This window comes from Phocoena phocoena, chromosome 5 (genome assembly GCF_963924675.1).
Source record: "Phocoena phocoena chromosome 5, mPhoPho1.1, whole genome shotgun sequence".
Lineage (NCBI taxonomy): Eukaryota > Metazoa > Chordata > Mammalia > Artiodactyla > Phocoenidae > Phocoena > Phocoena phocoena.
In genome coordinates this window covers 95955042-96099220 of record NC_089223.1, presented here as the reverse complement: position 1 = coordinate 96099220, position 144179 = coordinate 95955042, and the positions used below count along the sequence as shown (strand labels likewise).

At 43.1% G+C, this 144179-nt stretch overlaps 2 protein-coding genes and 1 non-coding gene across 3 annotated transcripts; all 3 read right to left on the bottom strand.

The window, feature by feature from the left end:
- Nucleotides 1-17036: 17036 nt before the first annotated feature.
- FGFBP1 (fibroblast growth factor binding protein 1) lies at nt 17037-19827 on the bottom strand. The gene is made up of 2 exons (XM_065878197.1): nt 19761-19827; nt 17037-18127 (listed from the first exon to the last, which is right to left on the bottom strand). Exon 2 carries the CDS (start codon nt 18105-18107, stop codon nt 17394-17396), a length of 714 nt encoding a protein of 237 aa, XP_065734269.1. The 5' UTR covers nt 18108-18127; nt 19761-19827; the 3' UTR covers nt 17037-17393.
- Nucleotides 19828-31448: 11621 nt separating this feature from the next.
- Nucleotides 31449-127817, bottom strand: PROM1 (prominin 1). Its single transcript, XM_065877255.1, has 25 exons — nt 127595-127817; nt 94031-94086; nt 92374-92400; nt 90139-90344; nt 82599-82719; nt 79075-79138; nt 78091-78180; nt 71895-72112; nt 69444-69518; nt 67141-67204; nt 64174-64333; nt 61668-61820; nt 55693-55816; nt 54011-54114; nt 51669-51753; nt 49983-50129; nt 49260-49331; nt 48153-48245; nt 46173-46226; nt 45482-45562; nt 45310-45378; nt 42539-42631; nt 39297-39415; nt 38355-38379; nt 31449-31676 (listed from the first exon to the last, which is right to left on the bottom strand). Exons 1-25 carry the CDS (start codon nt 127815-127817, stop codon nt 31449-31451), a joined length of 2751 nt encoding a protein of 916 aa, XP_065733327.1.
- LOC136124020 (U6 spliceosomal RNA) lies at nt 63907-64013 on the bottom strand. Its single transcript, XR_010655966.1, has one exon. It is a non-coding gene; the product is annotated as a U6 spliceosomal RNA (small nuclear RNA).
- Nucleotides 127818-144179: the final 16362 nt, after the last annotated feature.

The window sequence follows — 144179 nt, the reverse complement described above, 5'->3', positions numbered from 1 at the left end:
GACAATCTCTCACCGCAAGGCACACCAGCCCCGCCTGTGGACAGTGTGGAGGTTGACAAACCTTGCTGTTTATTGAGCAGTTGCCATGTGCCAAGTCGGTGCGAAATCCTGAGAGCCGAGGTGGTCCCAGGCAGGCTTAGGCTCTGCCCAGCGGGAGCTCCAGCAACTGAGTCCTGCTTCCTCTCAGTGGTTCCACTGGGCACCCAGTTCTACGAGCAGCCATGGTGGAGGCCACTCTATCCACAGGAAGGTCCCCAGGGCATCCAGAACCCCCAGACCTAAAGGTGCTGCCTTCTTGTGTAGGCGAAGCTGGAGGAGGGAAGGGATAGAATCAGAGGACCCCAGTGCTGCCAAGACCGCCAATTAATACTCTGGCCCTTTTATTGTTACAGCTGAGAGAGCGCCGTCCACAGCGCCTCCTGGGCCACTCTCCATGGCCAGGTAACTCCTAAAGTTCTTAGTTCCATTATCATCTCTTTGGGGAACCCTTCCCTGACCTTCGGACCGCTGCTCCCCTCTCCTCCAGCTATACCTGCTGCTCTATGCCAATTGCACCACATACCCCCCACCAGCCCTGCAGCATCACTTGCACCCCAATGACATTTATATCGGCGTTTCCAGCTTCTTGAAAGTGCTGTAGTGGTCAAGTGCATGTCCCTGGAGCCAGAATGCTTAACCTTGACTTCCACCTTCACTACTTGACCTTGGGCAAGTTTCTTAACTTCCTCGGCCTCAACTTCGTCATGGGAATAGGGTCGTTCTTCCTTGTGGGGAGGGTGTGTGGATTAAATGAGATAATATGCATGTGCAGAGCAGTACCCGGCCTGCAGTATGTGCTCCATAAACACTGGCTATTATGATTGCTCATCTGGTCGCTTCAAGTGGCCCCATGTGGGAGGCCCTCACTAGCGCTTTTTTTTTTTTTTTTTTTTTTTGCGGTACGCGGGCCTCTCACTGTTGTGGCCTCTCCCGTTGCGGAGCACAGGCTCCAGACGCGCAGGCTCAGTGGCCACGGCTCACGGGCCCAGCCGCTCCGCGGCATGTGGGATCTTCCTGGACCGGGGCACGAACCCGTGTCCCCTGCATCGGCAGGCGGACTCTCAACCACTGCGCCACCAGGGAAGCCCACTAGCGCTTATTGAATGAATGAAGCTGAGTCTCCGAAATGTTAAGCGATGTGCCCGGGATCACAGCTAGTAAGTAGCAGGGCCAGCATCCAAATCCACATCTCTGCGGCCAGAGCCCTTGCTCTTTCCTTCATGCCACCCCGCCTGCAACTGCACAGCTACTCTGCACCCCCCAGCCCACCTCCCTCCACTTACCTGGAGGAGATGCTGCGTTGGGCAGGAGCTCTGAGCCTGCAGGCAGAAGAGCACACCTCCTAGAAAACGGAGCCCTTTGTCCCTGCCTCTCAGAGGAGGCAGCCTGCTCAACCCTGGGCCTTTCTGAGTCAAGGCCAGTATCTCTCTGCTCAGTCTATGCAGCCTTCGCTCTCTCCTGACCCTTTTCCGCTAGTAAGGCCTCTTTCATGTTCTTGGCAATCAGATTATCTGGGGGTTCACATTGCCACCCATGTCTTCCTTCAATTATAATCTTTTCAAAACGTCTTTGTAAAATCAAATAATAAGGTTAGTGGGATGGAAATCATGAAGAGAGGGTCTTTGTAATTAAATGCACATAAGCTGGGAGAGATACAGACATTGTCATTTTTGTCACGAGCCTAGAGATCACACCCTTTGGAAAGCAGATGTTCAATAATAGTAGTCAAAGCAAAACAAGAAAAACTAACTTTTATTTTTTTGCTATTTTATTTATTTATATTACTTTTTATTGGAGTATGGTTGCTTTACAATGTTGTGTGAGCCTCCACTGCATGACAAAATGAATCAGCCATACACATACAGATATCCCCTCCCTTTTGGACTTCTCGCCCATTTAGGTTACCACAGCGCATTAGGTAGAGCTCCCTGTGCTCTACAGTTATGTTCCCATCAGTTGTCTATTTTATACATAGTATCAATAATGTATATGTGTCAATCCCAGTCTCCCAATTCCTCCCACCCCACCCCTTTCCCTCTTGGTATCCATACATTTGTTCTCTACACCTGTGTCTCTATTTCTGCTTTGCAAATAAGATCATCTCTACCATGTTTCTAGATTCCACATATATGCGTTAGTATACGATATTTGCTCAACTAATGTTTTTTTTTTCTTTTTGCGGTACGCGGTCCTCTCACTGTTGTGGCCTCTACCGTTGTGGAGCACAGGCTCCAGACACACAGGCTCAGCAGCCATGACTCACGGGCCCAGCCGCTCCACAGCATGTGGGATCTTCCCGGCCCGGGGCATGAACCCGTGTCCCCTCCATCGGCAGGCGGACTCTCAACCACTGTGCCACCAGGGAAGCCCAACTAATGTATTTTTGATCAATGACTATGTTCCAAGCAGAGAGCACAGTACTTTATATTCCTAGATTCACTTAATTTATAAGGAAGAGTTTTTTGATTGCCGTTTTCCAGATAAGGAAATTAAGACTTATTAAGCGTAAGTAATTTAACCTCAATCACATTGCTGGAACAGCAATTGGGGCTGAGCGCTGTCTGACGCTAAAATAACTCTCGTGTTAAATCTGTTTTTAAAAAGAGAGATTTTTATTGAGATCCAGTCTTTGTACAAAAGGTGTAAAGAAACAGCAGTGACCAAAGCAAAGTCAGCTCTTAGGGAGCTTATATTCTAAGGGGAGACAGACAATAAGCCAATAGCAAGTGAAACAGGTAAGTCGAGTTTGTGTCAGGTGGTGACAAGTGTTTGGGGAAAATAAAGCAGGATTGGGGACTAGGGGGATATTTGAGTAGGGATCTGAAAGAAGTAAGGGAGCTCTCCAGGTAAAGGGAAGAGCAAGTGCAAAGGTCCTGGGGCAGGAGAGTGCAGGGTGAGCTCCAAAGACAGCAAGGCCAGTGTGGCTGGAGCAGAGTAATCCAGGGGTTATGTCATAGGAGTTCAGGTCAGAATGGAATGAGGAGACTGGGTCACCCAGGGCTCTGCAAGACATCACGAGTATTTTTGGCATTTACTCTGAGTGAGATAGTGAGTCATTGAAGAGCTTTTAGCAGAGAAGCAAGGTGGTCCTACTTGTACATTAGGGGGAGTTTCTGGCTCCTGTACTGGAATAGACTGCAGGAGGCAAGACCAGAAGCAGGGAGATGGGTCAGAACACAATTGCAATAATCCGCCAGTAGGAGAGACTGGCGGTAATTAAGTGGCAAAAAGCCATGTTCCGGATTGTATCCTGAAAGTGGAGATGGGAGAACTTGTAGATGAACGGGATGTACAGCATGAGAAGAGTCAGATACGACTCTTGGAGGGTTCTGCCCTGAGCAGTTGGAAGGATGGCGTTACCGTGAACTGAGTTGGGAAAAAACATGGGAGGAAAAGGCATCTAGGGGGAAGGTCAGCGGCGCATTTGAACGTGGATGTTTGATGTTTAAGATACCTTTTGGGTATCCAAGCAGCGATGCTGAGAGGGCAGCTGGAGGTTAGGGGACAGCTATGGCTGGAGATATAAATGCAGGAGTCATGAGTGGGTAGATGACATATAAAACAGTGACACTGGGAGAGATGACCCGGAACCAGGTGCTGGGCTGAGCTCCAGAGCCCCCTAGCTGTAGAACTGAGGGAGACGAGGAGGAGGAACCACGGCAAGTGAGTTAGAAGGCTGTTAAAAAAGGCACAAAGTTTGCCCTAAAGAACGAACTTTGTCTTCACCTTTTTTCCCACTCCATGGAAAGTCCTTCTGTTCAGGCCACGAGTGTGGGATGTTTAACGGCCATTAGGTAGAGTGTGGTCTTTGGAAGGAAATTAGGAGCAGCCAGGGTCCATTTGACTGTCAGGCCCTTGGCATGGCATATTTTGAGACTTGTGCAATCTTTTTAGAAAATTGTCTTCTTGTCTCTTCCCTCAGCTAATGGCCTCATTCATTCACTGATATAAAATCTTAATGATCCATTTGTGTAAGGCTCATGCTTTAGACTTTAATTAAATTACTTCTAATTCTTATTGGATGGATTTTCTTAGACCCATTTTATAGATGGAGAACCTGAGGCTGAGATAGAAAATATAACTTGTCTCAGGTCACACAACTAGAAACTCAAACCCATTTTTTTTTTTTACCCTGAAGCCCATAATCTTTGCTCTTGCCATAATTTCTCTCCTTTTTTATTTATTCAGCCAGTATTTTTTGAGAATCTCTTATGTGCTTGGTTGTACCCTAAGGGCTGGGGCTATAGTGATAGACAAGACAGAAATCATCTTTGCTATGTTATTATCCACATATCCAAATACCTGAAGAAAATCCTCCCTGGATAACCCACCTCAAACTCACCAGGCCCCCAAAGAGCCTTCCCCTAGAATCTTCTCCCCACTCCCCCATCCTTATCCATCACTTAGCAGGGCTCCTAATAAGTGTTTTCTTGCATATTCATGAAATGTTTTTGAGTGAGAGGTTTCAAAGTGAGCATTCAACGTGAAGTGCTATGAAAACCAACCCCACAAGTGATGCCTGGCCTTGTATTTGCATGGGAGCTGTCAGCACCAAACACTTTTGCCTCCTTTGCTTGTCCTGCCAAAAACAATTTAGAAGGGAGGCTGGGGAAAGAGGTGGCTGGGTAGGATGCCAGGTGAGATGCACTGGATTCCAGAGGTTCAAGCCGACATCGGTTTTGTTGTGAGTTACCACAACACAGAGCCAGAGCCAATGGAAGGAAGAGGCCCTGTTTCTTTTTTCTGTTGAGATGTAGTTTTATAAGGAATACAAGACATTCCCATCACTGAGCAGCGTTAGGGGCTGCAGAATTTCCACCACTCAGCACCTCTTACCCACCTGAGAGCTTCCTGTGTTTGGTTACCAAGGGAATAATTCCTATAGGGACACCACACACACACACACACACACACACACACACACACACACACACACACACACCCCGCACACATTCTGGCTCCTTCACTTCATATGCAGAAAGCCCTCAGAGAGAAAATACAGATTGCCAAGTTGGATAAAAGCTTGTGTAAAGTCTGTGTTGCCTTTTAAAATTTTTTATTGTGTTTTAAAAACATCCCCCAGGATGTGACTATGATGAAAGACTGTGCACGAATGGAAGCTTGAGCTTCTGGAACTTTCTCTTTGTAAGTACATAGAAGGGCTGTACACATGGAAGGGGCAGATGCATCCTGCTCATACTGCTTTATGGCTTGGCCCACATCTAAGGACCACAAATGTCCGTCTTCTCTCACCCAGTGAAGAAATCCTGAGCTGCAGAGGCAGAAAGGGCTTGGGGGCCTCCAGACCTGCCTTCTCCCTAGGCTCAGCCTCTCCCAGGCTTTGTGACCCTGGTAAGTGGTTCAGCTTCTCTGAGCCTCAGTTTCCTCATCCAGAAAATGAGGATGAAACACCTACGGGTTAGTTGGTTTGGAGTAAAAAAGAGAACAGAGCAGGGAGACCTTCAAGATGGCAGAGGAGTAAGACATGGAGATCACCTTCCTCTCCACAAATACATCAGAAATACATCTACACGTGGAACAACTCCTACAGAACACCTACTGAATGCTGGCAGAAGACCTCAGACTTCCCAAAAGCTGTCTGGCTGACAGGGTCTTAGTGCTCCAGCCAGGTGTCAGGCCTGTGCCTCTGAGGTGGGAGAGCTGAGTTCAGGACATTGGTCCACCAGAGACCTCCCAGCTCAATGTAAAATCAAACGGTGAAAGCTTTCCCAGCGATCTCCATCTCAACGCAAAAACCCAGCTCCACTTAACACCAGCAAGCTACAGTGCTGGACACCCTATGCCAAACAACTAGCAAGAGAGAAACACAACCCCACCCATTAGCAGAGAGGCTACCTAAAATCATAATAAGGTCACAGACACCACAAAACACACTACCGGACATAGTCCCACTCACCAGAAAGACAAGATCCAGCCTCATCCACCAGAACACAGGCACCAGTCCCCTCCACCAGGAACCCTACACAACCCACTGAACCAACCTTAGCCACTGGGGGCAGACACCAAAAACGACGGGAACTATGAACCTGCAGCTTGCAGAAAGGAGATCCCAAACACAGTAAGTTAAGCAAAATGAGAAGACAGAGAAAAACACAGCAGATGAAGGAGCAAGGTAAAACCCACCAGATCAAACAAATGAATAGGAAATAGGCAGCCTACCTGAAAAAGAATTCAGAGTAATGATAGTAAAGATGATCCAAAATCTTGGAAATAGAATAGCAAAAATACAAGACACATTTAAAAAGGATCTTAGAGAAAGAAAAAGCAAACAAACAATGATGAACAATAAAATAAATGAAATTTAAAATTCTCTAGAAGGAATCAATAGCAGAATAACTGAGGCAGAAGAACGGATAAGTGACCTGGAAGATAAAATAGTGGAAGTAACTACTGCAGAGCAGAATAAAGAAAAAAGAATGAAAAGAATTGAGGACAGTCTCAGAGACCTCTGCGACAACCTTAAATGCACCAACATTTGAATTATAGGGGTCCAAGAAAAAGAAGAGAAAAAGAAAGGGACTGAGAAAATATTTGAAGATATTATAGTTGAAAACTTCCCTAATATGAGAAAGGAAATAGTCAATCAAGTCCAGGATGTGCAGAGAGTCCCATACAGGACAAATCCAAGGAAAACATGCCAAGACACATATTAATGAAACTACAAAAAATTAAATACAAAGAAAAAATATTAAAAGCAGAACGGGAAAAACAACACATAACATACAAGGGAATCCCCATAAGGTTAACAGCTGAAACTTCAGCAGAAACTCTGCAAGCCAGAAGGGAGTGGTAAGGCATATTCAAAGTGATGAAAGGGAAAAACCTACAATCAAGATTACTTTACCCAGCAAGGATCTCATTCAGATTCGAAGGAGAAATTAAAACCTTTACAGATACGCAAAAGCTAAGAGAATTCAGCACCACCAAACCAGCTTTACAACAAAGGCTAAAGGAACTTCTCTAGGCAGGAAACACAAGAGAAGGAAAAGACCTACAATAATAGACCCCAAACAATTAAGAAAATGGTAATAAGAACATACATAACAATAATAACCTTAACTGTAAAGGAATTAAATGCTCCCACCAAAAGACATAGACTGGCTGAATGGATGCAAAAACAAGACCCTTATATATGCTATCTACAAGAGACCCACTTCAGACCTAGGGACACATACAGAATGAAAGTGAGCGGATGGAAAAAGATATTCCATACAAATGGAAATCAAAAGAAAGCTGGAGTAGCAATCTCACATCAGAAAAAACAGACTTTAAAATAAAGACAATTACAAGAGACAAAGAAGGACACGACATAATGATCAAGGGATCAATCCAAGAAGAAGATATAACAACTGTAAATATTTATGCACCCAACATAGGAGTACCTCAATACATAAGGCAAATGTTAACAGCCATAAAAGGGGAAATTGACAGAAACACAGTCATAGGAGGGGACTTTAGCACCCTGCTTTCACCAATGGACAGACCATCCAAAATGAAAATAAATAAGGAAACACAAGCTTTAAATGATACATTAAACAAGATGGACTTAATTGATATTTGTAGGACATTCCATCCAAAACAAACAGAATACACTTTCTTCTCAAGTGCTCATGGAACATTCTCCGGATAGATTGTATCTTGGGTCATCAATCAAGCCTTGGTAAATTTAAGAAAATTGAAATCGTATCAAGTACCTTGTCCAACCACAATGCTATGACACTAGATATGAATTACAGAAAAAGTCTGTAAAAAATACAAACACATAGAGGCTAAACAATACAATGCTTAATAACCAAGAGATCACTGAAGAAATCAAAGAGGAAATAAAAAAATACCTAGAAACAAATGACAATGAAAACATAACAACCCAAAACCTATGGGATGCAGCAAGAGCAGTTCTAAGAGGGAAGTTTATAGCAATACAATCCTACCGCAAGAAACAGGAAACATCTCAAATAAAAAACCTAACCTTATACCGAAAGCAATTAGAGAAAGAAGAACAAAAAACCCCAAAGTTAGCTCAAGGAAAGAAATCAGAAAGATCAGAGCAGAAATAAATGAAAAAGAAATCAAGGAAATGATAGCAAAGATCAATAAAACTAAAAGCTGGTTCTTTGAGAAGATAAACAAAATTGATAAACCATTAGTCAGACTCATCAAGAAAAAAGGAGAAGACTCAACTCAATAGAATTAGAAATGAAAAAGGAAAAGTAACAACTGACACTGCAAAATACAGAGGATCATGAGAGATTACTACAAGCAACTATATGTCAATAAAATGGAAAACCTAGAAGAAATGGACAAATTCTTAGAAAAGCACAACCTTCTGAGACTGAACCAGGAAGAAATAGAAAATATAACCAGATCAATCATAAGCACTGAAATTGAAACTGTGATTAAAAACCTTCCAACAAACAAAAGCCCAGGACCAGATGGCTTCACAGGTGAATTCTATCAAACGTTTAGAGAAGAGCTAACACCTATCCTTCTCGAACTCTTCCAAAATATAGCAGAGGGAGGAACACTCCCAAATTCCTTCTATGAGGCCACCATCACCTTGATACCAAAACCAGACAAGGATGTCACAAAGAAAGAAAACTACAGGCCAATATCACTGATGAACATAGATGCAAAAATCCTCAACAAAATACTAGCAAACAGAATCCAACAGCACATTAAAAGGATCATACACCATGATCAAGTGGGGTTTATTCCAGGAATGCAAGGATTCTTCAATATACGCAAATCTATCAATGTGATAAACCATATTAACAAATTGAAGGAGAAAAACCATATGATCATCTCAATAGATGCAGAGAAAGCTTTCGACAAAATTCAACACCCATTTATGATAAAAACCCTCCAGAAAGTAGGCATAGAGGGAACTTTCCTCAACATAATAAAGGCCATATATGACAAGCCCACAGCAAACATCATCCTCAATGGTGAAAAACTGAAAGCATTTCCACTAAGATCAGGAACAAGACAAGGTTGCCCACTCTCACCACTCTTATTCAACATAGTTTTGGAAGTTTTAGCCACAGCAATCAGAGAAGAAAAGGAAATAAAAGGAATCCAAATCGGACAAGAAGAAGTAAAGCTGTCACTGTTTGCAGATGACATGATACTATACATAGAGAATCCTAAAGATGCTACCAGAAAACTACTAGAGCTAATCAATGAATTTGATAAAGTAGCAGGATACAAAATTAATGCACAGAAATCTCTGGCATTCCTATATACTAATGATGAAAAATCTGAAAGTGAAATCAAGAAAACACTCCCATTTACCATTGCAACAAAAAGAATAAAATATCTAGGAATAAACCTACCTAAGGATACGAAAGACCTGTATGCAGAAAATTATAAGACACTGATGAAAGAAATTAAAGATGATACAAATAGATGGAGAGATATACCATGTTCTTGGATGGGAAGAATCAACATTGTGAAAATGACTCTACTACCCAAAGCAATCTACAGATTCAATGCAATCCCTATCAAACTACCACTGGCATTTTTCACAGAACTAGAACAAAAAATTTCGCAATTTGTATGGAAACACAAAAGACCCCGAATAGCCAAAGCAATCTTGAGAACGAAAAAAGGAGCTGGAGGAATCAGGCTCCCTGACTTCAGACTATATTACAAAGCAACAGTAATCAAGACAGTGTGGTACTGGCACAAAAACAGAAAGATAGATCAGTGGAACAGGATAGAAAGCCCAGAGATAAACCCACGCACATATGGACACCTTATCTTTGATAAAGGAGGCAGGAATGTACATTGGAGAAAGGACAGCCTCTTCAATAAATGGTGCTGGGAAAACTGGACAGGTACATGTAAAAGTATGAGATTAGATCACTCCCTAACACCATACACAAAAATAAGCTCAAAATGGATTAAAGACCTAAATGTAAGGCCAGAAACTATCAAACTCTTAGAAGAAAACATAGGAAGAACACTCTATGACATAAATCACAGCAAGATCCTTTCTGACCAACCTCTTAGAGCAATGGAAATAAAAACAAAAATAAACAAATGGGACCTAATGAAACTTCAAAGCTTTTGCACAGCAAAGGAAACCATAACCAAGACCAAAAGACAACCCTCAGAATGGGAGAAAACATTTGCAAATGAAGCAACTGACAAAGGATTAATCTCCAAAATTTACAAGCAGCTCATGCAGCTCAATAACAAAAAAACAAACAACCCCATCCAAAAATGGGCAGAAGACCTAAATAGACATTTCTCCAAAGAAGATATACAGAATGCCAACAAACACATGAAAGAATGCTCAACATCATTAATCATTAGAGAAATGCAAATCAAAACTACAATGAGATATCATCTCACACCAGTCAGAATGGCCATCATCAAAAAATCTAGAAACAATAAATGCTGGAGAGGGTGTGGAGAAAAGGGGACACTCTTGCACTGCTGGTGGGAATGTGAAATGGTTCGCCCACTATGGAGAACAGTATGGAGGTTCCTTAAAAAGCTACAAATAGAATTACCATATGACCCAGCAATCCCACTACTGGGCATATACCCTGAGAAAACCAAAATTCAAAAAGAGTCATGTACCAAAATGTTCATTGCAGCTCTATTTACAATAGCCCGGAGATGGAAACAACCTAAGCGCCCATCATCGGATGAATGGATAAAGAAGATGTGGCACATATACACAATGGAATATTACTCAGCCTTAAAAAGAAATGAAATTGAGCTATTTGTAATGAGATGGATAGACCTAGAGTCTGTCATACAGAGTGAAGTAAGTCAGAAAGAAAAAGACAAATACCGTATGCTAACACATATATATGGAATTTAAGGGGAAAAAATGTCATGAAGAACCTAGGGGTAAGACAGGAATAAAGACGCAGACCTACTGGAGAACGGACTTGAGGATATGGGGAGGAGGAAGGGTGAGTTTTGACAGGGCGAGAGAGAGTCATGGACATATACACACTAACAAACGTAGTAAGGTAGATAGCTGGGGGTAAGCAGCCGCAAGGCACAGGGATATTAGCTCGGTGCTTTGTGACAGCCTGGAAGGGTGGGATGGGGAGAGTAGGAGGGAGGGAGACGCAAGAGGGAAGACATATGGGAACATATGTATATGTATAGCTGATTCACTTTGTTATAAAGCAGAAACTAACACACCATTGTAAAGCAATTATACCCCAATAAAGATGTTTAAAAAAAAAAAAAAATCTTCCAACAAACAAAAGCCCAGGACCAGATGGCTTCACGGGTGAATTCTATCAAACATTTAGAGAAGAGCTAACTCCTATCCTTCTCAAACTCTTCCAAAATATAGCAGAGGGAGGAACACTCCCAAACTCATTCTACGAGGCCACCATCACCCTGATACCAAAACCAGACAAAGATGTCACAAAGAAAGAAAACTATAGGCCAATATCACTCCTGAACAGAGATGCAAAAATCCTCAACAAAATACTAGCAAACAGGAAGCAACAGCACATTAAAAGGATCATACACCATGATCAAATGCGTTTGTTCCCAGAATGCAAGGATTCTTCAATATACGCATATCAATCAATGTGATAAACCGTATTAACAAACTGAAGGAAAAAACATATGATCATCTCAATAGATGCAGAGAAAGCTTTCAACAAAATTCAACACATATTTATGATTAAAAACCCTGCAGAATGTTGGCATAGAGGGAACTTACCTCAACATAATAAAGGCCATATATGTCAAACCCACAGCCAACACCGTTCTCAAGGGTGAAAAACTGAAAACCATTTCCTCTAAGATCAGGAACAAGACAAGGTTGTCCACTCTCACCACTATCATTCAACAAAGTCTTGGAAATTTTAGCCACAGCAATCAGAGAAGAAAAAGAAATAAAAGGAATCCAAATCGGAAAAGAAAAGTAAAGCTCTCACTGTATGCAGATGACATGATATTGTACATAGAGTATCCTAAAGATGCTACCAGAAAACTACTAGAGCTAATCAATGAATTTGGTAAAGTAGAAGGATACAAAATTAATGCACAGAAATCTCTTGCATGCCTATACACTAATGATGAAAAATCTCAAAAAGAAATTAAGGAAACACTCCCATTCACCATTGCAAGAAAAAGAATAAAATATCTAGGAATAAACCTACCTAAGGAGACAAAAGACCTGTATGCAGAAAACTATAAGACACTGATGAAAGAAATTAAAGATGATACAAACAGATGGAGAGATATACCATGTTCTTGCATTGGAAGAATCAATATTGTGAAAATGACTATACTATCCAAAGCAATCTACAGATTCAATGCAATCCCTATCAAACTACCAATGGCATTTTTCACAAAACTAGAACAAAAAAGTTCACAATTTGTATGGAAACACAAAAGATCCCAAATAGCCAAAGCAATTTTGAGAAAGAGAAGCGGAGCTGGAGGAATCAGGCTCCCGGACTACAGACTATACTACAAAGCTACAGTAATCAAGACAGCATGGTACTGGCACAAAAACAGAAATATATATCAATGGAACAATATAGAAAATGCAGAGATAAACTCACACACATATGGTCACCTTATTTTTGATAAAGGAGGCAAGGATATACAATGGAGAAAAGACAGCCTCTTTAATAAGTGGTGCTGGGAAAGCTAGACAGCTACATATAAAAGAATGAAATTAGACCACTCCCTAACACCATACACAAAAATAGACTCAAAATGGATTAAAGACCTAAATGTAAGGCCAGACACTATAAAACTTTTAGAGGAAAACATAGGCAGAACACTCTAGGACATAAATCGCAGCAAGATCCTTTTTGACCCACCTTCTAGAGAAATGGAAATAAAAACAAAAGTAAACAAATGCGACCTAATGAGACTTAAAAGCTTTTGAACATCCAAGGAAACCATAAACAAGATGAAAAGACAACCCTCAGGGTGGGAGAAAATATTTGCAAATGAAGCAACTGACAAGGGATTAATCTCCAAAATTTATACGCAACACATGCAGCTCAATATCAAAAAAGCAAACAACCCAATCCAAAAATGGGCAGAAGACCTAAATAGACATTTCTCCAAAGAAGATATACTGATTTCCAACAAACACATGAAATGTTGCTCATCATCACTAATAATTAGAGAAACGCAAATCAAAACTACAATGAGATATCACCTCACACCTGTCAGAATAGTCATCATCAAAAAATCTACAAACAATAAATGCTGGAGAGGGTGTGGAGAAAGGGGAACCCTGTTTCACTGTTGGTGGGAATGTAAATTGATACAGCCACCATGGAGAACAGTATGGAGGTTCCTTAAAAACTTTAAAATAGAACTACCATATGACCTAGCAATCCCACTACTGGGCATATACCCTGAGAAAACTATAATTCAAGAAGAGTCATGTACCACAATGTTCATTGCAGCACTATTTACAATAGCCAGGACATGGAAGCAACCTAAGTGTCCATCAACAGATGAATGGGTAAAGAAGATGTGGCACATATATACAATGGAATATTACTCGGCCACAAAAAGAAACAAAATTGTGTTGTTTGTAGTGAGGTGGATGGACCTAGAGACTGTCATACAGAGTGAAGTAAGTCAGAAAAAGAAAAATAAATATCGTATGCTAACACATATATATGGAATCTAAAAAAAAAAAAAAAGGGGTTCTGAAGAACCTAGGGGCAGGACAGGAATGAAGACGCAGGTGTAGAGAATGGACTTGAGGACACGGGAAGTGGGAAGAGTAAGCTGGGACAAAGTGAGAGAGTGGCATGGACATATATACACTACCAAATGTAAAACAGGCAGTGGGAAGCAGACATATAGCACAGGGAGATCAGCTTTGTGCTTTGTGACCACCTAGAGGGGTGGGATACGGAGGGTGGGAGGGAAATGCAAGAGGGAGAAGAATTGATGATATGTGTATATGTATAGCTGATTCACTTTGTTATGAAGCAGAAACTAACACACCATTGTAAAGCAATTATACTCCAATAAAGATGTTTAAAAAACCCACAAACTATCCTTATATTTAAAGCTGTTTAAATGGTTTTCTCGTACTTGAAACCAAAAGCATCCTAACTAATGTATTGGATCTTATAAATTTCTCCAATTTTAATGTGCACCCAAATCACCTGGGGATCTTATTAAAATGCAGATTTCAACTTAATAGATCTGGAATGGGGCCTGAGAATCTTTATATCTGACAAGGCACCGAGAGATGTCAATACTTCTGGTCTGGCACCACACCTTGAGTAGCAAGGTTCTAGACTGATCTTCTTATTTCCTTATATACTCTCTCTTTTCTTCTTATATCTTTGATTTAAATTTTTTTCTGGGGTATTTCCTTGTTACAATGTGTTTTTATTGTATTTTTCAATTATCATTAATAAATCAAGATATCTCTAAAATAAAAGAGAGAGAGAACGGGGCAAAGCCGCAGTCACATACAACTGATAAATAATGGTTGCTACCCTTTGCTTATTGTGTTAGAAAAAAGAAAACTTCCACTTTGAAGAATTTACATAAGGAAGTTCTGAGCTACATCCACAAGCCATTCTTGTGCCATGGACTTTAGACGGTCAGATGTGTAGAATACCCATTGTGTAAGCCATGAGGCACTGGGCGCTTTAGATTTATTGACCAATGAATGTCTTACAACAGCTCTAAAGCTGATTTCATTATCCCCATTAAGAAAAGTTTAACGGTAAGGTGATTCATTAACCTGGGTAATTGCAAAGTCTGAAGATAGAGCAGCTTCTGGATTGCTTTGGTTTAAGCAATCCAATAATACCATCAATAGACTTTTATTATTATTATTCTGCTCCCCGTTGTTGCCCTTCCTTCCCTCCTTTTTTCTTTCTTTCTTCTTCCTTTTTCCAGTAGTGTTATCGTCATCCAAATGATTCTCATTGTTGAGATGAACTTATTGGATCCCAGAGGGTTAAATAATTGGCTCAGAAACCTTAGTTGGGAGATGTCAGAGGCAAACCTCTAGCCCAGGTCCAGCTGACTCCACCACGTTGGACAGACCTCCTCCCAGCTCTGCCAGTGGCCAAAGGCCAGGAGTGAACCAGAAGAACCATCAACTTCAGGGCCTGGAATGAAATATAAGATGGCTTTCGGTCTGGTCTAATCGGTTCTCCAATGTTTATGTCACCCAGACCAGACCAGAGTTATTATTTAATGACCCCTGGAACTGTTTAACCGTCTTTTCCTATCTCAGGAGATGTGTGAGTAGAGCTGAGATGTGTGAGTGAGGGGGCAGTGGCCACAGGGTTGACAATCTGTGTAGACCTTCAAGGGAAATATCCTTCCCGTGGTGTGGCTAGAGGGAGCTTAGGGAGGATCTGGGGTGTTGGTTCAGTTCTCTTGAGAGTGGGAGTCAGGTTCACAGGTCAGGTCCTGGGTCCTGCCCTGCAATGACACTGCCATCTTTAATGTTTCTGAACACGCCAAGCAGAATCCAGTCATTGGAATATAAGCACCAGTAAGATAGAAATTTTTTTGTTTGCTGTTATTGTCATCCCCTAGAACCATACCTGGTACATAGTAGGAGCTCATAGCTCATTAATTAATTTCAGAACATTTGCACTGACTGTTTAGAACATTCTTACTCCACATAGTCACCTGGCTTGATTCCTCACTGAATTTGGGTCTGACCTCAAAAGTCACCTCCACCGAGAGGCCTCCCTTGACCATCTCATCTAAGGCTGGTGACCATCCATCGCTTTCACCCCTTTCTCCTCCTTGACTTTTCCTCTCTGTCACTTGTATGTTTGTGAGTTTTTGGTCTCTTTCCCCACTGGTAGCTCCATGGAGGCAGAGCATTCATCCCTGGTGCACTACTTTCTCTCCAGCCCCTAGGACAGGGGCTGGCAGAGTTGATGTACAATGAATTATGTGCTGGGTGAATGAGTGAGTGAATGAATGCACTCATACTCCATGGAAAGTTCTTAGCACAGTGCCTGGTGCACAGCAAGTGAGAAAGAACTATTAGTGTTGATGATGTTGAGGACGATATCCAAACGTACTCTGAGGCTGTCACACTCTGGGTGGTCATTGACAATGCTCCATGTAGGTCCTGGTAGGCTGGTGAGTGTAGGAGGCCCCTCTTCCATTCCATCTGCCATTCCTCCCTGACATCAACTCTATAAAGACTCCAGAGAACAGTACTTTTACCAACTTCTCTTCCTCACTTCTTGTTCTTTGTGGAATTGTGACACGACACTGGGGCTACATCATTCTCTCTCCCCAGGTCTTGAATTCAAACCCCTTGAGATCTTTCAGGGGTAAATGACTAACAGCAATGTCACCCCTGCATCCCACCAACTTCTGCCCATGTGGCCTTTCCCATCTTTTAGGATTTTTCTCATCTCTTTGCTTTCATACCTGTGTCATCTGCCTAATGTGCCTCCATTCTGCCCATTTCCTACCTAAAGATACTCTCTCCAAATTCCAACCCCAGTATCACCTCTTCTGTGAAGCTCAACCTGAGATCTTCCAGAAGTTTCTGCCTCTTCTCTCTGGTTTTCCACCCTGCCTTTCCCCCTTGTGTTGGAGTCTTCATCTCAGGGCACTGTACTTACCTAGACCCATCTCCCCCAGGCTTGAAATGAGCTCCCCGAGGTCAGGAGTCCCACATATGGCAAGTGGTCATGGGCAGCCCGTACTTGAATCAGTGGAGGGTGTTCCTCTAGCCTGGGTTCAAATCCTGCCTCCCCTCTTACCATCTGTGAGCCCCTGACAGGTGTCTTCATCACATTATGTTCCAGTTGTCCCACTTGAAACCAGTTCAGTATGTATCAAATACCACAGACCGAAGCATGAAAGTATGAAGATAGGGATTCAGGAATGGGCCACCTTATGGGGATGATTTGGGATGAGAGGTGAACAGGATTTTTTTCTACTGGTATATGAGGACCAGTTTATGAGTTCATTGGAACCAACATAGAGAAACCAAACAATGGTTGAACATATTCCTGAAAAACGCACAGAGCTTTATTACATTTGGTAATTGGGCAGAAAGAGCATTGCACTGAAATCATCACTCTGACTCATTCAGCTCAAAGACTGGTCCTTACTGCTCATAGAAACATAGCTTTGTGGGCCATGGAAACATAGAGAGGTCCACAGCCTCTTAAAATCACATGTAAGGAAATGAATATAAAACAAATTCCAAAATACAGAAACAAAAATTATAAAATCTGTTTAAATAATCCATTGCACTCCTATAGCACAAATGTTCATCTTACAGGGAACTGGGAGATCTTTACAGCATATGGGAGGGCTTTGACGTGACACCTCCTAATGGATTCTGTTCTCTTTTGACCTCATTAGCATGAACTGCCCTGTACCATGGACATGAAGAATTTGCAGAAAGAGCTCCAGGACTCCCCACAGTACTCCAGGGCCGTCTTCCTCTGGTTTACCAAGTCTGGGTCTTCCACACACTCAGGATCTTTGGTGTTCATGGTCTGGGTCTTCGCTGGGCTGATGGGGGTGGTCACTTTGACCTTGCTCTGCTCCTTGGGAGAGGGCTCCGTTAACTCCTGGCTGGGTTTCTTGATCCTAATCAGAGTGGAGTTAACCAGCTTGAGGTTGGATTCTGGAAACTTCTTTCTGCACACCCTGGTCTTTAGGATGCTCTTGGCATCACCACAGATGACCTTCTGCGAACGCAGATTCCGGCCAATTTGTTTCCAGTAGGCATTCTTTTTGTCTGATTCTAGGCATGAGGTTGGATTGCCGGTGAAGAAACAGGAAAACTCGTTGTCCTGTCGGGTACATGCGACCTTCAGGGCAATGCCCTCCTCCTGCTTGGTCACCACCCATTTGCAGTAGGCATGGTCTTGGGTGATGAACTTGCCTTTGGTCAGGCGCTTGGGTGGCTGGTTGCTTGGTTCAGTCTGGGGTCCGCCTAGAGTATGCAGTTTATCTGTGCTGACTTTGCTGCCCTGTCTATTCCTCCCTTCCTTTTTGGCCTCCACCAAGAGCATCGGAGCAGCCAGAAGGAGGAAGGAGAGCAGGGCGAGGCTGTGGATCCTCATGGCTTCAGCTTGGTGGGAACCTGTCTGACAAAAGGCAGGTGAGTCAGTGCTGGGCAGCAGTCCAGCAGTACTAGGCTGCGAGATGACCCTCCCTCCAGCCTGACACATGGCTGCCTGCTTTGGAGTGGGATCAAGGAACCTTCTATTTCCTGGACTTAGTAGACAAGCAGCCTGTGTATTGGCATGTCTGCTTGACTTGAGTCTTGAATGTCAGAAACTTCCTACTCTTCATTCATTCTTTCCCACCCTCTGAACCTCATTAACTCTCACTCCCTCATCCACTCAGTTACTCCTCACTCCTTCATTCACCAGTCAGTAAGCATTCATGGGGCACCTACTACTGGCCGTGCACTAGACTAGATGTTGAATTTATCAAGGTGAATAAGAAAGTCTCACATCTTAAAAACTTAGAGGCAACTCTTTGGGGAATCTAAAGAGCATTGATCAGGAGTCTGTCCCAACTGTGTCCCCAGCTTGATCTTGGGCAAGTCACTCTCCCGCTCTGGGTCTCAGATCCTTTATCTGGAAATCAAGATGCTGGATGAGATAATTGTCAACTCTCTTCCAGCTGCAGTGGACTGAATTTCTATCTCACTGTCCTACACGGACTCAGATGACCACACAATGAGAAAGGACATGGTAAGTGACATGAAAGGTGATGCTTGACACAAGATTAAACACGCATGAGGCTTGGACATTCTGAGATGGGTGGGTTTGTGAGGAGGGTTATCTGGGATTCAGTAAGAGCCTAAGGAAAGACATGAAGGAGGAGTAGGTCATCCGAATTGACTGGGCAAAGTGAACCAGGGAAATAGAGGTGAATTTCTATCAGAGCATTTAGACTGTTGAGGCACTGTGCTTGGCATAGAGAAAGTCCTCAATCAATGCTTTTAAAAATAAATCATTTAATAAATAGGATGAGCTTAACTGCTACACTAAACCACATAGATTTTATCCGGTGGGTAACAAAAATCACATTTCAAAGAAGAGAATTAGCATTTCTATATGACACCAGCTACGTGCCAGAGCACTTGACCTGTATTTCATTCTCACCTTGTTAATTAGCACAAGAGCCCTTCCTGGTAGGTAAAAATCCATCACCACCAGGTAACAGATGTGACAGTTAAGGTCCAGACTGGTAAATAAATTGCCCAAGGTCCCACCATGGGCAAGTGACAAAGCTGGGACAGGCAGCCAGAACTTCTCTCTCTGGTCCTTTATGCCACCCTCCCTCTTTGCATACCTCTTGCCTTTACCTTACTCTGCCTTTCAGAAAATACTGGCAAGAAATAAAGCAATTATGAACAACTCATTTGGTTTGGCTTAGTTTATGATGATAACTCATGTTATCAGTGCTCCATTTGAAAACAATACAGAACTCTGTTTAAAAAGAGGCAGGTCTAGGTCTGATCTCATTCTACCCTGGGCATATGGCCTCTCTTTAGGACTGATAAAGGGGAGACAGTCACAAACCGTGAGCTTCTGAAATGAAGTTGGGATGGGAGCTGGGGATAAAGACCCACTCATTCCTCACGGCATTGGGACTCAGTCCCCACGTGTCCGTGAGGGGATCCAGACCCCAGGAACTTGAGGTCCTCATGGGAGCTGGAAGGGGGACAGGTAATGAAACTCTTAAGAAAGCCAGGCTCTTACCTTGTTCTGAGTTTGCAGGTCCAGTACGATCCAGATGTGAGAGGGAGCTTGAAGGCTTACTGCTGTCTCATCCGCAGTAAGGCAGTGAAAGTCCTTTATATAAGAGCCCAGGCAGCAGGGTTTTTACAGCTCATATACTTGTGTAGCTTTATTCACACTCCTCCCAGCCACACCCCTTCAGAGAGAGCCAGTTCCTGCAGGGAAAGTGGTTGGTGTAATCCTGTGGGAGGCAGGTTACGTGCATGGCATTAGACCTGGTTCTTCCAAGCCCTTTCCCTTTCCCCTGGCAGCCAGTTGAGGACAGCTCAGCCTTGCAAAGACCCTCCATGAAGGGATGAGAATCCCAACAGAAAAATCTGTGGGGGAGGTTATAAACAATAGGTCCGTTTTACTGAAAGCTTTCCCTTAATTCTTATCACAGCCCCTCCGTGATATGGTAACATGGTAATTCATCCCATTTTACAGATGGAATATTGGAGCTTGGAGGTATTCAGGGCTGGTCCAAGTTCACAGGACTAGGGGGATGCGGAGCCTAGAGTTTAAAGCCTGGACTCCTGGGCCCCACTGTCTGATCTCTTCTTACCCAGCACTCTGTAGACATTCGGTGAATGAGGGACTGAGCTGGGGAAGCCATCTCAGTGTCTGAAATCCTGTTTTCTCTGAAGCACCTGAAGTTACTGTGTGGGCAGAGGAATCCGCAGGCCTTGAGAGGCTGGTAAAGAGGAAATTCCTGATCTGGGTTTTTGTTCAAAGTATTCACCTTTTGGTCACGGGTGGGGACCTCACTCTGGTGAGCCTTCTCTAGGCAGAGTCTAGTAGCAGGATAACCTCGTGGAACCCTGGATACAGCATTTATTTAGCTGTGATCCTGACTTCTCTGACCCTCCATGTGTTCATCTATTGATAGCTGACAATAACAGTACCTCATTTAGGGTTTCATACTAAATTATGTAGGAGACTGAGCTATTAACATCAAGTGAAGCAGAACAGATTTGGTTCATTAGATGGCCTTCAGTTGTATTCTTTAAAAACAGATATATTTTGTTTCCATGTTGAGCATGTGAAAAGAACTCACTTCCACAAAGATGTGGACCTCACTATATTTTGTTACTTTACTTTTCATGATGTTTGGGCATAAGAAACTCTTCATTTTCTTCTTGACTCAGCTGTAAGGAAAACAGTAGCACAAGAGCTATAATAATAATAAAGGGCAAGTGACCTTTGCCTTTGGGACAGGAACAATAAGGAGTGGTGGGGACTGAGGCAAACTGTGTAGTTCCTGATACCTAAATGTCAACACTCAGTGCCAGGTGACTGAAAACATGTTGGCATGGAGGTCAGTATCTTCAGAACTAATGAAATTTTTTCACATACACATTTTGTTTTGCTTTGTTTTGTTGGTACACGGACCTCTCACTGCTGTGGCCTCTCCTGTTGCGGAGCACAGCTCAGTGGCCATGGCTCACGGACCCAGCCACTCCGTGGCGTGTGGGATCTTCCCAGACTGGGGCATGAACCCACGTCCCCTGCATTGGCAGGCGGACTCTCAACAACTGCACCACCAGGGAAGTCCCATACACATTTTTTTTTTAATGGACATTTCATGAATTTTTAAGAGATTCCCAACATGCAGCTGTGTGTACATGGAACTGGCTTCTAATTGAAATTTTCTAAAACAAAAGATACAAAAAGTTGTAACGGTGGTTGGATTCCATCCAAGTTCTACCTGTTCAAGAATCCAAGGTCACAGAGTTGTGGATGTTGACTGGTTCATTCAGTGGTTCAATGGGTTTCTTCATGAATTCCATCAAAGTAGGCTATTTCCCCAAACTCCATGCCTCATGTAAAATTGGCGCACCCGGAGATCCATTCCCACTGTTCTGACAAACACGTTATTGAACCATGACCTGCACAAACAGGCACTCACATTGTGGTATTTTGAGGGATTATTTGGACCCAAGCAAGACAAAGCTGCTTTGTTCCACAAGGAGATATAGATCAAGGTGGTCTCCTGTAAAACAAGAAAATCATCTTGATCCTCAAGTGGCAGCCAGATTCTTTCTGGATAAAGAATGTAGGTCAGGACACAAAGCAAATTTAGAAGGAAACATGTGGACTCCAGGATCTTTTCTGAGAAGTGACTCTAAGCTTTGGCAGGGAACATGGAACTTCCCCCACTGGCTTCCCATGGACCTTTGGCCTTCCTGTGATCCCTTCCCAACTTCTCCCTTGACCTTTCTTTTCCAAACAGGGGACACAATATTAGACCAGGCTGTGGAGCCCTCTCCCTGTTAGCTCAGCCTGTTATTTCAAACTCATTTCTAGACACACACACACACACACACACACACACACACACACACACACACAGAGACAGAGTCCAATCTGGCCACACTAAACCCCTCACCCACAGTGCCCTAAATACTTGGTGAGCTTGTCCCCTTCCTGCTTTTTCTCCTGCTGTTCCCTTTACTTGGAATGCCCTTCCAGTCCTACTTTGCCAGGAACACATTGGCTCATCCTTCAAGATCCAGATCAAATATCATCTATCTGTTGGTGTCATTTGTCCCCTGATCCTTCCCCATGTCCCTCTTTTTATGGATGTTCATGGAGAGAAATAGACTGTCATTCCTCCAGTGAGTGCTTACAGCGTGCCAGCATTGTGCTAAGGATGTATCCACACATTAACGCACAGCTCGATATACTGAGAAAATGATAACACTTGCACTACAGTGCACTGGGGAACCAAAGCAGGTTTGGAGCCCCAGCAAGGCTGCCCACTACAGGTTCTCCCCACCTCCCCATACTACCAGGACTGAGGGGTTCCCTGACTCCTGGAGAACTGACTCTGGATCCTTGTGGTACAGATGACATAGAATTAGAGAAAGACGAAATGGAGGCCACTTCTAATATTTTTATTAAAAACAAAGTAATGTACCCACACTTTGATAAATTGTAAACTTCTCTCTCTTTAATATATATATTTAAAAATATTAGAACAGTATTACCTTTAAAAAATGTTTGCAAAGACAGTTCCTTTGCCCTACATCTCACCCGGGTTCCCCTATCATTGACTTTTTGCATTATAATGTTACATTTATAAGACTATTGAACCAATATTGCTACGTTTTTACTAAAGTCCATATTTTGTTCAGCCCTCCTTACTTTTTACCTAATGTTCTTTTTAAAAATGATCAATAGGCTTTATTTTTAAGAGTAGTTTTGGTTCCCAGAAAAATTGAGTGGAAAGTACAGAAAATTCCCATATCAACCCCGTCTTTCACAAGCACACCTGCCCAGGCTGTCAATATTTTCCACTAGAGTGGTACAGTCGTTACAGGTGATGAACCTTCTTTGATACATCATAACTACTGCAAGTCCATAGTTTTCATAGTAGCTCACTCTTGGTGTCGTACAATCCATGGATTTTGATGAAGATATAATGACATGTTTTCACAATTATAGTATCATACATAGTATTTTCACTGCCCTAAAAATCCTCTGTGATCCACCTATTCATCCCTCCCTCCCAACAACTGCTGGATATATCCCATCTTTTTACTGTCTCCATAGTTCTGCCTTTCACAAAGGTCATGGAGTTGGAATCGCGCAGAATTTATTCTTTTCAGATTGGCTTCTTTCACTCAGTAATATGATCCTAGGGTTCCTGTGTGTCTTTTTCTGGCTTGATAGCTCATTTCTTTTTAGCAGTGAATAATATTCCATTGTCTGTTTGTTACACAGTTTATTTATCCATTCACTTCTTGGAGTACATCTCAGTTGCTCCAACATTTTGGCAACTATAAAAAAAGCTGCTATAAACATCTGTGTGCAGGTTTTGGTGTGAACATGTTTTCAACTCCTAATGGTCTTTTTTTTTGTCCAGGAACCCATCCAAGATTCCACGTGACATTTAATAGACGTGACTCTTTAGGCCTCTCTTGGTTGTGACCGTTTCTCAGATGTTCCTTGTTTTTGATGACCTCGTCAGTTTTCAGGAGTACTGCTCAGGGGCTTTGAGGATGTGCCCCGTTCGGAATTTGTCTGGTGTGCTTCTCGTGATTAGATTGGGGTTATGTCATTCTTCTTTTCATCAAAGATTTAAATGATGGATAGCAGGTTTTCTTTGGGGGTTCCATAGAAAGTCTGAACACAAGTGGTTGAACACACGTCTTAGGCAGTCTGGTCTCTGATAATTTTAAAGTTCAAAAGCTGATTTTAGGGCTTCCCTGGTGGCGCAGTGGTTGAGAGTCCGCCTTCCGATGCAGGGGACACGGGTTCGTGCCCCGGTCTGGGAAGATCCCACATGCCGCGGAGCGGCTGGGCCCGTGAGCCATGGCCGCTGAACCTGCGCGACCTTGACCTAGAGGGCTGGCCCCTGTGGATGCAGTCATCAGAGATATACCAGTGGGTGCGATTTTGTACTGTGGTGAGTCTTAACTGTACGTTTTATCAGGTCAAATTTGCTCACAAATCAGTCCCTCCTTCAAAAATAACCTCACATACAGACAAAATGCTTCGTCACCGTGTCAAAGCAATATTAATTTTTTGGTTAAATTTTGTGCATTAAAAACTTATTCATTGTCAGAAAATGAGGAAATTGGCCAAGTAAACCTCAGCTAAAATATGACTAGCCTGACAGGAAGCATTCATCATAGACCTACAGAAGAGTATTTACACTACAAATTTAAACCGCTCACTGTTCATGGGATTTAAGTATTCCTGCGCAGCAAATCAAATGATATATATACTACTGAAGTTTTAACTTAGAACAATAAGTCAGCGAAGAGTCGATAGTGCAGCATTCTGTATGGCTGCAAAAGGAAAATATATTCATTTTTATCTATCTTAAAGGAGTGCCCTGCGTCACACCTCATAACATGGAAACTATTTTTTTCAAAGCCATGTGCAATGCTTGGTTTTGATTCTGAATCCATCTAAAAGGCAACCCATGGTTTTTGAGTTCAGTTAAACCAAATGAAATTGCTGTTTGGGGTAGGTTAAAATGGTAGAATATCAACAGTCTTGAATAGATCGAACTCATAATAATTAAAGGTTTTAGAAGGATTTTTTCTCGAGTAGTACGGCTGTTTCAAAGCCTTATATATACTTTTTAAAAACTTTTAATTTTCTATTGGAGTATAGATGATTGTTGTGTTAGTTTCAGATGTACAGCAAAGTGATTCATGCATGTACACACTGCTATATTTAAAATGGATAACCAACTAGGACCTACTATATAGCCCAGGGAACTCTGTTCGACATTCTGTAACAACTTAATTGGGAAAAGAATTTGAAAAAGAATAGATATATGTATATGTATAGTTGAATCACTGTTGTACATCTGGAACTAAGACAACATTGTTAATCAGCTGTACTCCAATATAAAATAAAAAGTTTTCAAAAGTTATACATATATATGTACCTATTCTTTTTCAAATTCTTTTCCCATTTAGGTTGTTACAGAATATTGGGCAGAATTCCCTGTGCTGTACAGTAGGTCCTTGTTGGTTGTGCGTTTTAAATATAGTAGTGTGTAAAAAAATTTTTTTAGTGTTTTATAATAAACTCTCCATACAAGTTAAGTTCATTGATTATTTCTAAGTTTTTCATATCTTTCTTTTTCTTTAAAGGAAATCACTCTAAAACATCTAATTCGTTCTTTAAAAAAGTCTGCTTCTTTTGGATAAAATTTCCAAAGCACACAAATTGCTGGGCACCTCTACACATATGCACACACACATACACATACACCCACACACTCTCGTGCAGATACATCACATATGGGTACACATATATACGCATGCCTGCCACCTCTGCATCTTGAGGCAGAAGGCCTCAGAGAGTCTTCCTTTGGAATTACCAGTCTCTAACTTGTGTCTCTAACCCTCAGTCTCTTTTTTTAGAAAGGGCGTCAGTTGCCATCCTGGGAATCTGGAAAAGAGAGAAGACAAGTTGCCCTTTGCATTAATGCTGTGAGTCACTGTGCACGTGGGCATGTTTTGCTGCTTCTGTCACATGAAAAGATGAAGAGGTTTAGATGAAAGACATCAGAAAACAGCTCTGAAAAGGCCTGTGATGGCACCGGGGCAAACGGTACCCACGCCCAAAAAGCAAAGCACTCTTGCCTGCTATGGGCTATAAGGAGAAGACAGGATGGCAGGGAGATAAGAGACTGTTGTCTCCAGGAAGAGCAGCGCTGGCCTCTACCCAGACTACATTCGTTCTGTCACTCAATCTGTCATTCATTCATTCTTCCATTCATCCAGAGAGCACTCATGAAGCACTGCATGTCCCAGGCTCACTCTATCATTGAATGAAATGCAGTCAAGAATGACATGATCCTCAAGAAGATGGAATTAGGGGGGCAAGATAAGGATACCAGTCACAACAATGTAGGGGTGATTGAAATGTTGGAGGGAAGGCTGGAATGCCCAGGGTGGAGACATCTGGCCTAGCCAAAGTCAGGGAGAATTTCTCAAGAGCCTTCAACTGGTTAAGAGAACTCAACGGCTGGAGAGAAAAGAACAGTATTTATTCAATGATTACTCAGTAACCGCTCTATGTAAAGCACAGTATTAGTCACTGTGTGGAATGCAAGGTGAAAGTGATTTGGCTCCCAGCTTCAAGACTGCCGGCTCAGTTGACAGCTCACTCTCTGAGGATTGCTGTAGTGGCGACATCTCATCACATTCCAGCCTCAGGCCTCTGACACTTTTCAGCTGCTTACAGAAAAGGTCCAAATTTCTGAGTCTGACATATGAGGTCCTTCCCATCTTAATCCTAGCCAACTTCAAGGTCAATACCCACCACATCCTACATGTGTCCCCGGGCTCCCGGTATACCTTACTGTCCACTCTTCTCCCCACATGTCCTGTTTCAGGACACATTGCCTCTGCCAAACTGTTATCTTTGCCTGAAATTCCATTCCACCCGTATCTACCTGGCAAATTCTCTCTCTACCTGACTCCCTGTGCCTTCAACAGAATTCACTGTTCCTTCATTTGGGTTCTCATAAATTTTTACAGACTTCACCATTATTACAGTTGAGGTGTCACCTTGTTTTAATTCATTCATGGGCTTGCCACCATCATCACCCTGGCTAGTGACATCCCTAGCCCAGAGCTCAAGAATGAAGCTTAGAAAGCACTTAGCAAATGTTTATTGGATTGAATTGGATTCTGTATTTATCAAGATTATTCTGATTGTAATAATAAAAAACTGCAAACAACAGAAACAAAATTGAGAATTTATTGGAAGTTTCTTATAACTCATGGAAGGCAAGGGTTGTATAGGACCACTGTCTCAAAATGTACCTTTGGTATTTTAATTTAAGGCATTTACTAAGTGACTATATGGAGAGTGTAAAGCTATTGAAAAAAGAATTTATAACTTACATTTTCCACGAGAAGGGTGCATGCCATGCCATGCCAGGCCACATGGAGAAGCATCTGGTAATGAGCTTTGGATTGGCCATTTGAATAGCTCCAGTGGGATCTGGGGTACAGGGGTCTCCCTAGCTATCTTGTACAAGGCCCTGGATGGATTTAGGGCAGGGAGAATATCGGCCTGATGTATGAGTGCTGAATAAAGGAGATGCTTAACTTGCAAATGAGAGGTATGCTCCCAATTAAGTTGTTTGCTATCATTAGGAATTAACTACCCTGGGAGGGGCAGTCTCTCCTCAAGTTTACAAGGCCCTGCAAAATATGGAAGCATCATAAAATGCAGAATATTAAAAAAAATTAATTCAATCTATCCTCTGATGTTTTAACATCATATAAGGAAATCTTGGTGTGATGATCATGGAGATTTTTAGGGAGTAGGGCATAAGTTGCCCCAAACAGCAAAGAAAACATTTTGTTATGAAAGTAAAATAGAGGAACACAAGTAGAGGTGTATGGATTTCTTGTAGGCCAGTCCATAAACAGGTTTTCAATTTATATGATGTAATCCAAGAAAATAGATCTGGAATTTGGGGAGGTTTCTAACAGTACCTTGGTGGAGTTGGAAATCATTAAGAGTTTGACAATAATGTCTTTGTGTACGTACCTTGGTTCAAGGTGGTAGGCCTGGCAGTTATGCTGTTAGAGGATACAAACGAATAAGTGAGTACAGTATATGTAAAGATTAGTGGTATCATGTGTAATTAAGGGGAAGGACGGGTTATGGCAGTTGCCTGGGAAACGCAAGGCAGGAGATTGTGTGGGTAAGCCGGAGGTGGCAGCAGGAAGAGGCACTGAGGAGAGGATGATCCTCTACCCAGGGGCCCGAGGCGATTGACTGATATGAGGCAGGAGTCTCCTGGGGAACGCCATAATCTCCACTGATCTCTACAATGGCTCAGACAGTAGCAACCTCTACTAGACTTCCCTTTAGGCATGGAGTATAGTAATTTTAATAATACTGGATATTGGGTATGAGGGCCTTGGTGGATGGCAACACAGCACTAAAGTTGTAGTAATCCACAAGGAGGTGCCCTTTATTTTTTCCAGATTTAAGAGCAGGCAAAATTGGGCTGTCCAATGGGGAAGTAGAGATAATCATCCTTTCATTAATTAGGTTTTATATAATAAGTTTTCATCTCTGAAGTTCTTGTTTTAACTTACATTGAGCCCCGTATTAACTATTTTAATGGGGGGTCATTGGGTCCAATTCTATCAAGCAAAGTTATAAGTGACAAAAGCTATTTTAATTTTAATTTGTTATTCATTATGTTGCATCTATGCCCAAGATGGGCTGCTTTAAGTCAGTGGGTGCTATCTATGATCCTGGGGAATTTAGACAAGGCTACAGTTATAGGGAGGCGTTTCTATTTTTCTTCTATTTTATGTTTCCTTACTTTTAAGATTACACTTCAATAAGTGGTGCTGGGAAAACTGGACAGCTACTTGTAAAAAAATGAAATTAGAACATTCTCTAACATCATATACAAAAGTAAACTCAAAATGAATTAAAGACCTAAATGTAAGACCGGATACTATAAAACTCCTAGAGGAAAGCATAGGCAGAACACTCTTTGACATAAATCGCAACAATATGTTTTTTGGATCCGTCTCCTAAAGCAAAGGAAACAAAAGCAAAAATAAATAATTGGGATGTAATTAATCTTAAAAACTTTGGCACAGCAAAGGAAACCAAACAAAATGAAAAGACAACCTACTGAATGAGAGAAGATATTCACAAATGATATGTCCAATAACGGGTTAACATCCAACGTATATGAACAGCTCATACAACTCAACATCAAAACAACTCGATTAAAAAATGGACAGAAGAACTGAATAGACATTTTTCCAAAGAGGACATACAGATGGCCAACAGGCACATGAAAAGATGTTCAACATCACTAATCATCAGGGAAATGAAATCAAAACCACAATGAGATATAACCTCACAGGACTTCCCTGGTGGTACACTGGTTGAGAGTCCGCCTGCCGATGCAGGGGACACGGGTTCGTGCCCCGGTCCAGGAAGATCCCACATGCCGCAGAGCGGCTGGGCCCGTGAGCCATGGCCGCTGAGCCTGCGCGTCCGGAGCCTGTGCTCCGCAACAGGAGAGGCCACAACAGTGAGAGGCCCGCGTACCGCAAAAAAACAAAAGAAACAAAAAAAACAATCACTTGAATGAATTCAATGGTTGAATTTGTCTTAAACTCCAACTTATAACAACCAACTTTTACAACAGATGCTCATGGTTACGGGCTCTGTTTAGGCTAGTTTAGACCTTTGTCCTCAGTATGATCGGAAGGCTCCTGTTACCAGTTTTCAGAAGCATTGGTGACTCCATATCACCGCCTTGTGGTGATCTTATCCTGGAAGACCGCACTGGGATATGAGGAGGTTTTTTTCTTCCTTTTTGAATATTTGCATCTCTTTTCTACTTGAGTGATAACCAGACTACACATCCACATAGCACCATGTCATTGTTATGCTTTCACTGTATATTATTACATTAGATTTTTACAACAACGCTGTAAGGAGTGGCTTTTATGCTTAAAATAAAGATGAGAAAAGTGACTTACGGGACTTCCCTAAAGTCTCAGAACGCCATCCTTTCAGCTGCGCCCAGATCTCCTACTCCAGTTACAGTATTCTTTCTCCTCTGATAGAAAAAGATTTTTTTTTTCAGCTTTTTGTGGTACCACAATCCCAGATTAAGCCTGACAGCAAATGAGTGCAGGATTCTTGAAAAAAAATTCAGGAGATAGAACTGCACATAGAAAATCCTAAGACTTCAGTTCACAGCCTGGGGGCTGAGAAAGGAAGGAGAGGCAGAAAGAGAACAGATGCTCCTGGGAGGTGTGGGTGCAGGGTGAATGATTCAAAGGCTGGAGAAGGATGGGGATATATGCCTTTGCATAAAATGGTCACTATCTTTAGTAGGTCTGAAGTCGTCTCCAAATCTGATTTCTAAAACATTGATGGATACATGACTTCAGGGGAATATAAAATATATATTGTTAAAGAACAGACACAAGACTCCCCAGCTGCCTCCAGGATGGCCTCAGACTTGAGCTCTCCAGGCAGAAAAAAGTCCTTCAAAGGGTTTCTTTATGCTGATTATAAATTGCCATTGCTGTGGAGCTCAGAAACCTGCATATATTGCAACTAGACACACAGCAAGGGATTTTTTGTGCTCACGTATTTCTTAGCTGTTACACTCAAAGCACTTAGACCCCTTACCCCAATGCACTTCTCAGGCATTTCTTAAATCCTTCCTGCAGACAGTGATATTGTTGTTAAAAAGGTCAATAATTGGCCCAGTGTCCAAACTGGCCCAACGTTCAAATAAACTTTGAGTCTCTGAATGGAAGAGGAGGAGTATATGCGAGAGATGATATAGTCCAATGCCATCAGTTTAAATCCGTTCATTCAATTAATTTGACAAATATTTACTGATGTTCCTAAATAAAGCTCAGACAACTCATGTGTCTCTTAAAAGTCCTAGAGCCTGTGACGTAGTAGAGTGTATAAAATGGGTAATGCAGTCGCTGTTACAAATAAAGCCCCAAATCTCGGGGACTTAACACACTGGAAGGTCATTTCTTCCTCACATGAAGTCCAAAATGAACGTTTCCACAGTCAATTATAGCCAACAAAATTCAGGTGTTGCCTCTACAGCCCCAGCCTGTCAACTTTGTCTACTTGTAGCTAAATATTATACATTCTGTCAGTATTCTGCCTTGGACATGGCTAATGCCTTTTTCTCAGTCTCTTTGGTACCAAGTGTCAAAGGTCAGATCAAAGGTCAAAGGAAGATCACTTGGATGCCCAAAACATATGTACTGTCCTAGTATTTGTCGTCAGTGGGTGAGCCAAGTAACTGGACAAGGCTTTCTCCCTTCAGGATATGACTACGTGGATGCCTTCCTGCTGAGAGGCTCCCATGAAGGGCAGATGGTGGCAGCTTCGGAATAGACTGGCTAATGTCGAAGGAGGGTGGAGGGGGCACTTAGCAGTCCTGAGGATATCAGGCATCAGCCACCAAGTCAATTCTTGGGAGTCCCGGGAACTGAGGCTTAGAGATTGATTCCTGAGACAGTGAAGAAAAAGTTACCCTAAAGACCTCACAACCCAAGTAGGAAGCCCTGACTCAGTGGGGCTGTTTGGGAACAGGAGACAATGTGGGCTTCATCCAGGTATTTTGTTGAGCCTTGTGTACAAAGTGACCAGAAAATCTGCCAACTATTCCTGGGGACCTGGGTAGCAGGTGTGCTCGAGTTCCCACAAGCTACCTACGCTGGGGCCCCGTAAACCCCAAGGATTTGGTGAAAACTGGCTCTCTGATACTGCGAGTTTTGCTGCCGAAGGTAGTCTCTGCCCAGTCTGCCCCTGGGGTACTGGCTTCTTGGAGACACAGTTCTCAGCGATACCCCACTTAAAAAAAACGGCTCCTGCCCTGCTCCTGGGCACCTGTGGAGACCAAGGGCCTTAGAAAGGACAGCCAGATATCATTGTATCCAGGGATGCCCATCCGGCATTGGTCTCCTCAGATGTTAAAGGCAGAGTTGGAAAGGCAAAGAGATTTCTCATAAAAAATGAAAATGGAACATTCCAGAGCATCAAGCCTGGTCCCACAGATGAGTGCTCTTCACACAAAAAGGTTGAGGCCATATCCTTCAGGATCCATTGTATCCCCCTTGGTTACTCTCAGGGCCAAGTTTTGGCTACCTGGAGATGTATCCCAGGAAGCCCTGACGATGCTTGGGTCTGGTTTATGGAAGGCTCATCCCAACTAAAAACTGATGGAGTCCACTGGGTGGAAGGTTTACATCTGTGTGCCAAGGGGACTGGAATGGCTATCAGGATGTGGTACTGTCAGTAGTTCATCTGTCTTTCTGAAGGTAAACGGGGACCCTTACAGCTCTAAGGGTGAGCCTTGCCCTTTTCTGGCAAATAGACAACATGTGTCCTCTGCTGCCATCTCATGGCTACTTACGGCCTCTTCTTCTTCCTTTTTTTTTTTTTTTTAAATAAATTTATTTGTTTATTTATTTTTGTCTTCGTTGCTGTGCGCAGGCTTTCTCTAGTTGTGGAGAGCGGGGCCTACTCTTCATTGCGGTAAGCGGGCTTCTCATTGCGGTGGCTTCTCTTGTTGTGGAGCACGGGCTCTAGGCACGCAGGCTTCAGTAGTTGTGGCACACAGGCTCAGTAGTTGTGGCTCGTGGGCTTAGTTGCATCTCAGCATGTGGGATCTTCCTGGACCAGGGCTCAAACCCGTGTCCCCTGCATTGGCAGGCGGATTCTTAACCACTATGCCACCAGGGAAGTCCCTACTTATGGCTTCTAATGGCCTTTGACCCCCTAACTGGAATTGCCATTCTGTGCAAGTGGCAGATTTGGGCCACACCATAGCAGCACTTGAGACAAAGCTCTGCCATATTTTTGGATATCTGGTTCATTTACGGTCATAGATGCCATGCCCCTGCCAGCAAAGGGCCCCTGACAGTAGGCTAACGAACACGACATTCCACGGGCGTTTCCAATTCCTTCTCATGCTCAGCTGGTGGCATCATCCAGAGGTAGAAGGGACGTTGAAAGACGTGGCTGGAAAATGTTGCTGGACAGACTGTGCTATCAGCACTGTGGACTACCATATAGCCAGACAAGGCGAGCGTTAATGCAGCTGGCCCTCAGCGGGAGTGAAACCAGGGCCGCTCACTTCTGCATCTGCACCTCCGTGATTAGAAGCAACAACCAGGGGTCAGAACACAGACCTCCAATATCTGAAGGACAGGGTCCTTAACGCCCATTCTTGCCCTCAATGTCTGCGTGCAAGCTACTCCAGGAACTCATGCACCACTCACTGGCTGCCATCGGAGTGGAGTGGGGGAATAGGTAGTGGCTACAGAGCTCAGAGTTGAAATTGACCGAAATTAACCATAATTTACCATCCAAGACTTCCTCTGGAATTCGGCAGCCTTCAATAGACTCCAGGGTTCCATAATAGTTATAGCAGACAGATTCTGCCTGTGTAATTCACTTTCAAGTGGGGAGATAGATCCTGGTACTCCCTACTGTTCCACCTTCCCTTTCCTTTCCTCTTTGAACTGAATGGAGACACCTCTTCATGGCATCTCACAGGTAGGATAGCTTGACCAGCCTTCCTTGAACCCCCAGTGACAAGGAGTTCACTGCCTCAGAAAGAAACATGATCTGCTATATATTGAAAGCCTACCATGTCACTGGCAGGTGACATTAGCTCTCCTTTATTGAGCCTACTCAGTGCTAGCCATCATGAGGACCATCACATCCACCCAATGAGGTGGGCATAATCCCCCCCATTTAACAGAGGGGGGAATGAGGCTAAAGGAGCTTGAGTTGCTTCTCAAGGGAGAGCACATTTGAACTGAGGTCTCAGTCCAATCCAGTATCAGTCCATACTGCCTCTTGATGACATATTTAAGATCACTTAAATATCGAAATGGAGTAACTGTGGTTCAGACATCCAAAATGGAGCTGGGTGGACTTTGTGGTTGTGGTTTCAGACATGTTCCTGTGTCCCTGAGAACTTGAATTTTCTCTGAATGGTATCAAACTCAAGGATACCGCCAGCATTACATTTGAAAACATTATCTGCTAGCAGCTGCTAGTTGCCACCCTGTAGTTTCAAAATCCCCTCTGCCCCTCACAACACTGTATTCATTCAAACCCCAACCAATCCTTCCTTAACAAGCACCTTTACTTCTTGCCGGCTCCAATTCTAATTCCTGACAAACAACTTTATGTCACCCTGCGGTTTTTTGTCTTTATAAGCTTCCCCCATTTTCTAGTCTGGTGGAACACAATTCAAGTGCTTCTTTCTTATCAAACAAACTTGGGTCTGCTCACCTGTGTGCAGTAAACCCAAACTACTAACACCAGCTGTGGTGAAGGAAAGTGCAGAATTTATTGCAAGGTGCCCAACAAGGAGTCCAGGCAGCTAGTGCTTAAAAGACCTGAACTCCCAAACGGCAGGAAATGTTTTCAAAGACAGGGTGAGGGAGAGGGCTGCAGGCTGTGTCATCAGCTCATGGACATTCTTGATTAGTTGGTGGTGAGGTCATCAGGAGTCAACATCATCAACCTTCTGGCTCCAACTGGTCTGGGGTCTATGGGCTTGTGGGCAGCACACAGTTAACTTCTTCCACCTGGTGGCGGTTTCAGTCTCTGCAAAACAGCTCAAAGGACACGGCTCAGAATATTATCTAGAGCCCCTGGGGAGGAACTAAAGGTCATACACTTTGTTTAATTGCTAAACAATTATTATTTTGTCTTGCTTGACTATTTTCCTTTGTTTCTGCATTTTCTCACTTATCTGATTGCAGTTATTATTTGCAACTTGGGGAAGGCCAAGGAGACTAAAGTTTTTCTACAAACAAGAGGCAGGCAGAGGACATGGTGGGGTAGGGGTGACTGTCCTGGCAAGGTCCCATAGGGTCCTGCTTGGTTACATCTTTAATCTGTGTCTCCTGGGATGCACTCCTAACAAACCCCAAATAAACACCTCTCTAATCAGGTGTCCATTTCTGAAATTGTGGTTAACACTCTAAAGGGCTATGGGGACTCAAAGGAACTTAAGACCTGGGCTTTGTACGCAAGGGTTTGAGATCTTGTTGGGGAGAGACAGCAAGAGTAAATGCTCATTTAGAAGAGGGAGGAGAAGTGGTGGGTGTCACTGATCTGACTTGATGGCAGTGGCGTTTCAGGGAGGGAATGAAGGCGTGCAGGAGCCCCTTCATCAGGAAGATGGGAGTGGAAACAGGCATTTCAGATGGATGGATGGTGGGTTTGGGCCTGGTGGTTAGCCATGAACATGCTCTCAGGACTGGCTCCATCTTCTCCCTTTTCCCCTGCAGCCCTTACACAGGCACCAAAAATCTGTAGTTTGCACTGGGGCTTAGCCACATTTCTTGGATGAAAGCTAGTTTCTAAATGATCTTTTCCATCAGGGTGACTTGAGGTATGCTTGGCCAACTTTATGTACTTTGGACTCATCTGGAAAACTTGTGAAAATACACATCCCTGGGCCTCACCCTCAGAGACTCTGATTCAGGGTATCTGGGGTGGAGTCAGAATTAGCCTTTTTTGAGCTCCCCAGGTGATTCTTCTGGTCCTCGGGCCACACTTTGAGTAGCACTGATTGATACTGCATTTCATCCTTAGAGAACACCAGACAGCTATCTGGTGGTTTTAGTTTGAAACGCTGTCAGTAAGCGGTCTGTGCCAAAACCCACTCTAGCTTGTGACGTGGTTACTGAGTCCAAGCTCGTACTGCTCGCTGTAGGACAGGCCAATAAATCAAGACATGAGGTGTTGAGGCAAGGAAAAGCGACTTTATTCGGAAAGCAGCAGACCCAGAAGATGGTGGACTAGTGTCTCAAAGAACCATTTTACCCGAGTTAGAATTCAGGCTTGTTTTATACTAAAAGGGGAAGAGGTGCAAATTTCTGCAACTGATTGTTGCAAATTTTTGGTGCTGGAATCCTTTGTTCTTACAGGTCTGGTCACAATGTTCCTATAAGCCTCACAACAGGACAGATATCATTCTCTGTTTATCTCTATATGCATGGCAGTGTTATAACTCTAAAGGTCAGAGCCTTGAGAATGGGCTATCCTGTATATTTCAGGCTGTAGGCAACATTCTTTTACAAAAGATGCAAAGCCAGCATGACTAAGCAGAGGCAACAGAGCACTAAGGTTAGCCTGACAGAATAGATTCAACAAGAGCCAGGAGCTATGGAATCTGGGGGACCTGGATCATCTTCTGACCCAAACACGTATGAGCTGGGTGATATTGGACAACTCACTTCTGTAAGCTTCAGGCCACTTCGTTTATAATTAGAACTAAAACTTCTGACCTCATAGGGATGCAGTGAGGAATACAGGAGGGGACAAGTGAAAGGCACAGAACCTTCATAAGAAACAGATTTGTTAAGTGTGTCATAGGGTTCTCATGCACATATTTTTCAGAAATTCAACTGCAGGAACCCTCCCCTGACTTCCACCACCCCACAGCCTTCTGTGTCTCTCATATACTCATCAAATGGGTCGTCTTGGTTTCCACCACTGACACTGAGCTCCTAGGAGGCTGGATCTAGTCTGTTAGCTCACCTCTCCCCCATCCAGTGTCTTGCACAGTGCCTGGGACATTGTAGATGATCAATGAATATATATATATAAATCAGATGAAATGCATGTAGAAGCTGTATCAGTAATTCTCAGGTTACACATGAGAATTACCTGGGATACATCTCAGAAATTCTGATTTAATTAACCAGAGGCAGTGTTTCTCCACCCTGGCTGTACATCACAATCATCTGGGAAACATTTTAAATACACATGCTCAAGCCACATCCCTAACCAGCTACATAAGAATCTCTTGGGATGGGACCCAAACATCAGTAATTTTAAAAAGATCCCCCCTCAGGAGAATCCATTGTGTAGCAGGGGCTGGCATCACTGGGTTAGATGCAGAGACAATTGATTGACACATGCAGTGGGTTATTAATGTGCTCTTAGATACAGACAAATCTTAAAGGTTAAAATTAAGAGGGGAATGAGTCACTATTTTGTGTATGTCTACTAACATTTTTTTTATTTTCTGCCATTTCTGATTTTGGTAATTTACCTTAATTTCTGTGTGTACAGTGTCACTTTCTTTCGTGTCCACTTCTCTATCTCTTTGGCTATTTGCTATTGTTGTTGGGTGACTGTGTGTGTTGTGGGGGGGGGAATAATCTCTCCCCCGCCGCCCACCCCGCCACCAAATTTATGTTCACCTAGAACCTGTGAATGTTTGAAAATAGGTTGTTTGCAGATACGATGAAATGAAGGTGAGCTCATTCTTGCTTAGGATGGGCCCTGACCCAGTGACTGGTCTCCTTAGGAGATAAGGGGAATTGGGACACACACACAAAGGGAAGCTCCATGTGAAGACAGAGGCAGAGACTGGAGTGATACATCTACAAGCCAAGGAAGGCCAAGGATTGGCAGCAATCATTGGAATCTCAGTGAAAGGCCCGGAACAGACTCTCCCTCGGGCTCTCTGAGAGGAACCAACTCTGCTGACGTGTTGATTTCAGACTTCCGGCCTCCATAAAAGTTCGAGAACACATTGCTTTAAGCCACTCAGTTTGTGTGATGTGTTACAGCCACTCTAAGAAAATAATACAGAGACTTCATTGACATCTGTAGTTTAGATCTATTTTTCAATAAGAGGATTAGAGTCATAATTCTGAAATCATTCTTTTATTGTTTACACACAGATCTGCTATTTTCTGGACTTTGTCTAACTAGGAGTCGAAGTTCCCATTGGATGAAATGTGCCCAAATTCCTGTCTTGCTCCAAAGGCTAAACTGGGAATTCATGAATGTTTTACATATTTAAATTTTCATAGAAGGCTCAGATGATTAAAGCAAAACTTCTAAAAAATAGGCGTGTGCGTTTTCCACTCTTAGGCCGGTCAGTGCGTACTCCGTGTGACCTCACTGAACTCTGTAAGCTCCTGAACAGAAGGTTTCTTTCCCAATATTTGGAGATGCTGCAGGTCATGAACTCATGCAGTTGGAGCTGTTTAAAAACTTTGTTCAATTTGTCTGGGTGCCTCAATGTCTACGAGAACCAATATTGGCATTTTCCATTCTGGAGGCTTGATGTCTACGAGAACCAATATTAGCACTTTCCATACTGTAACAAAAATAAATGCACCAAAAACACCATGTTATTTCTAAGATGAAGCATTTACATCATGGATTACAAAGACAATGTAACGGTCGTAAAAAGTATATAACAATTTGTTAAATCTATAAAGAAAGTAAAAAAGTATATTTATATTTTCTTCCCTTTAAAAAACCAAAGATCCAAACAAACATTTTATATATTAATAAATTTAACATAGACGATTTTCATTCATTCAACAAGGATGTCTTTGGTATTCTCCATGTGCCAGCTCTCATTTTAAGAGGCATCAGCATTTATTTTTATCCGGGCATATTTGTTGTTGTTATGTAATTTAATGTTATTATTTTAGTTTTAAAAGTTTGTCATCTAATAATAAAGCCCTCCCCAGTCCCACCTTAGAAATATGGCTTAAAAAAGAAAAGGCTTACTTTTTTCATGGGTATAGTTTCAACACTATAAAACACAAAAAAGGAGATAAAATGATTTTTCAGTTACAATTACAGCTCAACAGTTGCATCCCCCACCTTTTTACTCTAATACAGATGCTGAAAAAGCAAATTCAGGAGAAACACATATTAAGAAGGAGGTAAATGAAGTCAGAATGAGCACATTTTGAATACAAGTTCACCAGGCACAGAGTGAAGGGTGGACCATGGAGCCAAAATGAAAACTAGTAAAAACAGTTATAAAGTAAAGTGCCAAGTCCCTGAGACAGAGGAACTGCAAACAAGAAATAAGAAGGCTGGGGCTTCCCTGGTGGCACAGTGGTTGAGAGTCCGCCTGCCGATGCAGGGGACACGGGTTCGTGCCCCGGTCCGGGAAGATCCCACATGCCGCGGAGCGGCTGGGCCCGTGAGCCATGGCCGCTGAGCCTGCGCGTCCGGAGCCTGTGCTCCGCAACGGGAGAGGCCACAACAGTTAGAGGCCCGCGTACCGCAAAAAAAAAAAAAAAGAAATAAGAAGGCTGATTAAGGAAGCTGAGACGATTAAGCAAGGGGAAAAAAAGTTAAAATAAGCATAAGAAAACCAGTATAAAAATTTCATCTGAATAGGGATGACCTATTACACTAATATGTATAAAATGGATAACTAATAAGAACCTGCTGTATAAAAACATAAATTAAAAAAAGAATGTCATATAGCTGTAATCATAAAAAAAATTGGGATTGACATATATACACTAATATGTTTAAAATGGATAACTAATAAGAACCTGTTGTATAAAAAAATAAATTAAAAAAAAAGAATGTCATATAGTTGTAATCATAAAAAAAAAAAGTCAAGTTTAATCGTATCAGAGCCGTTCTTTAGCAAGTGCTCGGAAGGTAGCGCCACTTAGAAAATGATTCCCCAGCCTCTTGTCTACTTACTCATCGTCATATACATCTTCAGAATCCATTCGACGGTAGTACTTAGCCAGCTTTACGGCAAAAATGATAGCCGGAAGTAAAAATGCGGTAGCTTTTCCTATACCAAACCAAAACAAATTCTGCGGGGAAAAAGGAAAATCATGAGGATTAGATGCTTGAAGATGGGAAATGGAAAACAACACCGGCTTGGGGAAAATAACTTTATTTTGCAGTTTTTTTAATGGATTCTAATTTTGTGAACTTAAGATGAGCTGGCCACTGTGTGAAGTGCTACCTATTATTATAATTCATTCCATCTTTCTGAAAACCTTGAATAGATCCTATTGTCGTATTTATTTTATAAATGAGGAACAGAGGCAGCAAGTGCTGAAGCAAGGTTTAGCATCTAGGACACCCCCAAACAACAGCTAACCATCCGACTAGATGGCCCCCGGCTTTGAGGCCAGCCATAAGAGCATGGACAGCCTGCAGGCCTGAGCTCAGATCTTTCTCTGAGTTGTTTTGATGTGAGGGTGGTTCATTAAACTTCCTGGCTTTGCTCTGCCTCTGAACAGTGGGATTGGCAGCATCCTCATCCCATAACACTATTGTGTGAAGAAAACAGATGCAATGCTTGGTACAAAACGATGCCCCCAACAAACGTTCCATGATGAATTTAACCAATCTTTAAGGATGGTCATGGGCTGAATTCAATCCTGTTCTGCCTAAAAAGCAATATTAAAGTATTTTTTTAAAAGACAGCTGCCTATATTCCTAAGTCAGATGTCACACAGAAACCTGGCTTTACGTCTTTTCTCTAAAAGTCTCAAGTCGGAACTCGTAATGCTGAGCCCTCGTTCCCACAAGGCAACATCAGCTGGAGTTGAGTGATGGTTCTTCCTTCAGGAGGGGTATCTGTCCTCAGTCTGTTGCAGGCCATACCACTAGCTCTTACAGGGGTGATACCCAACATTATTTAACCTGACCCACCAATCAGAACAGAGGTGGCTGTGCACAAGCAGTATGGCTCTGTGGGTACCAGACACTAGCCAGCGTCTGGTCTTGGCCTGTTTTGTAAATCTACAACCTTCCAGATCCTTGTAGAGTGTCGAGTCTGCGGCCCCTGCCTTAGGATAACCCTGTAGCACTAGAGCAGCCCTCCCCAGCCCACTGGGAGGTAAAAGGTAGCTCGGACATAAAAACAACCGCCCAGACCCTCACGTCTCGGCCACTGCGCTTCTGCTTTGTTCCTGGTTGAGTTTAGCGTTGGACAGAGTGGCATCACTTGGCCCAGAATTTTCAGTAAATTTGTTCTCCTTTCCCACATATTCTTTTATTGGTAGATTTCCACACTTTCAACCTTGTTTTGAGAGGCTTAGAGCTTTATGACAACCATTCCTTTTACTGGAAGCTGCCTCAATCCTTCTGGGTACAATCAAGATATAAAAGAAACATGTTTGTCAGCCAGGAGTCTATTTTCCTGGCTGAGCCAAAGGCCAGAACTCTTCCTTACTCTTTAAACCACCTGCTACAAAGCGCTAGCCTACAGTCTTCCTGAGCATCCTTCAGGCCTCCCCTCCAGTGTTCCCCGATGGTTTTGGAGAGGCACCTGCTAGTTGGGTGATCTGACTGGCTGCGGCAGGCAATGGAGACTGGGCGCAAGGAGAGCAGTTCAGAAGGAACCAGCCTAACTAACCTAGGGCTCCCCTAATGAGGGCTTTAATCAAAGCCCTCAGCAGGGGCTCCAAGCAGCAGACAAAAGGGTACAAAGTCAGGAGGGGAGGGAAGCAGCCAGGAGACCAAGGCGGGGGATCTGCATGGCTGGGAAAGTGTGAGGATCATTTCCATCCAGGTACAAAAGTCCCTCCCAGAGAGACAAGTGATAATGGAACAGAGAGATGGACGGATAGAGCAATCTGAATGTACCGTGACAGGCAGCTATCTGATCATCCTTATGGCCTGTGCCAGACAACACTCCAGCTGACAGGGTCACAGCAGTGAACACACAACTCATGCTCACGGAGTTCAGAGTCTAGTGTGTGTTGCGGGGGACAGGTCTCACCAAAGAGCCACACCAGTGTACAGTACAAACAGCGAAAATATCTCTACAGGAATATCAGAAAGTTCCATGGGAGCCAAATGTAGTTGGGAAGATCAGAAAAACCTTCCCGGAAAAAAAGATATGTTTGAGCTGAAAACGGAACAACAGCTAGTAACAGCAAACATTTATGGAGTGTGTTAATGTACCAGGAAAGGTGTTAAGGGCTTTCCATGTAGTCTCTCTTTGAGCCATCAAAACAACCCAATTAAGGTGAAGAAGCTCAGAAAAGATAAATAATTTTTCCACGTCACGGAGTTCAGAAAATGTAGAAGTGGAATTTGAATTCAGAGTCTGTGTTCTCAACCATTATATTATAAGACCTAGAGGAGTCAGCTAGGGGATATGGGTGTAGAGGGGAAGAATGAGAGAGAAACAGAGGGAGAAGGAGCTTGTGTCTAATTTCTAGGCAGCAGAACTGGCATATGCAAAGGCCCTGGGGTGGGGAAATCTAGATTTTTTTTTTAAACATGTTTATTGGAGTATATAAAGGAATGAAAGAAAACACTGAAGCACAGTGAGAAAAGTGATCAAATAGTACAAAATGTGCCAATGGGCAGGTACCCAATCATGCAGGGCCTAGAGCATGACAATTAAGGATCCTGATCCTTCCCGTGGTATTAACAGTGAGCCACTGAGGTGCTTTAAGTGAAGGGAATGAGAGGATTGACTCATGGAGAGAGTCAGTGTATATCGAGGAGTGAACAGAGCTGAGGAATAAACTTGGTTAACTGGAACTTACCAGCCCAATGGTAACATCTTAAAGGGCTGTTAACTCAAAAATTAAACTAAGTTTGCTATAGCTTTAGGGTTACATATATAGCTGCACTAAGAGTCCTTTGGAATATTGGCACTCTGCACACCGGTGCTGTTCCTTTCTAATTATTTCAGACAAACAGCTTTTTTTCATGAGGGTCTCTTGACTTCTGTAAATAAAATTCAAGTAAGGAATGAAGATATGCAGCGAGGACTTTGACTTTTCTAGCTTATTAGTGTCAGAACACATTCATCTACATTTTAGATCTTAGGTCTTGGATTCTACAACTGTAACAGACCCAAGCAGAAACCTATTTTATATTATAGTGTGAACTACCATCTGAAAAAAAAAAAAATCAAAGATAATGAGTTTACTGTGTTTTCTTTTTTTGAAAGATGAAATTCTTACCAGGGGGTCAATAATGTAGCTGCACAGAAAGACATCAATAGCCGAATCTAGAGCGGTGGCCACTGGTTTGCAGGCTGCCATTTGCTCAGTGATCTATGGGGGTAAGAAAAACAGGCAAACTTAGATGGAGCCACACCCACAAAATTCCACAAGAATAAAATTAAACACCCTATTCACTTCTGGCCTGTTCACAAAAAGAATCCTTAGGCCCTCTGGACATGGAGCTGATGGCTGATTTCTATGGATGAGTTCTACGACATAAAAAAGTATGTACTTGAAAGGAAGACCCCGATTCTCTCTGAGCCTTGGTTTTTAGTTCCCCGGTTTGTTATTTGGAAAAGTATCTTGCTGGACTCTGCAGAGACTTAAAGAGTATATGTGGTCAGCACAGTGCCTCAGTCTGAGTTTCTTACCTGCCCCCTTTGTAGTCTGACAAAGGATGTGGGAAGAAAGTGGAAAGTTAGGTAATGAATAAGTCTACATTTTAGAACAGGGGTTGGCAGACTTTTTCTATAAAGGGCCAGAGAGTAAATATTTTAGACTTTGCAGGCTCGGCTGAGATGTATCTGTCGCAACTGCTCCACTCTGCCATGGTGGGGTGAAAACAGCCACAGACAATATATGAACAAATGGGTGTGACTGTGTGCCAATAAAACTTTATTTACAAAAATGGCAGGACCTGCTGACCTCCGTTTTAGAAGACAGAAAGCAAAGTACTCATTACTGAGGTAAGACTAAACAAGTTTAATGAATCATAGACAGATGCTCCAATCCCATTAGCTTAAGAAAACTATATTCATTCATTCAAAAAACTCTGGAGTAAGTACAAGAAGCTAGATGCTAGTTCCTGGGGTGGGGAGTGTGTCTTATTTCTTTTCCTTTATTGGTTGGCTCACCTCCCCCTTTTCTTCCACCTCTACCTTACAAGGCAGCCCATATTAATAACATTATGTTTCTCCAAGCTCAAACAACCGTATACACTCTCTTTATAGGCTTTTTCACTGTTAGTTTTATAAAAAGTGGGGTTATAAAAGGGTACACATGGGTCAATGCAACAGGATAGAAAACCCAGAAATAAACCCATGCACTAATGGTCAATTTATCTATGGCAAAGGAGACAAGAATATACAATGGAAAAAAGACAGTCTCTTCAATTAGTGGTGCTGGGAAAACTGGACAGCTACATGTAAAAGAATGAAATTAGAACATTCTCTAAGACCATATACAAAAATAAACTCAAAAGGGACTAAAGACCTAAATGTAAGACTGGATACTATAAAACTCCTAGAGGAAACCATAGGCAGAACACTCTTTGACAAAAATTGCAGCAAGAGTTTTTGGATCCCTCTCCTTACAGTAATGGAAACAAAAGCAATAATAAACCAATGAGACCTAATTAAACTTAAAAGTTTTTGCACAGCAAAGGAAACCTTAAATAAAACAAAAAGACAACCTACGGAATGGGAGAAAATATTTGCGAATGATGTGACCAACAAGAGCTTAATTTCCAAAATATACAAACAGCTTATACAGCTCAATAACAACAAAAAAACAAACAACCCAAACCAAAAAGACAGAAGACCTAAATAGACATTTCTCCAAAGAAGACATACAGATGGCCAACAGGTATATGAAAAGATTCTCAACATCGCTCATTATTAGAGAAATGCAAATCAAAACTGCAATGTGGTATTACTTCACACCAGTCAGAATGATCGTCATCAAAAAGTCTACATATAGGGCTTCCCTGGTGGCGCAGTGGTTGAGAGTCCGCCTGCTGACGCAGGGGACGCGGGTTTGTGCCCCGGTCCAGGAAGATCCCACATGCCGCAGAGAGGCTGGGCCCGTGAGCCATGGCCACTGAGCCTGCGCTCCGCAACGGGAGAGGCCACAACAGTGAGAGGCCCGCGTACCGCAAAAAAAAAAAAAAAGTCTACGTATAATAAATGCTGGGGAGGGTGTGGAGAAAAGGTACTGTAATTCTCCATCGGTTGCGTGCGCCACTGGAAACTTCACTCTGCTCCTCCACTTCTCTCTACTGATTTATTCATGGAGACTTAACTTTATGGACTGAATTTTGTCCCCCAAAGGTTCCCATGTCAAAGTCCTAACCTCCCGTACCTCAGAATGTGACTGTATATGGAGATAGGGTCTTCAAAGAGGGAATTCAGGTAAAATTAGGTCACTAAGATGACTCTAATCCAATAGGACTGGTGTCTTTATAAAAGAAATCTGGACACAGACACAGAAGGAAGACGACGTGGGGACACAAGGGGAAAACGGCCACCGACAAGTCAAGGAAAGAGACCTCAGAAGAAACCAACCTGCCGACACTTTGATCTTGGACTTCCAGCCTCCAGAACTGTGAGAAAATAAGCTCCTGTTGTTTAAGCCCCCTAGTCGACCAATACACCAATGACATAGCAGGTTCAGTGCTGCCCAGGGCGTGTACAAACCATGGCTGCAAATGGACTCTAACGTAAGGAGCTCACGGTTTGCCAGGGGAGGCACAGTCGAGGAGACCAGAATCCCTCCAGCAATGAGCAAAGGGAGCCGGGGGAGAATGCAAGGGGCATGCTGTCCGCGGTGGGCAGGCCCGGGAAGCTGCCCGGCAGCTTGTGCCTCCACTTGTGGCTCCTACGTTCAAGGTCCTTTTACTTACCTTCTGTCTAATTTCTGTGAATTTAATTTGATTTCCTCCTGATTTTATCCTAGAAAATGACTCTCCCAAGACACAGCCCCCTTATGTTGATCAACGATAAACCACTTACAGAGATTTTGACCCACTGCAGATAATGTTCGAAGTAGCTGATTATCGTATTCCCATACTTCTTACTTTCCTGGAAAGACATCAAAGAGTAATAAAGCCATTAAAATGACTCTACCATCCTCTGTGATCATGCAGTTATGGTCACACACCCACTTATTGGCATAACCACTTACTTCAGCAATAATTGTGGAGATTCGGTTTGTGATGAAGTCCTGAGCAGAATCCAAACAGAGAATGATATTGGCCACTTTCACCTGGAAAACACAGCAACGCTCGACACGGTATCAAGTGATAAAAGAATTTCATCAGCCAGTTTGTATATTGATGCGAGTACTGTTAACTCAGCCCCACACCCCCACGACTTGCTAGTTAAGACTCTACTAGCTGTTCATGATTGGTGACACCTTCCCTGGCGTGGCTTCCCAGGAGACGGGTATACGTCCCCACCCCATGATGAGGAGCTTGGCTCTGGGACTTGCTTTGGCCAATGGCACACAGATGGTGGGTGGCGCTGTACTGGTTTTCTAGTGAGAGTGAAAGTTTGTGTGTGGAAGGCACTGCGATTTGGAGGCTGTTTGTCAAGCAGAATTACCTCTGTAAAAGTGACCGATGTACCACCTACACTTGCATCCTACACTTCCAAAACCAGCTTCCTCCTGTGTACATAACATGCCAGGATGCGGTCTTCGTTTACAGAAGTCCTCGCAGAAAGGAGAGGGTGGGAAAACCCAATTTGGTGTTTAAAATGGGTGGATAACTGAGACTTGATTTTACTTAAAGTACCTGTAAAACCCAACATCTCTGAAAGTCTGTGTGTGCTTTTGTAACAAGACCCCAAGACAGAGAAAGAAAACGAATCCTTACCCCCAATCCACTGCTTTTCTGTTGAAGCTCCTTCAATTTTTGGTGCACAGCACTCTGGTGAATAAACACAGATCATATTTCCTGACCTGTAACGTGAAGCTGCGAGATCACGTGCTTTGTATCCCCCCAACCCGTAAGTCAGCCGTCAAATCTGACTTTACTCTGTAATAGTATCATTAGTAACAGTAATACTCTGTAATAGTTTCATTCGAGAACACGAGGAACAATAAAGAAAACCTCACATATTTGGGTAGAAGGAAAGCTGAAGAAGAAAATTGGGATACACATTCTAGAGCTTCAACGGGCAGCACACCATGTGTAAGGTAGCCACAAAACTCTTTTGAATCGGGTTTGCTCAAAGTGGCAGGCATTGTTTACAGTAAAACCTGTTCAACAAGAGTGGCTTAATTTGCATGGTTTAGATGAGGAATTGGCAAACTTTATCGGTTAAGGACCAGATAGTAAATACTGTAGACTCTGTGGACCATACCCTGTCCTAATCTCTCAACTTTGCCCTTGTAGCCAAAAGCAGCCACAGATCATCTGTCAACTAGGTGGACCTGGCTGTGTTCCAGTCAAACTTTATTTGTAAAAACAGGCAGCAGAGGAATTCCCTGGTGGTCCAGTGGTTAGGACCCTGAGCTTCCACTACTGGGGACCCAGGTTCGATCCCTGATCAGGGAACTAAGATCCCGCATGCCGCACGGCGTGGCCAAAATAAATAAACAAATAAGTAAGTAAATAAATAAATACAGGCAGCAGGCCGGAGGGGGCCCACGGGCTGCAGTTTTCAGGGCCACAGTTTGCTAACCTCTGGTTTAGATTGTAGGTCACATCCACAGAACAACTTGCCTAATTGTAGGTTGCCCCAACTCTGAAAAGGCCGAGGAGTCCTGTGTCTACTTGAAGGAAAGCATGTAAGGAACATGTCAACACCAGCTTAAAATGTTAACATATTTGTGCTAGGCATAAAGTACAGCAGAGAGAGAACTGTGGTGAGTGTAGCACACCACGTAAGAAAATTGTAGAGGAGGACTTTGTGAATACTCCACTGAATTAGAAAGGCAGGAGGAAAAATGAAGAGAGAGATGGTAAACACTAGTTCTAGAAGATTCTGAAGGTGGAGTCAAATGGACGAATAAGCTTCTTCAAACCTCAGCAGGCTGACTCTGTAACCTGGTTCCCACGCAGTCTTCCCCTTGACGGCTGCAAACATGACCCTCCCATATGCAAGCATAGTAATAATGGCTCCTTTTTGCAGAGTCCCTCTGGGAGGTCAGATCCTTCATGTCCAAGAGCCAGCTAACAGTGAGGCAAGGACCCTTCCCACCATTTTTAGGTGAGAAAACCGAAAGCCACAAGACTTCGGAGAGGCAGAAGCAAGATTTGAAATCAGGTCGGCCTGACTCCAGAGCCCATGTTCTTTCTCTGTTACAAACTGCCTTTCTGGCATTTAGGAAAGAAGCCGGAAGGCAGACAGGAAAGAAAAGACAGGAAGAGTGAGAAAGCTGGACGGAAGAGAGGGGCAAAGGACATCGGAACAGGGAGTAGAGCTAAATGAACGTGGAAAGAAGGACATCGCCTGGCCTCACATATTTCATGGCAGGGTGTAAAGACAGAGAGTTTGATAAAAATAAACTAAGTAAGAGTGAGTCCAGCACTTCAGCTGCTGCATGGCTTAGGGGAGCCTGTTTAAGGCCATGGAAACGAGAGAAAAACAGAGGAGGCAACCAGAGATTTAAAATAACTGTTCACACTCAAATGGAAAAAGGCAACAAAGAGGCAGAAAATCTGTGGTGAAAATTGAAAACGTGTCCTCTTCAAAGCCCAGCTACTATCATTTATTTTAAAAATAGCTCAATTTCTTAGCCTGGCGTCAACCAAATTTGACCTACGCACGACATATCAATATATCATTAGGCTAGGTGAAACAGAGTTTGCCCAGGTCACAGCGAAATATCAAAGGTTGTTGATTGTTACCATTAATTTTTGCAAAGGAATGATTTCGTCACGATGAATATTTCTTAAGATTCCTGCATTATTTTTCAGGGTCTGTTTCAAATTTCCTGGGGGCTACAAAGAGAATAAAGTAAATAAATATTAGTACCTGTTTCCAGACTCTGGAGCACTCTCTCTAATCAGGACAGAAGTATGCAGCCCTTATATGATGACGAACTTGGAGGGACAGTGCCAAGACACCCTCCTCCAAACCATGAACTCTCAACAATAACCCACCCACATCGGTTCTTTCTGAGTGCCTGAGGCTGCCTTCTCTCTCTCTCTCTCTCTCTCTCTCTCTCTCACTTCACCGTAATAAAGCCACTGTAAAGCCGCTTTACAGTAGCTATAGCTCCATTTTACAGATGAGAAAACCAAGGCTCAGTCAACTGAGAAATTTTATTTAACCCACACTTAAATCGTTTTTAGTATAGTAACGTCTAACAAGCGTTACTACTGCCTCCATTTAACAGATGAGGAAACTGAGGCACATGGGGTGAAATATTGTGCCTAAGTTCCCACAGTTAGGAAGAGGCTGACTCAGGATTTAAATCCTGGTCTTCCCCCAGAGTCCAGGTCTGCTGCTTTGTGAAAGGGACCAGTTACAGCCATTAGTCACCAACCAGCAGAGAAGCTGGTAATGGGGAAGCTTATGGGGCTTGGATGGTGTCTTTGCCCTCCCTTATCCGCTCATTATTGGCGATGCAAAGCACCAAACGGATCTCCCTCCCATGTCCTCAGTTACCATTCCCTACATTGCAAGAAAACGTGTGCACAGGTGTTTGGCAGTGGAGGGGTGGATGGAGTGAAAGCAGGTCCGGTGCTCAAGCAGTGAGGGCAGCAGCACCACGAGCAGAGGCTGGGAAGAGCCTGCACCCTGAAGCTGCCCTGGGAACCTTCACACGCTCAAGGACTGTGGCGCCATGTGGCAGTGGCTGCTGATGGGAACTTTTAACATGCACAGAGCGGCGTGTTTAAACAAGGGTTACTTGTGGTACGAGGAACCTCTTCCCATAGCTTCTCTAAGAACGGTACTGACATTTCACATCTACAACAATGACAGCCTTGAACCGGACCGTTTGAACTCACCAAATGGTTGGCTTTTACTTCTAGATCATTTGCAAATGATAAAAGATTCACTTTTGTGGGATTTTTCCCAGTCTACAAAAGAGGTGTAAAAAGCTGTGTTATGGATACGGGATTTTTGAACCTTAACAGCATTTTAATAAGCAACAGAGTGAACATGAGTCCACAGCCATAAACTAAGGCTAGACACTCTAAGGCTAGACACATCTGCATTCTTGTTTATACACACAGTATTATTTGTATTCAACCATAAAGAGAAATAAAATACTGATACATGCCGTAATGTACATGAATCTCAAAAAACTTGGGCTACATGAAACAGACCAGTTAAGGTTATCAGACGCAAAAGGTCACATACTGTACGATTCCATTCATATGAAATATCCAACATAGGTAAATTCACAGAAACTGAACACAGAGCGATGGTTGCCAGGGGCTGGGAGTGGGAAATGGGGAGCAATTGCTTAATGGGATCGGGGCTTTCTTTTGGGGTGACGAAGGTTCTTTGGAACTAGATAGAGATGATAGTTATTTAACATTGTGATTATACTAAATTCTAGTGAATTGCTCACTTGGTAAAAGAGTTAATTTCATGTTGAGTGAATCTCATCTCAATAAAAAAACAAAAATAAAAACTAACAAACAAAAAATATTTTATACACACACACACACACACGATGCCCTAACTTTTCCCCAAAAGATCATGTGTGAACATAGGGGTCATACCGCAGCCATGAAGGCCCCATAGTCTATTTTGTCTATTCCTGAAGAATTGAAGTCCATAAGGTTTCTTCTTCCTGCCTCATCCAGCAGAACTATGTTGTCAATTCTTATATTCATATTTTCAAAATTATTATTTATGTTTCCGGTATGCTGCAAAATAAAAAGGAAAGATATAAATAAATCCACTCTTCTCCAAAAACATCACCTACTTAATGCTTTAGAAGAGCAATAAAATTACACAGGCCAAAACGAATACACACGTACCTGACTGGCGTTTCTTCCCGGCTCTCTTCTCTCCCCTCCCATTCCTTCCCCGCCTCCCTGCCCTATGCCAAGCACTATGTGAGGAGGTGGAATGCAAAACAAAATCATATTGCATGTCCACCCTCAAAGATCTCAAAGGGAAGAGGCAGTGTCGTGATAAAGGCACACGAAATGCATTGGGACACCAGGTGCAGAGCCTTTCAAGGCAGGAGGCTGGGGAGGGCAACAGAGAGGAGGTGACTTCTGAGCAAGTCTTGACAAACAGAGATGCTGAAAGGGGCTGGGCAGGCTGCTTTCCAGGGGAAGGAGGCAGCATGCACTGGACTTGGGTAATAGAGAGACTTGAGATCAACGGGAACGTGGTTCATGACTTGGGGCCTCTCCCACCCTACTCATCACGGTGCACCAAGAAAATGGCACGTTGCATAATGAGTAGATGAGTAGAGGGCATCGATTAGGGCTTGCTTGCAAAGTTATATTTTATTTATAAATACATGCAAGCTATATTTAGGGAAGAGAATCCGAAATTTGTATACAGCTTTCAAATAAACCTCTTCACGTCTGAAAATCATCAGGCTGTTGTGGCCTCACGGCAACCCTGGAAGCCTTCTGTGACGCCTCAGTGGGTAAGCCATGGGGTTTGGGGAACAACTTCTCCCCTTGATTTTCCTCGGTAATTGCTTCTGTATCGGAAGCCCAGAAGAAGCAAGGTTCCTTAGATTCTCTCCTGCACAGCTGAGAAGGCCAGAAGGCCTCCAGGTATGAGGGAGTGGGCACAGCCTAGGCTAAGGGTGTCCTAGGCCTGGGCTGCTGAAGCCCCCCTGCCCCTTCCTCCAGCCAGTGTGCTCTACAGGGATCTCTCCTTGGAGTCTGAACACTCAAGGCTTGGGTGCCGGTCTGGGCAAAGGAGGAGGAGAGGTCATTCATTCCCTCTGTCCCTTCCATCCTTGTTGCCACTCTGTCTCTTGTTAAAGGCCTATCTGGGAGCCCTGGGGCCACAGCCATCATTCATAAGGAGTGAGGACTCTGTGGGCCACGGTTCTTGTCCCCACTCAGGGATGTGACAGAAAAGGATGGCTGGTCTGGGAGAGTCAGTATCCCTGGGAAACAAGTGGGGTTTGTGCCTCCAGGAACAGGGACACTCAAAGGATAAACTCTTTCCCTGTGAAGTGTCTGCAGGGATGCCCCTGGAGAGGATCTTCCGTCATCTGCTAGAGAAACTCATGCCTCAAGAAAGTCAACTGGTCGAGGGTGATGCAAATATTTTGGAATTAGGTAGAGAGATGAGAGTTGCATAGCCTTGCAAATGTACTAAAGTCACTTTAAAATGGTTAATTTTTATCTTACGTGACTTTCATAAAAAAAAAAAAGACAACTGAATTTAGTAAAGAAATGTTAATTTTCTGATTGGTTCTAATTACTCACCTCTTTAATGCTGAGATGTTCACTGATATTGTAGGTGTTCTCTAGCTTAAGTGTGCTATAAATGCCTTTATTTTCTTTGCAATCACTGAGGGAATAAACAGAGAAATCAGGATCCAGAAAGGCAGCTGTGGCTACCTCTGTCCACTGCTAAGGATGGAGAGAAAGGCGAACTGTTCGTCTTTGTTTAATCTGTGACCACAGACGTGGCATCTGCGTGTGGACACAGAAGGCCACCTCCAGTGGCTGCACGAACCCCCGGGTGCCCGCCATTCCTCACTTCGTTCCCTGTTTTACTAAATGTCCCATGTTTGCAACAGATACACTAGGACTGGTAAATACTACATCCTTCTATCTGTGTCCTTTGTGTTCTTTCCAGTGCTGTGAGTAATAACAAGTTTACAAATTGGGAAGAAATAAACCCTAATCTAAAAAAACAACAAATGTCAGAAAGAGGTAAGTTACAAAGCACTATCATTAAAAGATTTCATAAAAGATTAAAACTCTATCAAGCCCCTGACAGACCATCTCCCTCCATATTTCCAGGGTTGAGCTTCACCTACTAAACCTAAGGTTGGACTAAGGGTAGGATGGAGATAGGGAGGGGGCAACAAACATCCAAACGGTAGGTCCACTTCGGCTATAAACCTAACTTGGCCTCACTTCTCCGTGCTTCTTTAAAATGTGACAAACGCTTCCTCGGCTGAGCTAAGCAGGGTGGCCTCATCTGATGCATATCCTTGCCACCCAGATGGCCACTTCCTGGGGCGCCTCTTCCTTGTGCAGTAGCCAAGGCCCTCCAGTCCCGAGGGATGCCTGGGAGAAGCAACTTTCCCACATCCCCAAGAGGTGGGATACTCCTCTCCAGGGAGCCCCAAGTAGGTTGGCATTGGAACAGAGTCTGATACACTAACCAACAGAGGTAAGACCAGAGAGTTCCACGGGAGCCAGAATCACAAAGAGCAGGCAGACCAGGCAAAGGAGCTCGGCCTCCTCCAAGCCTAGGGATGGAGTAACTGTGCACAGAAACTCCGATGAATTGAAAATGTCTACCGAGAACATGCTGTTGAGAAGGCTCCTGTGACCCTCTGGGCAAAGTAGAAGACCACAGTTGATGACCATTGCCTGCCATGGAGGCAAGGTGTGAGTGATTGACACCTGTGCCGCTTGTTTGCTGTCTCATTCGCTAGAGGTGATGGGGAGCTGGTGATACTCAGATTACTATTGTCATCATCCCTATTGAAGCGACAGGAAGTGGAACTGCCCAAGATCACAAAGGCCCCGGCGGTAGAGCCAGGACTGGAGCCCAGGCAGCCTGACTGTACAGCCTGGATCTCCAGCTGCATTGCAATTAGCATGTCTGAGATTTGGACCTGACGAAAGAAATGTTCACATATTGAGGTCTCGGGAAGTCATTCTGGCTTCTACGTGATTTAACTCAAATTTTATGCTAACTAAAACAAGCTGTTTGTGGCCTGTCAAACACACACTGTACATCGGCTTTAATTATGAAAGAAAAGGGTGCATTGACCAGAAGTGAAGAATGTCCATGTTAAAAATAAAGATTAAATATCTCCCTCCCTGGGACATCTATGTTGGTACTCCTTTGATGATAAGACTCCCTTCCCAGGTGCCAAGGCCACAGTGATTCACTGTGTATATCCTGATCTGTTTTTTTTTTTTTTTTGAAATCTTTAATGAATGTATCCCTGACTTGTTTAATGTTCTTTGTTCTGACAAGATATAAAACTATTCTGAAAGCCATGGTTCTCTGGAACAATTCCTCAGAGCTATATGTGAGGCTGTCTCTGGGGCTATAGTCATCAGTTTGGCTCAAATAAAACTCTTTTCTATTCCTATTACAGACTGTTTATTGATTTTCTTCTTCTTTCTTTTGCCACACCATGGCTTTCGGGATATTAGTTCCCCGACCAGGGATTAAACCTGGGCCCTGGCAGTGAAAGCGCTGAGTTGTAACCACTGAACCTCCAGGGAATTCCCATGTTTACTGACTGTTTCCATCAACAGACCCATCCAATGAATTCTTGTTATATGGCATTTACTTGGGGCAGGGTGATTCTTAAACAAGAATGCATTTTAGGGTCACTGTTACCAGTGAATTCTAGTAATTAAGACAGGGCGGCTTGGGACAGCACCATCCTAAGGCCTAGAAGGCTTTCAGGGAAAGGATTATCTTTTTGGTCTTACTGCTAAGACCAGAGAACAGCTTACTTCTAAAACTGGAAAGTTGACCGTTAAAATTAAAGACACGTTGAAAGCAAAATTCTCATTGTAAAAACACAACATTCTAAGTAGCAAAAAATGCATGATGCAATTATTTATACCTGTAAACTTGTTCAAAAGTGAGATGAATATCTGATTTGTTAAATACCATGCCAGAGAGATAGTATTTCCAATCGGCATTTAGTAAATATGGCGTGTCCAAAACCTAGAACAAATTTAAAAACTTTTTTATAAAGACAGTTTTACACTAACATACATGCATATAATAAAATGAATATTCTGTTCAATATACGGCATCTGGGGGATTTTTATACCATGATTTTCCTCATTGACTTTCAACTTAAAACTAGAAAATAATAGTGTGATTGGAATAAAGATATCGACCACTGGATAGCATTAGTAGGAATTATTGAGACTACTTTTGGGGGGGAACATTTCATTTTAGTAAAATAAACACATTAGAAATGGGAGAAAAATAGATAATTTGATTCAGGATATCTAATAGAAAGCCATGAAGCAGTAGACCCAGATCTTCACTACTTCCCTCTAGACAAAAGGAATTAAATCTGGCACAATCTTTGACTTCACATTATGTATATTTAAGGTGGGCTAATTGGTACATGACTGTATATACACTTACGGAGTGTAAACGGTTTCAAAATATCCTCTATTTTTTAAGAGTTCCTTTTTAACAATTTAACACAGTACAAAAGATGATGAAGTCTGGTTTGATATGTTATTATTATTTTTTATCAAGAGGCCAAATGGAGATAATTTGACAAACTGATGCTCCCGATTTAATTTTCCTCAACCAACTGAGTAATTAAAACACCACCACCACAACTGGTTTATTTCAGCAAGCATTCACCGGATTTTATAACAGATTTGAGGTGAAAAAATATATACAATAAAATAGGAGAACAAATATATTTTTAAAATCAGAATCTAGAGAAAAACACTGGAAAGCCAAAGTTAGAAGACAGACATGTAGATCAAAACTTCCTCATTAACTAATGAAGCTAAACTTGCACCTGGTGCCCTAGAGCGTGAAGTAGTTGGTCTTAGATGGAGAAAGTGAAGCTTGAATTCAGTTCCCAACTACCTCGTCAGATTTCCACCAGGGACAGCCCTCAGCTATGAGGTGTGTCATTTATCAGTCTCTTTCACTTCAAATTTACGACCCTCAAACCATCTGTGTGGGCAGCTGTCATCTGGGAAGTTAGGTGAAATGTCAGAAACCTCTTGAGGTATAGAAGGAACCCGGGAACTTATCCTCTGATGTTCTGCATTTGGGAACTACTGCTGAGGAGAATTGTATTCTCCCCAAATATTACAATCAACATTGACGAGCAAGCCTTAATTCCTGGTACTGATTTCACTTACATTAAAAAAGAAAAAATACAGTCGACCCTTCAACGACATGGGTTTAAACTGCAAGGGTCCACTTATAAGAGGATTTTTTTCAGTAGTAAATACTACAGTACCGCAGGGTCCAAGGTTGGTTGAATCCAAGAAAGGAGATATGGAGGAACCGTGCATACGAAAGGCTGAATATAAATTGTATGCAGATTTTGAGTGCGTGGAGGGTCAGCGCCCCCGACTCCCTGTGGTTCAAGGGTCAACTGTACTGCCACATTTTTTTGCTCTGACAAATAGATGGAATCTCAGCCTACTGAATACAAACCACCTGTTCATCTTTTTGCTCTCGAAGAAACCCACAAGAAAGGGGAAAATAAAAGTTTTGGCTCAAGCTCTTCATAATGGGCACAAAAACCATGTTTACCTGGAATAACATTTTGTTTTGGTAAGGTTCACAGACCAGTTTTTCCACATTTCCACCAACAACAAAAGTCAGAACCACGATGGTCATCAATAGCCAACAAAAGAAGAAACTGAATCCAACCCCACTGGAAAAAAATAGAAATAAAGTGAATAATTCTACAAGGAATTATTCAATATTACCTACTAGTACTTACCCATTCTACCTATTCAGTGTATAAAATGACCTGGAGTCTTCAGCTTTCTGCAGGTTAAACGGGTCGGCCTACCGAGGGGTGCAGACAGGAAGTACCAGGCGCTTGTTTAGGGAACACTTAGGACTGAGTCCCTCGCTTGCTTGCAAGCCCAGCACGGTGGTTCAGACATGGGCTCTGGAGTCATTTGAGTGAAGCAAGGCTTTCCAGTGAGGGAGGAGGTTGTAAGGCAGTGTCAATGAAAAAATGTTGCCTGACATATCAGTAAACAAAGGATGTTGCAGCCATCAATCCATCACATTCTATCTGCTCCATCAGTGAGCACTGAGGGAACTCAGGATAAAAACAGGATGCCCACCATCAAGTCATCAGCTACTGCAGCCCCCTTCCAACAGGGGCACCTTGAGAGACTCAAGATGAAGTGCAGGATGCTGGCACTTCTGAGGTGCAGGGCAAAGGAATGATTTCAGTGAGCCCAGACTCTTGCATCTTCCCATACATAGAAAAGTGCTAAATTCCTTAACTTGGGATGTCTGTTTTTCTTTAATGAACAGTCACCTTCTGATGTTCCTACCACCTGGTCCTTGTTGCAGAAACTCTTCTGTATCCGGGCTCCTCCCTTACGTCTATGGAGCAGTCCCTCAGAGAGATCTGAGAGGCTGCATCCTGGGCTTAAGTCCTCAGTTTTGTCTGCCGAATAAAACATAATTCTCAGCTTTCAGGTTGTGCATGTTTTTCAGTTGACAGTAGGAAATGTACTCTTGGGAGTCTGGAAGGGGCTGACGTAGCTCTGCATCCAGAGAGATGGCAGAGAACGAGCAGTGAACGGCAGCTTGAGAGGCAGGTAGGGGCGAGCTGGGGGGGGCATGGGGGATGCAGGGAGGGAAAGCTATTGAAGACCTTTAAGCACCAGAGGAACACACCCCCATTTCTCTCTGAAGAAAAGCCCTCTTGGCAGAGCGTGAAGGATGGAGGGACAGGTGCCCATGTGGAGGAGGATGCCACAAAGGAGGCTGCTTCTAGCCCCAGATGGTGGCCTGATGCAGCTGGCGGTAGTGGAGGGGAGCCAGCGGGTGAAAGAGGTGTGACCTGGGAGGCAGATGCAGCAGGACGTCCTGAAGACGTGCACTGGAGGTGAAGGAAAGGGAGGGCAAGGGGCACCAGGGCTTGTCAGCAGCAGGAACAGGGAGGGCAGAGATCGGCTTCTGGTCATGTTGCCTGGGAGACATCTCGGAGGACATGCTGTGGAGGAGTCAGCCAGGTGTTTGGAGCGCAGATGCCTGGGTTACAGACCTACTTTAGTGAGTCAGTGGCTTAGGAATGATGACTGATCCCTGGGGCTGGGGTTGGAGGGAGAAGCAGCCTAGGACTGGGCCTGGGGACCTCACCATTTGGAGAACAGGTGGTGGAGAGAGAGGCAGCAAACGAGACCAAGATGAAGGGTCAGGGAGGTGGGAAGGAGACCATGAGGATGTGAGGTCACTGATGGGGTATGAAGGAGTGTTTGCAGAAGGAGTGGCAGCTGTTCCAGTCACTGCTGTGAGGACACGGTCAAGAAGGACTCGAAGAAGTCCACTGTACTGGAGACACAGAAGTCACTGCTGACCTGAAAGTGGCCGGCAACGAAGCCACAGTGGTGTAGGCTGGGCAGGAGGTGGGAAAGCAGGAGACGGGCAGCAGGCACAGATCTTTATTTTGAGACATCTGCGCAGAGAGTGGAGTTAGATGGAAGAAGGGGTATTGGTAGGGGTTTTCTGTTTTGGTTTTTAAGGAGGGGAGAGAACAGAACATGTTTAAGTGTTTGGAAGAAAGTCTAGGAGAGGAGATGAGAATGAAGATGCAGGAGAAAGAAGGGAGGCTTTGTTCCATCCTCGGGATGGTGGGTGGGGATGGGCTGAGAGCACAGCGGGGATGCTGGGGAGCGGGGGAGCCTAGATGGGAGAGACCCTTTTGCCTCTGTCTTCCCATGCCTGTGAGCACAGGTGCCTTCAGAGGTTTGGAGGTGGCAAGTTTATGATGGCTTCTATTTTCTCCGTGAAGAGAAAGGTAAGCCCATCAGCGAAGAGAAAAGGAAATTAAGGAGGATGGATGCATCAGAGTGGAAAGACAATCGCAGAATAAAGGAAGGGAGGGAGGGAGTTAAGAAGGAACTTGAAGGGCTGTGGAGGGTCCACGTGAGGTGGGGAATCACAATTCTGTAGGGATCCTAATGTGCTCTGCTGTGTGACTTTTCTCTAGCAGTGCCCAGTGGCCCCGCTGGAGACACAGAGGGAGCAAACTCTTAAATCAGTCTAGATGGAATAGCCGAACCCTGTACCATCGCTGGCGCACACCAGGAAGGACCCTAGGAAGTGTGCAGGCTGATGCTCTCAATCACAACGCTCCCAAAGGGCATGGCTCCCCCCAGTGCAAATGCTCAAGCCATAATTAGAAACATCTGCACGGCTCCTCCGAAATAAACAGCAAGGAATGTTTGCTGGTGGGGCCCTAAGTCCCTTTGGACCTTCTCAGACCAACAGGGTTACTGCGTTAGGGAAAGAGTGAAGAAGGGGAAGGTGTGTGAAGGCTCTGCCAGGCACCAGGCTTCTAACTGTGGGCATCAGAGGGTGTGTGTATGTGTGTGTGTGTGTGTGTGTGTGTGTGTGTTAGTTACAAACCTCTGAGAGAACACTTCACTTCAAAACAACCCCACTGCTCTAAAGAGCATGCTGTTAACATTTCCAGCCTTTGTTTTCTAAATATGCATGTATTGGGCTTCCCTGGTGGCGCAGTGGTTGAGAGTCCACCTGCCGATGCAGGGGACACGGGTTCGTGCCCCGGTCTGGGAAGATCCCACGTGCCGCGGAGCAGCTGGGCCCGTGAGCCATGGCCGCTGAGCCTGCGCGTCCGGAGCCTGTGCTCCGCAATGGGAGAGGCCACAACAGTGAGAGGCCCGCGTACCGCCAAAAAAAACGGAAAAAAACCCAAAAAACACGTGCATAATTTTGTGGGCCCTTGTCGAACATCTTAGAAACTTTCGTCAGCCACCCAGGACAGCCAACCTCTCTATCCTTTCAGCGGCCACATAATCTACTCCAGCCTCCGAAGTGGCTGCCTTGTGTGCTACTTCGAATGCCTCACTGTCACAACTAACACCACAAAAACACGTCTCTGCTCAAAATGCTTTTCCCATAGTTTGGTCTACTGCCTCAAAATAAATTCCCTAAAATGGGAATGACCTGCTATAGCCTGACAAACTGCTCTCTGAAATATCTATAACCACTGAAACTGCCACCAGCCGTATGTAATATGCCCACGGCAACACGTGATCTTAGTTTCTCTTCAGAGGTCTCGATAATCTGGGCATTGTTTTCAAGAGCTAAAATTGGAAGTTTTATAACGGTCTTTGGTACAAGAGATTGTTTTCTGGTTGCCTTAATTAGGTCTCCTTATCTCTGGGGAAACCATCCATATTCCCCCCGTAGATGTACGTTCACCACTGCATCCCATTCAGCCCCTAAAATGCTCCCTGGACCCTCAGAAGACACAGGATAGGAGCCAGGACTCTCTGCTTCCCTCCTTCCAGGTCTTTCACTGGGATCCTCTTGGGAGGCAAGGATTCTTGCTTGGTTGTTGAAGAGACCATGCTCTTGATTGGATAACGTCACCGTTTTTAAAGAGCAGGTGGTGTTTTGGTTGAAGCTGAACTAAATATACTCTTTCTCATTTCTACAAGCAAGTAAACAATTATGAAGGAGAAACGGCATTCCTCTAGTTAGTCTGATTAGTCTATCCAGTTGTTTACCAGATGTCTCGAGAGAGATGGAGAATTCTGCTAAGCGTAGCAAGCCATGATGAGTGGTAGGCTTCGACAGTACAGAAATCCCAGTCTGCAGACCTCCCAAAATGCATCTGACAGCAGCTTATAGTTACCAGCCTTTTCCCCACTGCTGAGATAAATCCTACGGCTCCTAAGCCATAGATTTCCATGTGACTTTAACCCTTTAGAGAGATTCCTTAATCTGCAGAAGTGAGTATTACAGCCAAACTGAAGTTGCTCTTAGCTTCCACTAATTTACTCATGACTCTCCTATTTTTTATTCTTTGAAGCTAGATATCACATTTTTTGGTTTCATCCCTAAAAGTGGAATAGAATTTTATGAAACTTGTACCTTTTCAGAGCAAGTTACGCCCTCCTTTCAAATAATTAAATAGATGTAATACATAAATGTATGTAATAAATAGATGTAATCTATAAATTCACCATCAAAACACTGACAAACAGCCAAGTGTCAGGATTATTAAATTCTGAACATTAAATTAATTTTCTGTCTGTAGCTGTGTACATTTAAACAAAAAGGCTGGGCACATACACTCTTCCTTGCTGGCTTAATTTCTTAAGTTTAAGTATGTAAGCAAATAGGCTTTTCCATGTGTGGAGCTCTGTCCAATTTTGTCCAATTCTGGCAGACTCCCATGTCATTAGCTTTAAGGTTATTTTTAAAACTCACTTAAAAACACACACACACAAATGAACCTATCTACGAAACAGAAAGACTCACAGACATAGAGAACAGGCTTGTGGTTGCCAAGGGGGAGTTGGGGAGGGAGAGGGAGGGACTGGGAGGTTTGGGGTTAGTAGATGCAAATTACTACATTGAGAATGGATAAACAACAAGGTCCTACTGTATACACAGGGAACTCTATTCAATATCCTGTGATAAAGCATAATGGAAAAGAATATGAAAAAAGAATGTATATATGTGTATAACTGAGTCACTTTGCTGTACAGCAGAAATGAACACAAATTGTAAATTAACTATACTTCAATAGAAAAACGAAACTCATGTGCCTGCATTAATGTTAGTAAAGTGTACTGTAGCGGAGCCTGAAGGTTTAAGGAAAAGGCCTTAGGATCGCAGCTCATAAGCAGCATGACTATCACAGTGACCCAAAGTTTAAAAAAGCAACGTAATGCATGTCCCTAGTGACATAAGCAAAGAAATGGCTGTGGTTTCGATTCTCTATTGCCCAAAGGACTTCTTCCAAATCTTTACACTCCCCTCGAGCCCCATCACACCCCTCGCTGCTGGTTCTCCATGAAGCTTATCAGAAAAGAGAATGTCGAGTTGGAACTCACACAGATTCCCCTCTAGGGAGCATTTGAAGCTTTTACCCCTGGTTACTGGTTTACATTACTGGCTCCAACTCCAGTTCCACCCAGCTCATGCCCCCTCTGCTTCGTTATACCCTATAAAGGTTGTTGTTTTTTTTCCCAAAAATATGAACTTGGATGTGAATGTAATTGAAACGGGGATAACTGCTCCAGTCCACTGCAGGCTCACCACTTGCTGGTACTTCACACCTGATCGCATCACTAATGTAGGCTACTTGTTTAACTCCAAGGGTGCCAGGTAGGCAACCTCTGTTCTAAATCAAGTTTCAGAGTGAACAGTGTCTGTCTGTCAGGTCAATATTCAGCAAGTATGGTGAATGAATGGATGGATGGATAGATAGGTAGATACAGATATGGGGAAAAACAACGAGAATTGAGAAAGCAAACTGGAAATAATTTCCCTGATAGCTGCTTTAAAGAGCTATCAGCTTTTAAGCTTGTCAAAGTGCAACCGGTCTAGAGTTTCCTTTACTTTTCATGCTTAATGGAATTTCCCAGACCGATGAAAGTAGTCACACCAGCCCTACGTCACTGGAACCCAGACTGCTTACCAGAGGTCACCAGGTCCCTGTCACACCAGAGTTACCTCCCTGCATCCCCCACACACGGCAAGGAAGAGCCAACACTCACACCATGAGGAAGATGCCTCCAGTGTTTGAGACGCAGCCTCGTCTGGTTGGGGTGGCATTCTGGTCGTAGCCGTACGTGCCACACAACAAGCCCAGGAAATTAAAAATCACTATGAGGGTCAGTAAACAGCAGACAACCAAGGAACCCAGCCACCTGGTGGAGCAAACACAGTGTTAGCAAACGTAAGAGGTGACATCATCACAACACAAAAGCTGCTAGACCTGGGCTGGAGTGGTTGAAAAACTCTTGGCAATCAAATATCAGATTCCTCTGTTAATTCCTCAGAGGGTGAGAGTGCTGTGAAAAGACCCCTTTTCACCCCTAGTCCTCCAATCCAACCAAGACAGTGTTTATCTTGGTTTCAAAGAGCTCTCAGTGGTCATGGGATTGTCGTTTCTTTCCTTTGCCTTACCTCCACAGGGCCCAGAAGCAGGGTTGACTCAACCTCTCCAAGGCTACCGATAACCATGTCCCTTAAGGTTTGTAAGTTCTTTCAAGGTTCCTGAGGCTGTAAGTGCTTATTATAACGATGATGAGATGTAGACAGATCACGATTAGACAACAGATAAGGAAACTGGGGTCTCCTTTCTCTGGTCTTTTATCTAAAATGTTTTGTGGTTGCAGGAATATTTGGGGGCGGTGGGGAGTGAATTGTGTTCCTTACTGAGCCAGGCACTCTCTATGTGATGAGTGCATTGAATATTTTAGAATTCTAGGAGCATCCTAAATCGAACGCCTGCAGAATGCAAGTCTCGACTTTGTAATGGTCCTGTGAGACGTTTCAGGAGAACGGATCCTCAATTAGGTCTTACTGGCATTCCCGGAATGTACATCAAACTTTTCCAGCAACCCAGGAGCATTCAAGGGTAGAAATGCTTCCCAACCTTTAAAACACTATAAAACAAACTGTCACTACAGTTTTTCATTCAACTAAGAACAAACTCGTGTAAAATAGTTAGCTAGTGGGACGCAGCAGCATAGCACAGGGAGATCAGCTAAGTGCTTTGTAACGACCTAGAGGGGTGAGATAGGGAGGGCGGGATCGAGGCTCAAGAAGGAAGGGATATGGGGATATACGTATGCATAAGGTTGATTCACTTTGTTGTATAACAGAAATTAACACAGTATTGTGAAGCAATTATACTCCAATAAAAAAAAACCTCGATAATTATAATAACCACCTGCACCCATTCTGTGACTTTTTGTTCCAGATACTGAGGACACAAAATTAAATAAGCCATGGAACCTGGCCTCAGAAATCCTTTACAGTTAATGCAAGCCTCATCTGCTTCATTAAATTTCTTTTTAAAATAAACTTATAGTCTCAGGGCAGGGGAAGGTGGAAGGAAGAGGGAGCTGGTATGTAGACAGATCATTGTACCATTCTTTTCATCTGTGAAAGTCTGACCTCTGAGATTGTAAGTTCATTGGGAAAGGGTCTGTCCTATCTTTGTTCCGACACCTGCTGGGGTGGCCAAGCCACACAGTAGGAAATGGCATATTGATAATTAAGGGCATAGTCAGGTGGGAGTTGAAAAATCACTTCACCTCCCTGAGCCTCTAAGAAACAGGATTATAAACAGAACACAACCCAGGAGATTTTTCTGAGTATTAAATGAGATGCCATGTGGACAGCACGTGGCAGGCACATTGTGACTCTTCCCTAAAGGCTAGCAATTATTGTTATTATTTTATTATTTATCTTGTGTTCTTGCATAATAAATAACCTGAACAGGAATGGGAGTGTCCAGAATCTCCGTGGGTTTGAGCAGTAGGAATAGTTCCAGTGGGCGGTCGTGGGGCTGAGCCTTTCAGAGCGGAGAGTACGTCTTACATCTCACATGAGCCTGGAAATGCCTTGAATCTCTAAGTCCTGCCTTCTCCAGTGCTCTTGTCTGAGATCTATGTCCACCATCACCTCCCAAGGCCAAACCCTACCACTAGCATGTTTCTAAAGGGCAAAGAGCTGGGAACGACAGCAGCTTCACCCAATTCACTGGTTTCAAGGATGCTCTTTCTGTAAGAATCAACCTCTACATATTTCTTTTATAAACCAACAAAAAGAAAAAGATTATCCCAATGCCCTTTTTAATTCCTTTTAAGTTTTAAAATCCTGTTACATGCCTTAGATAATTATAACCAAGATTTCGGAAGCCACGGATGACATCAAAACTGCAAATAATTGACTATTTGGCTCAAGAACTTTCAGTCCTTAATTAAAAAAAAAAAAAAAATATATATATATATGGAATGCTTCATGAATTTGCATGCCATCGTTTCTCAGCGGCCATGCCAGTCTTCTTGGTATAGTTACAATTTTAGTATACATGCTGCCGAAGTGAACACTTCAATTTTTTTGAACATAAACTAGAGTGAATACATATCACATTATGGCCTCTTTGTACAATTTGCTCTCATAAGATTATCCTGGTTATATTGTCAAATTTTTCTCCCGTTCCATAGCAAGTTTCAATCCTTAGTGTACCAGCTCAAAGGAGGCACTCACCTGTATGAATCATATTCTTCCAAAGTGGGTAAATGGTGGTGGATGTAATTTTCAGTGTCATTAAGGTAACGAATGAAATTTGACAGCTTCTCCTGAATAGGAATATTTTTGCTTATATTTTTGATATCAGAACCAATGGAATCCAACGTCATTTTGACATCTGAAAACAAAGATGCCTCAGTTATGCATTTTCAAACCTAGAGGAGACGAGAAACTTTGTCTCGGAACTCAAGTGAAAAGCTTGAACTGCTTTTAGTTTTTCCCATGTTATTTATGTATGTGTTTAAAATATGAAAAGGTTCTACAACAAGCATGAATGTAGCTAAGCCCATCAAAAAGCAATTACTTAACAAAAGAGCAAGCTATGAGAGCTAACTTAAATGACATGGTGCTGAAATCAAGCCAGAGTTTTCTTCTACTAATTTCACTAAAAAAAGAAAAAAATGGATCGGGTGATTAAAATGTACTGTGTGCCACTACAACGGACCAGGCACTTTTATAAATGTTAACCCATTTCTTATTCCCGTTTCACTAACAGTGATGCTGAGGCTCATAGGGGTTAGATCACTTGCCCATACGTCTCTTTTTCAGAAAGCACTAGAAATGGGATGAAAACTCGGGTTTATCTAACTGTAAAGCTTCTGTTAAATGATTTTCCAAAAATAATTTAATAATATAACAATTCCTCCATCTACGAAATGGTACTCAGGAACACAGTAATTCTCCACGACCAATTTTTTGAACAAGTGACCCCAGGTGACACTTTTGTTAAAATTTTATTTGACTCATACAAATTGAGACTTGTTAAAGCACACCCGTGTCTCTTACATGCAAAAAGCAATAGTATTCCCAGTGGTCAAATAGTTTCTATTAATCTGTCAGAGAGGAGGTAAGTTCCAGTTTTCTGGACAGTGTCTGACCATCATGGCAGGTCCTGGGATCAAAGCCACCAGGGGTGGGAGCTGTCACGTGGTCCAACACTCACACCTGATCTGAAGGTGGCCTTATCCACTGTGATTCTTGACAGGGACATACCAAAAACATACTAATCGGTTCAAGGTCCACTGATCCTGAAAGGCGGATAAATGTCTCTGCAGCAGCAGAAACAAGATTGGCAGGGCTCACAATTCGATCCCAGGGCTCCCTGCGAACTTAGCGGAGGTGGTAGCCTCGTCCAAAAGGAAAGTACATAACAATGGTGGGAATTTTTTTTCAAAGCCTGTGGTTCACACGGAGAGCTCATAGGAGGAGAGCTCACAGTGGCTCGATGTCTCCTCCAAATGGCTCGTGTGCCACAAGACCCCAGGACCCTCCACAAGGTAATTCTGCAGGTCTCTTTTTTAACCTTGGGAATTCTGGGGGTTTGAGAGATGTGGTATGTAGACGTCCCCTCTCCTACGCACAGTTTCCTCAACTCAGAATCGAGCCCCTTCTGGTCCTCAGGCTGTACTGCCCTCCTACACTCCACAGCCTTGGTGGGTCTTTAAGGGGCTGGTGCCTTCTTCAGGCCTCCGTTTGGATGTCGCTTCCTCCAGGAAGCCTTCTGCTACCCTCTCCCCACCTCGGATCCCTTGCACACACCTCACCAGGTTCCCAGAGGGTGATAAAGGGCATCTGTATCCATGCCCAGCTGAAGGGTAGGCAGGGGTCGTGCCTTCTTTATCTACCATCCCCAGAGCCCAGCAGTGCCTGGCACATAGTAGGCACTCAAAATATGTGTGCGGGGTAGGACCTAATGCCCAAAACATGGGAGCTAAGGGTTATTGGTTTTGGAAAGACATAAAAACCAGCGCTTGGTCTTCAGTCTGATGGAGTGGCACTTGCTGAGATTCAGGAAAACTCTGGCTCGTGTTTATGTGATGACAGTGTGTACACCCGGCCTCGCTCACGTGAACTGCAAGCCTCACTTGGCCAGACTTACAGGGGAGGGCTGCACGTATTGGCAGAAGAGGTCCAGAAAGGGGAAACAAGAAAGTAAACACAGAGATTAGTAAGCAGGTGGTTATCAGATGTACAGCGTGGGTTAGCCCTCAGATGCTAGCATAGGAAAGCGTGAACTCTGTTTTGAATATCTTAATATTTTAAATCAGAAGGGAACCCACAAAACTTCCAAAGCACTATGTAGTAGGATAAAATCCCTTTTACCCAAGTCTTAATGGGTTGAAGGAATAATATTAGGGGAAAAAAAAATCAAATACCTCTAACACAACATTTTAAAACTACTTAGTCAACAGATAAAAAGAAGCCCTGAGATGATTTAAAAAAAGAGAGACAGAGAGAAGATAGTCTTACATAGCTTCAGAGATGTCTTCCCTTAGCAAACAACCCAGGTTTCTTCCCATTCCTGCATAAAGAACTGTTTATACTGCATTCTTTCTCTGTACATTCACCCCAGATACCATAACCTGAATTCAACGTGATTCGGTCATTTGAGACCAGTGGAACTCTCTCAACTGACAGACCTCAGTTCTGTCTCTCCAAAATTGTAAGCAAACTTAAGACCCTAAAGTAGCATTACATCAGCCTCCGAGGCATATGAACATTTTCCTAAAGAGACAAAGTAAGTCCCTAGACAGAGTATTCTTTTTAAAAAATCAATTTTAAGTTCGTTTAGAAAATAAATTCACAGTGAAAACAATCAAAATGTGAGCTTCCAAGTCATAAACTATGGCTGTTGTCAGCTCTGAGAGCTCCTGATGAAGGCTGCTATCACAGTGCCCTCGGCCCTGAAGCTTCCAGCCACAGAAGGATGGTAGTCAGCGTTTGATAGGATTATTATTTTTTTAAATCGACATCAGTTGGTGAAGGTAGCACAATTGAAATATTCATTTAGTTTTTAAGGTTTTAGTGAGAGAATGGTTTTTTTAAGAGGGAAAAAGAACAATTCTTAGCGATACATTTCTTTGTACTAACCAGCCAATTCTTAACAAGAAGAGATACACAGTTACTTCCATTTGGGAATCTCACCTGATACGACGTTCACGGTTTCATTCTGCACTATCTCAGGTATAGCATTGAAAGATCTATAGCCCTAAAAAATAATTCAGAATCAATGGATATACAGTGTATGTAGAAGAGCAGTTCACTAGTATTCATGGTAAGCTTAGAATGGAGCAGAGAAGAAACACTAAAATGTAACCTTCATCTTAAGGCCGAAAGGATCATGATACAGTCATTAAAAGTCTAGAAAAAAACTCCCTTTTAGTGATGACTTGCCTTAAACTGTGTCTGTTGAAGATCATATTAAGAGTTTTTAACTTTTAACTCATGTTAAAAGCTTTCATGTATTTATATCAGTGTTTCTCAACTGGGGGCAAGTTTGTCCCCCAGGAGATGTCTGGAGACGTTTTGGTTATCACACTTGTGTGGGTGCTCTTGGCACTGTGTGGGCACGAGCCAGGGTGCTACTAAATATCCAGCAGTGCACAGGCCCCACCACAAGGAATTATCCAGCCCAAATTGTGCTGAGGTTAAGAAACCCTGATCTGTACTATGTACCATGTGCGGCTATAAAGTGAATTTCTAAAAATAGAATCTTACTTTCCAGCCCAATTACACAATAAAATTGGAGATCTAGTCTCATAGAAAATAGTAATGCCCTGAAACACAACCTAGAAAGAATACAAATTGTAGTGAGGCTAAAACGAAAACCCAAACAGCCATGCCAAGCTATATCACTTTGGAGCTAAATCCATGACAGGAAAATGTCATTATTTCCAAGCAACTCAACTAATCAGCACAGCCTTTCCTCTGGAAGGGGCTTAATTTGTGTTTCTCACTGTCTGCTGACATATTTAGACATCTGCTAGGGAACACTGAAGTGATTACAACCTCTTATGAACCAAATGTCTATCTCCCCAAAATGCATATGTTGAAATCCTAATCCCCAGTGCGATGTTATGGGGCCTTTGGAAGGTTGTTAAGTCATGAGCGTGGAGCCCCCATGAACAGGATTAGTGCCCTCTTAAAAGTGACCCCAGAGAGCTCTCTTCACCCTGCGAGGATACAATGAGAAAATGGCTGTCTGCAACCTGGAAAGTGTCCTCATCAAAACCCAACCCTGCTGGCAAACTGATCTTGGACTTCGAGCCTCCAGAAGTGTGAGAGATAAATTTCTGTTGTTTATATACCACTTACTCTATGATATTCTTTTATAGCAGTCCAATCTAAGTTACAAAGTTTATAAGATTTATGGTGCCAACAAGTTTCCACTTTAGCCTAGCAACAGCAATGCCATAAAAAGAACATTCATGACTTCTGTTTCCTCAAAGGCAACTAAACCACCCAGCACACTGGTGCTTGTGTTGGTTTGGTACAACTGACCCCTCTACATTTATCTGTGTTTGGACTTGGAGAGGTGACCCATCATAAGAGGTTTAATGGCTGGAAGAGGACTTACAGATCTCCTCGTTCAATTCCCTCATTTGACAAATGAGGTGACATCAGACAGCAAAGACCAGGAGTTTTCAATGACTTGTTTAAGGGGACACTTCCTTCGTTAGTATATGTAGATGAGTGTTTAATAGATATCTGATGACTTTTTTATACCCATGCTAAAAGACAGAGTCAAGAATAAAGCTATTCTCTTCCTTTTAGGCTAGTGGGGAAATCACAGTATTCTAGATCAATGTGACCCCTTCCTGTTTTAGGATTTACAGTCTTGTGGCACGATCAAGACATGAAAGCAATAATCAAAGTTGTGAGGAACTTAACAAAGAATATTTGCAATGCTGTAAGAATGTATTAAAAGAGGTTTTGATCTGGTCAAGATGCCCAGGGAAGGTCTCGTTAAGAAAGTGATATATAAAGCTTAAAGTAACTAGTCCCTAGTAGCCCAAGAAGCTGGGCAAAGGAGAGGGAGAAAGAAGAGAGTGCCAGGCAGAGCACACAGCCTGTACACATGAGCAGAAGTGGGAAGAAACAAAACCAACATGGCTGACTCACCGGCAGAGTGGGAGAGCGTCTTGTGTCAGAATCAGCGTGGGGTCCAACACTATACCCATCCAATTCTGAGCCCCAGGAAGATGAGATCATGCTTTTCTTTTTATCTCTTATGGTCCTAGCAAGGTGCTTTGCATACAATAGATGCATAATAAAAAATTCTTGAATGGGAATGCACAAAATTACCTGGAGGATAACATCTATCACCCTTCTTGGGTGATAGATGTTATCTATCCAGAATTTCACTGCTTTTTTGCTGTTACCTATTTCCTTATGTACTATTCTATTCTTTAAAATAATCTACTGTATTTTTTTCCCAAAAAACATACCTTTTGGACTAGGCTGGACAAATTTGTTTGAAGAGTATCATTAAGGTTACCAATTTGTTCATCCAAAGATGGGAGCTGAAATTTTATAAAACAAGACATAAAGCAAGGTGATTACCCCCCCCAAATTATTTGTCATAAAAAAGGGAATCATCTTAAATCCAAGTCCTGAAGTCTCTATATTATAGGGTGTGATCTAAGTTTCCTTTGAACAATAGTGTATTGTCGGAGGCAGACACATTAGCTCGGAATGGACTCTACAAGCACTAATTTTCGATGTTTGAAGGTCTCTTATTGCAGTCAGCTAAAAATAAGGGCAAGAAATTTAACACTGAATGTGTGTGACCTCACAATTTCAGGTACTGAATATTGTTGAATACAGTTGTAAACAACCTTTTAAAAACACATGTTTAAAAGTAATAGTGGTTATATTGGTAAGTGGTCTGGAATAAGTTTTTCATTTATAGTGTTATACATGGATTTAACGTGTTCTATCTCTTACCAATTCTGGGACAAATATCATGGGCCTCCTGACACAACGTATCAAGGAGGACACAACATCACTTTTGTGAAATCCCTGATAAATAGGCATAACTCACATCGAATCATGAGGGAACATCAGACAAACCTAAATCGAAGGTCATTCTATAAAATAAATGGCCTACAGTCTTAAAAAATGTCAATGTCGCTAAAGAAAAAAGACTGAGAAACTGTTCCAGATTAAAGGAACTAAAGACACATGACAACTGAAGACAATGTGTACTCTAGACTGGACCTTAAACTGGAGAAAAGAAAAAAAAAATTTTTTTTAAAGAGCATTTTAGAAAAATCGGCAAAATTTGAATATAAACTGTGGATTAGACGGTGGTATTGGGTCAATGTCATATATCCTAATTTTGGTAATCATAATGGTTATGTAAAGTTAGGAAATGCACTGAAATATTTAAGGGTAAAAGGGCATAATGTCTGCAACTCACCTCCAGATGATTGAGAAAAGGACAAAATGCATAGTATTGTATGCATACATACGATAATACAAATAGATGATAGATACATAGATAAATGTATAAAATAATACCATTAAGCAAATGGAGCAAAGTGTTGACAACTGGTGAATCTGGGTAAAAGATGTAAACAGGGCTTCCTTGTACACTAATCTTAAAGATTTTCTGCATGTTTTAAAATCCCATCAAAATTAAAAGTTACCTCAGACACAAGAGGGAGGAGATATGGGGATATATGTTTATGTATAGCTGATTCATTTTGTTATACAGCAGAAAGTAACACACCATTGTAAAGCAATTATACTCCAATAAAGATGTTAAAAAAAAAGTTACCCCCAAAAGAACTCGATTTCAAACAATTTAAATGCCAAGTATAGGTCCTACACTCTGAAAAACTGTTCAATGACAACAAAAGTGATTGTAGTAGATTCAACACAGATGTTGAATGTTAAGTGTTTGAATAAAATTGATTCATGAAATGTGAAAGTCAGAAAAATCTAGCTATATTAAAATATTGTTTTATATAAAGTGCTATGTGTGCATATCACTATATTGATACATTAAAAATCATGAGTAGACATGATTATTTTATCTATATCCCAGAACTTTATATATTCAAGTTGCTCCAAATTCTTTTTTTTTTTCTAATCTTCTCTTTGGGAATGTGAAAAATTACCTTATATTTAGGCACCTGTGGTTAATATACTAGGCCTATCATTTAAAAATATATTTTAGGGCTTCCTTGGTGGCACAGTGGTTGAGAGTCCGCCTGCCGATGCAGGGGACACGGGTTCGTGCCCCGGTCCGGGAGGATCCCACATGCCACGGAGCGGCTGGGCCCATGAGCCATGGCCGCTGAGCCTGTGCGTCCCGAACCTGTGCTCCGCAACGGGAGAGGCCACAGGAGTGAGAGGCCCGCGTACCGCAAAAAAACAAAAAATATATATATTTTTTAATTTTTAAAGGTCTAGAAAAATGGCTTTTGCTTCCTTTTTCCTTTTTAAAGCTGAATTCATCACAGATACAGAGAACAAACTAGTGGTTCCCAGTGGGGAGCGGGGAGGGGCACTATCAGGGCTGGGGATTAAGAGGTACAACTATTATGGATAAAATGAGCTACAAGGATACATTGTACAACACAGGGAATATAGCCAATATCTTATAAAATGCACAAACTGTCAAAATAAAATTAAAATTAAAAAAAGAAGAATCTGAACAAAGAAAAAGCTCAATTCATTCTGATGTATTTCATCAAATCGATGGCAGAGAACTCTCAAGGAGTATTTCCCATTATTTCTTCTCTCCTCCTACAGCCGTTCCAACATGATGGCTAAATAACCAGGAAGGCTGACAGAGACCCCCAGCCACTGGGCACCTGATGGGTGAGCCCATGCTTAGCCCTCCCCAGCTGTCCCAATGACACTGCCCTGAAGCCAGGTTACCTCCTCACCTGATCAAAATCGATGCTGCCATCCAGAAGGCTTAGAGAGTTCATAATGTTGCTGCAAGTGGTCATTACCGGATGCACAGAGCACATGGGGTCAGTGAGTGCTTGCTCCAGGTTCCTTTTAACGTTACTCAGGCTGTTGTTAAGATTTGCAGATAACTGTCTCATGTCCGTTAAGATACTGTTCACTTCGACCAGGGTTTCTCTGGTCTCTTGGATTTCTGTAGGAACACAGCCCGCTTCAGAACAGAGGCACCCACTGGGCTGGCAAATGGAAAAATCCCTTCTCATCTACAAAAGCACCCTAAAGGAACTTGCGATAAACTTGTAAATGACACTGGAAGGCAACCAGAGGAGCCTGCTGTGAGGGGCAGTCTGAAAGGGGAATACAGGGACATTGATGGCCTTCTCTGCCTCTGCCAGCTACTCCAACCAACTCAGCTTTCCTACCTGGGGGCTCTTTCAAATACGCAGGGGTGAGTACCAACCTAGGAATGTGACTGGGACTCGTGGGCACAGCATTAACTGGCTAGCACTGGAGCAGAAGCCACAGGAAAAGGTGTTACCGCCCTAGCCTTGCCTAGCTTTGAAGAGGTCAGCCCAGACAGGCCAGCATCTTCAATCCCAAGCAGTTTTAATTCACATAAAAACTGATCACACCCAGAAGGATTTTGGTGATGGATATTCAAAGAGCTGGAAGTAGACACAGCGATGGTTAAGATCACGGATTTGGATTCAGGCGAGTCTAGGTACAGATCCCAACTTTGCTACTTGCTGTGTAACCGGAAGTCGATTCCTGAACATTCTTTGGCAATGTTTTCATCTGAAAAATGGTGAAACCACCACCATGTTCATCACAAAATGTGGGGATTAGAATGGTCAAATTGAAATTCCTCAATAGCAGTGAGTCCACCTGTTTTATTGTGGAAGTCCCGCAGCCTAGTCCCGCATCCTTATACTAAGTGATCCCTAAAAATTGTTTGCTATCTTGATTTCTCTGGGGTATAGAAATCCATATTCATGACTTGGGAGGTAGAAAAATACAACTCTTTTCTACAGCGACTTAAAATCGCAGCAGTAAAAGACGTGAAACTTAAATTAGAGGGCACTGATTTTCTTCTAAGCAAATAAGTCTTCCGGGCTCACAGAACAGATGTCAGGGCATCGGGCCACAATTGCATGTTGCTAGGAAAGTGTAAATGCCCTTAAAAACTGGTTTCCCAATTTTCCCTGGCAACCACATAAAACTTGGTTCTAAAGTCACACACACACACACACACTTCAATGCTTTCCTGTCGTAGTCTCTTGCTGAAAGTATCATGAGGGCTCACCCCAGTTCTTCTACTACCTTCCAGGACCGGACCAAAATTCAAGAGAAAAGATTGTTTGAAGCAGACTCCAAGATTTTCTATTCAGATAAGGTGATAGAATTGGGGATGAAGGGTCATACAGTCCAATCCTGGAAGCCTCCCCAGGTCTCAGAGTAAATCATCAAAACTAGGTTGGGGAGCCATCTCCTAAGAGCAAACCTAAGGCACAGCCTAGAATCACAGATCCCCCTAGTAACCAGGAGATGACCCAACCAGCCTCCTAATTTACAGATGAGTAAACTGAGGTCCTGAGAGGTGAAAGAGTTTGCCAAAGGTGCTATAGCAAGGCAGCAGAAGAGCTACTATCTGAACAGTATTTGAGATAATAATAATTATAATAATAATAACAAAGATTTTATCAAAGAGTCACTCTGGACCTCAGTTTCTCATCTTTTCCACCTACCTCCCAGGATTATCAGCAAAGCATGGAGCTAGTACCCAGCTCATATTAGAGGCTCAATAAATATCTGCCACAGGGAAACAAGAATCAAAGAACACAGCTGCAACTAGAAACACAACAGAACGCAAAAGAGCATTGCAAAATATAACTCACATCACACACCTCACATTTTAATGTTCTGTGGTTTACCTCTCATTGCCTTTTCCACTTTGACTTCAAGATGAGTTATTTTAAGGCAAGAAACAAACAAACAACAGCTACAACAAAGAATGATGGATGATAAAACGAGTTGATGGCCCAGAAAACATGTGTCCATTTAGGCACTGTGTACAGACATTCTAGGTTATGGGTGCTATGCTGTCATGTCCCAAGAAGGACTCAGAAGTAATAAATTTTTTTATTTTCCAAAGGCTTCAAAGCATTTTTTTTAAATGTCTACTGGGTTATAACTCTGGGGGTCATTCCAAGCCTACCAAGATCACATATATTATGTATCTTGAGTCAGTGGAAAGATATTTTAGATTCTCAATTTTAGCTAATTAACATTTTACTAGTTCATAGAACATTTCCTTTATAGGTCCTAGCCTGCAGCTCAAACATGATTTGCACAAATCCATTTGCATATTTCTGCTTTCTCCAAAGGCCACCAGACACATAAGGTTGCAAAGGATTTTTAGCAAAAAGCTTGCCAAAGCAGTTTATTGAGTACATTTTAAGAAGCTCTGGCAACATCAGAGGCTAAAGTTTAACTTATTCAGGCTGTCTTAAAAAAAAAAACCATATATATATATATATATATATATATATATATATATATATATATATATATATATATATAAAAACACTTCAATAATACAGGAAGCCCTGAAAAGAAAAAAAAATGTTTTAATCGACTTTAATCCAGCTAGAATTGTAATGCAAACATTAAAAACTGGGCAAACAATGAGGCAAAAAGTAAAGGTACATGCCAACCACGCTGCACCATTTTGCACGGCATTTGTCTTCACATAATTTGGGAGCTGGAAGGGATCTTGGCCAACCACTGCTCCAATGCACTGACTTGAGAGGGATCTGGGGTGCAGAGATGCCTGGCATCATCTTGTGGTCACACCAGCTCTTGAACTCCAGATTCCCACCTGTTCTTTCAAAGTTACACTGTGCTGTGTTTGCTGTGGATGGCCCAGAAGCACCCTACACCTTAACACTCCCAAATGTACCCAAATACCATCTGGAACGGTCCAGGCAGCACAAGCCTTATAATCAGACCAGGGTCTGGATCCCAACTCCGCCACTTCCCAGCTACCTCATCTGGGACAAGTCACATGAACTCTGAGCCTCACTCTCTTGAGTTGGTAAAATGGAGGTAACCATACTCACCCCACAGAGCTGCTGTGAGCACTGACTGACGTGGCGCAGGAAAAGTACCTGCTATATAGCATTGCCACAGGGCAGGGCCTCAACACTCAATAGCTTTCTAAATTTTACTTCATGGCTGATCAATTCTACAATCACTTGCTTTGTTGGACTTGGTTGGCTGGCATCTCAGAAGCCATGTCACCCCTGCCCTATGGTGCAACAGAGTTTGGGTAACATGGGTCCCACCCTCAGCTTAAGGAGTGGGCCTTGACTGCCCCCAGGCAACCCATCTCCCCTGTGTAGCACTGCAAGGGGAGTCTGCATTAGAACGATGCAGACACTGTAGAGAACAGCTAGATGGAAAGAATCTCACCACTAGATCAAGCCTCACCTGAAGCTAGTTTCAGTTGCATGAGACAACAGTCCACTTAGTTGAAAACCACATAGAGATTTGTCTGTATGAATCAGGTAAATGAAACATGATTACTCGAAAGATGTTTATAAGAGAGTAAGAGAGATGACAGGAGAGATTTGATTGTAAAAGGTCAGAGGGTCAGCCCAAATGATGATTAATCCATCAGTGAAGTGTAAACACTTGAAGTTATAATGAGGGGACCCAGAGGATCATTAGCAAGAGGAACGCCAAGGGCAGTGGAGAGGGAAGGTTTTGCGTGGCTATTAGACATGAGTGATTAAGTCTCAAGGTGAAGCAATGAGGAGCCACCAAGGTGTCCACCTCTCCTCCTAGTTTTGTTCTGGCCAATTAAGTGATATTTCCTGCTAAGACACAGGGCTGGGCGAAGTGGGGGGTGAGGGGGAGAGAAGGTGGGCAGCTATGGAAGGAAACTTCTCTGGGGAAAAAGTCTGGGCTTCATCTTCATTCCTGTGGCAGAAATGCTCAAACAGCAAGTGACAAAGTAATCACTGAAGACTGTTCATTCAACTCTAGGACAACCTGGAGCTCCTTGTTTCTGATATAATCAGTTACCTGGACAAACCTGAACTATTTGAGGTGAAATCAGCGGTTCTTAAACTGGGGTCTGTGCACAGACTCAAAGGGATTTGTGAACTTGGAAGGAAAAAACCCAAACCAAACCAAACCCACATCTTCATTTCCACCAGCCCCTCCAGTTACACTTTAGCCTTTGATTCTCTTATGCAAATAGACAGTGAATCTCTGTCAGTGCCTCTGTCACTGAAGAAATCAGAAATATTTTCATTTAATATTCAGTGTTTGCTGATATCAGCAGTATTGTGTCTGCTCATCACTACTTTGAAACGACGGTAGTTATCAGAACGTCCACTATATACTGTTAGTTAACGGGCTTAATAAACAAGCACATGGTGCTCCATTGCAAATTCACTTTTTTAGTATTTTGATGTTTCAACCTGACACCCTACTTATGTAGGGTGTCATCTTATGACTACTGCCATTTAATTTTCAATAAAGGACAATAACACACGGTTTGGGGGCCATCTGTCGGCCATGATGACAAAGAGTTCATTTCGTATCGTAAATGGGGTTATTGGAGGAAAGAAATGTAACAGTTGTAAGAAAATGTACTAATTAACAGGAATAAGAAGTTACACTCCTTGGACACTGAGCTCTTTATCTAAAACAATGCCCCTTATTAGTCCATTGTGTTACCATTTTTGTGCATTTTTTCTCTCACTCATTATTTTTTGTTTCCATAGTGGGCCATCTTTCAGTTTTTAAAGATTACCGTATTTCCCTGATTCACTGCCTCCTTCTGCTTTCTTTTTTACATTTTAACTTTAGTGAAATGAGCACGCAATCAATTTTGCATTTAATGTGGTACTTTCCTCTTTTCCCCAAAAAAGACATTAATTAATCCAAAGGTCTATTCAATATATACTGCCTTAAAATCAAGGAGTATTATATTCTGATGAGTCACAAATAGCACTGTATATTGACTAGGAAATCAGAAGCTTTTAGTTCTCCTTCTCCGTGTGTTGAAGGCTGGATAGAAAATCGATGGTTTAGGAAAATAGCCGTCACTGCGGATTGAGCACCGTATTAGTTATCTATTGCTGCAGGAGATACTATTCCAAAAGTCAGCAGCTTAAAACTACAAAGGTTTATTATCTCACACAGTATGTGAGGGTCAGAAATCTGGGATTGGCTTAGCTGCGTGGCTGAGCTCAGGATCTCTCCTGAGGTTGCAGTGAAGCTGGCAGCAGGGCCTGCGTTCGTCTGAGGACTGACTGGGGCTGGACCATCAGCTTCCTCGGTCAATAACATGGGTGGCAGGAGGCCTCATTTCCTCACCATGAGGGGAAGGAAGGAAGGAAGGACCCCTCCCCAACCCACCTCCTTCCGTCCAAAATACGGCTAATGGATAGAAACAAAATTAACCACTGGCTGAAGATTTATTTCAATTGAGTTTAAGTGTATTTGTTGTGAACTTCGGACAACTGTTGTACACTAACAATATCCCAGTAAAGACAAAAGCAAGAAAACTTATGTTTTTGTTTGTTTTCTTTTTTCTTCCATCTATTTTCCTTTATTCAGGTACCACTGAACCTCTGCTGTGATTGACTATGATTCAACCATAGGGGTAAGACTCATTCTAAAGACAAGCCTTGCTGTTTTAAACTTCAGTCTTTGTCAAAGCTAAAAAATACACATTCTAGGAACACAGTTTTCTAATAGGTACGTTAGATGAAGAAGGTTCTGTGGCATTTCAGGCAGAGGAAGCCTGTGCACTACAGGGTCTGGGGAAGAATGACACCTTTGGGGACTTACATCAGAATGAACACCGAGATTCACGGCTAGAATGGAAAGTGGGGTGCTGGTGGAAGAGGCTGGAAAGATAGGCAGGGGCCAGGTGTGCAAGGAAGGAAGGAAAGAAAGGGAGGGAGAGAGGGAGGGAGGGAGGAGAGAAGGGAAAAAGGAAGGAGGGAAGGGAGAAAGGGAGGGAGGGAGGAAGGAAGGACGGACTGTGGCTCTGCCCTAGCTGACCCTCAGGGAAAACGAGAAAAGGGCTCGGGAGCCTGGGAGGCCGAGCCTTCCGGGTGGAGGCTGTCTTGGTCCTGCTGCCACAGTGCTTACCTTCTGCCATGGCCTTGATGTCATCCAGCACAGGGACCACTCTAGGTTTGAGCTGTCCGAAAATTCCGCCTCCCAGCAACAACTTAATATCTAAATTCCAAGAAGCATAAGGGACAGTGAGGGTGGGGTCTCTTTCTTTATTCTCCTCTTACCTCTCAGTCTCTTCCCAATGCCGATTTCGTTGCCTGGTTTAGTCTCTCCCGACGCGAAATCCCACTTTTCACTCCAGACCCCGTTTGGCTGTGGACTCTCGTGTGGAGATTTCTTGGCACACTTCCAAGCCCTCACACCAGCTGCGTCCCCCGTGAAAACTTAATCACCGCAGACTCGGTGTTTCTTTGTACTAGGAATAGGTTCACCTTATCACCTTGATTCACGGCTGCAGGTGTCCCTAACCTCTCCAGCTGGACCAGGGTTTCTGAACCCGGGCTCTATCGACATTGCGGGTCGGGTCCATCTTTCCTATGGGACCTGCCCTGTGCTTTGCAGGGTTTTTAGCCACATCCCTGGCCTCTGCCAATGGATGGGACCCAACCGGGACACTGAAAATGCCTCCAGATGTTGCCAGATGTCGCCTTGAGGGCAAAACAGCCCCTGGTTGCTAACCACTGAGCACATGGGGACCAGCCCCGCCCACCCCTCTAATTCCTGAAGCCACTGGCTTCTCCGGGGGGCCCATATCTGTCTTTAACAGCAGATCGGACAGAGACCCAATTCTTCTCTCGCATGGGGAGTGAAGAACAGGTGCCCGTGACTGCAGGAAAGCAGAAGCATTTGTATAATAAATGCTAGGCTTTAATGGCTGAGTAACAAACTACACGTTGTCAATAATGCTAGGGAATTACTGTTCTGTTCTCCCCCTTTGCTCACGCAGAAATTGCAGAAACAGCATACTACATTTCTTAGTCCATGTTTTATGGGAGATGGCCATAGCATCTTCTAGCCAAAACAAACACATCTGAGGCAACGTTAAATTTTACTCACTGTCCAGATCTGAGAATGCCCTTGCCTTCGTGGTGGTATACTGGTCCAGTACATAGTCAATTTGCTAAAAAAAAAAAAAAATTACTTGAAACTTCTTCTGGAGGTTTCCCAAGCCACAATAAAAAGAGATTTAACATATAAAAATTATCCTGAATCAGAGTTTTTTTTTTAAAGAAAGCAGGTTCTTAGAGATATTTCTATTTTTGGGATGCTCAGACTTCTTACTGGCTTAAGAAATATGATTTCTTATTTCTCATGATTCTGTGGATTGGCTATGCCGATCTCCTGGTTGGCGCTGGCTTGGCTGGGGACAAATGGATTCCTCTCTCTATGTGGTCTCTCCTCCCAAGCGGCCAGGCTGGGTGTTTTCACGTAGTGGTCCCGCTAGCAAGAGGACAAGAGTAGACACTGCAAGGCCTTTGGAAGCCTAAGGTCAAAACTAGCACAAGGTCACGTCTACTTCATTCGTTTGGTCAAAGCGGGTCACAGACACATCCAAGATTTGAGGGGATGGAAAACAGATCCACCTCTTGAAAGGAGGAACTGCAGAGAATTTGAGGTCGTGTGAAATCTACCACCCTAGAATCATTTTACTTAGCAGCTATTACTGACCTCTGCTGGGGCCACTCACCCTTCTGCCTACCATGTCTTTGTGGGTCTGCTTCCCCACACCCTCTGCAACCCTGGATGTTACCACTTCTAAATAAAATAACTATTGCCCATTTCTTAGTGAAAATGTGCATTATTATTTAATTGTTCATTTCTCCAATTACTAGAGTAAGGTTAACTTGCAAATGAAACAACGGACAAAGGATTAATCTCCAAAATATACAAACAGCTCATGGAGCTCAATATCAAAAAAACAAACAACCCTATTAAAAAATGGGCAGAAGACCTATGTAGACATTTCACCAAAGAAGACATACAGATGGCCAAGAGACACATGAAAAGATGCTCATCACCACTAATCATTAGAGAAATGCAAATCAGAACCACAATGAGGTATCACCTCACACCGGTCACAATGGCCATCATCAAAAAGTCTACAAACAATAAACGCTGGAGAGGGTGTGCAGAAAAGGGAACCGTCCTGTGCTGTTGGTGGGAATGTAAATTGATACAGTCACTATGGAGAGCAGTATGGAGGTTCCTTAAAAAACTAAAAATAGAACTACCATATGACCCAGCAATCCCACTACTGGGCATATACCCTGAGAAAACCATAATTCAAAAAGAGTCATGTACCACAATGTTCATTGCAGCTCTATTTACAATAGCCAGGACATGGAAGCAACCTAAGTGTCCATTGACAGATGAATGGATAAAGAAGATGTGGCACATATATACAATGGAATATTACTCAGTCATAAAAAGAAATGAAATTGAGTTATTTGTAGTGAGGTGGATGGACCTAGAGTCTGTCATACAGAGTGAAGTAAGTCAGAAAGAGAAAAACAAATACCGTATGCTAACACATATATATATGGAATCTAAGAAAAGAAAAAAAAATGATACTGATGAACCTAGTGGCAGAGCAGGAATAAAGACGTAGACATAGCGAATGGACTTGGGGACACAGTGGGGAGGGAGAAGCTGGGGCGAAGTGAGAGTAGTATTGACATATATGCACTACGGAATGTAAAATTGTTACCTGGTGGGAAGCAGCTGCATAGCACAGGGAGGTCAGCTTGGTGCTTTGCAACGACGTAGAGGGGTGGAATAGGGAGGGTGGGAGGGAGGCTCAAGAGGGAGGGGATATGGGGATATACGTATGCATATGGCTGATTCACTTTGTTGTACAACAGAAACTAACACAGCATTGTGAAGCAATTATACTCCAATAAAGATGTATTAAAAAATTTTTATGATGTTTGGGACCAGTTACATTTCCTCGTAAATCAATTATTGACATTCTCTGCCCAATTTTTTATAGATTTGTTAGAGCTCTTTCATATATTTTGAACTACATAAGTTTCCCCCAAAGCCAGAACACTTTAGTCTCTTTCCAAGATTATGAAAGCAATCCCAAAGTTCACCAGCCATGATTGCTATGTGTTTAACTTTGCCAACTTTTTAGGAAAGAGATTTTACTTTGGCATCTTTAGAATGATAGGTAAAAAATATTATGAATTTTTACTCACAAACTGGGGAAATGAAGCATTTCCCTCTCTGCACAGGCTATAAAGCTGAATAAAGTTAGCTTCTATAATCTCAATATTAAAAATTCCTGCACTCCTTGCATTTTTAGTTCCAACCACATATTAAAAAACCAGTACCATATTTAATGTGTTCGCATTTTTTTAGAATATATTAAACCTGTAAGAACACATCCCTGTGTAAGGAAGCCCATGGATTCTGGCAGGCTCTTATTAGTGAATCTAATAGGACAGCATCCTTCTATCTGCTTGTTGGCTCAGCATCGTATGTTTGACGGTTTCTGCTGAGAGGTTTTTATTTATTTATTTATTTATTTAATTTTTGGCTGCGTTGGGTCTTCGTTGCTGCACGCGGGCTTTCTCTAGCTGCAGCGAGCGAGGGCTACTCTTTGTTGCGGTGCGTGGGCTTCTCATTGCGGAGGCTTCTCTTGTTGCAGAGCATGGGCTCTAGGCCTGCGGGCTTCAGTGCTGTGACTCATGGGCTCTAGAGGGCAGGCTCATAAGTTGTGGCACATGGGCTTAGTTGCTCTGCGGCATGTAGGATCTTCCCAGACCAGGGCTCGAACCCGTGTCCCCTGCATTGGCAGGAAGATTCTTACCCACTGTGCCACCAGGGAAGCCCGTGACTTTTTTTAAAAAGAAAAATCTTTGGTGCCACTGTCCTTTCTTTTTCACAATATCGTTAACTCCCCATCGTTTGCTTGAAGTTACTCTGGTAATGAAACCTTTCTGTTTGATAAACACTTATTTGCTAATATCTGTATAGATGTGTAAAATTCCTTGGGAAGGAGAGACACACACACACATGCACAGAAGTTGTCTCTGGGGACAGGGTGACCTGAGGGTACCTTTTTTCTGTATCCCAGAAGCACATTGATGCTTTGCCTATTCAGAACATCTTTTTTAAAAACCTCTCAGCAGAGGGCTTCCCCGGTGGTGCAGTGGTTAAGAATCCGCCTGCCAATTCAGGGGACACAGGTTCGAGCCCTGGTCCAACTAGAGAAAGCCCGCATGCAGCAACAAAGACCAACACAGCCAAAAATAAATAAATAAAATTGAAAAAGTCATGAGACCATTTAAAATGGTCAAGCACTTTTATAATAAGTAATATAATTATATGGTATACCTTAATAAAAGAAGTAAAGTAAAATGAAATAAAATAAAAGCACCAAATATGAAATTATGCTTTGTACTCTTTTGAAAATCACTTGCTAGGCCTTTATTCCTTTATCTTTAAAATTAAAAGAAAACACCTGTCTACAATGATTATAGGGTTTCCAGAAGGTCCAAATAAGATTCCAAATATATACAGGAACTCCCAAAGGCCTCAAACACAAAGCATCATGGGATATAGATTGTGGTCCTTACCCCTGGAGTTGCATTCAGGAGGGTTCTCAAGTCGTTGAAATTACTTTCTGACAATTTCCGAGTCTTTTCAATGTGAGTCCTTATGTGTTGGTTTGCCACAAAACCATAGATGATACCAATGCTGCAGGAAAAGGAAAGGAGAGCATTTACTGTGGGAGCCATGGCCGTGGCCAGGTGCAGAGCAGCCCACAGCCGGGAGAAGGTGGAAGGTCTTCCTGTGCAGAGAACCCCTGCTCCGCAAGCCCAGCCCCTCCACTGCTACAGGCTTCCTGCCTCCATCGCAAAATCCACGCACCACCAAATGTGGGCCACAGAACAAGACTCAGTCCTCTCAGGGAAGACACATATCCATTCAAGACACGTTGCTCAGTTAAATATGAGTCTTATAAATGGAACAATGTTCAGGAAATAGAAGTTACAAAGGTTATAAGACAGGGTGTGGAATACAGTCCCACTTCTGTACAGATGCGAATGTAGGTATACACTCTCCATGCAGGGCGTGCACACACACACACACACACACACACACACACACACACACACTACGTGCATACTTCTGCTCCCCTCAAGAAGACTGTCAGGAAAAATACTAAAATGATAAGAATGGTTTGGGCTTTCTAATGTTTTTGGTTAATCTAATTGTCTTTGTTAGCTACTGCATTGTCCGGGTTGAAAGGAAATGTGAATTACTTTAGCATTAAAATACTATATAAGCTGCAAGCCATAGAGTATACACCGTCTCCTTCCACTTTATGTGAAGTACAAAATCAAACAAAATGATGGTGCTAAAAGTCAGTGGTTATATTCTGGGGAGGGGTGGGTAATGGTGTAGTTAGTGTGTTCACTTCATAGAAATTCGCACATATGTGCTTATGATAGGAACACTTTTCTCCATATAAAATGCACTTCAATAAAGAGTTTCAAAAACACTACATGAGGGCTTCCCTGGTGGCACAGTGGTTAAGAATCCACCTGCCAATGCAGGGGACACAGGTTCGAGCCCTGGTCCGGGAAGATCCCACATGCTGTGGAGCAACTAAGCCCATGGGCCAGAGCTACTGAGCCTGCGCTCTAGGGCCCGTGAGCCACAACTACTTAAGTCCACGCTCCTAGAGCCCGTGCTCCACAACAAGAGAAGCCACTGCAATGAGAAGCCTGCACACCTGCAACGAAGAGTAGCCCCCGCTCGCCACAACTAGAGAAAGCCTGTGTGCAGCAACGAAGACCCAAAGCAGCCAAAAATAAATAAATAAAAACACCACGAGAGGCATCTTACATGAAAAGCTACACTACATGAAAACAACAACCAACCATATTTTTCGAGCCATCTGAAATGTCTACGTTTAATCATTTTAAGAGCTCTTAATGTCTACTAATTACTAACAATCCCCTGACAAATTAATTTGACCAACTGGTTTGTTTTTGTGTCAAGGCCTTTAAACATTAAAATGTTACATTTAAGATGGCTAATCACCAAGGCCTTGTTGGATTTAGCCACTAGATGGCAGCAAGAAATTATATAAACTCATAACACACCCTACAGAAGTTACCTCCAGAAGTTAACAAAATTTTTAGTTTGTAATAAATTGTTAGTTTGTAACCATCCAATGGAAGGTGTAACTATGTTTCTAGAAGAAAATTTTGCAAATAATACGCAAACTTTTGGGGGAAAATTCTGATGGAGAATATGAATACTTCTGCTTCTTCACCAAAAGCAACATCTTAAGCATGATGCATTCATACATTTACAGGTATGATGGCCAACTGTCCACTTTTGCACGAAAAGTCCCACATTCCCAGGAAACCTCTCAGTCTTGGGTAATTTGGGGAGTCATTTGCCCCATTTCTGTCATGAGTCATTCCAAAGAGCATTGCTCGTGTGGTTACCAGAGGGGAAGGGGGGAGGGGGATAAATGAGAAGGCTGGGATTTACATATACACACTACTATATATAAAATAGTGTCAACAGAAGGGGAAAAAAAGCTGAGTCATAGTAATGTACCTGGGCCTTTATGTACCACGCCAATTTTCAACCATTCTACACCATGACAAGCCAGGATCACCACCTGAATATACCTGCCCACCAGAGGATTTCACACTGGGGGCCCTTGCTCTCTCCCCATCATGTCCAAATTATTTGTCGTTCGTCATGCTCCAGACCCATTTTTGTCATATAAGTCAAAGTGAACTTGGGAAACAAACAGCAAGTCCAAGTCCATGTGGCTTTCCCTGAACCCCCTGGATAGGAGAAGGACGTCTTGCCTTGAACTCCCAGAGGTCTCGCCCTGAAGTTCTGATGGGTTTTTCTTACTTCACACTCTATTTTGCCTTTATTTCCACCTATGTTTAACTTCCCTAAAAAGAGGTGGAAACTGCTTCTTTGTAAACCTTGGGTAATGCAGGGTCTCGTGTCCATGGTGGGTGATCAGTGAAGGCAGATTTAAGGACTGGGCTTGTTTCATCTGATCCATTTAGAAGATTAGCCATGTGTTCAGAATGTCCAAGTCAGAAACTATCTTTGTTCCTTTATTGAATAAATGCTGTTACTCCAAAAATCATCAATCAGTAAACACAGCATTGCGATACAATGCTGAATTTCAATACACTGTATTTAAAAGGACACATTTCTGTTACTCAGTTATAGATCTAATTAAAATGAAAGCATTAATCATTTTTTAAAAACTGTACTAAACAGAATTCTGGGATAGAATTTAGCAACTTTCAAAGCTGATTTTCACACTCATAACTCATTGTAAATTTTATATTTAAATTAAAGACAGCAAATTCAAATGCCTACACAGGCAGGCAGAAAGCATGAAGGGCAAAGTGCCTGGTATGGACCTGTGGGAGCTGGAGATAAAGATGGGGGTCGGGCAGATGCCCTGTGGTTCCAGTAAGTGCTACCATGATGGAAGAAGACCAGATCTTCCAATTATTCACAAAAATCTGGGAATCTGGATTCATATGTAAAATCTCCCATTTCAAAATTTTTTTCCCATTTTTAAATATTAGCAACAAATCAAAGAAAAAAATTTTAAATACTATACAAACCAATTGATGGTCTCCATTTGTAATCCCAAATTTAAAACCCTTAGTTAAACACAAATAGAGAATTTAAAAGTTATTCTTTTTGTTGTTGTTGATTTAGACATTCCTTATTATTCAATGTTCCTTTAAGCATGCACACAAAAAAATCACATGAAATTAATGTTTTGTTTTTTTTAACACCAGTCAACTATTAGGATATGACAATGAGGGAAATTCACCTCACACAAAAAGGGAATAAAATTTCAATCAAATGATAGTCAAATGACTATCAGTTCTCTGGCATTGACACAAAAGCCTTTAAGCTACCGAAAATTTTATGTAGTACAACAAAATCTCTTGAAATTTTTAGCAGAAGACAGGAATTTATTTTTATGACATATTAGCACTATAACTTCTGTATTTTATATGGACAGACCGATTTTCTCTACGTAAAAGTGAATACTTAAAGTTTCTAGAGTATGGCTAAACATTTAGGATTTGTAGCAGTTTTTTCTACCAATTTCTACTGACAATGAAATTAGCCAGTAAGAGCCAAATAAATGCTCTGTCTGTAATTGATCTCTTACTTTTTAAAGATAATTTTTCGATTTCAATTTTATATAACTAATTCTCTCATTAAGCAAGTCTCATGATTTCCAAGGCATGCTAGCTCAATTTCTTTTCTAGAAGCTTGTGGCCTCCACACCAGGAATTGACATCACATTGCAACAACAAAAAAAAAAAAAAAAAAAAAAAAAAGACTTTGAAAATAGCCACCTTCCTGAAAAGGACTGGGATTGTTTCACCACAGTAATTGGCAAAAGCTGACTTTTGGGAAACGTAGAAATAACCTCTATTCTGGAGAAATAAAGGCACAGCTGTTCCTTTTTGTTGTTGCTTATAACCTTTTTGAAATTCTGAAAAATGCAGTGATGACAAATGCAAAGGAAAGGAGAGAAAAGTTGGCTTTTTCTGGAGTAAGACACATCTGCTTAAACAGTCCACAGTGAGACGTGGAAATGTAATCTTCTGCTGATGGTCAAACAGACTTACGTAAACATATGTCAACGTCTATGGAATTCAAACACTCTGCAGCTGCCTTTGGAAAAGCTCAAACGGAAAAAGAATATGACCACATATACTCCACATATACTAGGAGATCTTTCTCATTAACACCTATGCCTTTCTCAATTAAAAAGAAAAGATTTCAAAAATTTTAATAAAATGGGATGGATGAAAAATCAAGACTAATTTAAAAACCAGCTTCTTTTTTAATTGTAACAGTATTCAGCCACAAAAAGGAACTGAACCTGATGAAAGGCAAGTAGATTGCTCTGGGCTTCTGAAAGAATTTTAAAAAAATCTTATACAAAGATTATTTATTGCTAGTATCCAATCTCTGCTGAGGTCGATGGAAGCAGAGGCTAATAGCTCGTTTTCTTTCTCTTTCCGCCTTCTAATTTTGTGGACATTCTTTCCCCGCTTATTTTATTCTAATCTTCTGATTTTGTGGACATAAGTTTCTTCTCCTTTTTATCTAATCATAATATGGAAATTTGTTTTCTCCTCGTCTTAAATCTTCTTGGCTAGTTTTGATTACGTGCAAACAATTACTCAACTCATGCTGTTGAAGATACTTGCAAACCAGTAGGTGTTCTAAAATGATGACATCAAAATAGCTATTCAGATTAAAAAAAAAAATTCAAAAGAAGTTTAAACTTCTAGTCTGAATTCAAAGTAAACAAAACAATCTCAAATACTACTCTTATTTAGACCTATTTATAATCCTTATATAAATTCAATGTATTATGTGAAACAAATTAGTTTAAATTTGTCACTTAGCCTCAAATAGTTGATCAACTTTGGTTTAATTGTACTGAAATTTAAAATTGTTATATTAATTAATAAGTTTTATTCGGGTGGGGAAAATATCTTAGCTGACTGTGTAGGAGGATAGAATCACAGATTTCTTTTTAAAGAATTTTCTAAACTAAAATATACTCAGGAGAAAAAAAACTTACCTAAATGTGTTTGATGGGTCTGAGTTCTCAAGAATAAAAGATATATTTAGCATTCATTTTATATAAAATGAAAGCCAAGTTTACTTCTGACATTGTAGCTTTAATGTTTATATATCTTTGTATTTAAAACCTCACATAAATAATTCAATCAGTTCAGGGTGAACTATAAAGTGTATATTGCATAATTGTATGTAATGCAAATAAAAGTGCAATTTAAAATAGAAACCCAATACAGGACATATGTTCCATTAAAAAAACTGAAAGCCCATTATTACATACGTGAACATTTATTTGGGTAAATGAGTACATGCAATAAAGAATTTTCCTGAAGTTACATCATATGTATTTATATCAAGTGAAAATTCTTAACTTGTTAAATAAATAATCATGCTAACAAGAAGCCCTAAGGGCAAGTATTTTCAAAAGGCACTTTGTCACCTGAGCCTCATCTTTGATGTCTAGGGTATACAAAAAGGAAGACACAGGGCTGTCCAAGTCTTTGGATGAATGAAGGATGTAAGTTTCAGGCTTAAAGGAAATGCACAAGGGTCTGAATGGTCTTTGGGCTATAACCGACATTCTTCTGGTGGCTGGGGGGAGGTCACTACTCCCACAGCTGTAGGGTCTGTACATTCCTGAAAATCCTTCAAACACAAAGCAGAGAGACAGGGGAAATCTGTAATTACCACTGCCCTGATCCTAAGCTGCCTTTCAGAATTCAATGTGAAGAAACAGTTAGATTCAAATTATGGACAGAGAGAACAGGGACACAGAGGGAAACAGGAGAGAGAGAGAGAGACAGAGAAACCCACACCCCCGCCTTGCAGATGAAACACACCCACAAAAACTACCTGGTGGTTAAACAAGGGTGCATGAAATTAGCTAACACATTCACTTGGATCCTGTTTATAAGTATATTGTTAAGGTCTATTTTTTTTTCTTTTTCAACATCTTTATTGGAGTATAATTGCTTTACAATGGTGTGTTCGTTTCTGCTATATAACAAAGTGAATCAGCTATACATATACATATATCCCCATATCCCCTCCCTCTTGCATCTCCCTCCCTCCCACCCTCCCTATCCCACCCCTCTAGGTGGTCACAAAGCCCCGAGCTGCTCTCTCTGTGCTATGCGGCTGCTTCCCACTAGCTATCTACTTTACATTTGGTAGTGTATATATGTCCATGCCACTCTCTCACTCCGTCCCAGCTTACCCTTCCCCCTCCCTGTGTCCTGAAGTCCATTCTCTACGTCTGTGTTAAGGTCTATTGTTTCACTATTTTCAGCAGAAGGATATCTGTTCAAAAAAACCGACTGCTTTGGAATCAGTGGCAGTGCACTGGCTTTTGCTTTTTGTGGGGAATTTTTGGTTTTCTAAATTTAATTTTTGGTGTACTTAATTTAGTAAGTAATACTTGAGTGTGGTAGATAATTCAAAAGAAACAAAAAGTCTGGTTGCAGTAAGAAGCGAGTTCGCTTCCCTCCCCTTCACAGCCACCAATTTCCTTCTCAGAGGCAACTCGCCTGGCCAGGGTCTCGGCAATCCTTTCACGTGGTCTCTATGCAAACATAACCAAGTGTTCACATCCCCCTCCTTTTTTGTTTTTAATCACTGGTGTTGTGTTCTACACGTGGTCTACAAACTGCTTTTCTCACTGCATCTCACCTGGGGACTCTTTCGTATCAGCAACTCTAGAATTGGGAGATTGGGATTGACATGTATACACTAATATGTGTAAAACAGATAACTAATAAGAACCTGCTGTTTAAAAATAAATAAATAAAATAAAGATTGTTTTTTAAGTTCCTAATAAAAATGAGAAAAATAAAAAACAAAAAAAACTGGGCATATAATTAGGAAGTTAACTCCATCCAACAATATTCTCCAATTCCCCAATTCAGGGACTCTACCCATCTGTATGGCACAGGGAACTATACTCAGTATTTTGTAATAACCTATAAGGGAAAAGAATCTGAAAACAAACACACACACACACATATATATATATATATATATATAGATATATATATATATAAATAACTGAATCACTGTGCTGTACACCTGAAACTAACATAATACTGTAAATCAACGATACTTCAATTAAAAAAAATTTTCCTTCCAAAAGATGCCTTCGGACGTATAAATCAACTAGAAATACTTGCTCTGCCTTCCTGCATGCTGTCTGTTTCTAGAGAGCTATTTAAGAGGAAGGAGGCGCTGTCCTGGGAGGTGAATGCTTTCTTCAGTCCCAGATTTATCAGGATGGCTTCAAAATGAAAAAAACCACAGGGTTGGCTTATCACATAAACTAGAGCAGCCTGGTTACAGCACTAATTTCTGCTTATAGTGATGTGCTGGGCAAGCATTTTTGCTCTCTTTTCTGTTTTTTGTATTTTGTTGTTGTTTCCAACTCATGCTCAACAGTTAAAACACAAGACATTTCTCATCAACCTAAAAACACAATCAGCTGTTGTCCAAGATGCTACTTGCCTTATAAATATACAAATCACCAAGAGGGAGAGTGTAAAGTAGCTCTTGAGGGCGGCCCCATTTTTCTTCTGTCGCTGGTGCATTTCTCCACCACACTTGTTACAGCAACGACACAAACTAAAGACAAACCCCACCAGAGGCATCAGAATAATAAACAGCAATCCCAGGACAGCACAGATAATAATCCCGATCTCATAGTAGATAATCTGCAAGTCAAACAAAAGAAACAGCACATACTGTAACATAAAATTACACGTAGAACATTCCACAGTGTACACATTTCATGCTTTTCAAGCTATTTGCCATCATGAGTTAAATCTTGAGGGGTGTGTGTGTGTGTGTATGTGTGTGTGTCCATTTTGAAGATCCTTCTTGAAACAAAGGAAGCAGAGATCTGAGTTATCAGAATATGGGATCAAGCAGTTACTACCTTCTTTCAACTTCCGGGAAAATAGCCAAATTCAGGGTCAAGTTGCAAATGGTGTCATTTCAGCCCCAAAGGTATTTTGTTTGTTTTTAAACGCACGACAAATTTTGGCAGAAGTCCTTGCATTATGAATAATCTATACCAAGGCTGTTTTTCACCAGAAAGATAGAACTAGTAATAGTTATTAAGGATTCAAAGTAGTTTGGATTGGATCGATTAATGACAAATTCATATTTTGTTATGAAAGAATCTGGAATATATCTAAATTTAGAAAAAAAGGCTCAGACTTTCCAAATCAGACATGTTACTCACAGGCCACTCAGTTTCCCCACCCATGTACTGGGAATAAAATACGTACCTTTTAAGGTACGTATGAGGTACATATAATAAAATACGTACCTTATACGTACCTTGTGAACATTGCAGATGATGTATGATTAGTGATGAGGTGCCATGGAAAGTACCTGGCGTGGAGCAGACATTTGCTAAGTGCCTCTTTCAGGTTGCTGAGCCCAGCCTCACTAGCTAAGTCTCAGATAGATCCTAGGTTCCTAGATACTAGCACAATAGCTAGACACAATCAAGTGACCTAAACCTATTTTCATAATCAGTGATGGCTTTCTTTCAGGCTAAATAAAAATTAATGCAACAGGATGATAAAACTCGTTCTCATTCCAATTCATGTATGCAGTTACTCACATTTCCATTAAGCAAGACACTTTAAAAGAATGGCAGAAAATTACAGGTTGGCGGTTTGCAACCTGTAATGGTTTGTAATGGACCAGCTAGATAACAATACATTCTGAAGCCAAGCTGAGCAAAGGAAAACGAAACCCAAGCCTTGTTCCCTGAAGCAAATATGATGTCTTAGGAGAGAGCAGTGAACTTGGAGTCGGAGAACCTGCTTTAAATCCCAGCAAGGGCGGCTTTTAATTCTCTAAACTAGGAAATGTTACATTAGCATTAATGTAATCAGCATATTGTGAGGGACAGATAATTAAATGAGTTAATGTGTAAACAACTAGCAAAGTGCCCAGCACACAGCACATGTTCAATCAGTATTAGCTAACTCGTGGGCAAACGCTTATGAGTATTAAGCCAAGTGCACATGGCACTTGAATATTATCTACTTCCATATTAAGGTTAAAATGCTAAAAAGAAAAAAAGTGATTGCAATTTTGATGCAGCCTTCTTAAGCTAAGTTGGACACCACGGCCATGAAAAGTCGTTATTTGCTGGTGTGTAACCCACCCTTGAAGACTCACGTCATTGGCCAACTGAGAAACCAGCTCCAGACACTCCAAATTCTTACTTACTTTGCTATCTTTCTCAGCCAATATTCTAAATTGTTACTATTTTTAGAAATTGTTTCTGGGAATTTCCTGGTGGTCCAGTGGTTAGGACTCCACGCTTCCACTGCAGGGGGCATGGGTTTGATCCCTGGTCAGGAAACTAAGATCCTGCAAGCTGCATGGCGCAGCCAAAAAAAAAAGTTGTAACACTGAACCCAAAAGTCTGGCCAAGATCTGGCAAGAACCTAAATCATTTCCTGATATACCAAGATCTCCGGAGTGCTTTGTGGGCTGTGTTGAAGAGAAGCTCGAGGTTTAAATTTGCAGATGGGTTGCTATTCTTTCGTGGACTACAAAAGCTGAAAGAGAAGAGGGAAGATGATGGCAGACACAAAACGGAAACAATTTAAAAGTCATCACAGTGGAGATGACAGTGAACAGAAAGTTCTGGCAAAAGGGTCACACCACTCGCGGGCTTTAGACAGAGCAACATGAAGCAACAAGTGAGGACTTTACCTTCAGAATCAAGACTACGTTTTCTGGCTGAGGAAGTCAAAGCCGTCGCAGAGTTTGTGCAAGCAGAGGCAGCATGCAGAAAACAGAAAACATTACTGGAGTCATTAACCACAACTGAGACCATTAATATCCCACACAGAGGAAATCAAGGGAGGGGAGGATGACACAAGACCGGAACATAAAAGGAGCATTTATTAGACAAACAGTGCTTTCGGTACAGTCAAGCTCTAGGGCTCACATTTGGATTTACATTGGATTTCTTGAAAGGTTCTTAATCAGTATGCTAATTAGTTATGGACAAGGGGAACCAGAGGGAAAGTTACAAATGCTTAACACACTAACCACAACCACATGGTCTCCATGAAACAGAGAATCAGTGGCTGCCTAGAAGCTCAGAGCCCAAGGCACCAACTTCCAAGTGTCCTTTTTAAAATGACGATCTTATGGAATCATTCCCTTGTTTAACGGCATTCCATGGAGTCCCGCCATGTGTAATTCAAACTCCTCCACGTGGTCCTATGTTATTTAATTCTGTCTTCACGTCCCCATTCTTCTTGAGCACTCAAGTCCCCAGAAAGCATCATGATCTCTCTCCCTTTCCTCACTTTGGGCTCCCTCTTGCTTGAACCTTATTCCCACCACCGTTCCGCCGATGAAACTCAAGTCTGAGTTTGGATGTTGCTTTCTCCAGGAAGTCTGTCTTGATAACAACGTCTGGGTTTGCTGTACATCCCTCCTTCATGATGCCGTGGAGTCCTACACTTGTCCTTTCACAGTGCTTACCTCATTTGCTCAATTTATAAGACTATCCTTCTTTTTGGAAGAGGGAGGTGACATACGTATGAAGAGGGACAGAGTCATTATTGTTGTTAGAGTTGACTTAAAATGTCCTCATGTGGTTAAAAAAAATTATGTGGCTCCATGGTGTTCCCCAGATGACGTTTTTCAAATTGTCTGGTCCAGGAAATCCAAGTTTGGAAGCCACTGCCTTAGCTGGTAGATTTTCACAGGTGCGGAAGAACAGTGTTTGTGATGGTAATAACCTTTAAAGGCGGCATCATCTGAAATGTCTGGCCCCAGCTCACCTGTCCTTCCCCTTCCTCTCACCCACCGTCTCCATCCCTGTGCTTCTTCCCCTCACACCTCATCCTCTGCTCACGTGGTCCCCACAGCTTGGAACCCCAGCAAAGCCGCCTCCCCACCTGTTCCAGCCCTGCTTATCTTTTTAACAACATGCCCCCAAATCACTTCCTTGTGGAAGAGCTCTGGTAATTAATTTTTTTTCTTCTACAAGTATGCACGTGTATGTGAAAAGTACGCATGCCTGCTTCTAGGGATGTTCAAACCATTCCATTTAGTTAAGGGGTTCTCATCCCTTGTCTAAAAAAAGTAGCATAAGACTTCCTTTAAGGAAATTTTAGTTTTTCAATAACATACAGCTTGAAAGGCGAATGTTTCTTCAAATGCTACTTTTGAAATTTCTGCTGTAGTTCAAATGGGATTTATAAGGCATTTCAATACTCCATAAAGCTTCTTAGTCAAGAAAGGTTACTAAATTCACAGGTAAAACAACTGGTTGTTTAAAGATTTACTTTCAAATCAGCCAAAGTTCTGCTCATATTTATTTTTTGCTAACAAATTCATCAATCAAAATTACCTTCTCATAATCCGTTGACAGGTCAAACTCCTTCTGTACAACTTTTCTTAAAATATCTGGGGGAAAAAAAGCCACAAAACAATGGCACGATTACCTTTTCAGTAAAAATATAAAATGCATATTTAGAAAATAAAGGTCCGTATGTGCTCACAAATGATTGAACCTCAACAGAGTGTTCTTATACTTTCATTCCTCTTTCTTAGCGCAAGTAAATAATTGACCTAATGAGGCTCTAACCAGAAGCAAAGAATGGAGAACAAATATTTTCGACCTACGATTTTGCCAGTGGCAAAATTAGAGGGTTGCCATCTTTAAGAGTTTTCAGTTTCTCACAGAACACCTTAATATTTACCAGCAAACTACATATACCTCATTAACAGTCACTGATAAAATGTTACATTGGTATTGCTGATTCTTTTTTTGTCAATAAATCGAGTTTAATTAATTATTATTTATTAAATTTCCAACACCGCCCCACCCATATGTTGATTCTGCCTGCTCAGCCATACAAACTACAAGAGCAGAGCGACAGAAACCATATGGTCTCCAAAGCCTCAAATCTTTATTATCTGGCCCTTCACAGAAAAAGGCTGCCCTCCTGGTCTGTATGAACATGTTGACAGGACACCGAATCACAAGGTTTAAAGTTTTAATGTGACCAGGGTGCATGATTTTTGCTGGTTAATATATGTAAGCCAAGCTGGACTGACAGCACCACTAGCCACAGGAGCTAATGAATCTCTAAACTAAATGTGATGTTTCTTTTAAGTTGGAAAATGCATTAACATTTGCATGCAGATCAGGAACGTCAGATTTCCTTAGGGAATTGACTCCATTTATCCCTACTGTGTTTTGCCCCATGGCCCATGAAATTGCTTTCTTAATTATTTGGAGCCACAAATGCAATTTATTCTTTAATACTTCTACTACATAATATTTTACAAATGAAAGGAATTTTACAATTAACCTAATCCAAGAGCTCTTAACATGAGACGTCCCTCTCCGTTCTCCAAGCAGTGCAAGAAAAACCCAAAACGCTAAGCAAAACTGAATTTTTCTATGCATGCTCATGTGGGGCATTTTAAAATTCTCACATAGCTCAGGAGCCACCTCGTATCCTGATTCCCCCATCTAGTAATGATACAGCATAGCTGATGGCCAGATAGGGAGGGTGACTTGTCTAAAATCAGTGATTTGTGAGGCCAGACCCAGGCCCAGGTCTTCCTTCCCTTGGTGTGAGGTCCTTCCCACACTGCACACTGTCTTCTGCCTCAGGAATGAGCTTCTGGAATGCTACGACTGTATCCCGTATAAGCAGTTCCATAGTATACCACTGGGGGTCGCAAATGAAACCCCACGGTGAACCCTTTTTTAAAGCAAAGACATTCACATGTACAGGCCAGGAAACAAAGCAAGCCACTTCCCCACAGGGCCTTCCGGAAAACAACTTCCCACCTGCACAGAGCAGACAGATACATGGAGCAGACCTGTAAAGGATGTGTTGCAGGAACGGAGATTTTCAAACCGGTAGGGAACCCTGGGAACCCTAGAGTTTCTCCAAGGTACCTTGGGGGCAACCCAGGATCACAGGTGTTCTCCGGCCTTGAACCAGTCTCTGCTTTAGTCGGCTGTACACACGTAACAGGCGCTGCTCTAGTAGAGCTCTGTGGAGGTGAGCCAATGCCAGAGAACATGGTTTGTGTACCCATGGCAACCTCTGCGAAACAGTGACATTCCTCTCTGTCAAACAGATGCCCCCATCAGTCTGCTTGAAGACCCAGCCCCTCCTGAGTCCTTCTGTGATGCTGCTGGTCCTGGGTGTCCCAGGCATGGTCCCGACTACATCCAGCGACAACACTCCCTGGCAGGTGATCCCTGTCCTTTGGCTGCCAGCTGGCCCTGACCCTCTGGCGAAGCTGATCCTTGCTGTACTGGCTAAAAACCCATCCCAAGACTTTGGAGCAGAGACGTTCTCCCTTCCCGTGGTTTACAGTAGCACTGTCTTACAGAAATCTATCTCAAGCCACATAAGTAATTTCAGATTTTCTAGTAGTACCATTAAAAAACATGATTAATTTAAAATTAATTTTAATATGTTTTACTTACTCCGAATATATGCAAAGTAGTATCATTTCAAGATATCATCAGTGTAAATATTAGTGAGTTATTTAGTCTTATTTTCATACTAAGAGTTCAGAAGCCGGTGTCGATGCCCTTTAGTTCAGACAAGCTACAGTTCAGGTGCTCCATGGACACACGTGGTTAGTGGCTCCCGCACTGGACAGCACAGGCTCAGAGGCGGCAGGTCACCCTGCCCACTCTCACCCCGGAGCAATTCCATTTCCCCCAAAGCCCCAAGGCCTCTATCCGTTTCCTTAATGCCCCCTCCTTCCCAGCATCCCCTGTCACAAAAACACAGAATGGGCGTCCTTCACGCTCAGGACCACAATATCCATTTTCCCCTTGGCTTCCCTGTGTATCTCTAATTAAGCGGCTCTTAATCAGGGTGAGTGAACATCACAAATGCCTGTACAGCACAACCCAAGCATCTTTACTTGACAAGCCCCGACATTAACCTTCTGCTGCTCACACCTCATCCGGGAGCCCATGGGACCCCACACTAGGAAATTCTATCTCAGATCTAATAGGTTCACTGCTGGTGAGAACTTTGAAACCATTACGGTCCATCTCAGAAAGCACGTGGGAGAACCGGGGTCTCACTTCTGCCCCACACTTTTCATGGTTCCCAAGTGTCACACTCGTTCTACTGCATCCCAGTCCCTTGCCTTTGTCTTTCCTGGCCAGCTCATAGAAGGCTTCTGGTGGAAACCGTCTCAGCCTCTGGATCGCCTGCATCCTCATGTTGGAGGGGGCTGTGGACAGGATGTGACCACTGGTTGGCCTGCGAGCTGGACCCAGGCACTCAGAAGCTGCCTACCCCTCCCCTGCCCTTGCGACGTCCGTTCTGCCCACCCATCCCCACTAGGAGCTGGGTTCAAGGATGCAATCTTGAGAGAGTGATGTGTAGTTGAGACCATCTGAATGGCCTACATAACTGAATCCAGTTGAGACCACTACATAAACTTTTAAGATTCAGGCAGGTGGGTGCAGAGATCTACTCATCTTGCAGCTGCCCAAGACAAGCCTCGTAAGTAAGTTCCCTTCCTTCTTAAACCTGCCACCGTCCCATCTGGAGGGGTCCGCCCCTTTCTCAGTCCCTCCTTGCCCCCAAGTTTCAGATTTCACTTGGGTCCCTCCTAAGGCTGCGAAGCAACCCCTCAGCAAGTTCCAGGGCTCCAGAACTGTCTGTGGTATGGATGCTGCACAAACACTTCTTTACCAAAAAAAAAAAGAAAAAAAAAGAAAAAATGCTGCTTCCGCTCCATAGATCAGACAGGACCCCTGAATACTGTGACTAGTTCCTTGTATTGCCTGGTGGGTATTAGCCATTAGCACGCAGGTGGCACAGAGCCCCAGACAGAGAACACGCAAACCGGAAACCTCAGCTTGGCCTTGGTGCTCACCAAAGATGACCGTACCGTGACCAACACCAGCTCTGAGAGCTTCCAAATGAACAGATTCTACCCTAATATCCTCCATTGTGTCTACCTGCTTCTTCTCAGCCCTGAGGAGGCGTGCACAGCTCAAAGCAGGTTGTAAAATGATGTCATGATGGCAGTGGGTTCTGTTTGTTGCACGAACCCTGGTGACTTAAACCTGACCCAGTCTTTGGGTCATTCAACAATATTCAACCACCATATTAAGCGCCTACAGGGCGCCAGGTGCTGTGATCATGATAGAAAGGAGTAAGACCTCTTGCTTGGGAAACCACGGTCTTCTCCTGCCCTCCATGAGACTTCAGTGTGGACAATAGTGACCCCTTTGTCCTTCCAGAGCTGAGGGAGGATCTGCTGAGATGGGGCCTGAAAGGCACTGAGCACCGGATTGGACAGCTCCAGGAGGCCGATGAGTTCTCCTTGCCCTGAGCTCGGAGGTTGGTCTGGCCACCTTTTTCATGCCCTGCTTCATTTCTCACTGTATCTTTCCATGCTCTTTTCCATAACATAATAGCTGCCTCTTAAGGTACAGCAGTGGGAGGGAAATATGTAAGCAGGCAGATGAGAAAGTTATTTTCATGGCAGAAGACTCTTTCTCAGCATCTGACTCTGTGGGTCTTCCTGGAATGACAGGGACTGTCTGTCAGCCTCTCTGTGCTCGGCCCCTAGACCTTACAGTGTCTTCTTATCTGGGACTTACTTTAAATTTCATGTGATGATGGAAATTAAGAAATGTTGCAGCAAGAGCGAATTCTGACCCCTTGGTTATACCACCAGGTTACAAAGTAGTTTGGTTTTGTTTTTGGCTCTTCGTGTGTGTGTGTGTGTGTGTGTGTGTGTGTGTGTGTGTGTGTGTGTAACTTCTCTATGAGTTTTTTGATGTGTGAAGCTACACAACCAACATAAAATAAGAAAAGTGCCTTGTGCAGGATCCATCTATAACAGACCCATCTTCCTCATCTTTGACAAGATATTTGTTCCTAACTGGTTTCTTTTCATACATATGTAGGTTCTGAACCAAGCCAGGCAAAGTGCAAGTTCACTTTTGGAATGTTCTCTCATAAAATGGATAGAGAACTTAAAAACCCCAGTTGCTGGTAGGTGATTTATCAGATTTGTGACACATTTAAGTGCTCCTGGAAAGATTTTGCTGATAATATCTATTTGACAACTCAATTAAGTTAGGTCTCTTAACTTAAAAACGTACCACGGGCTTCTCTGGTGGCGCAGTGGTTAAGAATCTGCCTGCCGGTGCAGGGGACACGGCTTTGATCCCTAGTCCGGGAAGATCCACATGATGCAGAGCAACTAAGCCTGTGTGCCACAACTACCGAGCCTGCGCTCTAGAGCCCGTGCTCCACAACTACTGAAGCCCACGCACCTAGAGCCCGTGCTCTGCAACAAGAGAAGCCACTGCAATGAGAAGCCCACGCGCTGCAACGAAGAGTAGCCCCCGCTCACTGCAACTAGAGAGGGTCCACGCACAGCGAAGAAGACCCAACGCAGCCAAAAAAAAAGTATCACACTTTTCATCTTCTAAATTGTGTTCCTGCCATTTACTGGGGACAGAATCTCCCAAAAGTGCGAAACTATATTAAACAGTATTTTTGATAAAGATATTTTTATCAAAATAGGCGTTTAGTATGTTGTAAATCACTCTACTATATGTAAACCAATATTATAATAATGCAGTTCTTGCTAAAATATTATGTAATGTTAATTTTGTTCATAGTTGTTAATTTTTCTGCCAAAAGTATTCTAATTTTAGGTTGTTTTGTTTTAAAAGGCTTTAGAAAAGCCTTTTAGTCAAGTCTTATATTCAGCTTATTTTAACTTCTACCTGATGTTTTCTAGTTTCTTTGACCAGATGCAACACTATAGGATTATTAACATTAAACCTAAAATTAAGTTATAGACTTAGAAGTATTATGGTGTAGGCATTAAAATTAGAGAGTAAAATGTTCAGAACAGGTTTTTCTATATGAACAAATGTTAGAGGGTGAATCATTTTTTTTCCCTAAATGTCAGGTTAAATTTGCTATTGTACTTAGAACTCTTATTAATAAAAAATTACCCACACACAGAGTTAGCCCTCTTGGGCACTTAAAGTGTTTACCTGGAAATGTGATTAACTAAGAGCATAAATAGTGTTAAGTGTCCCCCTGTGGAGATGCCCACAGTGTCCCCCATTGACCCCCAGTGGCACTCTTTTATACTCACAAGGTCTGGGGGTCTCTGTACTAAGAATGACTTAATCTGTTAATTTGTGCATTAAATCAACACTTGTCAAAGTGAAAGAGATTATTCACATTTTCACTAAAGCTATTAGTTTTATAAGTAGAATAAAACAATATTCAAGTTCAATTTAGAGTCCTACCAACACTGGGCTTCTAAATACATAACTTTAGTAAATTAAACATTACTTAAAACATAACTTTAATTGTTTCTTTCCAGGCACAAAAGACTTCCGTCTACACCAAATTCCTGAGAGGATGAGGGGCAGGTAGGCAAACCAAGTGGAATGCCTGACAGGTCCTGATAAAACACAAACTTAGTTTGAAAAGTATGAACTTCTTGGATGTGCTGGCATGACACCGGGTGTGGAAGACCTAGTGGCATTTTGCCCTGAGAAGGGCGTTTAGGGCAGTGCTCAGTATGTTACACTAACCTGAAAATGTTGGCGTCTGTCCTTCACCTCCACCCTTGTACCGCACACGCTTCACTGCTCTGCCCTCTCCAGTTCTTCAGCCTGTGGCACCAAATGAGTGCTCAGAAGAACCATGTGTGGCTTCAGTTTCCTTGGCCCACGGTTTGATTCCCCAGCCCCCCTCCACTTAGGTGGGGCCCCGTGACTTGAGTTCTGGCTGGTGGAATGTGGGTAGACAGGCGTGCACATCACTTCCACTCCTGGCCTCTACAACCTCCTATAAGACCCTTGATGGTCGCTCACTTGACCCATCTACCCATCACCCACTGGAGGAGCCAGTGGAGAAATCCAAAGCCCAATAGGATGACGGAACCATTACAGAGTGCCCAGCCCTCACCACTCCATCACTTCTACATTGGACTGAGCTGTTAGAGAGAAGTGTTTTTCACCGAAATTTGGGCTTGTTTGTTATAGCAAATGGTGTCACTTACCCTAACTAAAAAAGCCTTAGCCAATTAAGACCCCCAACATTTTCCATTGCAAGCCTCCTCTACAAATAGCCTAACCTGCTAGCTTTGACCAAACAAAGGCAAACTCACTTTTCTCAGGAGCAAGTATACACATAAATAACATAGCAGACTAAGACTTACCGAAGCCAACAGGATGGCACTAACATAAACCAGGATTTTAAAAGACATCTTCATTCAAAGATCAGAATCTCTGTATTCATGATCCAGCAATCCCACTCCTGGGCATATATCCGGAGAAAACCATAATTTAAAAAGATACATGCACCCCAGTGTTCATTGCAGCACTGTTTACAGTAGCCAATACATGGAAACAACCTAAATGTCCATCGACAGATGAACGGATAAAGAAGATGTGGTAGATATCCACAACAGAATATCACTCAGCCACAAAAAAGAATGAAATAATGCCATTTACAGCAACATAGGTGGACCTGGAGATGATCATACTAAGTGAGGTAAGTCAAAGACAAAAATCATATGATATCGCTTATATGTGGAATCTGAAAAAAAAAGATACAAATGAACTTATTGACAAAACAGAAATAGATCCACAGATATAGAAAACAAATTTATGGTTACTGAAAAGGAAGAGAGGGGAGGGATAAAGTAGGAGGATGGGATTAACATATATACACAACTTTATACAAAATAGATAACCACAAGGACCTACTGTATAGCACAGGGAACGGTACTCAATATTTTGTAATCTCTATAAGGGAAAAGAATCTGAAAAACAATATATACGTTCATATATATATATATAACATGATATTGTAAATCAATTATACTTCAATTTAAAAAATTATTTTTTAAAAGAATTTCTGTATTCATAAAAGAATGCATGCAATGGCATTTGAACCCAGAAAAATCACTACAAAATGCAATGCAATATAGCTCAGATAGACTGCCTGCTCTTCATCCATGGGTCTATAAAGCCTTGGTAGTCATTAATAGGCTTAGCTGATAGGTCCATAAGCCTTTCAAAAGCTTCAATACCAACTGAATTTTCCTCATCTACAAAACATATGTTCATAATCAGTTTAAACCACGAATTCAAGCATGTCTCTAGTGCTAAACTATTTACGTAAAATACTCTCAGGTAACAGTATTATCCTGGGAAACGTGCATCAGATAAGGAGTTAAGACTAAGTGGATGTAAGATCTTGGTACCCTCTCCAAGAGTTATGTGCACAGGGTGGCTGGTAAAATGGGTTGTGAGCACCAGCTAACAGGTCCAGGCTGTTCTTTCTGGAGGAGACTGCAGATTTAAATCAACATGCAGGGCCTTCCTGGTGGCGCAGTGGTTAAGAATCCGCCTGCCAATACAGGGGACACGGGTTTGAGCCCTGGTCCGGGAAGATCCCACATGCCGCAGAGCAACTAAGCCCACGCGCCACAACTACTGAGCCTGCGCTCTAGAGCCTGCGAGCCACAACTACTGAGCTCGCATGCTACAAGTACTGAAAACCACCCGCCTAGAGCCCGTGCTCCGCAACAAGAGGAGCCACCGCAATGAGAAGTGCACGCACCGCAACAAAGAGTAGCCCCCGCTCGCCGCAACTAGAGAAAGCCCACGCACAGCAACAAAGACCCAACATGGCCAAAATAAATAAATTAAATAAATTTTAAAAATAAATCAAGATGCAAAGGTAGTTGGTGAAAATGTACATTTACATAATTTGTATGTGGTCCCTAGAACTTTCACCAGAGCCCCATGTGGAAGAGATCTTATGTTGGATTACAGACAGAGGTATTCCACTGCAGTTGGTTGAAGCTTGTCTTCTCTCTTTGGTCTAGGTTTTCTGTGGATTGTTTTTATGCTTTAGAGCTTCCTGATTCTGATTTCTAAAATGAAATTTGATTCTTCTCTTGACAGGAAAATCTCACTAATTCAAACAAATTAGGAAACTTCTGGTTATTTGGATAATTTGACTCAGTTTACCTTTTAATCAAGAAAAATGTTTAAGGAGCCAACTCATTGCATGGAAAATGTTTAAATATACATTACATTAGCATAGTAGGTGTGATCTGTTCTGATAGCTGACAGGTTAGTGGAAAAATAAAAAGAAGAGACTCATGCTTTAGACATTTTATTTTAACTTAAAGTATACAAATATGTTTGACCATCATTTGATGCAAAGCCGAGGTCCTTTATTGGATATCAGTCCACTGGCTCGAATGCAGGTGAGTTAAGATAGCATACAAGGTAAAAAAAAAAAACAAACAAAAAAAACCCACAAAAAAGCCCCTCACTTATTTAGAGGCAGACTTGTGTCAACCATCCCATCACCAAGCCACAAGATTAGGGTAGATGAAAATGGCCACATGGGCTCACAGAGGGACACTGTCTACACAGAACGTGGTTACTTCAGAGAAAGAACTTGGTGATCATAAACTCTGCCTCAGGAAAAATGGAAGGACCTTGCTTATTTGATTCTTCAGTGGTTGGAATGGGGAGAGGGCTAGAATTTTCTCCAGCTACACACTACTCACCACCCTCATCCCCAAACTTTGGGAATAACTGCCTCTGTCAGTCAGGTTCTCTGAAGAAACAGAACCAGTAAGTGGTGAGATAGAGACAGAGATAGAGACAGAGACAGAGCTAGAGTTACAGCTAGAGATAGAGATGGAGAGGGAAAGAGAGAAGGAGAGAGACTGATTTTAAGGAACTGTGGGCACTAGCAAGTTGGAAATCTCAGGGCAGGCTGGAAACTCAGGCAGGAGTTGACGTCACAGTCTTGAAGCTGAATTTCTTCTTCCTGTGGAAATCTGGTTTTGCTCTGAAGACCTTTCAGCTGATTGGAGGAGGCCACCCACATTATTGAGGGTAATCCCCTACACTGAAAGGGTTCACACGTAGGTGTGAACCACATCTACAAAGCACCTTCACAGCAACACCTAGATGAGCATTTCATCAAATCACTGGCTACCACAGCCTGGCCAAGTGGGCACAGAAGACTAACCATGACTCAGCCACGCCAGCCATGTTCCCCCATAGAATGGGTACGTCCTGTAGTTGTGCTGGAGCAGAGCGCATCTGAGCAGCCCTGTCACCACCATTAATGGCATGGCAACTCCTGACAGCCTGAGCCCCCCAGCCAAGTCATCGGGGTCCAGTTAATTCGAGGACAGGAGATCACATGTCGTCTCTGAGGACAACCGACCTTGAATGATGGCCCTGAACAACCCCCCAAATCAACTTATGTTTGGTGTGTGCAAAACTAAAAGGCAAATAAATAGATGCCTTTTGCAAAAATTTCCATCAAAAACGACAGAACTAAATTGGTCTGTCACTCGCAAGGTTAAGTGTTGCTTCTCTGAAGAACGCACTTTAGCAAGCCCATCTTCGAGCCGCCTGGTTTGGTTAAATGTGTTCGCTGTCCTTTGACATTGGAATGAACGTTACCCACCCACTCCTTGGCTCACATCTTCCTTTGGCTGGTGTGGGTGAGGATGTGGGGACCCAAACGATGCAACTGCCTCAGGTCCTGAAGTTCACCATATCATTCTGGAGCGGCTGCAATGAGTCTCTCCAAATTTCGTACTTGAAAGAATGCTTTTTTTTTTTTTTTTTGCGGTACGCGGGCCTCTCACGGTTGTGGCCTCTCCCTTTGAGGAGCACAGGCTCCGGACACGCAGGCTCAGCGGCCATGGCCCCGCGGGCCCAGCCACTCCGCGACATGTGGGATCTTCCCGGACCAGGGCACGAACCTGTGTCCCCTGCATCAGCAGGCGGACTCTCAAACACTGCACCACCAGGGAAGCCCGAGAGAATGCATTTTAACAACCTCTTCAGGCAGCCACAGTCCTGTACCTTTCAGTTTCACGGAGCTCTACCTTCTGCTGTTCAACTCCTCCATCAACATGACTAAACCCTTTGGTTTGGTTTTTAATAAAGGGATTGATGCTTCAGACATTTGGAAGCCAAGCTGGGTTTATTAGAACTTATCAAAAGTATGCTCCCTGCTTCCAAGTATATAGTCAAGTATTCCAGAGGCCGAGCCCCCTTTCCTGTATTTAAAATACAATTCGATCACCCTTGGTGCGGTTTCTCCCTTCATTTCAGCTGTCAGCACGTGACTGTGTAGTTCTCCTTTAATTGATTGGAGCAGCTTCCCTGCAGGACTGACACACATCGGCTTGCATGAGAATTCACGATGGCACTCACTCGCTCTTCCAGAAAGGAGCTCAGAAAAATGCTGCACAGGAAGCAATTCTTGGAAAAGCATCTGGGACCAGTCTGGCCCTTGCAGCCTTCCGTCGGCCACATAGTTCACACAGAGCCGTGCCAGGGGATTCTATTTCACTGTTAGGCCACATGCAGCCAAGCCCGTGACTGGGCAGGCTGGCCCTTAAATCATGTCAAGTGCTTTTAGAGGAAGCAGGCTCTCATATTGCACAGGAGAAGGGAGACCTCTGGGGGCTCCTGAAGCTCGGAATCCTTGACCAAGATGCAAGTCGGATAAGGGCTCAGGGCCCTGTGGCCTCCCTGACGGTGGGACGGGGCTGGGAGGGGGCCGCTGGGCCTGAGACTAAGATGGTCCAGCAGCTGTGTTGCCACCACTGTTAAATCCAGGCAGGCAACATGGCCAAGGTACCTGTGGAGTCCCAGAGTTCGTTTCCTCCCCTAAGACGTTCCTGGAAAGCGTCATTTGTCTCTGCTGTTCATTTAAGGAACGTTGGCCTTGAGGATGTTTGAATCGCATTTTTTGGTCTGCACCAAGGTGCACATGATCGCACAGACACTCCCATGAGAATGTGAATCAACACCACCCCATTTTGTTCTGTCATGTGACAAAAGAAGGTTCAGCTATTGACCATGGCCTCCCCCAAACGAGGGACAGAGAATGCAACTAGGAGCAGAGTGAAGGGGGATTTTTTTTCCTATATATACTTTGATCTCACTTGAATTTTTAAGAGAATATTAAAAAAATTTTAAACAAAGTTCTTTCATTGACATACTTGTCCACCCCTTTCCCAACACTCTCCTCACCAAAAAAAAAAAAACGCAAAAAGACAGAATCTGTAATACTATCAAGTTAAAAATTCTAGTTCCTGGGCTTCCCTGGTGGCGCAGTGGTTGAGAGTCCACCTGCCGATGCAGGGGACACGGGTTCGTGCCCCGGTCCGGGAAGATCCCACATGCCGCGGAGCGGCTGTGCCCGTGAGCCATGACCGCTGAGCCTGCACGTCCAGAGCCTGTGCTCCACAACGGGAGAGGCCACAACAGCGAGAGGCCTGCGTACCGCAAAAAAAAAAAAAAAAGAAGAAGAAAACAAATAACAAAGGTTGGCCAGGATGTGGAGAAAAGAGAACCCTTGTACACTGTTGGTGGAAATGTAAACTGGTACAGCCACTATGGAAAACACTATGGAGGTTCCTCAAAAAACTAAAATTACAACTGCCATATGATCCAGCAATCCCACTCCTGGGTGTATATCTGAAGAAAACAAAAACACTAATTCTAAAAGATACATGCACTCCAACGTTCATAGCAGCAATATTTACAATAGCCAAGATATGGAAGCAACTAAGTGTCCATCAACAGATGAATGAAAGAAGATGTGGTATATATACAGTGGAATGCTACTCAGCCATAAAAAAAAAAAAAAAAAGAATGAAATGTTGCCATTTGCAACAACATGGATGGACCTGGCGGGTATTATGCTTACTGAAACGTCAGACAGAGAAAAACAAATACAGTATATTATCACTTATATACGTTCCATCTAAAAAAATAAAACAAACTAATAAATAGAGCAAAGTAGAAAATACTCACAGATATAGAGAACAAACTAGTGGTTACCAGTGGGGAGAAGGAAGGAGGAAGAGCAAGATTGGAGTATGGGATCAAGAGGTACAGACTACTATGTATAAAATAAATAAGCTACAAGGGGGCTTCCCTGGTGGTGCAGTGGTTGAGAGTCCGCCTGCCAATGCAGGGAACACGGGTTCGTGCCCCTGTCTGGGAAGATTCCACATGCTGCGGAGTGGCTGGGCCCGTGAGCCATGGCCGCTGAGCCTGCGCGTCCGGAGCCTGTGCTCCGCAATGGGAGAGGCCACAACAGTGAGAGGCCCACATACCGCAAAAAAAAAAAAAAAAACCCTCCTATCCTTGTCACTAAATACCTACAACTCATCACCCACTTGTGACCTTGAATGATCCACTGGCTTACATGTCCCCTGGACTATTTATTCTCTATAAATGCATTTTGTCTCCTCTACTGGAGATTGTTAATATAAATGCATTTTGTCTCCTCTACTGGAGATTGTTAAAGTAGGAAATGTTCTCTCTCCCACGTAAATCTCATAATCCCTAACCCAGTGTTACGCATCTGTGACAGGTGTTCAGTAAAACTTGCATGCCCTAAACAAGACACCTAAATCAGATCTAATAAACTAACTTCTTCTGGCAAGAACATTTTCCTTGAAAAAAATCTAGAAATATAATCATGGCACTATTCTTAAGAAGTTTTGTTACATTTTGTTTTAAGAAAATTCTCCTCCTATACTGTTGGTGGGAATGTAAACAGGTACAACCACTATGGAGGTGCCTTAAAAAACTAAAAATAGAACTACCTTATGATCCAGCTATTGGAATGTATCTGGAGAAAACCATAATTTGAAAAGATACATGCACCCCAATGTTCACTGCAGCACTATTTACAATAGCCAAGACATGGAAGCAATCTAAATGTCCATTGACAGAGGAATGGATAAAGAAGATGTGGTACATATATACAATGGAATATTATGCAATCATAAAAAGAATGAAATAATGCCATTTGCAGCAGCATGGATGGATCTAGAGATTATCATACTAAGTGAAGTAAGTCAGAAAGAGAAAGACAAATGCCATATGAGATCATTTATATGTGGAATCTAAAAAAAAATGATACAAATGAACTTCTTCACAAAACAGAAACACACTCACAGACTTCAAAAACAAACATGGTTACCGAAGGGGAATGGTGAGGGGAGGGATAAGTTAGGAATTTGCGATTAACATATACACACTACTATATATAAAATATATAATCAACAAGGAACTACTGTATAGCACAGGGAAATCTTCTCAATATTCTGTTACAGAACCTATATGAGAAAAGAATCTGAAAAAGAATGGATATATGTATATGTATAACTGAATCACTTTGCTGTACACCTGAAACTAAGACAACATTGTAACTTAACTATACTACAATATAAAATAAAAATTAAATTAAAAAAAAAGTAAATCATTAGAAAAAAAGAAAATCCTGCGTGTCTTTCACCTCACCTTCTTCTTTTTTTTTTTTTTTGCAGTAGGTGGGCCTCTCACTGTTGTGGCCTCTCCCGTTGCAGAAGAGCACAGGCTCTGGACGTGCAGGCTCAGCAGCCATGGCTCACGGGCCCAGCCGCTCCGCGGCATGTGGGATCTTCCTGGACCAGCTCACGAACCCTTGTCCCCTGCATCGGCAGGCGGACTCTCAACCACTGTGCCACCAGTGAAGCCCTCACCTCACCTTCTTTATTAAGCTCTAAAGGGGGTGGGGTTGAGAAATCAAAGACTTCTTACAAACTAAAACAAGATCCCAAATCATCATTATTGTTGAACCTTAAAAGCCCAGCCATTCCAGTCGTACACTAAACATCAGACAAAATCTGATTTCTCTCCAGCTCTAAGTTCTTAATTGAGCCTGGTCTTTAAATGTACAACCTATTGTTTTAAGTCTCATTTATCATAATAAAAATATGACTAGACCTTCAAGCACAGTCAGTTCTAGATAATCTGCATACACAGGAGACCAGTGGGTTTGAAACCAGGTGATCTAAATATCTTTTTGTTTTTCTTCTAGGTCATAACTTTATGCTTACATTCTATATGGGGATATAGGGTGACTTTAGCTATATAAAAACAATAACAAAAAAAATCTTTGCCCAGGGAAAAAAATCTGAAAACCATTATTCTTTGGGTGGAGAATGGACCCTTTTTAAAATTTCTGTTTATGACCCTTTGTAAAATTTTTGTTCCTGTATATTTCATATGAACATATTCTACCTGTAAAATGGATATAAATAAAAGTATGTCTGTTGTGCTTGCAATGCATGACAGGACCAAACATGATAAACTACTCACTTACATTGTCAACCACAGCATGTTCAGTCAACAAAGCTCCTGCTGTTCTCCAAGTACCAGGAACCCAACTGGCAACAACAAAGCAGACACTACCTCCCTCCCAGCCAACCATTTCCCTTGCCCTCCTTCTTGCTTTCCCGTCCTGCCAGCTCCCATTTGGCTGTACGGTCTGAAATAAGCAAGCTTCCTGTCTCTGGGTCTTAGGTTTTTCATCGATAAAATGGAAGTATGAAATTGGATGATTATTTCTGACCAGACGATCGTCCCTAAATGACAAGTTCCCTAACACCAATGGCTTAATGCCAATTCGCAGTAAAGAGATTAGGCAAAGGTTTCCGTATAGAGAGCTGCTGACACGAAATCAATATTAAAAAGAGTGACTCTGCTACCTAATTAGGCAGAAGGCATTTGAGAGACATTTGACAAACTCCTCAAAAAGGAAACAGATGGGAAAACAATCAACTTCACTAGTGATCAGAAATATATATGAAAGTAATGAGACACAATTAATTCAACCTTAAAAATTCCTGACACATTACTGGTGGTAGCATAAACCATTTCAGGACCTTCTGGTAAATTGATAATTCTTTCCAAAACTTTGAGAATGATATTTTTGACTATTGACTCCATTTGGGGAAAAGAATTCTAAATGTCTGAATAAGCCTAGTGAAAAATTGGAAATAAAAATACGGAGGGATGAGTTAGTTTCCATGTGATTCCACCCATTTTCTCCATGAAGTATGAGGTCACTGGCTGACGGAGGAGGGTTCAGGGTAGAAGTTTGAGAAAGAGAAGAGAAAGTATGTAAATAGGAAGGGCATTTACTCTGTCAGGAGTGTGGTGTGTTTGTAGATCTGTGGATATACATTTAAAGCAAGTCCTGTCGGCACAGCTGCAACGTTTTCTAGAAGCAGTTAGTTACTCTGATATGGTCATGAGAAGATGGAGTAACCAGAAAACGGTGCAAACAGATTTGGGATTTTGCCAGAAAAGAATCAAGATGGGAGAGGAGAGAAAGGGGAGGTTGATGACACAGCACTGTGGGTGCTCACAGAGTGAAGATGACGGTTCTTAGAGCATGATCGGGGGGTGCTGAGCTGGGGAAGGAAAAGCAAGGAGGCGGCTTGCTGTAGTTTGTCAGGAAGGCCCCATCGGAGGAGGAAACACAGGCAGAGATTTGGAAGATATGAAGGAACTAGCCACCCACTAAGAGGATGCAGAACATCCGGCTGAAAGGCAAGGCACGTGCAAAGACGCCACTGCCAGGAAGGAGCATATGGAGAGTTTCTAGGAACTAACAGGCCAGCACGGGCAGGGTAGGGAGGTGTGAAAGAGTTTATCCATTTATGCACACACCAAATATTTAATGAGCACCTGCTACGTACGTTCTAGGCACTGTCCCAGGCTCTGGGGATACGGTATGGAAGAGGTGAACAGAATAGAGTCCCAGCCCTTAAGATATTTAGTCTGATAAACAGGATAACAAATGTTTACTAGAATACCAATAAACGTGTCACACAGAAAAATGAAACAAGATAAGGACTAGGGAGAGGGATCCTAAATTAGAGAGTGTGGCCAGAGATGGAGATGACATTTCAGCAAAGACCAAGTTACATGAGGAATAAGCCATGCAGAAGAATGGTCCAAGCAAAGAGAACAGTCAGATGTCAAGGGTGTGCAGCAGGACATCGTGTGGTGTGTTCCAGGAAGAGCGGAGAGGCAGCTGGTGTAACTATTACAGTCCTTAGGAGGCTACCGTGTACCCCCTTCCCCATTCTCTTTCTGTAAGTTGAGGCATCTGCATTGGTCCAGGTGACAGCCAGCCTCCGCCAGGGGGAGGACAGTCCTGACAGAGAGAAGTGGACAGATCTGATACACATGCTCACAGTAGAACACGTGGATTTACCTGTAAGCAAATAGGTTCTTTAGGGAGACTTGTTTGTCCCTGTTATTGCAGGGAAGCACTCATTTCTGAAGTCAGCTGTTAATTTCAGAGTAGACGTTCATTTCTACTCTGCTTTATTTCTATTGCACAAGTTATATTTGGAATGGCTCTTTAAAGAAATGCAGTTCCTTGCAAGCTTCCCAAGTATTCAGTCACTTTACACCACAGTAGCCTTGTTGCATTCAGCGAGCATGTCACAATCAATCGCCCTCCCAGCAGCGTGATGTCCAAATCTCATTAGGCTGAGCTTCTGGGTCAGCCAACCTCCAATAGGATTTTCGAACATAGACAACCTCCTCTTCCCAGGATATATCAATTAAATTATTAAAATATTAAATATTTTAAAACAATAATATAGGACTGATGGATTCCTGAAATAAATGCTAAAGAAACGTCAAACACGAAAAAACAATTATGTCACCACCTTTTGGCTGCCCTTGTTGACTCTGAAGTTTCCTCCCACAGAATTACGAAACAGAAGCTCGTCTCTCAAGCTGCTTCCTATAAACGAGTCATCACTCTACTTGAAAGGATGAAGAGACTTCTTTCACTTAAGCTACTGCCCTGGGAGTCTTCTCCATCCTCTCTCTTCTAGTTTTAAATGATTCAATATTTAGGATTTTTTTTTTAATCCCACTCAAGAAGAACTTGGCTTTTAGGATTTTATTGTTTAATTTTTTTAATTTTTTATTTATGTTTTATACAGTTTTAAAGGTTACTTTCCACTTACAGTTATTACAAAATATTGGCTCTATTTCCCGTGTTGTACAATACATCCTTGTAGCCCCTTACACCCAACAGTTTGGACCTCCCACTCCTCTACCCCTCTATTACCCCTCTCCCACCCTCCCCACTGGTAACCACTAGGTAATTTGTTCTCTTTAGCTGTGAGTTTGCTTCTGTTTTGTTATATTCACTAGTTTGTTGTTTTGTTTTTTTTAGATTCTACATGTAAGTGAGATCACACAGTATTTGTCTTTCTCTGTTTGTCTTATTTCACTTAGCATAATGCCCTCCAAGTCCACCCATGTTTTAGCAAATGGCAAAGTTTCATTTTTTATGGCTAATATTCCATTGTGTATATATATACCTATATGCATACACACACACACACACACACACACACACACACATATATATATATACACACACACCACATCTTCTTTATCCATTCATCTGTTGATGGACACAGGTTGCTGCCGTATCTTGGCCACTGTAAACAATGCTTCTAGGAACATTGGGGTCTATGTGCCTTTTCCAAGTAGTGTTTTATTTTTTAGGATTTTAAATTTTTATTCCTATTCTACCTAGGCTTACTGGGATATGTTTAACATAAATAAGAAGGAAGAAAAAAGAAAAGGAAGCCCAGGGACACAAGGTGAAACTCCTTAGCTCCATGCAGGTGGAGACCATCTGACTCGTGGTTCCATCCCCCAGAGCAGGCACTCCACATGCACTTGGCATTTGTGGAAAAGGAACATAGGAGGCAAGAGGCACACCTGTGTCCTACACCTGTGCCTGAAGGGGGAGCCACTGTTCTAAAATCTCCCAGGAGCCACCCAGAAGCGTTCGTCCAATTGCTCAGGAAAAACTTCAACTAGAAAGAATATTTTATTCCATGTGCTCTCACCGAAAGGAAACTCTGAGATGTGATTAACCACCTCTACAATACCCTAATGGTAGCTGAAGGGATATGTTTCGTTGCACAATCACAGAAAGCAAGGAGGGGAGAGGCATGGGAAGACTCACCAGGAATCACTCCAGGTATGCAGCCCACATAGCTCGGGACAAAGCCCAGGCGGATGGCAGAGTAGTACACAGGGGAAGATGGGTAATGTTTTAAATAGGTAGACTCTAACAACTCATACTGACTCTGTGTCATTCATGCCTTTTCAAAAAAGTAAAATTTTCTCAATTCCTCAATTAGTTTTAGCCAAAGGAGGTAAAGGGGGAAATCAAAACTGAAATTATAAACTACCAGAAATCAAAAATGAGAACCCCGCATTTCAGGATAAATGCATTTATTAAAAAATAAGAATAAAGGGCTTGCCCGGTGGTCCAGTGGTAAAGAACCTGCCTTCTAATGCAGGGGACGCGAGTAATATCCCTGGTCTGGGAACTAGGATCCCACATGCCGCGGGGCAACTAAGCCCGCACACCACAACTACTGAGCCCATGCGCCTCAACTAGAGAGAGAAAACCCGCACACCACAACTAGAGAAAGCCCTTATGCAGCAACGAAGACCCAACGCAGTCAAAAATAAATAAGTAAATAAATAAAATAAATTTTAAAAATAATAAATTCTTTTTAATTTAAAAAAAGTGAGAGGGACTTCCCTGGTGGCGCAGAGGTTAAGAACCTGCCTGCCAATGTCGAGGACACGGGTTCAAGTCCTGGTCCGGGAAGATCCCACATGCTGCGAGCAACTAAGCCCGTGCACCACAACTACTGAGCCTGCGCTCTAGAGCCCATGAGTCACAACTACTGAAGCCCACACGCCTAGAGCTCGTGCTCTGCAACAAGAGAAGCCACCACAATGAGAAGCCTGCTCACGGCAACGAAGAGTAGCCCCTGGTGGCCGCAACAAGAGAAAGCCTGCGTGCAGCAACGAAGACCCAATGCAGCCCAAATAAATAAATTAAAAAAAAAAAAAAGCGAGAAAAAATGTTATTTGCTTTGTATGTATGTATATTGCTTTTATATTAAAAATAAATGTAGTTTTATTTTAATAAATAATGAGCAAGAAACCAATGCATACAATTGGACTCATTTGCTGATTCAGATTTTTTTTTTAATATTTATTTATCTTATTTATTTATTTAGGCTGCGCTGGGTCTTAGCTACAGCACATGGGATCCTTTAGTTGAGGCATGTGGACTTCTTAGTTGTGGCATGTGGACACAGTTCCAGCATGTGGGATCTAGTTCCCCGACCAGGGATCGAACCGGGGCCTCTGCATTGGGAGCATGGAGTCTTACCCACTGGACCACCAGGGAAGTCCCTTGATGATTCAGATTTAATCCAATACTTATTCCTTCTCTGTTCAGGTATCCCCAGAAGCCCTCGTCACCTTTAGTCTGAATCACACAAGATGTTCCTCACATCACAGCTATTTCTCGCCCTTGAGCTTTTCATAGATATTTAATTACTGTTAAATTTGGTGATCTTGTTGGCTAAAGAATTATACACTTGAGTTTTCCCATGAAAGTAAAAAAAGCAGCAATCTTGGTAACAAAGTTTAAGTTTCTGAAATATAAATAGCTGTCGCAAAGTTAATACACTTTGAATTCTACAGGAAAAAGTGAAGCCACCCACTGCAACTCACCGAGATAGTTGTATAAGCTGAAGTGTACAAAGTGAAGTATTAGGATTTGAAGAAAGCGGAGATAAATTAACAGCTGACAATAAAGAAAAAAAATTCAAAAATCTGACAGTAAGGGAAATTCTAGAAAAAAAAAATTAAAAGCAGAGCAACATGCTCTTTCAGAAGGGCTCACTGCCCTGCAGGTTTTACTGTATGATAGTTCGGTGATATCATCGTGACACTAGTATTTCAAGAAAGTACACATAGCAAATGTTCAACCGTTGTTAAGTAAATTGAGAAAGAAATTTGTAGTGGTTAGGGGAGAAAGTACAATAGTTTTAAAAGTTCAAAAATACCAAAACAAAAGCAAGAGATTATGAAGGATCTCCAATGTGCCAGGCACTACTGTCATCAATAAGTGTACAATCTAAGACAGCAAACTATTAAAAGGCAGTGTTAAACACGCAACAGTAAAAGTGTATAAATGACACAGATAGCACAGACAAAATGATGCGATGAGAGCCACCAGATCTCCAGAATAGGTATCACATGAAGAAACTTTTAAAGAAACAAAAGGAGTTTGCCAAAAGGCAAGTGGAAGGAAGAAGGCAACAGAATGAGGTATTTGATCTCCAGGGGGTTAGGTCCTCAGGTCAAGCAGGAAATGCAGTGAACAGAAAGCAGGCAAAAAAGAATTATTCATGAAAGTCCCTTAAATCTCTTGTCTCAAGCAAGCAGTGACAACTTTTAAGCGCTGACAGAGGAGGTGGCTTCACACTACATAATGTAGTTGTACAACAGTAGGAAGAAATATTTGTACTATTCAAGTTATTTCTCTCTTTTTTACTCTTCAGCACATAGAGTTGAATCTTCATGAATTAAAGGCTTGGACGATGTGACTATTCAAACGTACAGTGGAGGCTCTGGGAGCTAAACCCCACTTTGCAGCTGATCAGATGACCCAGCCATCAATTCCTTCCCTCAGAGAACATGGCTGTCTACCAGCCCTCACCATGAAGTCACCATCACCACCTCTGTCGGGTACCCTTGGCCCTCTGCAAACACCAAGTTCACTTGTTCACTTCCTGGGTGGATTAGTGTGCTAGAGCTGTTGCAACAAAGTACCCCAAATGGCTTAAACAACAGAAATTTATTGTCTCACAGTTCTGGGGGCTGGAAGTTCAAAATCGAGGTGTGAAAGGTGTTCCCCTGAAGACTCTAGGAGAGGATGTGTCCTAGATCTCTCCTGGCCTCCGGTACTTTCTTCACTTGTGGCAGCATGACTCCAATCTTCATGTGGCATCCTCCCTGTGTCCAAATCTGTCTCCAAATTTCCCCTTTTATAAGGACACTAGTCCAAGTGGATTAGGAGCCCACTCTACCCCAGTATAACCTCAACTTAACTAACTGCATCTACAACAAGCCTACCCCCAAAGAAGTTCACATTCTGCAGTACTGGGTGTTAGAACTTCAACATATGAATTTTAGGGGCAAACAATTCAACCCATAATACCGGGTTTGCTCCCAAGCTTCTTTCTGCCTCTTTATCTATAATAAGTAATTAAATATTATACAAATGTGTAATTAAATATTACACACACTGAGGAAATATGAACATAAAAAAATGAGCCTTGAAAACTAAGTCTAATGTTCTATAAAGACTTAGAAAAGGCCAGTCCATTGGATGAAGTACATGTGAGAAAGCTGTAAAAGTCTGGGGAGAAAAAAAATCAAAGTAAAAATCCAGAGCTCTGGGCTTCCCTGGTGGCGCAGTGGTTGAGAGTCCGCCTGCCGATGCAGGGGACACGGGTTCGTGCCCCGGTCCGGGAAGATCTCACATGCCGCGGAGCGGCTGGGCCCGTGAGCCATGGCCGCTGACCCTGCGCGTCTGGAGCCTGTGCTCCGCAACGGGAGAGGCCACAACAGTGAGAGGCCCGCGTACCGCAAAAAAAAAAAAAAAAAAAAATCCAGAGCTCTGAACTCTGTTTTGCTTCACTTCAAAGAAATCAAAACAAAGAACCAAAAATTATAGAGAATGCATCATGGGTGCTATTTATATCAATTATATATCTAATTGATGTTAAACTTCAAACAATTAACTCATAGTAAAAAAATGTAAGCCTTGGCCGTACATCAAAAGATTGGTGAACGAATGTTTTAGGTTCCTTGCTTTTAAATTTTATTTTAGGCAACACACTTATAGGTACAGAAATGAAGAGATGTCCACAATAAAATGTTAAGTGAACAAATCAAGTTACAAAATATGCAAAGAATTCCATTTTTTTCTTAAGAGTTCCAATATATTTGAGAGTATGTTTGCAAATAATTTTGAAAGGATCGGACCTGCTATGAATGAATGAATCTATATAGTGATCATCAGTGCTGCTAACATCAGAAAAAAAGAGATAACCAGATGTTATCCATCTCCTGATGCAGATGTTCAATACAATCTATAAACTGTTATTTCTCCCAAAACAAACCTGCAGCTGATCTTTATAGGTCCTAGTTTACATGAAATGCAGAGGACAGAGAAACATGTAAAGAACACCGTGAAGATGGAAACAGCAAAATTCAGCCCATGGGAAATACTACAGGAACAGGAACAAGGCTCTTCAACAAATAAATTGCAAGGGGGAAAAAAGACATGGCAAGGCATCCTATAAGTTAAAAACAGACATAAAGAGACATATTAACCAACTGCAATACATTGGTATCATTTGGATCCTGATTCAAACAAACTGTTTTAAAAACTGCATTTATGGGCTCCCTGGTGGCGCAGTGGCTGACAGTCCGCCTGCCGATGCAGGGGACGCGGGTTCGTGCCCCGGTCTGGGAAGATCCCACTTTCCGCGGAGCGGCTGGGCCCGTGAGCCATGGCCGCTGAGCCTGCGCGTCCGGAGCCTGTGCTCCACAACCGGGAGAGGCCACGACAGTGAGAGGCCCGCGTACCGCAAAAAAAAACAAAAAAAAAACTGCATTTATGAGACAACCGAGAAATCTGAATCTTTCCTGAATATTTTATTATATTGAAGAGCTACTGTTAACTTTCTACAGTGTAACAGAATGATGTCTTTATTTTTAAGGAAATACACTGAAATATTTACAGAGGAAATGATAGAAAAACTGCGATTTGCTTCAAAATGAAGGGGGTGAGTAAAAGGAGTGGGTAGAGGTAGAAATAAACAAGATTGGTCGTGAGTTGAGTTGTTGAATCTAGGGTGGTGGGTAAGTGAGGGCCCTTCAGACTCTTCTACTTCTGCACATACCTGAAATTCTCCATAATAAAAAAAAAAAGTTTAAGGATTTGGTTGGTATACTCACTTTGGAGAGCTGTTTGGTAGTGTTACTGAAGGTGAAAAAATGTTTACCCTATGGCCCAGCAATTCACTCCTAGGTATATACCCAACAGCAATGTGTATATATAGTCACCAAAAAACACGTACGAAAATCTTCATTGCAGCACTATGTATAAAGGCCCTGCTATGGACTGAATGTTTATGTCCCCACAAATTCATATATTGAATCCCTAACCTCCTGTATGATGGTGTTTGGAGGTGGGGCCTTTGGGACGTTATGAGTTTAGATGAAGTCATGAGGGTGGGCTTGTGGAGGGATTAGTGCCCTTGTAAGAAGAGGAAGAGACAAGAACCCTCTCTCCCTCCACCAGGTGAGGACACAGCAAGGAGGCAGCCATCTGCAAACCAGGAAAAGGACTGTCACCAGACATCAAATCTGCTGGCACCTTAATCTAGGACCTCTAGCCTCCAGAACTGTGAGAAAGAAATGTATGCTGTTTAAGCCATCCAGTCTATGGTATTTTGTTATAGCAGCCCAAGCTGACTAAAACAGGTCCCAAATGGAAACCTCTCAAACGCCAATCCAGTAGGATGGATACATAAATTATGGTATATTCATGTGATAGAATAGTACACAACAACAACAGTGAATATTTACAACTACATGCAACAATATGGATGAATCTCACAAATAAAATGGTGAGTAAAAGAAGCCAGAAACCAAAGAGAACATACTACTGTGTTCTACCGGGCATAACAAATCTACACTATTAACAATCAGGAGAGGGTTATCCTTGGGATGAGTTGGGGACAGTCACCAGGAAACAAGAGAGGGCTCTTCTGGGGGCTTATTCTTTTTCTTGATCTGGGGCCTAGTTGCACAGATGTATGCAGTTTATGAAAAGCCATCAGGCTGTAGGTTTAGGTGCACTTTTCTGTATGCATACAATTTTTAAAAATATTTTTAAATTAAAAAACTAGGAAATTCTGATTTAGTATGTAGGGCCCAAGAATCTTCATTTGTAACAAACTCCCACGTGATGCCTGATGCTTTTGGTCCAAAGGCCACACCTGGAGTAACACTGAGCTAGGTCACTGGTGCCCAAGTGTACATGAGAATTTCGAGAAACAGCAGACAATGCATACCCCACTCCCCACCCCTCCACCGCCTCCTTCCTGTAGCTTTGGTTGGGGTTACAGGTTTACTGAGTGATGCCCACTTTCCACTGTCTTCCAACCCCATGCACACGTTGGTCTGACATTCCAGAGCCTGTCTGCCATCTGTCCACAAGCTACTCCCCAAGTTCATGGCCTGACAATCTCCCAGACATGCAGGTCCTCTGGCCTCACTGCTCCCCAGGCCACATCCTACAAGCTCCTGTCTCAACTTGCATCACTCAGGTCTCTGCTTGTGCACCTGGAATGCTCTCCTCTGCTTCCTGAACTCTTCCACACCCGTAAAGTTCAGTTCAAATGTTCCTTCCTCCAGGAAGTCTTCTGCAATTGCCCCATCGTGACTAATCCCTCCTCTCGACAGCCATGAGCACACTATTCATGCCAGATAGTCAGCAAGGACCAGCCCTCCTGCATCAGAGCTGACTGTGGAGGTGGAGGTCTCTGTGCTCAAGGTTAGCCTTTTGAGAGCAGGGGAACCCAGTCGACGCCATCTCTGCCAAACAGCAACAGGTCTAGCTCACTACATACTTACAGGATGGAAATTCAAGAACTTGGAATCAGACAAGTCAGCTCTGAATCTGGTTCCATCATTTTTCAGAAATATGACCTTGGGCACATCACTTAATATCTCTGAGCTCTTCTCTGGAAGAACTAAAGAAGTATGTAATAGGTGTCATGGGCTGAATGGTTGCCCCCAAAAAGATATGTCCAAGTCCTGACCCCGGGAATCTGTGAATGTGACCTTATTTGGAAAAAGGGTCTTTGAAGATAAAATTAAGTTAAGGATCTTGAGATAAGATCATACTGGATATAGGATGGGCTCTAAATCCAATGACAGATGCCTTTATAAAAGAAAGCAAAGGGAGATCTGAGCCAGAGACACAGAAGGCAGATGTGAAGATGGGCAGAGATTGGAATGATGCAGCCACAAGCCAAGGAACACCTGGAGACACCAGAAGCTGGAGGAAGCAAGGAAGGATTCTCCTCTAGAGGCTTCAGCCTCCCTGAGTGCCAATATCTTGATTTTCTGGTTCTCAGAACTATGACAGAATAAATTTCTGATGTTTTCAGCCACTCAGTTTGTGATGATTTGTTACAGCATCCCTAAGAAACCAGTGCAGTGGGAGTCACATAAATACTTGCCCTTCTGTCCATGTGATCATCAAGACGTAAGATTAATTTAAAAGCTTATAATGAATATGGGTTTTATACATTCATATTTTACTTAACAAACACTTATATAGCACTTAGTTTATCAGACAAGGTCCTCGTTGCTTTATAATTTAAATATTATGATGATCCCCAAAGTACTATTATAATTATCTTCATTTTACAGAGGGAAAACTCAGGAACAGAGAGTTTAAGTCACTTGCCCAAGGTCACAAAGCTCGTCAACATAGAAGCCAGGAATCAAACCCAGGCAGAGGCTCCAGAGTGCAGGCTCATCACTACCACTCAAGTGTTGGGCTCATTTCCGAATCTAGACCCCAGCCAAGCAGAGGGTACGTGGCAAGCCTGCCTCAGGCCACCCCTCCTGTAATGTCCCTCCTGCTGTATGCTTCTGCCCCAGCATTGCCCCATCCAGACCACACTGGACGGCTGCTTCTCCAAGTGTACATTTTGGAACTTCCACCCAGTAGACAGCAATGTCTAATACCACATGGGCTTCAACCAGCAGCGGCTGGCGTGGCCTCTGTTTATTTACATTCATACTTAATCTCTCATTTCCTGCATGTATTTGAAGACCTCAGAAAGGACATCATCGCTGGAGACCAGGAAGCTTTCCTTCTTGTGTCTTTCACGGCACTGGCACACATTTATTTTCCAGAAGGGCACAGCCTACCTCTACTGCTCACTTACGGGAAGGCAGGGGCACGTTTCAGGACTTTGTGGACAAGTTTATGAAAATACAGTCAACAGGACTCATTTTTCAGTTTAGCACTGGAAGCTGTACTATGAAGCAGAAGACACATCAGATGGATTAAAGGAGTGCCTGTTACAGTCTCCAGACACAGCCCCTTCCAGGGAGCACAAGGGGAGACAAGCCCAGGCGTGGGCATCACAGGGCTCTGGGTCAAACCTTGGCTTGGTCCCTTAGCCATCAGTGTGTGTGACCTCGGAACACTCCCTTAACTTCCCTGAGTCTCACTTCCCTTATCAGCAAAATACAAGTGGCAACTATGAGCCTGGACAATCAACCCAGCCTGCCTGAATTCAAACCCTGGCTCTGCCACTGGCTAGTTTTGTGACCCTGGTCAAGTCAGTTAGCTCTCTGAACCCCAGCTTCCTCTTCTGTAAAACGAGATTAATAGCCCCAAGCTCACAGAGTTGCTGAGTTGTTCAAATCCCTGAAAGCCGGCACATACCAGCTGTTTGCCGCTGTAATTGTTCGGATGCAAAGAGATGACAGCCGTAGACTGCCCAGCACAGTGAGTGACACTGGGGAGACAGGATCAACTAATGTTAGTCCTTTCCCTCCATGACCTTATTTATGGCCAGGCCCATTGCCAACCTGGGTCACGTGATGCAAAGAAGACAAGCGCTGGCTCCATCTGATTAAGTAAGAACACACAGGTGCTGGATATAATAAAACATCCTAATTCTCGGTGGACATTGGCACGGACACACCTATTGGGCTGTCCATCCAACAACCCCTTTTCTGGAAACCACCTCCCTGCCTGTGATGCCACAGGGCCAGCAGTGCCTCACAGTGCCAGGCTCACAGCACCCGGCCCAGGCACGAGGTGTGACTGTAGCCACAGTTACCCGAAGGGCCCGTGGTTGGCGACTGGCCCCGGGCAGGACTGGAACTGACACTTGGGACTAAAAGAGAGAGAATGACTAGCCACTCGCTCTCCAGGAAGCTGGCCTGAAACCTATGACGTTGGCAGCCTAGCTCTCCACCAGGAGGATTACAGGATGGGAGAACCCAGAAAGGGGGATGGGAAGGAGGAGGAATGAAGAGGCCACGGGGCAGAGAGGGGCCAAGATGGGAGCCAGGTCGAGTCCCTGCTGGCTTGATCCCCTCCCCAACCCCCTTGAGCGTCATGAAGTAACCCGAAGTCCTCATGATAAACCCCTTTTTAAAAAAATTTTTTTTATTGAAGTATTGTTGATTTACAATGTTGTGTTAGTTTCTGGTGTGATCACCAGAATCAAAGTGATTCAGTTAAACATACACACACACAGACACACACACACACACACACACACATATATATAAAAGGATATATACATTTCATATTCTTTTCTATTATGGTTTATTACAAGATATTGAATATAGTTCCCTGTGCTATACCGTAGGACCTTGTTGTTGATAAACCCCTTTTCTGATTGCCTTTGCTGATAGGTTTCTGTTACCTGCAACAGAAGGACTCTCAGTTAATATCACATCCTGGTGGCATCTCGAAGTCTGAGGAAACCAAGCTTAACTCTTCCCTCTTCCCCGCTTCTACCACTTCCCCAGCTCCGCCCCCAGACCCACCAACTCCCAGGATCAAATCAGATTAGCAGAAAATGTTGTTACAAATAGGTCAACCATCCTAAAATCTAATTTAAAAATATGCCAAAACAGAGTGGAAAATGATTTTAGAAATTTTCTATAGCAATAAAAGCAGGGCTTCCCTGGTGGCACAGTGGTTAAGAATCCACCTGCCAATGCAGTGGACACGGGTTCGAGCCCTGGTCCGGGAATATCCCACATGTCACGGAGCAACTAAGCCCGTGCGCCACAACCACTGAGCCTGCACTCTAGAGCCCGCAAGCTACAACTGCTGAGCCTGCGTACCACAGCCACTGAAGCCTGCGTGCCTAGAGCCCGTGCTCTGCAACAAGAGAAGTCACCGCAGTGAGAAGCCCGCGCACCGCAACGAAGAGTAGCCCCCACTCGCCGCAACTAGAGAAAGCCCGCACACAGCAACAAAGACCCAACGCAGCCAAAAATAAATACATTTATAAAAAAATAAAAGCTGAGGAGACCTTTTTTTCACTTGTTCCATTAAAAAGGCTCGGACCTGGGTCATGATTTATGCCAAATTCATCACAGACACCCCAAATTGGAAAAGGCACTGCTCACCATTCACACCAGATAATCTTCTGCAATGCACGCTTTCAATGTGCAAAAATTACTATTTTTCATGGTAGCTCACGATCATTTTAAAAGCAGTATGATAAAATAAAAAGGAAATCAATTACCCACAAAGTAAGCTGTAGAATACAGGAAAAATAGTCCTGGAGACAGGGGGTTCTCAATCTGCCAGTGGCTAGTTGTGTGCTTTGAACATGTAATCTTGTCCTGACTTAGTTTTCCAATCTGTAAAGGGGGATGTAATAAATAGAAATAAGACCACCATGTACCTCCATCATCTACCTCTCAAAGTTGCTGGGAGATTCAAATGAGCTAACACTTTGCACAGTGTGCCTTACAGCAGATGCTGGGGAGAGGAGGAGAGAACAGAGAAAAAACAAGAACCCACGAGATGCAGATATTTTTGTGGGAGTAAAGACTACTCGGTAAACTAGCGTTACATCCAAATCTTGGCTTCTAGAGCCAGTTCTGCTGCTGTGGGGCTTCCTGGGGAGACACAACCCACTTAACTTCAAAAGCAACACAATCGCTTCTTACAAGGCAACTCCATGTAGTGTTGCTGAGGGAGGAGCAACAAGGACATTGTAAAGATCCCTCCTGGAGACACCTTTTCTTTCCTACATCCCTCGAGACACCAATTTTGGTGTCAAATTTGGTCAATTCTTCCTCTCGAGTAATAATACTAAGAGCAGCCACGTTTATTGAGGATTTTTCTCTGTGCCTTTCAGGCATGGTTTTAAACATCGGCTTTACATGCATCCTTTTATTTAAGCCTCACAGATAAAAGCTATAGAGTGGGTTATGATTAGAGTCACATTACATCTATGAAAGCAGAGGCTCTGAAAATTAAGTTGGCCTAGATCACCTTGCGGCTAATAGGCAAGAGCTAGGACTTAAAGCAAGTCTTTTGGACACAGAATGGACCCTGCCTCTGTTTCCCCCATTACTTTTGCCTCATCCCACATTAGTTCATTATTACCACCCTCTGGACCACTGCAGGAACCTCACCCTCCCTGTGACCTATCTTATCAGCTGCTGTCAGATTCTTTTCCCAAAACCCAAGTCCACTACCACACTGGCTCATAGCACCCAGCAAGGTGCACCACAGAAGGCAGTGCTTTCAATAATGCTTGTCAAGTGAATGAAACCTGTGATGCTGCCTTAGCTTCCTTCCCGCTACAGAACTCTCTGGCCTGCCAGTCAGGGTCCTCCAGCTCTGGCTGCCCAACCCTGGCAGACTTACTCCATGAATACACACTTCACGGGTCCACCATGAACCACGGTCTCCTCCACTCCATGGACATGCCGTTTCCTCTGCCTGGAATGCTCTTTCCCCAGCTCCCCCCATGGCCTCCCACCCCCGCCACATACAGACGCACATCCTGCCCTCAACACCCTTTCTAGGTTAATGAATGGACAGACGATTCCCCGCTAATGTAAGCCATCACTGTCTTCTTAGTGAGCCAAGCCCAGGACACCACATCTCCCTTGCAGCTTCAGATCAGGGCAGGATTTATGAAATACCCACCAGGTACTAGAGCACACTCTGCCGAGCTGTAGAGTTACCTGTCTGCCTGGTCTAATCTAAGCTAATCTTTTCTTCTATCCAGGAATAGGCCTTTGTCTCAAGCCCCAGCTAAACAAAACCTTTCCATCCTGTATTTACCAGGATGGGCTTCTCTTTAGAGAGCTCCAAATGCAAAACTGGGTATTCCACTTTGGTTGGAAACAGGATGTAAATGTGGAAAACTCCCCAATGATAGCATGAAAAGAAGGATCCAAGGCTCCAGGGCCGTCCCTTCTTCTTCTGCTCCTGTGCTGGGACTGTGCACTCAAAACTTCTCTCTCACATGAAAGAACAGACCTGTGGGATATTGTCTTCTGTGAAGATGTTACTCCACAGAGGACTCATCCTGAAGTCATCTGCTTTGGTTGATGTATTTAGTTAAGCTAATACATATAAATCTATCTCTTTCTCTCTCTCTCTCTCTCTCTCTTGCATCTTCACTTATCAAGACATCTGCCTCTGTTTTGGTGCTCATGAAATGCAGTGGTCCCAAAGGTCACAGCAACACTACTTACAAAAGCCAAGACCTGGAAGCAACCTAAATGTCCATCGACAGATGAATGGCTAAAGAAGATGCGGTACATATATACAATGGAATATTACTTAGCCGTTAAAAAGAATGAAACAATGCCACTTGCAGCAACATGGATGGACCTAGAGATTATACTAAGTGACATAAGCCAGATGGAGAATGACAAATATCATATGATATCACTTATACATGGGCTCTAAGAAAGAAAAAAGATACAAATGAACTTATTTACAAAACAGAAGTAGACCCACAGACATAGAAAACAAACGTATGGTTACCTAAGGGGAAAGGGGAGGGGAGGGATAAATTAGGAGGACGGGATTAACAGACACACACTACTATACATGAAACAGATAACCAACACGGACCTACTGTATAGCATAGGGAACTATACTCCATATTTTATAATAACCCATATGGGAGAAAGAATATATTTATTATGTATGTATAACTGAATCACTGTGATGTACACCTGAAACCAACAGGACATTGTAAATCAACTATACTTCAATTTTTTTAAAAAAAAGTCACATGCCAAGGGGAAAAAAAAAACACGAAAAACATGATTGCCTCATAGTGTCCTTTATGTTGCAAAGCACCTCTTGAGCACTTTGAGGCTATTACGAAACCTAGTAACTGGGTGAAAGAATATGAATAATGGGATGGTGGAAGAAAGCCAACACACCAAGACGTCGCCTGCTAAATTCCGTATTATATCCTCTAAGCAACCTGACAATTTTTTCTGAAAGGGGTAGTGCTGGTCTGTCTCTGGGAATTTCTTTCTCCGAAGTATTAAGTATTGACGAAGGTCAAGGGACAAGCAAGGCTAACACCCTCAGATTACATTAGGATTTAAATTCTAGACTAATCACGATGTCGGAGGTGAAAACCCTAGAATGCATCGGAAGCAGGATGTCTTTTAACCTGATCATTTGAATGAAGACCTTTAGAGATACTGTTTTCCCTTGTGAAACAAGTGTGAGGAAGCCTTCATATGAAATCTAGAGGGAGAAAAATAAAACGACATATGGAAAGAGATTACAGGATTAATTACATGATCTACCTTAGAATGACACAGGAGACTTCACAATCTTTTTAAAGAAGTCACTGTAAATTCGTATTAAACAACCGAATTCTATGCTTTTTATATAAAAAAACAAAGAAGCCAAGACTAAAAACACTAGTAGGTGTTTGTTTATCCAATTATATTTACATCAAGTCCAAAAGTAAACAAAAAGATATTTATTGAGAATAGTGAATTTGTATTCAACATGAATAAATAAACTCAGTTTGTTTTCTACTTCTGTCCTTTGGATTTCCAAATTTAGTCTTTTAAGCAGCGACATAAACAGTAAGCAGTACTTGTTCAGGACTCTCTTCTGTGACAGTAGGGCCCAGGGTGATTTACTTCATTGAAATGAAATTTAAACTAACAAAAAATTGAAAATTACACTTCAGACTGTTTCAATTGCTTAATCTGAGACAAATAAATGTAAAAAATTCTATGTAAATATATATTAAGAAAATCTGTAAACTGCCCGTAATATAAAGAGGTGCTGAAGTTCACTAAATACATTCTCTCTCTCTCTCTCTCTCTCTCTCTCTCTCTCTGTCTCTGTGTGTGTGTGTGTGTCTCTCTCTCTCTCTCTCTCTCTCTCTCTCTCTCTCTCTCTCTCTCTCTCTCTCTGTCTCTGTGTGTGTGTGTGTGTCTCTCTCTCTCTCTCTCTCTCTCTCTCTCTCTCTCTCTCTCTCTCTCTCTGTCTCTGTGTGTGTGTGTGTGTCTCTCTCTCTCTCTCTCTCTCTCTCTCTCTCTCTCTCTCTCTCTGTCTCTGTGTGTGTGTGTGTGTCTCTCTCTCTCTCTCTCTCTCTCTCTCTCTGTCTCTGTGTGTGTGTGTGTGTCTCTCCCTCTCTCTCTCTCACACACACACACACAAATAATCTGCTTATGAATGATGGCTGGCCAGCTAAGGAAGATGATAAAGATTACTACAAATTTTATAATGTTTAGTAGTCAATGATAATATTCAAATCTTTGTGGTTTCAAGAACAAGCTTAAGCTAGATCTAACATTAAATCGATAAAAATTTAGACTGCCAAACCCTAATAGCAGACAATTCCCAGACCATTTGAATTTTCATAATCCCACTCCTGAAAACACATACCCCGAAGACTTCCGAGTACAGATGAGCCGCAGTGGTGAGGCCAGAGAGTACGCACACAAAACAACAGCACGATGCCATGAATGTTCCCTCCTGGCTTCACACTCAAACTCTTAGACCTGAAGCAAACAAGTTACCCAGGTAACAGGTAGGGTCTGCCCTGGCCTTGCCCTAAGCACTGTCAAAACTGCATTTTGCGGTGGGCGGAGGAGAGTTAAATCTGTAACTTTCAATGGCCATGAGAGGTCATTATTAACTTCTCGTTTGATGACAGAGAATTTGCATTTTTACCCTAACTTCTACCTTTGGTATGAACTTGAGAACAATTCACTACTCTAACCAAAAAACAAAACAAAACAAAACAAAAAAAGAGGGGAAGAAGGATACAGAATTGGAAAAACAACATGGCAACAGTTTGATTTCATTTTCTTATCATCATATTCCTAACAACCTATTTAACTTATTTTTCTTAACTTCTGGCTAAATACTTTCTGCTCCTTGCAATTCAATCACTTTGAATCTCACACTTTAATATACGGAATATATTCTGCACTGGTCGTGTTGTCATTAACAAACAATACTGTGTGTGTGCCCGTGAGTAGGTTTGGAGACATATTGTATCTTGTCCCGCCATTGGCACTTACCTTCAGGGAAAGCATTCGGCTGCACCACGTGGAGGAAGATGTGCACAATTTGAAAGAGGATGCCAGTAGGTCCAGCTTCATAAGAATCTCTGGTCTCATAGCTCGTTGGAGGAAATTCAAATTCCAAACCATCAGGAATGTATGTGGATGATGGCGGCGGCCCCTCTGACATGGTGTCCCTATAAAGCCCCAGCAGCAGCAGGAAGCCGAGGAGAAGGGCCATAGCTAGCGAGATGCCCCAAACATGAGGTAGAACTGGGGGCCTCCCTCTTCAGAAGCCTTGGGGAAGACAGGAGTGTGTTTCTGTGCAGAAGAGGCGTGGCGAGGACTGAGTCTGCGGAATCCTTGGCTTTCTGGCTGGGTTGGCATGCGGTGAAGGGTGGCAGAGAATCTTCTCGGCTGTGGGGTGGGGGACGGTCAGTGGATCAAAGCACCATCCCTGGCAGGGAGAGAAGGGGCGGGGTCACTAATGCCTGCAGCCTGCCTGCACCGGCAGCTCCCCTGGAGGAGAGGCTGCAAGGCTTTAGAGCAAGCCCTCAACCTAATCCGCTGCGGAGGAAGCAAACACAGAGCCTGCTTCAGAGCACAGGGGCAGGAAAGCTGGAAGGGTCCACGCTAGGGGCCAGACCCAGAAATACCAGCTAGTGTAACGAGTGTGTGGTCTTGGAAACTGACATTCATTAAGCACTTACCACATTCCAGACACTTTCTACATGCTTTACAGGTAGAACCTCTGTTAAGGCATTATCCCATTTTACAGAAGAGGAAACTGACTCCGAATTTCAGCAACTTGCCCGAGGCCATGGTTGATTCATGGTGGGGTAGAATTCAAACCCAGTAGTTTGCTTTCAAAGCCCAAGTTTGGACTCTCCCAACTCCAAGACACTCTCCCTACAGAACCCTCCCTTTCAGTCAGAGAAGCAGAGGCCCCCAGCAATAGATGAGATGCTTAATTTTCCTCCAATTTTGGGTTATTCTCCCCATCTCTGGAGATATGTCTTACTCCACCTTTTATTTTATTAATGTGCTCACTGATCTCATTTCATCCCATCTTCACTCACCCCCAGCCCAAACTAGACAAGCGTGGCCTCAAGGGCAGGGAACAAACTCTTTAAGGCCGGGTGACACTGGTTTCTGTCTAACACGCTCATCGGGTAGCCCTGATGGAAATCTCTGTCCCAAGTCACCACCTGGATGACTCGGGGTCCAGGTGATGAGAAGCAGATCAGAGGGAGACTCCCGCCCTCCCCTGGGGAAAGGGAGAACGATCAGGAACTAAAATCGGCTACCAGCCCAGTGTCTAGTGAGGGCAGCGTGGACCTGTCCTCCTCGAGTTTCTCTCCCCAGAAGTGAACACAAGGCAGGCATACAGTTGGCTATCAGTAAGAGCTGCTGAATATAAAACCAAGTAAGCCAAAACAGCTGCTTTGCGTGTACCACTGCAACAGCCTAGATGAATCAAAAACAACTGGGATACTCTGCTTGCCCATTCTTTTCTGGGGTCAGGAACACCCTGATTTCCTTTCCTACATCAGATTCACACTCAGGAGCTTTCAAAATAAAGACAGGGTGCTCCTGAAACACACAATGCAAGATAGAGGAGAGGGACTACCAAGAAAGTGACACACTGCACAAAAGGCTAGAGGACCCGCTACCTATATTCCACCAAGTTGAAGAAAGCTCCACACAAGAGGTAGGATTTAATGAGCTATTTGAATGAAGACGTTCATTCATATCAGGTCCCCTTAGATACTGCCTCATCTTCTAAGCCTCATAACCACTCCTATTACTTCTGCACAGGTCTGCCAATGGAATGACCCTTGACTCTCCCATTATCAAATCATGGGCTACTCAGATCCCCAGTGACACCTAGTGCCGACCTCATGGAACCCCTAGCTTCCAGGTCCATCTCACCCACAGACACAGACACACCAGGACCCTGGTGACTGTTTCCAAAGGGCAATCCCTGCCAGGCATGGCTGCTGCCAACAACCTGTCCTCAGTCTCTGAAGTGCTCTAGCCTTTCAATGGTTCTACCAGGAATCAGCACCCTGCTCAGACTTCAAATCTTTTCCAGAGAGAACAGATAAGAAGGAAACAAAGCAAGTCGGCTTTTGCAAGATCTCTCTCTGAAGCCTGCAGGGCTGCACAGGGCAGGAGGAAGATGTGAAAGGAGAGGGGGCGTGTGGTTATTCAGGTAGGGTAGGACGTGCTGCTTCAGGCAGGCAGGTGGGCATGCACACACACGTCACACACACCATGCATGCACTCACAATGACACACAACTCACAGAGATGAAACACACACCAGGAACGTACACGCCACACACTGACACACACAGGCACACACCACATTCACATCTTATCTTATCTGTTAAAGGGCAGGCAGGAGCACAGCAGCTGACGGATTAGAGGCTCAGCTGCTAAGAAAGGCTGACTTCCTGGTAATGCCACCAAGCCTCAGCTGAGGACAGAGAGAAACACAGCGGGAGGGAAATGGCAGAAGGCCCCCGGGAGAGCTATGAATAAACAGACTTCCAGACATCCTCAGTGAAGAAGCAGGGGAAAAGAAATCCCAACAGAAATGCAAAGATGGGGTGTTCCACTGAGTTAGGGCAGCACCTGAGCGGCACGTGCATCTTGCTCCAGAGGGTAGGTCCCTCTTAAAGTTTAGACCACTTTTACGAACATCTCACTACTTATGAAACATTAGACAATCGATAAAAGTCAAGGCAAAAAGGAAGAGGTTTTTCATCTCAGTTTGAATCGTTGTTCCAAAAAAGAAGGTCTGGGTACTTCCCTGGGAAAGCACACTAGGTAGCAAGAGCCACTGAGAGCAGCTCAGGGAACCTCCAGCAGAAAACCCAAGACGGCTCCCGACCCAACAGCCACATCAGCGTAAAACGGGGTCTGTGTTTCAAATGAAATTAGAGGACCTCATTTCTGGAGATGTGGCCCATTAATCTGCATTTTTTTTTTTTTTTTTAATCTGCATTTTTAACATGCTCCCCTGGTGACAGATTCTTAGAAAACTAAGGTTTGAGAGCCAGCACTGTTCCTGAGTTCCCTCCTGGCTAATCTATGCCGCTTTCCAAAGACACCTCCATCTTCCCAAGCACAACTGCAGAACAACAGACGTGAGGCAAAAGCACCCCAAATGCCCTTCTTGTATCGCATTGAACTGATCTAGCCCAACAGCTTGGTGGGGTCCCCGACTTCCTCATCTTCTGCATACCCTTGGAGTCTGGCGCACAGCAGGCACTCAGTAAGGATGGCTGACATCAAATGGTCGCAGGTAGAGAGAAGACTGACACAAAATGGTCATGTTGACCTATTTCAGAATTGGTCAAGCACCTGTTTATGAGTAGTCTTCAGCCCACAGGAGGGAGGTGTTGGATTGCTTGTAGCTGTTTCCTCCAACACAGGGAGCAGACTGTCTCCTCACTGGAGTCATCCATGGCGGAACAACTGGTCTACCACTCTGGCGGGGTGGCGGGGAGGGGGTGCGGGGGGCATACTTTCAGCTGCAATCCTCGACTTAGCAGGCTTTGGAAATCGCTCCTTTGGGGCCTCTCTCCTCAAACAGGCACTAGACTAATCACTAAGGTAGATTCACCATTTTCTGGCTTATGGGATGAAGATTCCTGGATTCCATCCAAACACACTGAGTTCTAACTGGGAAAGGGACCCAAGAACACGAATTTTAAGCAAATACCTCACACGATTCTGAGCCTGGGGTCCAGAGATCGGCACTTCCATGAACACTGGTTTAAAAGCAAATACGATGACCATCCAGCTTCATTTCTTCTCTACTTTTTCTTTTTGATGGAATTTTTGAAGGAATTTCTTTTAAAAGGATCTGTGTAGGTGTTATCTAGGGTTTTTGGTGGGTGGGAGGGCGGATGGGAGCTGCCCAACTTCTGAGCCCACCTTTGTGAGTTCAGGGGGTGGCAGCCCTGCCTCCCATGGTGAGGCCAGCTGAGGTGCCCAAACTGAGCCCAGGCTCTGCCAATCAGATGCTTACTCCTGGGCTTGTGCATGAGACACACTGAGGCAGAGGCAGTTTCCACTTCATCCTAGCAATGATGGAAACATGCCAGCAGCCACAGCCAGAGTCTAATGGTGGCAGCCATGGCCGTACGCCCATCAGGGGTCCTGTTGCATGTCCTGAGTCCCGCTCCTCCGGGCTCCCAAGCCTGGCTAGCCAGCCTTTCTGTCACTTCGCTAAGCCACCCAGTATCCAGTCCCTTTTTTGCTAAAATTACCCAGAATTGGCTTCTGTCATTTTTAACAATGCATCCTGACCTTGATCAAATCTCAGAGTGAACTCTTGCCCCTGCAAAACCGCTTTCCTTCATATTTTAAACAGTCCCGATGAAACAATATTTGGTTTAAAGTTTTATTATTTTCGACCTATCCTTTGATGCACTTTGCTTCACCTTACTAGATACACAGAAATAGTCCAGGGTGGAACTCATAAGGAAGTTCATTAAAAAATTATGGGCTACATTAAGAAAACTAAACTAAACTAAAGGGCACTGCTGCAGCGACCAGAGCCCTGGCTTTCGAGACTGGGAGTCTCTAGCCCCGCTGATGAGCTCTGTGACAGCAGTCGCTTACAATCTCCACGCTTTGCTTTTTGCTAGTCTGTAAAATGGTGTTTTAAATAGTGTGGGAGGGTTGGAAATAGAATAGGTACGACGCCTGGCACACACACAACTGGCCGTCGATTGAGGGTCTGGACTGCCCATGCGAACGGCAATATTCTCAACTCCACCGTGGCCGCCAGGCTCACCCTGACAGGCAGAACAGCTTCCAGAACATTGAAGGAGGAAACTCACAAAAGAGTGAGAAAAGCCTAAGTAGTAACTCCACACACATTGAATAATAGGAAGTTGCTGATATTCAAGTCTTTCGAAAACGGCAATTTCATACGGTCCAAGCAACCAAAGAACAGCAGCTGTTTGGGTCTCCAGCGGGTCTCTGTTGGGATGGGGGGAGGGGACGTTCAAGGACCTCAATCACACCTGCTTGTGTTAACAAAGATCAGCCGCCTCTCTCAGAAACCCGGGAAAACCTTCCTCCAGCCCGGGCAGGAGCAAGGTCAGCAGCCGCCGCGGGCTACGGGCGCAACCTGTTGCTACAGAAAGCTGGTGGCGCCGCTCCCCCAACCTTCCCCTGCAACCCACCGCCAGGCCGGGGCCGCTCTTGCCCTCGCTCCCTCGGCGCAGGAACCTCTCTCCGGCTGCGGGACAAAGGATAGGCGGCAAGGCGGGCGCGGGAAACCAGGAGACTCGAGGAATCCGCCGTCGCCCTGGGGGAGGGGGTTGCCGGAGTAACTTGGCTGCCGCGAGAGAGTCGGCGCCGGTTCCCCGCCGAGGCGCGGGTTGGCGTGGACTGGGGTCGCCGTCCTAAGCTGTGTGCCCCAGGGCCCCCTGGTCGCATCCCCCGCCGCTCTCGGCGAGGGCTTTCGAGGAAACTGACCTCGGGCCCCCGACTCTCCCGCACCGCGAAGCTCCTCCTCTGTCCACGCTTCCCTTTGTTGTCCTGGCCGGCGCCTTACCCAGCGGGGTGCGCCTCCATCACCCAGTTCTCCATCAGGCAATCGCCAAAGGTCCCCGTGCTGTGCACCCAAAGCAGACCGGGGGGATGCATCAAGCCAGGGGTGCGTGCGCTGCCAGATGGGCAAGGCGATAAGGCCTCCCATGGCACCCTCAAAGCCCCCTCCTGTGATGGTCGATTGCACCGCGTACTTCTTTTAGCAAACCAGAGGAAGGTGACCCCTTTCCATACCCAGCTGGGGAGGGTCAGTGTCCCGCACCCCTCGTTCCACTCCCCAGGACTCCCCTCACCCCCGAACAGTTTCCAAGCCCCGGACCACCCTCGCCTCGTCCGCCGCCCTCTCAGAGAACGAGCCGGTAGCCTCGGGGTCTGGGGTCCCACTCGCGTTACCACCGCCTGCTCGCGCCCCGGATCCTGGCCACAGCCGCCAGCTCCCCTCCAGTGGGCGGAAAGAAAACCCACCACGCAGCCCGCAAAGTTTGCGTGCGTCTGTGCCCTGCCCGGAACTCTCGCAGAGTCCACCTCGCCGGCCCTGCAGCCCCTCTGGTTCCCCCGACGCTCCCGGACTCGCACCACCTGCCGCGGCCCGGGGAGGGGGTGCCGAGGGTTGGGAGGAGAAGGGAGCAGAGCAAGCCCCTCCATTCCCCATTCTCCGCCCCCAGCTTTCTGGATAGGGGTGCACTCAGCCCCCGGGTCGGGGCCGCAGACACCTTCCGAGCTCCGGCGTGAGGACGCGGCTACTCACCGTGCACCCGGTCCAGCTACCGGTCAGCCTTCGCCGCCGCTGCCGCCCCCCTCTTTCCTCCCAGCCCTGCTCGCCCGGCCCCCGCTCATGAATGATTTATGACTTGGCTTCGGGGACCACCGGGATGGCTTCCGGAGAGGCCGCTCCGCTGTCCCGCTGCCCCGCGCGCCGGCCAGACCCCGGGACGGGGCGGGTCTGGAAAGGCGCCTGCCTTCGAGGCGCGCCGGAGAGGCCCAGGGTACCCTTGGGGACCTGTTGCGGCCTCCGCAGCTCCTGGGCGGGACTCGCGGATGAGGCTGCCGCAATGCGCTGCTTCCAGAAATGTACTCACCCGCGCGCGGCGGGAGAGCTGAGCGCGCAGTCAGGTGGCGGGTGGGGACTGGCTCGGTACTTCAGAGATAGCTAATCCTGGAGTTCGGCCCGCGCGCTCCCGGTAGGACCAGCTGAGCAGCTTCGCCACGATACCCCGGGGCACACACTGGGACCTAGCTGCATCCATTTCCTGAGGCTAGAGCCCCGCTCAACCGAGCACGTCCCTCCCACAGGGCCCACGCCTCCTTGAGGCAGGCTGAGCGGTTTAGTTGGAACGCCGCTCCTCTTCTAAAAACTTCCCATCTCTCTGGTTCCACCTCAGACCTGCCTTGGTTGACTCCCTCTACCACTTTAGACGCTTCTATTGCCAGTTTCCAAGACTTTAAAAAAAAAAAAATTACTCAGATAAAACAAAACCCCAATCATTTGGTTCCTTAGCGTGTACCAATCGTTAATGCTAGTGGCTGGAGCTATAAAACCGGCAAAAAGCAGCCCTTGCTCCCATGTACGTACACAGGCATCTGCTATAGCTCCAAGCACACGGAGCTTTCATTACTCGTTTCATATCGGTCTCTTTGCTGTGCGTTGCCTGCCATCCCCTCAAGCTGAGGGGTGGGGACCTTCTGCCAGAAGCAGCCACTCCGTCTTCTAACTGTGCTCACCTCACTCCTCACTCACTACTTCCTATCTTGAGTGGAGAGTACTCTCTGGTAGGAAAAATAAGACTAATGGAAGAGAAGCACCTTCCGGACAGTGTTTAGCATACAGTAGGTGTTTAATGTTTGTGATATGGATGGATTGATGGATGCATGGAAGGATGGACAGACTGACAATTGAATGATGGACAGGAAGGTTAACTCAACAGTTCTTTCACTTACCCCAGAATCTAGCATAAAACAGGTGCTAGAAAGAGCATTATTTTTGTTTGATTTAAACTGATCTTGAATGTGCATATTTCCTGGATAAATGCTAGTTCAGGAAACTTCTGAAAACTGCCCTATAGGCATGCAAAGTTAGACGGTGCCCTGAGACATCTGATCAGGCCTGCTGTCTCTCCGTCTGAAAGTGGTCAGGGCCTCTGCTTGAACACCTCCAGAGGCCCCAGCACTTCTGCTCAAGGGCAGCCCTCTCTGGGTGGGGCCCAGAGGTGAGTTCTTCCCTCCTGAGGGCAGCCAGCTCTGCCCTGCCTCAAATTTTGGCCCTGTCCCTTTTCATCACTGTGACTTCGTCTGCTTAATCTCACCGAGCCTGTTTCCTTGTCTGCAAAGTAAAAATAATTATGCCTCAGGAAGCTCATTTTTACTCCTAATAATAACGATGATGATGATAATAATGACGACAGTAATAGTGGTGACAGCTAAAGCTTAATGAACGCTTACTACAAATGAGGCAGTATGCCAAGTGCTTTATGTGCATTATTTCATGTAATCTTAGCAACAACAGCAGCATAGTATTATCTCCATCTTAGAGATAAGGCTAGGGGCTTCCCTGGTGGCGCAGTGGTTGAGAGTCCGCCTGCCGATGCAGGGGACGCGGGTTTGTGCCCCGGTCCAGAGGATCCCACATGCCGCGGAGCGGCTGGGCCCGTGAGCCATGGCCGCTGAGCCTGCGCGTCCAGAGCCCGTGCTCCGCAACGGGAGAGGCCACAGCAGTGAGAGGCCCGCGTACCGCAAAAACAAAAAAAAAGATAAGGCTAAAAGAGTTTCAGTAATTTGCCCAAGGTCACAGAGCTACTGAGTGACGCACTGAATCTGAACCCAGATGTGGCCTCCAGAGCCCATGATTAGCCTAACATACCAGTGCCCCAAAGATAACATAAAACCCTCTGGGGCCTGTACTCTCCCAACAGATAATGTAGTGTGGATTGAAATGGTTGGCCATCAGTTTTCCTGCAGGCACTGAATGCTTCAGCTGTTTTTATCCATTTCATACCCCCAACACCTACTGTACCTGGGCCATCGTAGGTGTTTAATAAATGAATGAATAAATAGTAAACATAGAACACAATATTAAGATGTGTTCTGAGCAGCCTTAGGCAGACTATAACAGGAACTAATGATTTATTCTGTTCAGCTTGGCTTGGAGTTCTAATCCTACAGTCCCACTATTCAGCACAACTGAATTTCTTTTCTCTCTTTTGTTAAAATTGAGGTATAGTTGATTTACAATATTGTGTTAGTTATAGGTGTACAACACAGTAATTCAATTTTTTTTTTGCAGATTATATTCCATTATAGGTTGTTACAAGATATTCGATATAATTCCCTGTGCTATCCTTGCTGCTTATCTCTTTTATGTATCATAGTTTGTAACTGTTAATCCCATACTCCTAATTTGTCACTCCCCACCCTCTCCTCTTCGGTAACCAAAAGTTTGTTTTCTATGTCTGTGAGTCTCTTTCTGTTTTGTATATGATTCATTTGTATTATTTTTTAGATTCCACATGTAAGTGATATCATGTAGTATTTGTCTTTCTCTGAGTTACTTCTCTAAGCATAATACTCTCTAGGTCCATCCATGTTGCGGCAAATGGCAATATTCCATTGTTTTTTATGGCTGAGTAATATTCCATTGTGTGCATGTGTGTGTGTGTGTGTGTGTGTGTGTGTGTGTATATATATATAAAACATCTTCTTAAGCCAGTCGTCTCTTGATGGGCACTTGGGTTGTTTCCATGTCTTGGATATTGTAAATAGCACTGCTATGAACATTGGGGTGCCTATATCTTTTTGAATTAGAGTTTTCGTTTATTTTCCAGATATGTACCCAGGAGTGGATCATATGGCAGCTTTATTTTTAGTTTTTTAAGGAACTCCTATACTGTTCTACATAGTGGCTGCACCAATTTACATTCCCACCAACAGTGTAGGAAGGCTCCCTTTTCTCCACACCCTCTCCAGCATTTATTATTTGTAGACATTTTGCGGATGGCCATTCTGACCAGTGTGAGGTGATACCTCATTGTGGTTTTGATTTAGTGCAACTGAATTTCTATGCCATATGTTCTATGCAAGGCCAGAGGGGGTGATGTTATTCCCATACACACACTGAGTCATTAGATGCAAAAATTGTCCCCCTTTCTGAAATTGCTCCTCACTTTGCCTGCCCAAATGAAATCTAAACAGGAGGCAGCAGGGCATCCTAGAAGGATCCAGAAGATTCATTCAGTTTCAGTCACGAACAGCCAGTGTGTTCCCTGGTAAGTCATGTAACCCCCCTGGGCTTCACATTCCTCACTGGTCAATAGCCATGCTCAATGACCACATAGGGCTAAAGGCTACCATCTTGGACAGTGCAGACAGCACATTTCCATCATCACAGACAGGTCTGTTGGACAGTGCTGGGGTAAATAGTGAACCATAATAAAGGGAAAATTACAACAGGACTACAATAACAAACTTAAGTTTCAAGAAAATGATTGGGGTTATGTAACATTAGAAATGAAGTGTTGATTGAAATCAGTTATTCTCAGAGTACACAACACTTGGTCATTCAACAATCCTCGATCTTTGACAAGACGTTCCTTATGAAGAACACTGAATATTTTTCTCTGAGTCACTAAGACTAAAACAAAATAGGTTAGTGAGTATATTATTCTAATTAACCTGAAAATTTTCTATAAATATGTTCCCCCCCAAAATAATGTATTTGTATGACCAACAAATATTTAGCATGTGATGCTTTAGAAAAATGGGTTTATGCAATCTCAACATCCACTGCCTTGTCTTCTTAAGACTGAAATTTGTGTAAGAGACAGCTAGGGAGAGAGGGAAAAGGAGAGAGAGACAGAGAGCCAGTGAGAGGGAAAGAGAAATTGTTCTAAATAGAAATTCCACTAGTTTTGAAGGGAATGACTTCATGCAAGCCAAGGTTCTCCTATAAATGTTTTACCTCATGATTTCCTGTTAATCTTGCTTTTTTCCACTTGCCTCTGGACTTAGATGCCAAAAAATAGCATTGCTGGTGTTTAATAACCAAAAGCCAAGAATACATTCTTCTTGTACATTGAGTACATTCAGCTAAGATTTTTAACTCATCCATCAAGCCCACTGCTTACTAATTCAGAGGAAAAAAACTTCAATCTAGTTTGGCCCAAGAGGAGGAAAGAGAGAGAAGGGGCCAGGCTAAGGACAGTACCTCAGAGCCTGGATTCCAAACACAGGGAGAACTTGGAAAACTCAGTCACAATTTAATGAGGCAGGTATTGGGTAGTTTTATATTTTATGTGTTGTATCTGTCTTTCGGTAACTGTTTCAAATAAATGCCTCCTCTCTAGGGCTGGCTTTCATCTGTGGCTTTCCTCCTGACATCATTTTTAACATGCAGTAACTCAGGTGGGGCTTCATAATCTGTCTTCAGTAACAGTATGGAAAAAATGAGAGCAGCAGAACGTCAGAGAATTATAAAGTGTTAGGATACTTGCTTTTATTTTCTTGACGAAAGCAAGGTTCTTTCCAGCTAAATGTTATTGCGAGATTGCAGAAGGAGGTAGACAGGAAAATTCTACAATTTCTGATTCTATAGTTTTCAGTTTTTATTATATCTCAAAAGAGATTCACCCAGGAACTTTTATTTATACAACACAAAACTTACATCTATGCATGCAGTGTTTTACCCCTCTGGGAATACTTACTATTATTACTTTCCTCTAAAGAACTATTAATTTGCATTTATCTTCTGCATCATCTGAAAGCACTTATTAAGCATCTGTTAATTATTCATACATTCATTCATTCAGTAACATTTACTCAGCACCTGAAACCGAGCAGGACCCTGAGGAGTCCTCCCAGCTAACCAGAGATTTATGGCTCAGATAATGTTCCAGCCACAAGAGAGACCTGATGGCTATTTGGAACCATGTAATCAAGACAATCATCTCTGAAAATAGAAGATTACCTCCTCCCTAGCATGTAGCCCCTTCCTCTTTTCCCTATATAATCTCCAAGCAAAACCTGGGGAGTTGGGAGTTGGTTCTTTGGGACATGAGTCCACCTTCTCCCCAGGATTGCCAGCTTCCTCAATAAAGCTATCTTTCTTTCACCTAACACTTGTCTCTCAGTATTGGATTCTCGAGCAACAGGCAGCTGAATCTGAGTTCAGTAACACTGCTACTCGTCAGGAGCTAGAGATTCTAGTTACCCTGACCCAGAACATACTTATGAAAAGTCAGTCACACTGTAACAGGGGCAGGTGTGGGGAAGTTTTATATTTTGTGTGCTGAATCTGTCTTCTGGCAACTGTTTCAAGTGAAACTTATGAAAAAAAAATCTTTTATCAAACACTATCTTTTCCTCTTATTTACCCTCATTGTGAGACTTTCTAAAAAACATTCTCTGCAAAATTCTCTTTTGCTTCATATTTGATGTGCCACCTAAGCTATCATCAGATGTTTATTTTAAATAAATATTTAAAATATTTATTTTAAATCCACAAAAATTCTGCTAATTAAAACACTATTCACTTTTGCCAGAGCAATCAAGGTGTTAAATTATAGTCCCAAACACCTACTCACGTCAGAGAGTGAAAGGTGGAACTATGTTTTGTGGAATAGTGTGGAAAACCTGGGAGGTGGAGCTTGAACAGTACTGGGAATGAGCCCTAGCTCTGTTACTCCATTCACTCATTCATTCATTCATTTTTCTCCTTCATTCATTCACTTACACATGCATTTGACAAATGGTGATTGACCACCTTCTCTGGGCCAGACTGAGCAAAGAGATAGGGCAGAGAATAACAAAGGACACCCTTGGCCTCCCAGAGCCAACCCCCTCATAAAGGAGACACACAAGCCAACAAATCAATAAGCATGTTCAATGTACACCCTTCAATAAGTACTTGATGTCTCTGAGCTTCAGTTTCCTCACCTACAAACCACAGGTTTTGCAAAGATTAAATGAGATGATATATGTAACATACCTGTAGGTATGTTGAATAGCAGCTATTATTTCTGCTCTTACTATTTCTCTGTAAAACTCCCTTTCACCCTTACCCCCCATCTTTATTTCCAATTTCATAAGTTAGGGTGTAGGGCTATTGGGTCCACAAGCTAAATGTTCATCCCATAAATACTTACATAATATGTCCTAAGGATTTGTAAGGCTCCAGGCCAGAGAGGCTGAAGAAGCTGGATATATTCTGACTTCTGCTCTGCAAAAGAAATTGTCCAAAACGTGGAAATGGGCAAAGGAGATGACTGGGCATCTTTTCAGTGGAGTGAGGGGCATGATCTAAAGGACCTTCTGGGAATTATTGGATCTTACAGAGGTGTGTATTTGATTGTATTTATATTGACTAGGCTATATCACAACTCTGTAAAGGTAGAAGTTAAAATTGTAGAACACCTGGGGACTTCCCTGGTGGCTCCGTGGTTAAGAATCTGCCTGGCAGTGCAAGAGACATGGGTTCGATCCCTGGTCCAGGAAGATCCCACATTCTGCGGAGCAACTAAGCCCATGTGCCACAACTGAGCCTGCGTGCCTCAACTACGGAAGCCCATGCTTCATTATGGAGGGAAGAAAAATTACAAATGAAGTGAGAATATTGTTCTAGATCAGGGTTTTTTAACCTCAGTGCTTTCGACGTTTGGGGCTGGATAACCCTTTGTTGTGGGTCTGTTCTGTGCATTGTAGGATGTTCAAGCATCCCTGACTTATACCCACCAGACAGAAGTAGCGCCCTGCCCCCTTCCCCCGAAATGTGACAAACAAGTATTTTCAAAATCTAGAGTTGATTTTTTTTAAGTCACAGGAGAGATGACTGATTTTGGGCAGAATTTATCAGCTATATTAAAGAGGGAGTCCCTGGTATCAGTTTTGGCAAGTGCTAAGCGTGATGGTCATGAACGGAAGCATACTGTGCGCCCAAGCCGCTTAATCCATTCACATCACCTACCCGGCCCTGGGGAGTCTGCCCTCGGTGACTTCCCATCGCCCCAGTCACAGCCTACCCTGGAAGAATTGCAAAGTGAGTTGTTTTGAGAATGCAGCTACCTGCTTGGATTCCTCCACTGTGACCTTCACAAACCTCCCCTGCTTGGTGCTTGCTCTGAGATTAGCCCACCACTTGGAGAAACTCGACATTTTACTTATAACTGTGAGCACAGAAGCATTCAGAAAAAAGAATAGGACAATTCGTGAAATTTCCCATGGGCTAACGAGAAAGCGCCCCGTATGTAATAGGGCTTCAATAAATCTCAGAGGAAAACAAGGGGAATGAGGGGAGCTATGAGCTCATAAGAAGACAAATGAAAGTAGTGATGAGATAAAAATTCACATTTTAAGGCAAGATAAGAAAAATTTAAACATAAAACTTTTTCTCTGCCCTTTGGCCTCCTCCGTCCCCACTGGTATGCATTGTGCATCGGCGTTGGATGTTAACCAGACCTCCCCAGAGGTAAAGATCAGTTTTTCTCCTACTGGCGCCAGCCATGTAACTCCTTAGAAGATAACGTTCCTTTCTCAATCCCGTAAAAGGTCATGATGACCCACCCTCACCTTGTACATGCAGAGATCTTCGGTGAACTTTATGTACAATGCCAATATAGAATTTCCCTTAAAGATTGATGCTGAAGAGACTGGTCAGTTGACCTGGGGAGATACCAGACTGCATCTAATGGAAGTTCATAGCTTAAATACTTACTTATGCCCTTACTAATATTACCAGCTATACCACTTGTACTCTGTTCATTTTACAAGATTATTGTTTCTTGCATTACCAAATGTGTGACTGAGCCTCAGATAAAATTAATGATGATTAATTAATTAATTACTGATGAAATGATCGACCAAACGTATAGTTCTGTAAGATCAGTGATTGTGGGACTTCCCTGACTGTCCAGTGGTTAAGATTCCACACCTTCCCATGACAGTGGGGAACCAGAAAGTCGGCAGAGCATGGAGGGTAGAACCCCAGGCCTGGATGATAGAAAAATAACAACAGCTAACATTTTACTAAATGTTCACCATGCATTGGGCAGAATGCTAGTTTCCATGTGCCAACTCATCGGCCCTTGTAATAACTGTATGAGGTTAGTTCTGATATTATTTCTACTTTACAAATGGGGAACCTAGTACCAAAAAGTTAAGCAATGTTCCCAGGGTCCAGGCTCCCCGTTAACATGGGGCTCGGGGCAAGAGTACATGGAGGTCCATAGACCACATGTCAAATATTTGAAAGTGAAGAATCCAGCCAACAAATTGTTAACTAAAATATGTTCTCTCATCCTAAAAAAAAAAAAGGAATAAAGAAAAAGAGTCATGCTTCCAACGCAGGGAGTGCAGGTTCAATGCCTGGTCTGGGAACTCAGATACCACGTGCCATGTGGCGCAGGCCAAAAAAAAAAATTTTAAAAAAAAGATCAGTGATTGTAATAGTTAGTGTAACTCTAGATATGGGAAGAAGCAACAGGAGGGAACCACTTCCTGGACCATAACAGACCAGTGAGACAGGCGGTCCAGAGGCTTTTGTTAACAGGGCCGAGTCCAGTAACAGCACGTTGAGTGGCCTATCAACGCAATCCTTGCCTGACCCGGGGATGAGCATTCCTAGCACCGTGGGACAAACTGATCACGAAATGCCTCCCAAACCTTGGTCGAAATTAAGACTGAAAAGGAAGGGATTGTAAAATAAAGAATGTTGCCCACCATCCAGTCCATAAGAATCAAGTCATTGGCCACCGCAGTGGCTGACCTACAGTACACCCTGGAAGGAATTCGGGGCAAAGACCAGGACGACATGCTCTGTGCTCTGGGAGAAATGGCGGAACAGGCCTTCGGGTAGTTAGATATTTTCAGGAGAAATTTTTGAGGAATCTGCATTCCTGCATCTTCCCATACTTAGAAAAGCACTAAAACCACTAATTAAAATTTTTCTCCCTCGAGGCTAGCCGCAGCCTACTGAGATGTGCGCTTGATTGCAATGTACCCCCTTCACCAAAATCACATATATACTGGCTGGCCTCCCCCTTTACCTCTTTGAAGTACTTCTCAGAGCTCTCTGACAGACTGACTGTCTCCCGGGTTATAATCCTCAGTGTGGCTTGAATAAAATTTTCCATTTCTCTCTTAGATTGACTACTTATTAATTATTTCCTTGACAATAGTAACAGCAAGAGTATGAGAAGAGAGATGACGAATATCCCCAGGGCAGTTTGCTGGCTGCTGACGTTTGGTGACCATCTACTCTCTGTCAAGCACTGAGCAAAGCGCTTTCCCTACATTCCCTTATTTAATTAAATCCTCCTAAGGGGGCATTGTCATCCCCATTTTTCAGAGAAGGAAACTGAGGCTTACAGACTTGGACTATACTATATCTCAGTCCACAATAAAAACAACACTTACCATTTATCAAGGTAACCATTACGCTCAATATTTCATTTAATGTTTAAGATGATCCTAGGAAGAAGGTATTATCCAAGCAAATTAAACAAAAATCTATTTTGTTACATGCCAAGGTGCGGGGGACACAGCCGCAGACAGTCCTTGCCCTCATGGAGCGTTTAGTCTAGGTGGGAAAGTAGACCCTAACAAATACGAACAGATGGGATGATTTGTTTCAAAATCCCACCTTCTTCCTCCTGACTGGAAGTTCTTACCGCAAGAATACACAGCAGCCTTCAGACTGGAAGCAAAGACGCTTTCTCGGTGAGTTTTCCTCAGCCAGGCGGACCCTGTCCTGGCACTCAGGGACACAGAGATGACTTGAACCTCACGCCAGTGAGAAACTCTTTGCTTGGACCTGGCTGCCCATGTACTGTGGTTGCTCAATTAAACCGTATTAGGGGGCAAATAATGATGGTGGTGAAAAAAAAATTTCTTAAGAGAATGTAAGAAGAACAACATGAACGAGAACAGTCCAGGATCCTTTGCAACAAAGCAGAACCATAAACCTGGGCAAGCACGGCCTGGAAAAGCTGAGTGAAGTTAGAGGAGTCCAGAGATTCGCGAGGACAAAGAGCAGAAGGAAACAT

Excerpts from the sequence above, each read along its gene's own strand:
- PROM1 (XM_065877255.1), bottom strand. The coding sequence starts at position 127,817 with ATGGCCCTTCTCCTCGGCTTCCTGCTGCTGCTGGGGCTTTATAGGGAC. Across the intron at positions 78,181-79,074 it reads GGCATTCTCAGATCTGGACA|ATATTAAGTTGTTGCTGGGA; the intron begins GTGAGTAAAATT and ends CTTGGAATTTAG. Across the intron at positions 61,821-64,173 it reads GAAGAATATGATTCATACAG|GTGGCTGGGTTCCTTGGTTG; the intron begins GTGAGTGCCTCC and ends TTGCTCCACCAG.
- FGFBP1 (XM_065878197.1), bottom strand. The coding sequence starts at position 18,107 with ATGAGGATCCACAGCCTCGCCCTGCTCTCCTTCCTCCTTCTGGCTGCT.